Here is a 116,770-nt window from a genome sequence, read left to right as displayed (position 1 = left end):
TTTATTCCAGGACAATTGAGTAGTTTGCACTTCTTGGCTTTTATGGATAACAGGGCCATGAACATTTGTGTCTAAGTTTTTGTGTCCACATAATGGTTTTGGGTTCTAAAATCACTGCAGATGGTGATTGCTGTCATGAAATTAAAAGACAGTTACTCCTTGGAAGAAAAGCTATGACCAACCTAGACAGCATATTAAAAAGCAGAGACATTACTTTGTCAACAAAGGTCCGTCTAGTCAAAGCTATGGTTTTTCCAGTGGTCATGTATGGATGTGAGAGTTGGACTATAAAGAAAGCTGAGTGCCGAAGAATTGATGCTTGAACTGTGGTGTTGGAGAAGACTCTTGAGAGTCCCTTGGACTGCAAGGAGATCCAACCAGTCCATCCTAAAGGAGATCAGTCGTGGGTGTTCACTGGAAGGACTGATATTGAAGCTGAAACTCCAATACTTTGGCCACCTGATGCGAAGAGCTGACTCACTGGAAAAGACCCTGATGCTGGGAAAGATTGAGGGCAGGAGGAGAAGGGGATGACAGAGGATGAGATGGTTGGATGGCATCACCAACTGGATGGACATGGGTCTGAGTAAACTCTGGGAATTGGTGATGGACAGGGAGGCCTGGTGTGCTGCAGTCCATGGGGTTGCAAAGAGCATGACTGAGCGACTGAACTGAACTGAAAGTTCTCAGTTCTCTGCAGTATATACCTAGGAGAGGAACTGCTGGGTTTCAGTGCTGACTCTGGAACTATTTGAGGCTCGGCCAAACCATTTTTCCAAAGTCGCTGCACCATTTTATTTACATTCCTCATGCAAAGGTTGACCGTGACTATTTGTGGGGCTGAATAAATCATGTCTCCACTGTGAGCTGGATACTGTTACCTCCTGGAAGAGGGAGGCTCAGCCCTGCGAGTGCCTCAGGCAGACCAGCACACGTGACCGGAAGCAGGGCGGGAAGGGGCCTCCGGCTGTGACCTGGGAACGCAGTCCTGGCACCCCAGCGGGAGGCGGGCGGGCCAGCAGCTCACAGGACACGCAAGGCAACAGCCCTGTTGTCCTCCGCTCTGGGACAGAGTCTAGAGAGGGGTTACTGTCGGGGCAGGTGAATCCTGTGACTCTGATACGGGGGTGGGTCTCTGGTCTCTGAGACTTTCTCAGGGGGTCCTCGTGGTTAAGACTCCAGGCTTCCACAGCAGGGGGAGAGGGTTAATTCCTGGTCTGGGAACTAGGACCCTACATGCCATTCTCATGGGCCCCCTGCTGCTGCTGCTGCTGCTAAGTCGCTTCAGTCGTGTCCGACTCTGTGCGACCCCACAGATGGCAGCCCACCAGGCTGCCCCGTCCCTGGGATTCTCCAGGTAAGAACACTGGAGTGGATTGCCATTTCCTTCTCCAATGCATGAAAATGAAAAGTGAAAGTGAAGTCGCTCAGTCGTGCCCGACTCCTAGCGACCCCATGGACTGCAGCCCACCAGGCTCCTCTGTCCATGGGTTTTCCAGGCAAGAGTACTGGAGTGGGGTGCCATTGCCTTAAAGTCTCTCTCTTTTCAAAACGCATTTACTGATTTTTGGCTGCGCTGGGTCTCCAGTGCTGTGAGCGGGTCTTCTCGGGCTGAGGCAGCGGCTACTCCCTGATTGTGTAAGGGCTTCTCATCGCAGCGGCTCCTCTTGTCTCAGAGCAGCGGCTCTGGGCATGCGGGCTTCAGCAGCTGTGGCCCAGGGGCCTATTTCCTCCTTGGCAAGTGGGATCTTCCCAGACCAGGGATCGAACCTGTGTCTCCCATGTGCGCAGGCAGGCTCTCGACCCCTGGACGGCCAGAGAAGTCCTATTTTTTTTTATTATTATTATCTGAATCATTACACTGGCTTCTTAACTGCTCTCAAGTCCCTCTTCTTTCCATTCCTTAAACACAGAAACCCGACCATATCTATCTCCTTCCTTAAAAAACAGACAAACTAAACCAAAAGAAAACAAAATCTGGGAGGTCCAATCACCTATCTCACAGAGTAAGACTTCTCACAAGAGAAGACTCTACACATGGACATCACCAGATGGTCAACACCAAAATCAGACTGATTATATTCTTTGCAGCCAAAGATAGAGAAGCTCTATACAGTCAGGAAAAACAAGACCGGAAGCTGACTGTGGCTCAGATCATGAACTCCTTATTGCCAAATTCAGACTGAAATTGAAGAAAGTGGAGAAAACCACTAGACCATTTAGATATGACCTCAATCAAATCCCTTATGATTATACAGTGGAAGTGAGAAATAGATTCAGGGGATTAAATCTGATAGACAGAGTGCCTGAAAAACTATGGACAGAGGTTCGTGACATTGTACAGGAGACAGGGAGCAAGACCATCCCCAAGAAAAAGAAATGCAAAAAGGCAAAATGGTTGTCTGAGGAGGCCTTACAAATAGCTGTGAAAAGAACAGATGAGAAGGGCAAAGGAGAAAAAGAAAGATATACCAAATTGAATGCAGAGTTCCAAAGAATAGCAAGGAGAGATAAGAAAGCCTTCCTCAGCGATCAGTGAAAAGAAATAGAGGAAAACAATAGAATGGGAAACATCTCTTCGAAAAATTAGGGATACTAAGGGAACATTTCATGCAAAGATGAGCACAAAAAAAGGACAGAAATGGTATGAAGCAGAAGATATTAAGAAGAGGTGGCAAGAATGCACAGAAGAACTGTACAAAAAAGATCTTCATGACCCAGATAATCACGATGGTATGATCGCTCACCTAGAGCCAAACATCCTGGAATGTGAAGTCAAGTGGGCCTTAGGAAGCATCACTATGAACAAAGCTAATGGAGGTTATGGAATTCCAGTTGAGCTACTTCAAATCCTGAAAGATGATGCTGTGAAAGTGCTACACTCAATATGCCAGCAAATTTGGAAAATTCAGCAGTGGCCATAGAACTGGAAAAGGTCAGTTTTCATTCCAATCCCCAAAAAAAGCAATGCCAAAGAATGCTCAAACTACCACACAATTGAACTTATTTCACACGCTAGCAAAGTAATGCTCAAAATTCTCCAAGCCAGGCTTCAACAGTATGTGAACCATGAAATTTCAGATGTTCAAGCTGGATTTAGAAAAGGCAGAGGAACCAGAAATCAAATTGCCAACATCCACTGGATCATCAAAAAAGCAAGAGAGTTCCAGAAAAACATCTATTTCTGCTTTATTGACTATGCCAAAGCCTTTGACTGTGTGGATCACGATAAACTGTGGAAAATTCTTAAAGATATGGGAATACCAGACCACCTGACCTACCTCTTGAGAAATCTGTATGCAGGTCAAGAGGCAACAGTTAGAACTGGACATGGAACAACAGACTGGTTCCAAATAGGAAAAGGAGTTCATCAAGGCTGTATATTGTCACCCTGCTTATTTAACCTATATGCAGAGTACATCATGAGAAATGCTGGACTGGAAGAAGCACAAGCTGGAATCAAGATTTCTGGGAGAAATATCAATAACCTCAGATATGCAGATGACACCACCCTTATGGCACCCTTATGGTGAAGAAGAACTAAAGAGCCTCTTGATGAAAATGAAAGTGGAGAGTGAAAAAGTTGTCTTAAAACTCAACATTCAGAAAACGAAGATCATGGAATCCTGTCCCATCACTTCATGCAAATAGATGGGGAAACAGTGGCAGACTTTATTTTTTTGGGCATCAAAATCACTACAGATGGTGACTGCAGGCATGAAATTAAGACGCTTGCTCCTTGGAAGGAAAGTTATGACCACCTAGACAGCATATTAAAAAGCAGAGACATTACTTTACCAACAAAGGTCCATCTAGTCAAAGCTATGTTTTTTCCAGTAGTCATGTAGAGATGTGAGAGTTGGACTATAAAGAAAGCTGAGTGGCAAAGAATTGACACTTCTGAGCTGTGGTGTTGGAGAAGACTCTTGAGAGTCCCTTGGACTGCAAGGAGATCCAACCAGTCCATCCTAAAGGAAATCAGTCCTGAATATTCATTGGAAGGACTGATGCTGAAGCTGAAACTCCAATACTTTGGCCACCTGCTTCAAAGAACTGGCTCACTGGAAAAGACCCTGATGCTGGGAAAGACTGAAGGCCAGAGGAGAAGGGGACGACAGAGGATGAGATGGTTGGATGGCATCACCAACTGGATGGACATGAATTTGAGTAAACTCTGGGAGTTGGTGATGGACAGGGAGCCCTGGCATGCTGCAGTCCTTGGAGTTGCAAAGAGTCGGACATGACTGAGCGACTGAACTGAACTGAACTGACTGATTTCACAAAGTGGGAAATCCTTGGCCTGGCAGAGGTCCTTCCAAACTGACCCCAACCATCCTTTCCGGCTCCCTTTCTCACTCTGCTCTTCCCGTTATTGGATAGACATTTACCAGTGGCAGTTACAGGTCAGGTCCTGGGATAGGTTGCAGGCATAATACAAACCAGCCACAAAGTGGTTCCCATGGTGCCTGCCCTCCAGGGAGTTCTAGCTCCTGGGGAGAGAGCAGGCAAGATACTGCTGATTCTAGATCAGGGTGAGCACTTCATCTCAGGATAGAATAGCATTGAGCAGGCCGGCGGGGGCCGGGGGAGCACCTCTAACCCAGCCTAGGAGATCAGAGCTTCCTGCCAAAAGGGGAAACTGGAGGAGAGTTGCGAAGGACGAGTACATCGGAGATGAAGGAGGGAATCTGTCTTTCCCGCAAGATGCAATCGCAGATGCAAAGGGAAGGCGATGTGGAAGCAGCGGCTTCACACTTTATTCCACAGGTGCTTCTCCAGTGCTCTTAGCTGCCAGGGGCTCTTTCTGGCTCTGGAGACACCGCAGTGCACACAGCAGACCAGAGCCTTGTCCCCATGCAGCTGACAGGTCCCCAGGCGAAAAGATGCAAATGTGGGTTGGAGAGAAAGGCGAGCATTAACAGCCACAGGGGAGCCGTGGACCCCTAGAGTCTGTGGAGCCGGGTCCACAAAACCCCTGGAATTTGAATGTAGATATACATGTGTCTGCATGGTCACACGGGCCTGTTCACAGGGAGTGGTCTCAGCATTTTATTACATTCTCGAAGCGACCTGTCCATGACTGCCTTGGGTCATGGGGTCCTTATTCTAGGGCCCCTGGTGCGAAGCTAAGGAATTTGACCTTGATCTGGAAGTTCTGGGAGCCAGTCGTGAATTTTGAGAAGCGAAACCCTCAGTGCCTGACACCCACTGCACCCCTGCCACAGAGAAGTCCTCGTGCCTTTTCAGCTGCTAAGATTCTGCTTTCGCTGTTTCCTCCCGACCTGGAGGAATGGGAAGGACCACCCTTCAAAGCCAGCCAGGCTGACTTTGCATCCCCTTTAGACCTACCGTTTTCCAGCTGCTAGCCCCCAGGCCTGTCCGCCTGTGACAAGCTCCAAGGTTTAAATGAGCCTGTGATGTTTTGAGGATTTAATGATAACTTTTGCTTGGAAAAATATGGGCTTCCCTGGAGGCTCAGACAGTAAAGAGTCTTCCTGCAATGTGGTAGACCCTGGTTTGATCCCTGGGTCAGGAAGACCCCCTGGAGAAGGGAATGGATACCCACTCCAGTATCCTTGCCTGAAGAATCCCATGGACAGAGGAGCCTGGAGGTCTACAGTCAGTGGGGTCGCAAAGAGTTGGACACGACTGAGCGACCGACAAACACTTTGCCTGGAAAGTGCCCAGCATACATTAGCCACTCATCAAATGTGAGTTCCTCTCATGGTGAAGTGGCTCAGCTGTTTAGAGAGTCCCTCTTGTCTGGGGCCTGGAACATCCTGGGCAGCTGCTCACAAGCCCAAAGAGCTTTGCGAACATCATCAGCATCACTCTCCAGACCCCCCAGTAAACTCACATCTGTACTGATGGGCCCTCGCCCTCATCCCATGAGTCCACACCACAGCTCACCCTCTGTTTTACAGATGAGGACGCTGAGGCTCAGGGAGGTCCAGAGGCTGTCTGGAGGGCTCCCATGACCACATCTTCTGTAGCAATAATGGCAGTGGCAGCAGTAATAACCACAGTGAACTCTGACTATGCTTCCTTTGTGCCAAGAGCGGCCGTGAGCATTTTGCCTGTCTCAGAACGCCCAACTCCAGCCCCCAGCTCTCCAGCAGTCCTACCATAGGTACCATTGTAAGGCAGGTGCTGTTGGTACAACTTAGAGAAGGAAACCGAGGCTCAGAGAGGCCAAGCAACTCGCTCAAGGTAGCGCAGGACAGCGTTCACGTCCACTCTCAGAGCTCAATCTGACTACCTCTACAAGGAAATCCGTGTCACTCTGCCTCTCTCGGAAAACTCTGTTCCCCAGCTGCACAATTCAAAACCCCACCCGTACCCCCGCCCCCCGCCCCGCCCCCATCGGCCGCCGGCCCGGCATCGCGGTCAGCACGCTCCAGCCGAGATGTTCTTTGCTGTGGCCGAGGATACAGAGAGGGCTGCCTGGTTCTCCTTGGGGGCCGAGGCAGAGGCTAGGGGGAGGGAGATGGGTGGACATTTTAGGCGCAGGGCCGTGTGCCGGGGAGGGTGTCTGGGTATCCGGGATCGAGTCACGTGCTCGTGAAACTCGACCTAGGGGCAGGGTTTGGGGAGGGAACCCCCGCCCCCAGCTCGGGGCGCAGCCCCGGACGGGCGTCAATACAGCGGTTGGCTCGTTCCGTCGATTCACCTCGTCCTACCCTCGCCGCGCGGACGGGGGGCCGCCCGGAGGCGTCGTGTCCCCCGACCTCCTCCAATGGAACAGGGGCGGTGAGAGCCCCAGGCGGAATCTCCGAGGCCGCGAGCGCCGGGACGGTCCCGAGCTGGGCCCGCCGGACACCGGACACCGGACGCCGGACGCCGACGGGTCCGCGGCCACGCGAGGCGCGTCTGCCCGGATCAGAGGTGAGCAGCCGGCGGGGCTGGGCTGGGGGGTCCCTGAGAACCGGGGGTCCCCGGGTGGCTCCTGCCGATTCTTCCAGGCTCCCCAAGAAACCCTGTCACCTGAGCGCGCGGCTCCGGCCCCTTCGGTCTGGCCCCTCTGCCCCTCTCCGGCGGCCCTTCCTCGGCTCTGGGCCACACTCGCGTCGGAGGCCGTGCGGACCTGCGGACGCGCCCGAAGGCCCAGGCCCATTTCACAGATGGGAATACTGAGGCTCCCGGGGGCAGGCACTCGCGCCTCCCCCAGCTCTGCGGCCCGGCCCGCCCCTCTCCTCTGCGATTTCCTCGGGCTTTCCTTCCCCCTAGTCCCGGCCGCTCTCCGCCCCGGCGCCGCCCGCATGCTGTCCCCTCCCGCGGCGGCGGCCGTGCCCGAGGCTGGGGCGGGGGCAGGGCGGGGGGAGCGCGGGCGGCTTGTCTCCCTTTGGTAAACACGCCCGCTCCCCAGCCCCTCCGCCGCCCAGGCCCTTATTGAGTCAGCAGCCGCCGGACTTCCTGCGGGAACCCGAGCCCCGTCCCCGGACAGGAGAGGACGAGCGGGCGCCTCGGGTGAGAGGGGGGCGCGGGGGTCGCGCAGGGCCCGCCTGGGGCGCCTTCCACGTGGCAACTGCGGGCCGGGAGCGAGAGCCCGCGGGCGCTTGGGTCGCCCGGCGCGGGAAGGGGCAGGGCCCGCGGGAGCCCGGCCCCGGGGGAGAGGAGTGGTCTCCCCGGGGCCACGGGAAGACGGAGGGAGGCGGGGGGTGTCCTGGGGCTGCTATCGGACTTCCCCTTCCTCCTCCTGCTCTCCTCGGGGGGTCCTTCCTGGAGCTGGAGGCTGGCTGGCGGCCGGCGGCGGCTTCAGAGCGCGCCTTGCCCCTTGCTGACCTCTGGGGACTCGGGGAAGCGCGGGTTTGGACGCCGGGAGCCGGGCACCGCGTGCCTGGGCCTCGGTGGAGAAGCCTGGAGGCGCGCCAGGAGTCCGTAGCGCGCAGACAGGACCTTCCGGTCCCTAATAGTGACCCGGGGGGCATGGGCGACCCCAGCGCCTCCGGCGCTGCCCCTGCGCCCAGACCCAGCTCGGCCAGACCCGCTGGGAAGCCCAGGACGCGATGGGGGCCTCCGTGAAGGGCGTCCCCCCTTAGCGGGCGGGCTCAAGGTGGGTCTCTAGAGCCCCCACGATAAAGGATGCTTCTCGGGGTCCTCTGGGCGCTTGGCTTAGTCCTCTGTGCCCCAGCAGGCTGGCCACCGGGATGGCCCCCACGCTGGAGCAGGCGTACCGGAGACGCTGGTGGATGGCCTGCACCGCGGTGCTGGAGAACCTCTTCTTCTCCGCAGTGCTCCTGGGCTGGAGCTCCCTGCTGATCATGCTCAAGAAGGAGGGCTTCTACTCCAGCATGTGCTCAGGTACCCCAAGAAGGGACCAGCGGGGGCGGCAGACGGGGACAGGGGGCGCTGGCCGAGGCCGGAGACCCAGCACCCCGCAGGGGCTTGGACACCCCCACGTGTCCTCCAAACTTTATCTAGAGAAGAACCCACTAACCAAATTGCGTTTGCACTCAAACCCAGGCATCCTGCCGGCATCCAGGTTCCGGGTGGGAGCCTTTGGCAATCTCAGGTCTAGGGCAAGACCGCACTGCAGCTACTAGCTGAGTGAGGGTTTTCTTGCTGGGGCTATTGTCAGGCTGAAGGAGGCAAAGGAGAGTCTTCAAGCTGGATTTGACCGTCAAGGTGGTGGAGGGTGGGGGTTGGTGCGCCTCCTTTTCCAGGCTCTTGGAGGCCCTAAGTCACCTCTTATACAAAGTGAGTAGCCCATTTCCTCTAGGGCCCCAGCTCATGGGGGTCTCTGTTTCCCATTTTGGTCACCTGGGCTTTGTATGAGGGGCCCTGAAGGCTGGAGTGACAATTCTAGCAATCTTGGGGAATGCTGGCTGTCTTCAAGTGCCAGGAGACAAGGAGTTGCCCCTCCTGCTGCCTGGGAGTTGAGTTTCTCCTCCTGTCTGACATGGGGATCTTTCTTTTCTGGGAAGGAGGGTGCTGAACTGACAGGCTCAGCCCAAGGAGCTGGAGGGATGTGGAGTTTGGCCCTGGCCTGCTTATCCTCTTCCTCCAAACACCTGGCTGAGGAACTGGCTTTGGAGGAGGGCCAGCTTGGGTTAGAATCCCAGGAGCTGGCTGACACTGGCAAGGTCTCTAAAGTGCTGAGCGCTTCCTGGGTGGCACTAGTGGTAAAGAGCCCGCCTGCCAATGCAGGAGACATGAGTAAGAGGCAAGAGTTTGATACCTGGTTGGGAAGATCCCCTGGAGGAGGGCATGGCAACCCACTCCAGTATTCTTGTCTGGAGAATCCCATGGACAGAGGATCCTGGCGGGCCACAGTCCATGGGGTCGCAGAGAGTTGGGCATGACTGCAGAGAGCACGAACACAGGCTAAACCATTGAGCTTTAGACACCTGGTCTGCAAAGTGGGAAGAAAAGCAGTGTCTATGCAATGAGAGGGAACAGTACGTGATCCGTGTGAGTGTCCTTCCTGGCTTCTCGCAGCTCCTGACTTCACTCCCTGCAGCCTGCCTTGGCTGTGGGAGAAAACTGTTGCCTTTGCGGGAGTGGAGCTGGGGCGTCCTTGATTTCTGCACCCTGCCCGACTAATCCGTAAGCGGCAGGTGGGGTGCAGGATGCGTGGGCATGCACAGCCTGATGGGGGGCCCGAGGAGGTGGGGATTCAAGCTGGCAGCTGGCTAGGAAGGGCAGGCTGGGTCAGGAGGTGCTGGCTTGGGGTGGTGTGCTGGGCATCCCAGGGTGGCTGGAAGAGCCAGGCAGAGGGCCGGGGCATCCCTGTGCCAGGGGAGGCCAGGTGTCCAGGTCTGCGCTGAGCTGTTTGCCCTGGACACCGGGGAGACCTGCCCTTTGCTGCCTCCTGGTCTTGATGCCTGTCTCTGCCTGTCCAGTGGCTTCTTCCAGCCCTCTGCACCTGTTTTTTTTTTTTTTAATCAACTTTATTGAAGATTAATTTACATCACACATTCTGATGAGGTTGGACAAATTTATACACGTTAGGAACCATCACCACATTCAATATTTAGAGTATTTCCGTCACCTGCAAAACTCCTTCCCTCTTGCTGCCCATTGTCCAGCTTTTCAAAAATATGGATAGAGGTTGATTAAGATAGAAGTCTCATGGCTTACAATTCACCCATTGAAAGTACACAAGTTGGGGCTTCCTGGGTGGTCCAGTGGTTAAGAATCCGTCTGCCAACGCAGAGGACACAGGTTCCATCCTTGGTCCAGGAAGATCCCGCATACTGTGGGGCAGGTGGGCCTCGAGCCTCTAGAGCCTCTGCTCCCCAAAGAGAAGCCACTGCAGAGAGAAGCCCCGCACGGCCACTCGAGTAACCACTGTTCACCACATCCGGAGGAAGCCTGCGTGCAGCCACGAGGACCCAACATGGCCAGGAAAAAAAAAGGATACAAGTTAGTGGTTTTTAATTTATTCAGAGTTGTTCCACCATCACCACAACCACTTTTAGAACATTTTCTTTGCCCCCTAAAGTCACCCTGGATCCAACAGCAGTACCCACTCCCCACTGCCTCTTCTTTCACCCCCCCAGCACGAGGCAACCCCTCATCTACTTTCTGTTACAGATTTGCTATAACAGACACAGACTTGCTTATTCTGAATGTTTCATGTAAATTGCATCTTATAACAGGTGATCTTGTGTTAGGGTTCAGTTCAGTTCAGTTCAGTCACTCAGTCGTGTCCGATTCTTTGCGACCCCATGAATCACAGCACGCCAGGCCTCCCTGTCCATCATCAACTCCCAGAGTTCACTCAAACTCACGTCCATCGAGTCGGTGATGCCATCCAGCCATCTCATCCTCTGTTGTCCCCTTCTCCTCCTGCCCCCAATCCCTCCCAGCATCAGAGTCTTTTCCAATGAGTCAACTCTTCACATGAGGTGGCCAAAGTACTGGAGTTTCAGCTTTAGCATCATTCCTACCAATGAACACCCAGGACTGATCTCCTTTAGAATGAACTGGTTGGATCTCCTTGCAGTCCAAGGGACTCTCAAGAGTCTTCTCCAACACCACAGTTCAAAAACATCAATTCTTGGGTGTTCAGCTTTCTTTATAGTCCAACTCTCACATCCATACATGACCACTGGAAAAACCATAACCTTGACTATCAGATGGACCTTTGTTGGCAAAGTAATATCTCTGCTTTTGAATATGCTATCTAGGTTGGTCATAACTTTCCTTCCAAGGAGTAAGCGTCTTTTAATTTCATGGCTCCAGTCACCATCTGCAGTGATTTTGGAGCCCCCAAAAATAAAGTCTGACACTGTTTCCACTGTTTCCCCATCTATTTCCCATGAAGTGATGGGACCAGATGCCATGATCTTCGTTTTCTGAATGTTGAGCTTTAAGCCAACTTTTTCACTCTCCACTTTCACTTTCATCAAGAGGCTTTTTAGTTCCTGTTAGCATGATGTTTTCAAGGTTTTTTCGTGTTGGCAAAGGTATCAAGACGTGGTTCCTTTCCAAGTCCTTTGCCACCACATTTTATTTCTCCCTTCAACAGTTGCTAGACATTGGGTTGTTTCCATTTGGGGGTTATTATGGTGATGCTCCTGTGAACACTCATGCTCAAGTCCTGGGTGGACATGTGCTTTCCTTCCGTATGGAATTGCTGGGCCACAGAGTAACTCTAACATTGGGGGAACTGCCAGCTGTTTGCCATTTTCCATTCCTATCAGCAGTGCACGAGTGTTCCAACTTCTCCATATCCTAGACAATGTTTGTTATTTCTCATCTGTTTTATTGTGGACAGTGCTATCTTTCTGTGGTTTTGATTTGCATTTCCCTAGCGGCTACGGAGAAGGCAATGGCACCCCACTCCAGTACTCTTGCCTGGAAAATCCCGGGGACGAGGGAGCCTGGTGGGCTGCCGTCTATGGGATCGCACAGAGTCGGACTCGACTGAGGTGATTTAGCAGTGGCGGCGGCGGCTAATGACGGTTGAACATCTTTCTCATGTATTCTCGGCCACTAATGTATCTTTTCTTGGAGACATCTATTTAGATCCGTTCCCCATTTTTGAAGTGGGTTATATTTTATTCCTGAGTTATAAGAGTTCCTTGTATTATAGGTGCAAGTCCCTTACCAGATATAGGAGCTTCTCACTTCAGGGATGTTGCAGACCACAGGCTCTGGGATGTGTGGGCTCAGTAGTTCCAGCTCCTGGGCTTTGGAGCACAGTCTCCGTAGTCACCGCGCATACGGGCTTAGCTGCTCCTCGCAGGTGGAATCTTCCACCCCCAGGGATCAAACGCGTGTCTTCTGCACTGGCAGGCAGATTCGTTATCCCTGACTCACCAGAGAAGCCCTCTTTTCACATTCTTTATGGTGTTCTTCCGAGCACAGAGCTTTTTTTGTTTAACTGAAGTAGAGCTGATTTATAGTGTTTTGTTCCTTTCTGGTGTACAGCAAAGTGATGCAGTTTTATCTGTTAATACATACACTCATATATATGTGTAATTACTTTTCATTTTATTTTCCATGATGGTTTATTACAAGATATTCAATATATAGTTCCCTGTGCTATTCAGTAGGTCCTTGTTGTTTATCCGTTTTGTAGATAGTAGTTTGTAGCTGCTAATCCCATACTCTTAATTCATCCCTCTCCCCGCTCCCGCATTCCCCTTTGGTAACCCTAAATTTGGTCTGGAGCGTGAAAGGTTTTAATACTGGTGAAGTGCAAACTATCTTCTCTTTGGACACTTGTGCTTTGGTGTCATGTTTAAGAAACCATCGCCTCATCTAAGATCACCAAGATTCACATCTGTGTTTTCTTCTAGGAGTTTTACAGTTTTAGCTGTCACATTTAGATTTCTAATCCATCTGAACTTACTTTTTGTGGACGGTGTCAGGTAGCCATCTGGTGTTTCCGGTTGCCCGGACGTGAGTGTGTGTTGGAGGCTGGTTCCTTGGGATCACTAGTGGTGACCAGAGTGACCCCTCCTTGTTTCAGAACTTTATGAACACTCTGATAAGCGGGAACAACGGGCTCTCTTTCATTCAGAGGACTTCAGCCTCCAGACGTCTGGCTCCTGGGGGCTGCTGTACCTGCTGCTCTGCCCAGCGCACCTGCTTTCTGCCTCTTGAAGCTTCCCTCGACAGGGTCCCAAGAACACAGACTCAGGCCGGGACTCTGCGTCCCCACTGTGTGTGGGAGGAGGCAGACGGTGCGGCTTCCCGATCTGCTCTGTGCTGCTTGGCTGACTGCAGCCAGTTACTCACCCTTCTTAATATTGTTGTTGTTTTTGAATCGCTATGTCATGTCCCACTCTTTTGCGACCCTATGGACCGTAGCCCACGAGGCTCCTCTGTCCATGGGATTTCCCAGGCAAGAATCCTGGAGTGGGTTGTCCTTTCCTTCTCCAGGGGATCTTCCCAACCCAGGGATCGAATCCACATCTCCTGCCTTGGCAGGCAGATTCTTTACCCCTGAGCCGCCCGGGAAGCCCACTAATATCTCCGTTACCCTGTATATAAAGTAGGACCGACAATCCCTACCTCACGAGGCTGTTGGGAAAGTGAAATGAGAGCCAGCAAACATTTCAGACTCCAGGCGTGCATTCTTCTTTTGTTCTGTGCCCAGCTCTCCCAGCATTTGCTGTGCGACCTTAGGCGAGTTCCTTGGCCTCTCTGGATCTCTGTGTCTAAGTCTGTGCCACGGAGTGGACAGCCCTCATCCCTCTCGCTTCAGGGAAATGACATGAGGACCAACGATGCCGTTTAACAGACGTTGAGTTCGTCATCGAGGCGCTTATTAGCCTTGGCTTTGGGGCTCCCTGACCACCCCTTTCTTTCCTCTCAGCTTCGGTGGATGGCTCACCCCCCACAGGGGCACCGCAGCTAAAGCGGACTCTGTTACTCAGAAGGTGGGCAGAGGCGATTCAGTTGCCGACACACAACTGCATATGCCGCATAAATGCCACAACAGTGAAGCAGCAGCCAGCGCTCACCGAGCACTGACTGCTAGTGAGATCTTTAGAGGTCACACAATGTTGTGAGGCCCTCACAGCAGCTCTGCGTTTGTAGCAGAGCAAGCCGGAAGTTCCTTGCTGGTCCAGTGGCTAAGACTCCGTGCTTCCCGTGCAGGGAGTCTGGGTTTGAGCCCTGGTTCCCGTGCAGGGAGTCTGGGTTTGACCCCTGCTTGGGGAACTAGATCTCAAATACTTCAATTAATGCTGCCGCTAAGTATCTTTTATGCCACAGCTAAGACCTGGCACAGCCAGATAAAATGGAGCCTGGGGGGCTATATATAGTCCATGGGTCGCAAAGAATTGGACATGACTGAGCGCACAAGCACAAAATAAATATTAAAAACAAAGAGGAGAAAGCTGAAGCTCAGAGATGGTAAGTAATTTGCCCCAGGTCACACAGCGAATAAATAAGGAGCAGAGTGAGTGTTCAGCCTCAGATCGGACCCCAGAATCTTTCCCCATGGGCTTTAGCTCAAGACTCCTCCTGTGGGAGTCCTGTTACAGACAAGACGGCCAGCCAGAGCCCAGACCTGGGGGTGTTTGGGACTGTGGCTGTTAGCTGCAGGGCGGGGAATCTTGGGGCTGGGGGGAGGGGGTGATGGTGAGGAAGGGCTCACAGACCCAGGAGACAAAGACAATGGGATCTTTCTGTGAGTATTGTGTGTGCGCAGCAGTCCCTACAGCCCTCCTCTACAGTTGCAACCACTGAACCCATTTCACAGATGGGATAACAGAGCCTCAGAGGTTCGGCCGCTCAGCTAGTGGAGCCAGAAACAATCATCCCCGGTGTTTCCCAGACCTCTCATTTGCAGTTCACCTGCATGATTTTACAATTCTGTGTGCCATAGGTACTATTATTTACTTCCTATTCCCTTTTAAATCAGTCCACTTAAAAAGCCTCATGAAAACAAACAAACAAAAAAAGTTTTAAAAGCCACATTTTCTTTTCCTTTGTTAAATTATTTTTTGCTGGAGTATATATAGTTGCTTAACAAGGTTGTGTTAGTTTCCGATGTACAGCGAAGTGAATCAGCTATGTGTAATACTAAAAAGCCTCATTTTATTTATTGATTTTTGGCCACGCTGCCTGTGGGATCCTAGTTCTGCAGCCAGGGATTGAACCCACACTCCCTGCATTGGAAAAGCAGACTTGTCATCACTGCACCACCAGGGAAGCCCCCTAAAAAGCCGCAGTTTAAAGTGTGATGTTCTTGGAACCTTGGGTTTGATGTTACTCACAGATGCATGTCATACATATATATCTCTTTGCTGTTGTTCCGTTACCAAGTCGTGTCTGACTCTTTGTGGCCTGGTAGACTGCCAGGGTCCTGTGTCCTTCACTATCTCCTAGAGCTTGCTCAAACTCATGTCCATCGAGTCAGTGATGCCACCCAACCATGTCGTCCTCTGTTGCCCTCTTCTCCTCCCGCCCTCAGTCTTTCCCAGCATCAGGGTCTTTTCTGATGAGTCGACTCTTGGCATCAGGTTGCCCGTCTGTCTTGGGTGGCCCTGCATGGCATGGCGCATAGCTTCACTGAGTTACACAAGCCCCTTTCCCAGGGCGAGGCTGTGACCCATGAAGGGATGTGTATTTCCATATGTGTACGTATGTACATGTGTGTGTTTGATATACTTTCGAATAATATCTATAAAAAAAGATACACTTTCAAATAACTAACACTGTGAAACCTGTACAGTTAACCCCTGAACAGCACAGGTTTGAAGCGCTCAGGATTGTTTTCAGTAGTAAATCGTACAAGGTTGCACACTTCCTGGTGGGTTGAATCTGCAGCTGCAGAAACGCAGATACAGAGGGACCCCGAGTAGGTCAGGCTGACTCAATTACAGGCAGATTTTCTAACTCGAGGAGGACGGGTTAAGGCCCCAATCCCCTGTGGCTCAAGGGTCAACTGTACCTCTAAAGCCCACTTGAGTGTGCACACGCCATGCGTACCACACTGGGGAAACACTGTTTTCTCTGACTTCAGAGCCCAACTCGGTCATTAACTTCCTGCATACGTTCCTTTCATCACACTCATGCTTTGCTTGTCTGTAAAATGGGAGACATTAGATTTCAAAGACCTCTCCTGTTGTAACTGACACAGACAGAGGTCTAAGAGGTCTTTGCACCCTGGGCTGGCTCCCCTCTTGCTTCAGAAGTCTGGCTTAATCTAAAACAGTGGTATAAACAAACTCATTTACAAAACAGAAATAGGGTCATAGCTGTAGAAAACAAACTCGCCACTACCAGGGAGAAAGGGTTGGCAGGGGGTAAATTGGGAAATTGGAATCGATTTATACACAGTACTATATATAAAATAGATAGCTACTGTACAGCACAGGGAACTCAACTCAATACTCTGTAATGACCTATATGGGATTTAAAAATAAAGAGTGGATATATGTATAGCTGATTCACTTTGTTATACAGCAGAAACTAACTCAATTATACTGCCATAAAAAATACATTATAAAAAAAAAGGTCTGGCTTTATCCATCCAGCAACTAGCTCCTGTGAGTCAAACTCACAAGAGGCAGACCGACTGAAACCAGAGAAGTGAATGCATTAATGGACCTTCAGTTATTTGCTGTCCTCTGGGCCAGAATTCTCCGCCCATGGAAGAACGCACGTCCTTCCCAGCACTAGCGTTGGGTTCAGAAACTTACTAAGTTGCTGTGTTTGGGAGAGAGCAGCCCGGTGGAGCAACCAGGAAGTGTTGACTTTGGAGAAGGTCTTGAGCTGGAACTCGGCCTGCCTGTAAGAAGCTGTGTGACTTGCTTTGTTTCTCAGAGCTTCACCATCTGTGGGGGTCACTGCACTCACTTCTTAGGGTTATGAAGATTAAATGATATACTACGTGGAAAAGCCTGGCACAATGTTGATTAGCTGAGAGCTAGTGAGAGAAAGTATCATTCGATTGTGAAAGACTTAGGAGCAGGGCCCGTGTCTAATTCAGGGGCTGCAGACTCAGAGGCCTGGCAGTTAATAACAGTTGGGCGTTAATATCCAGCAGGCGAATACAGCTACTAATAGTACATTAACTTTGTATGGTGGCGGTTGGTAACTAGACATTGGCATGATCGTTTTGCAGTATATATAAATGTCAAATTTCTGTGTTGTACACGTGAAACTGATGTATTATGTGTCAAGTATACTTCAGTGAAAACCATAATAATAATTAGGCCAATCGGGGCAGCTACAGGATGGTGAATGGTGGGGAGCTGATAGGGAGGTGACTTAGAGAGGGCAGGCCCTGACGAAAAGGAGTGGCCGCCACTTGCCTCCAGCAGTGGCCAGATCTTCTAACGTGGTAAAGAAAAGCCAGACTTCGGGATTTTTAGATGATAGCTCCTGATTTTAAACTGGCACCCGGGGACTTCCCTAGTCGTCCAGTGGTCAAGATGCCGCCACACCTCCAGTGCAGGGGCGTCAGCTTCAGTGACTGTCAGAGAGCTCGATCCCACAGGTCGCCACTAAGATCTGGTGCAGCTAGATGAATAAATAAACGGCCCCCAGTTAAAATTTGCAAGCCAAGCAAAACACCTGCAGGGCTCCTTGCTCGTCCCCTCTTCGCAGCCTCTGGCCTAAATCATCAGTGTTACCTACTGTCAGATCAGTGTTACCTACTGTCAGGTGCTTTTGTGTAGTAGACGTCACTGAAGTGTGTGGAGGTGGAACGGACAGGTGCAGAGCAACCCAGTGGAGAAGTAAACAGTGGCAATGAAGATCACTAAATTGGGGGGCTAGCCTGAACCCCAGAGGGGCTTCCCAGCTGGTGCTAGTGGTGCAGAACCGCCTGCCAATGCAGGAGGCATAGAGAGGCGGGCTCAGCCCCGGGGCCTGGAGGATCCCCTGGGGAAGGGAATGACAACCCACTCCAGTATTCTTGCCGGGAGAAGCCCATGAACGGAGGAGCCTGGGGGGCTACAGCCTGTGGGGTCACATAGAGTCAGACACAACTGAAGCAACTTAGCACGCACAGCACCTGTTGCTCTTTACAAGAACCCCCTACATACCACCGAGTTCTGTTCTGAGAGCATGTTCTTAAGTCTATTTGTTAGTAGGTCCAAAAACTTAGCCTAGGTACCCAGCCAACACAGTCGGCTATGTAGTACTGTGTGTAATAGGTTTGTAATACTTTTCACACAAATAATACATTAAAAACAAACACAAAATAGAAAATATTTTAAACGTTTACAGTACAGGTGGCGCCAGTGGTAAAGAACCCGCCTGCCAATGCAGGAGGCATGAGAGACGTGGGTTCAATCTCTGGGTCGGGAAGATCCCCCGGAGGAGGGCATGGCAACCCACTCCAGTAGTCTTGTCTGGAAAATCCTGGCGGGCTACAGTCCATAGGGTGGCAAAGAGTTGAACACGGCTGGAAGTGACTTAGCACAGCACCGCGCTTGAAAAGTGCAGTGTACAGAACAACAGCTGGCACACGGGCTGGCATCGAGTGAACAGGCAAGAAAGCTACTCACTGGAGGAGGGAGAAAAGGTGGGAGATGGTGTAGCTGAAGGGTCGTCAGCAGTAGGAGACAGAGGGCGAGCTGCAAGGTCACTCACGCCTGACATTTACGGAACACACGTTCGCAACTTGAGGTTTGTTTGTCGGGGACTTTCTGTATGTCAGCATCCACTTGATTATTATCTAGTACAAACCCTGTGAGAGCTGAGAGCTGTCTTATTCACTGTGGGGTCTCCAGCACATGGAGGAGAGGCTCCCAGATTGTGGACCACCATTGACCCCTTCATCAGCTGTTCCGGGAGCATCTTCTTGGGGCCAGGCCGAGTACAGAGCTCTTTGCGCCCCTTCTCCAGCTGAATCTCCTAAGGAGCCTGGGTTAGCCATTCTCCGCTCCCTGTTTCAGGCAAGGGGCCTGAGCCTCAAAGAGAGGAAGTCACTTGCCCAAGGTTGCACAGCCAGTGGGGGATGGGGTGGGAATTCAGACCCTGGTCTGTCTGCCCTCCAGGAGCACCCTGACTCTGCCCTTGGCCACGATGCCTCGGTGAAAATAGGATGGAGGGGAGTCCCAGCCTCACAGTTCACTGAACCTTGAATGAAGTGAAAACCCACTCCTTCCCCCACCATCAGCCTTTCTCTCTAACCTGTCACAGCTCCCAGGTGGCATCTTACCTGGGGAATGACTTCTGGAGGAGTCCTGTAGGGCAGTGCCATGCTCCAAATTCTGTATCTTGGTTTCCTTATCTGGAGAGTGGAGATAACTTAATTAGCTAACTGCTGGGACTGTCATGAGTTAATACAGTGACTGTTGAGAATATGCCTAGAACATGGTTAAATGCTCAACAAATATTAGCTCTTGGGGGACTTCCCCAGAGGTCCAGTGGCTAAGACTCTATGCTCCTACTGCAGGGGGGCCAGGTTCAATCCGAGGTCAGGGAACCCAGCGCAGCCAAATTAATTAATCTAAAAATACGAGCTATTATTTTATCAGAATGCATTTTTGGGGAAAGGAACCTCTAAGTTTTAAGGGAATTCTTGTTATATCATTCGAATGTCACTCACTGAAGCTGTTCCAGACTCACAGGTGCTTCCTGTTGCGGATCTACCACCCCCTAACCTTGGGCACTGAGTGAATATTTCAGTGCAGTAAATACTTCGATGTGTGTTATCCTGTTCAAGCTAGTTGAGGCCTCAGGTTGGATGTGTGACCCACCCTGGGTCATATACTGCATGCATGCCTACTCAGTCGTGTCTGACTCTTTGCGACTGCATGGACTATAGCCCACCAGGCTCCTCTGTCCATTGAATTCTCCAGGCAAGAATATTGAAGCGGGTAGCCTGTCCCTACTCCAGGGGATCTTCCTGACCCAGAGATCAAACCCAGGTCTCCTTCATTGGCAGGCAGATTCTTTACCACTGAGCCACCAGGGAAGCCCAATACCTGTTGCTACCATTTATGGAGCCCCTTCCCCATCAGAGTAGGTATGATTCCAAAGTCCCCTGGTCAGCAGGCAAGCAGAGGCCCGGGCACTGGGGGGCCGGACCCCTGATCCCAGCACGTGCTCCTGGGATGGTTCCCGCGGTCACGTGCTGCCTCTCCTCCCCCCTCCTCAGCTGAGAACACCACCAACACCACCCAGGACGAGCCGCATGGGTGGCCCAGCTGCAACCAGCAGGAAGAGATGCTCAACCTGGGCTTCACCATTGGCTCCTTCATGCTCAGCGCCACCACCCTGCCGCTGGGGGTCCTCATGGACCGCTTTGGCCCCCGGCCCACGCGGCTGATGGGCAGGTAAGGCGGTTGGGCTGTGGGGGAGCTGGAAGGGGCTGCGAGGGGCTGGAGGGTGGGATGGTGCTGCAGGGGGAGGGAGGCAACCGCTCCCCTTTCCCTGCTTCTCCATAGTGCCTGCTTCGCTGCGTCCTGCTCCCTCATGGCCCTGGCTTCCTGGAACACCAAAGGTGAGATGTCTGGCATCTTGTGCCCCCACAGGAGGAAAATGGGTGGGATGAAGGGGGGCACAAGAGGAAAATGGGTGGGATGAAGGTGGACGGTGCCCCAGCTCCTGCTTTTAGCCTCCCCCAGCTCCCCAGAGGCCCTCATCTGTCTCTCTCCCCTTCCCAGTTCTGTCTCCGCTGATATTCCTGGCACTGTCCATGAATGGTTTCGGTGGCATCTGCCTAACCTTCTCTTCACTCACAGTGAGTATGACAGGCCCTGACTTGGCAGCAAGGTACCCAGGAGTGGGGTGGGCGGTAAGAGCAAGAGGGACGCAGATCAAAGACGTGTGTGTGTGTGTGTGTGTGTGTGTGTGTGTGTGTGTGTATCAGAGAAGGGTGGGTGTGAGGCTGTGTGTGTAGATGAGGCTGTCAGTGTGGATTCTGGATGTGTGTGTATGTGTGTGTGTGTTTCCCAAGCCCATACATCTGTCGAATTCCATCCTAGGCACTGGGGCCATGGCACAGACAGAATTGATAACTTCCCCTTCTGGAACTTTATGTTCAGGGGTTGGGGGAACAGACAACCCTAAAAACAAGTAAACTAATGCGGGCTGTCCTGAATGCTGGAAGGAAGTAAGAGGGGCCCACAGCTTGAGACTACGGGTGTATGTTTGCCACATGGTGTACGTACCGTGCGGTCTGTGGCAAGTTAATGTGTTTGTCGGTTTGTTAGACTGAACCATGCAAAATTGCCGACGCTTGACGGTGCTCGACTTTCAAAGAGGGCCTTTTTGCCTGGCTCGGCCTCCTACCGGGGTGCTTGGTGTGTGTCACTCTGAGTGTGTGTGTGTGTGTGTGTGTGTGTGTGTGTGTGAATGAGTGAGCAGAAGGGATGGAGGCTTATGGGTAGCCTCCGTGGTGCTGGGAGGGGCTGCAGACTGGGCTGCCCCGGGCTGTTTATCTTAGAGGAGAGCGCCTGACCACCAGACTGGGTGTTCTGGCTGAATTTCACCGCACCCAGCAGCTGCCTTTAATTCCAGCCCAGGACATTTCACAACTCCCTGAGGAAGCGGGTCCCCTCCTCCCCGCAGGACTACGCAGCCCCTCTTCCACTCCATGCAGCTTGGCTCAGGGCCCCGAAACCCTCCTCTCCCCTGCCCTTGGGGCTTGACCTCGAACCCTGCCCGGGGGCCCAGGGGACGCCACGCCCCCGTCCCGCCGTTAGTAATCTCCAGCCAATGGTAGGGCCCGACTTCGGCCCCGCCCCACCCCGCCCCGCTGTTAGTAATTTTCCAGCCAATGGCAGGGCCGGATCCGGCCACGCCCCCGTCCCGCCTTTAGTAATCTCCAGCCAATGGGAGGGCCGGGTTCCAACCCCGGCCTTGGAGCTGGCTCGCCCGCGCGGATCCCGGCCGGAAGTCCAGTGCAGCGTCGGCTTAGCTAGGCCGGCCCAGGCCGTGCTGGGCGGAGACGGCGCTCGGACTCTGGCGGGAGGCGGGTGGGAGGGCACGACAGGGGAGCGCCGCGGCGCGGGCCACTCGCCCGGCCCTGGCGCTTTCTCTAGCGTCCTTGGGAAGCGTGCCTTGCAGAGCCAGGCTGCCGGGGAAACCCCTGCCCGAGTAGGGTCATCCCGGCCCCGCCTCTGTTTCCCAGACGCGTGGAGGTTGATGGAGATTGTGGATGTCTCTGTGTTTATTCCCCTTCCTCTCCAGAGCTGTTTCAGATCCGTTCTGAGCCTCACGTTTTCCCCTCTGCGGAGAGGGTTTTAGCCCTGTGTGGCATCTAAGACTGTTCCAGCCGGGGGTTTCTGTGGACTGGCAGTGAGGAGTAGGGTTCGGGGTGGGGGTTACCCGACTCTGCTTTCCCCTCCTTCCAGGTGCTCGGACTCTGGCTCAGGCCAGTAAACAGAAAACCAGTCGTTCTCCTTTTTTTTTTTTTTTTAACTATTATTTGCATTTATTTTTTGTGGCATTTATTCCCCAGGCCATAAGCTTTTGGCCTTTTTTTTCTTCAGTTTCTCCTCAGATATTTTTTTCCTTCTGTGCAGCCTCCTCTTTCGTTTTAGGAACCATCTGTTCTTTTTCAGTAAGGATCTTCTCAGTGTGGCAAGGAGAGCTCGTGTATGGGTTGATCCGACCATGAGCTCTGTAAGTCCTTTGCTACATCCTTGGGGCTTTGTTCACCTGAATGTGCTCAGTGACCAGAAAATCTACACCTAAGCCCTGCAGTTCAGCATTACTCTCTGCATTTTTGAGCACGTGCAGTAAAAATTCAGCACTCTTGTGGGGCCACCGACCCCGAGTCCAGCCCCACCGTTTGGCCCATGGACATCTACCAACTCCACCACTGTAACGACAGAATGGCACACATTGCTTCTTTAAAGTGACATCCTTCAGATACTTGAGGGCTTTTCAGATGTGCATACCCTTAATGGCCTGGGCAGTTTCATGAGTGTTCTTAAAGTGAATTGCGGATCTGAACTTCCTGATTTGCATGATTTTGTGGGGTTTTCTGGGTCAAGAGAATAGCGCACCATTTTTAGAGGTTACCTCAGGCTGCTTACTGGAAAAAGCACGACCAGTTCTCTACCGGTGGGAATTCTGGGCTTGCTTGGTGTGTCAGAGCTTCCTCTTCTGGACACAGGCCTGGCCCTGGCCCTGGCCCTATCCCCTCCCTTACTCCCATCATCCACTCCCAAGCCCTCCTGTTACCTGTCCTGGCTCAGTTGAAACCATGGACTGTGGCCTTTGGGGTTACTGAGAAGGTTAAAAGGCACCATCCTGGTAGTCACAACCTTGGGGTCTGGGATAGAGCTTGTATGGCCAGAACTGGGGAGAAAGTCACTAATGAGCTCCGTGAACTTAAGTACATTTCTTTCCCTTTCTGAGTCCCAGTGCTCAGCTATCAAAGGAGTTGCTCTAGATTGGTATTTCTTAAATACCTAACCATGGCTTATTAAGAGGCAAGTCATGATTAAGGGACTCCATAAGTACCCAACTTAGGAAACCCTGGGGTTAAACAGAATTTCTCCTTGCAGGCACTTCCGTGTGTGTGTGTGTGTCTGTGTGTGTGTGTGTGTGTGTGTGTGTGTCTGTGTGTGTGTGTGTGTGTGTCTGTGTGTGTGTAGGGTGGCAGGGGAGGGCTTCCCAGGTGGCTCAGTGGTAAAGAACCTGCCTGCCAATGCAGGAGACACAGGCGACACGGGTTTGGTCCCTGAGTCGGGAAGATTCCCTGGAGGAGGGCATGGTAACTCGCTTCAGTATCCTTGCTTGGAGAGTCCCAAGAACAGAGGAGCCTGGTGGGCTGCAGTCCATAGGATCGCAAACAGTCAGACGCGACTGAGTGACTTAGCACACGTGCTGTGTGTGGGAGGGGGTTATAGCAGTTTCCCTCATTGATTTTGCCTTAGAACTTTTCTGTTGTGACTCGGGCACATGTTCCTGGAGCTCGCTTTGAGGACTGCTGGGATTAGAGGCTTCCAAGCTTTTCCAAGCAGGGGAAGGGGAGCCCTGGGCGGGTATCAGGGTCTCCCCAGCTCACGGGCACCCATCTCCTCTCTCAGCTGCCCAACATGTTTGGGAGCCTGCGCTCCACGTTCATGGCCCTCATGATCGGCTCCTACGCCTCTTCTGCCATCACGTACCCAGGAATCAAGGTATGAGGCTGCTCAGGGAGTGGGTGGTGGTCCGTGAGGTTGCTTGGTATTCTTTCTGCCTTGAGACAAGAACTAGGTGCTTGGTGGCTGGTATGTCTGGTGACCCATCTCCTGCCAGGCGGAGGTCCGCTCCCGCCTCCACAGGGACAAGCCCCGGGGCGTTGTAGAAAGAGCCCGGTGCTGCTGCAGACCAGCGGGTCTCTGTTATCCTTTCCTTTCCCGTCATCTGAGTCCAGGCCTTCATGCTGCCTCCCAGGCCAGTGCTTTCTCAGCCAGTCTCCCTGCCTCCAGTGTTTTCCCTCTCTGAGCGATCATCTGCATGATTTCCAGAATGATTTTAGATGGAGAACTAGCTCACCCACCTGCTCTCTCACCTGCGGAATCAAAAACAACCCCTTTACATGCCTTCCAGGCCCTGGGCTCTTGGACATCACCCCACTTTTCACGTCACATCTCCTTTCCCTGTCCTGGAGAGGCTGGGCGATTTGGGTCCTGAGGTCGCCAAGCTAGTCCAAGCGAGGCCAGCTGCAAGACAGGTCCACCTAGAGCCAAAAGGCCTGAGTTCTCACTCTGGGCAAACCTGGAGCCTCCTTCCTGCCTCTGATGTCAAATGACCTTCTCAGCTGGGCCAAAGCATGCTCTTTAGAGTCTGCTCCGGGGAGTTAATTTATTATAGTAAGTCCCCTGCAAAGGAGTGAGTTCCATTCCAAGAGCCTGTGTGTAAGTCCTATTTGTTTGCAAGGCCAAAAAAGTTAGCCTCCATACCCAACTAATACAATCGGCTGTATGTGAAATAGGACTGACACTATTTGTATATAATGTAACAGGTGTGTAATAGGTCTATGATACTTCTCACATAAATAACACATTAAAAACAAGCAAACACAAAAAAGAACGAACACCATTTTTAATCTTATAGTGGAGTAGCTGGAAAAGCACCATAGGACAGGGCAGTAGCTGGCACACAGGGACTGGCATCGCGTGAACAGGCAAGATGCCATGGTTGGATGGCATCACCGACTTGATGGACTTGAGTTTGAGTAAACTCTGGGAGTTGGTGATGGACAGGGAGGCCTGGTGTGCTGCAATCCATGGGGTCGCAAAGAGTCTGACACCACTGAGCACCTTCACTTTTTGCTCAGCCTCCGTCCCAGTGGTGGTGCAGTCCACACTGATGGGGTGGCTGACAGTTGTTCAGGCAGGACCAGGCCTGGAAGGGGGGAGGTCTCCTTTCCCTCCACTAAGGCAGAGCGATTTGAGGAGCCAGACCCTTGGGGTGTGGCCCTTTGAAGCTCTGTCCTGCTCCCGGGGAGAAAAGAGCCCTGAAGCTGGAGCCCAGGAGGAGCGTTTTTCCCTGGCAGAGCCAGAACTCAGAGCAGGGACCTGGGACCAGGGCAGACAGCGGTCCTCCTGGGCAGAGGGTGGCAGGCAGGACAGCTCCGCCTGCCCAGCTGCCTCACCCGCGGGGCTGACCCATGGACACAGAATTGGTCAGGACAGAGCCTGCTGGCCCTGAGGCTGCACAGCATCCTGCTCCCCCACCTCCTGGGTCGCCACACCTGTGAGAGCTGAGCTAAGACTTCTCCGGTGGAGGTTTTGTCTTTCCCCCAGGGAGGGCGGCAGGAAGGGGCAGGACAAACACGACTGGGAGCTTCCACTCTCCTCTCTTGTCGATGAAAATGAAACGTGTGTGAAAACGAGCACGTGTGTGGAGTCAAAGGCAACACTGGTGTATCTTCTTAAGATAAAAATTGAGATTCCAAAGACGTGTTGAGCTTGTGGCCAGCCTCTTCGGCATCTGCTGGGAACCACGTCACTCTTGGGAGGGATGGGGATGAAAAAGGGAGAGGGCAGTGGGGCTTCTAGATCTGGTCTTAGCGTCTGCCCTTGGTGTTTTCATCTGAGAATTGGGCACATGGGGTGGGCTCGAAAAGACCTTCCCGGAGGCCTCTGGGGCCCGGGTTACGGCTCTGGCTGGAGGGGGTGGGCCTGGGGCCCGGCAGCTTCTGCCACGGGCCTCCCTGCTCCCCCCACAGCTGATCTACAATGCCGGTGTGTCCTTCATGGCCATTATGTTCGCCTGGTCGGGCCTGGCCTGCCTCATCTTTCTGAACTGCGCCTTTAACTGGCCCAGGGAAGCCTTTCCCTCCCCCGAGGAAGTCAACTACAAGTGAGCAACCGTGGTGGTAGGGGGAGGGGGAGATGGGAGGGGACCCCACCTGCAGACCTGGAAGCCGGGTGTGGTGACGTGATGCTAGAAGCAGCTCGGGAGTCAGGGAAACCCAGCTCTGCGGACTACCTGAGCTTTCCGAGCTCTGCTTTCTCACCTGAACCTTGGGCCCGATCTGACCCCCCTGCAGGTGTTCTGCATGGCTGGGGCATGACGCTGGGGAGTGCTATCCTTCTGTCCAGGCTGGAGGATGGAGTCAGAGTGGCAGGGACGCTTGCCACAGTGCCACATGCCATGGGGACCCAGAAAAGGGGTCTGCAAAGGAATGATGTCCCACCCCTTGTGGGGCAACCTGAAGGTCAACTTATACACACACACACACCCCGCCCCATCTGTTCACACACACACACACACCTCGCCCTGTCAGTTCACACACACACACACCGCCCCTGTCAGTTCCCCAGGGTACTGGGGTGATGCTCCGCAACCAAGCATCTCGGGCGCCAGTCAAATAGCTGACACTGATCGAGCGCCCTCTGTGTGCCAGGCCCTGCGCCCAGTGGCCATTCTCAGACTCAGGACGTGGGTTCTGATATTAACTCCATTCCTAACAGGCGCAGGGGCACACAGTCACTTTCCTGGAGTCACACCATTCGAGCGGGGCGGGGATGGGGGCCGCACGGTGACTCTAAGGTTGGGATCAGGACTCCAGAACCTGGGACTCCCCTGGATTCCATGCCTTCATTTCCAAGGGCCTGAGTTCAATCCTTGGTCATAGAATCAAGATCCCACAAGCTGCATGGTGCAGCCAAAAGGAAGAAAGAACTTCAGAGTCTGAGTTCCTCTTTTAAAAAAATGTGTTTATTGAAGTATAGTTGGTTTACAATGGTGTGTTGGTTTCAGGTGTACAGCAGGGTAATTCAGATACACATCTACTCTTTTTCTGATTCTCTTCCCTGCTAGGTTGTTATAAAGTATTGGATCTGTTTTCCTGTACTAGGCAGTGGGTCTCTGCTGGTTCTCTGTTTTATGTTGAGGTAGAGCAGTGTGTATATGTGAATCCCAGACTCCTAATCTATCCTTCCCTCTGCCCAGTCCCTCGCCAGAATCTGGGTCCTTAGGGCGGCCTCCAAGGCAACAGCCTAAGTGGAAAGCGGCTTCATCCACCCTTCACTTAGCGGGTGCTGAGCCGCGCAGACAGAAGCCCCGCGCTGCAGAGCACGTCAGTGCTGGGTGCAGGGGACTTGGCACCCCCAGGACAGCACCCGCCAGAGGCAGGATGCGGAGGTAGGGCTCCGTGGGGCTGCTTCCCACGAGCTGCTGCCCGGCTCCCGGCAGGGAGAAGACCAAGCTCAGAGAGCTGGCCCTGGACCACAGGGTGACCGGGGACCGATTCTACTCCTACGTCAGCACGGTGGGCCAGCGGCTGAGCCAGAAGGCCCCCAGCCTGGAGGAGGGGGTCCTCTTTATCTCATCCCAGGACGTGCGCGGCGGCGCAGAGAGCTCTGCTGAGAGTGAGTCGCCGGTCCCGGGCCGGCCTCGGCGGGTGGAGAGGCCAGGGCCTCACGGGGAGTCAGCACCCTTGCCTGGGTGCTCATTTTCCCTCCTGAGTTCTCACAACACCCGTTCCCCTCCCCCCCGCGCCCCCCTCCCCGCCTCCCTCGCCGGACAGGTGGGCCCGCCTCCCGTTTCTAGAACGGGGGCAAAGTCGAAGCTCCAGGATGCTCGGGTTCATGGGTCCTCGGCCGGGCCGCTTCCGGAATGGGGCAGGTCCCTTCCAGGCCTGTGGGAGAGCGGGTTTCTTTGCGCTGGGCTCCCTGCAACCTCCAAGCCTCTTGGGTCAGACGCCCCCGGGGGAGCCAGCCACCAGGTTGGGTCCGCGCGCCCCGGTTGGTTGGCGCCCCTGCTGGCCGCGTCGGGGAGCTGCGCCTGCCTCCCGCCCGGCCGCTTGGCGGGGCGTCAGCCAGGAGGTGCGGGGAAGCCGATGGGAGTCCCGAGATGGGGATTTGAGTCCAGCTCCTCGGTTCCAGGCCACGTGACTTGGGTGGGTCGCTTAACTCCACTTCCCCCGTCCCTTAAGCTAGCACGAAGAACACCCTGATGCTGGGAATGATTGAAGGCAGGAGGAGAAGGGAACGGCAGAGCATGAGATGGTTGGATGGCATCACCGACTCAATGGACATGAGTTTGAGCAAACTACGGGAGTTGGTGATGGACAGGGAGGCCTGGCGAGCTGCAGTCCATGGGGTCGCAAAGAGTCGGACAGGACTGAGCGACTGAACTGAACTGAGAACACCCACCTCACAGGGAAGTTAGTTGGGAGGATTGAACGAAGGGAGGAACATGAGCTCTCTGTAAACTGAGGCATGCTGTGAGGTTCTGAGGTGGTCCCCACTGATGGGTCCCCCAGGCAGAGCTGTTACGGGCTTGAGCTGAGTCCGTCTGACCTGCAGCTCCCAGCCCTGGGACCTTGGGCAGGTCAATGGCTGCTCTGAGCTGCAGTTCCCCATCTGTCTGATGTGCGGCACACTGGGCTGTAGTACAGAAGCCGCCTGTAGTGCAGGAGACCTGAGTTCGATCCCTGGGTCTAGGTGATCCCCTGGAAAAGGGATAGGCTACCCACTCCAATATTCTTGGGCTTCCCTGGTGGCTCAGACAATAAAGAATCCACCTGCAATGCGGGAGACCTGGGTTCACTCCCTGGGTTGGAAAGATCCCCTGGAGGAGGGCAAGGCAACCCACTCCAGTATTCTTGCCTGGAGAATCCCACGGACAGGAGCCTGGTGGGATATAGTCTGTGGGGTTGCAAAGAGTTGGACACGACTGAGCGACTAAGCACAGCACAGTTTCATAACATGGGATGATGCATGTCAGGTGTGCAGCACACGGCAAATGCCTAGTAAATAGTAGCCAGAGTTATTACCAGGCAGAGAAGGCAATGGCACCCCACTCCAGTACTCTTGCCTGGAAAATCCCATGGATGGAGGAGCCTGGTAGGCTGTGGTCCATGCGGTCGCAAAGAGTCGGACACGACTGCGCGACTTCACTTTCACTTTTCATTTTCATGCAATGGAGAAGGAAATGGCAACCCACTCCAGTATTCTTGCCTGGATAATCCCGGGGACGGGGGAGTCTGGTGGGCTGCCATCTGTGGGGTCGCACAGAGTCAGACATGACTGAAGCAACTTAGCAGCAGCAGCAGCAAGCCTAGGATACACACCTGGAGGTCACCTGAGAATGTTCTGGTGAGGGAATTCCCTAGTGGTCCAGTGGTTAGATCTTGGGCTCGAACCCTGGTCAGAGAGCTGAGATCCCACAAGCCACGCAGCGTGGCCAGAAAAAAAAAAGTCTCCTAGTGAGATAGTTACAGAGCTGGGCGACTCGGAGGCCGGAGAGGCTGAAGCAGCCCCTCTCCGAGTTCACTGCAGCGGTGCCCACCAGAACGGCACCCCCTGGGATGCCGCACACTGGAGCCCCGGGGCTCAGGGGCGCCCCCCGCTATCCCCCCAGAGTCTGTGCCCCTGCGCAGGAGCCTCTGCTCCCCCATTTTCCTGTGGAGCCTCCTCACCATGGGCATGACCCAGCTGCGCATCATCTTCTACATGGCCGCCATGAACAAGATGCTGGAGTACGTGGTGACCGGCGGCCAGGAGCATGGTGAGGTGCTGCTGAGCCCCCGGGGGCTGGAGGTGTGGGGGGCACGCTGGCCGAGCTCCCCTCACCCTAGCTTCCGCCCCCCAACAGAGACGGATGACCTGAAGCAGAGGGCCACAGAGACAGGTAGGAGGACAAAAGCTTAGGCCTGGACCCTTACCCTCCCTGTCGTCGGGTGACCCGTCCTTGGGTCGTCCGGCCTGGCTGTGTGGGGGATCTGAGAATCTGGGGATCAGAGGGGGAGATCTTGGTGTTCCCCTGCCTCTGCTGGAGGTGGGTGACAGTACCCACTGGGCTGCCTGGCCGTGTGGGGGATCTGAGAATCTGGGGGTCAGAGGGGGAGATCTTGGCGTCTGCCCTCTGTGAGGCCGGGCTGCCGGGTCCGCCCGCCAGCCCCTGACCCCCCCCTCCCGCCCGCCCAGTGGGTCAGAGGGGGAGATCTTGGCGTCTGCCCTCTGTGAGGCCGGGCTGCCGGTCCGCCCGCCAGCCCCTGACCCCGCTCCCTCCCGCCCGCCCAGTGGAGTTCTACTCCTCTGTCTTTGGGGCCTTGCAGCTGTTGTGCCTTCTCACCTGCCCTCTCATCGGCTACGTCATGGACTGGCGGATCAAGGACTGCGTGGACACCCCCACTCCCAGGTGACCTGCCCCGGGGTGGGGACGGCTCTGTGCTTTCACACCCAGTGTCTTATTCCATTCTCCCAAGGACCTGGGAGAGGAGGGGCCCATGCATTTTACAGATGAGGAAACTGAGACCAGGAGGGGACGTGGCTGCCTTGAAAATGAGCACAGCTGGCAGTAAACGCTGCCTGTGCCCCAGGCACCTGCACTGTCCTATTTAACCTTGCGCCGGCTCCCTGAGCTAGGTACACACATTATTATGCTCGCTTCACAGGGCAGCCAAGACGCAGAAAGGTTCAGGAACTTACCCAAGATCACGCAGCTTTTAGTAGGAGGTTCCAGAGCCTTTGTCATGATGAGCACACTCTGGAGCCTTCTTAAGGTTAGGAAGAGATCGATCCGGTGTATTAGATATCTACTACTGTGTAACGAAGTACTCTCAAACTTTGCATCTTTAAACAATATTTATTATCTCATCCTTTCTGAGAGACAAGAATCTGGGAATGACTTAGCTGGGTGGTTTTGGCTCAGAGTCTTTTTGAGTCTGTTCAGACTGGTGTAACAAAATAGCAGACAAAGTAGCTTGGGGTCGGTGGAAATTTCTTTCTTATAGTTCTGCAGGCTGGAAGTGCAAGAGCGGGGTGCCAGCATGGGTGGGTGAGGGCCTTCTTCAAGGCGGCATATTTCTCAGTATCATCGCATAGAACTTGTGGCTCAGACGGTAAAGAGTCCACCTGCAAAGCCGGAGGCCTGGGTTCGATCCCTGGTGGGAAAGATCCCCTGGAGGAGGGCATGGCAGCCCACTCCAGTATTCTTGCCCGGAGAATCCCATGGGCAGAGGAGCCTGGCGGGGTACAGTCCAAGGGGTCCCAGAGAGTCAGACAGGACTGAGCACGCACGCACGCACACCAGATGGTGCTGGAGGAGCCATGCTTTGAGAAGCACATGGCTGGAAGAGAGACTTTCTTCCTTTCCTGGTGCCCTGAAATGGGAGGGCGGGCCGCTGAGGAACTTGGGGCCAGTGACGGCCTGTCCTGCGCAGGGACGGGGCGGCCACCAAGTCCGTCAGACCACCTTACCGCGAGATCCAGAAGCTCACCAACGCCATCAACGCCTTCACCCTGACCAACCTGCTGCTCGTGGGTTTCGGCATCACCTGCCTCATCAACAACCTACACCTCCAGGTACCATCTTCCATGCGCCCCGCGCTCCCTGCCTCATGGTGGTCTCCCCGGCACCAGCCTCCGGCGGCGGGGTCCCCATCCTATGGGTCTACTTGCCCTGTTCTCCAGGAGGTGTCTCCGGGAGGTCGGTGGGCGAGGAGACCGCCCCGTGGGCTCTGTCCCCTTCCCCGCCTCTCCGCACCTCCGCTCCCGCCCCCACCGCCCCTCACCTTCGCCCCCTCCCCTCTCCACACCCCCGCTCCGCCCCCTACCCTCCTTCCCTCCGCCCCTCCGCCCCCTCCACTCCTCCCCTCCGCCCCTCCACCTCCACCCCTCCCCTCTCCGCACCCCCGCTCCCGCCCCCACCGCCCCTCCCCTCTGCCCCCTCCCCCCTCCACACCCCCGCTCCGCCCCCACCACCCTTCACCTCTGCCCTCTCACCTTTCCGTTTCAGTTTATGACCTTCGTCCTGCACACCGTGGTGCGCGGCTTCTACCACTCGGCCTGTGGAGGCCTCTACGCCGCTTGGTGAGTCAGCCTGGCGGATGGCCTTCCCGAGGGCTCCCCTTGGCGCACCCCTCCCCAGCCTCCGTCCCTGGAATGCTGGCGTCTGTGGCGCTCCTTGGTAAAGACCCTGCCTGCCAGTGCTAGAGACGTCAGAGACGCGGGTTCGATCCCTGGGTGGGGAAGATCCTCCAGAGGCGGGCATGGCAACCCCCTCCAGTATTCTTGGGCTTCCCTGGTTTCTCAGTCGGTAAAGAATCCATCTACAATGCGGGAGACCTGGGTTCGATCCCTGGATGGGGAAGATCCCCTGGAGGAGGACATGGCAACCCCCTCCAGTAGTCGAGCCTGGAGAATCCCATGGACAGAGGAGCCTGGGGACTCCTGTGGTTCACAGGGTCACAAAAAGTCAGACACGACTGAGCGACTTAGCAGCAGCAGCAGCAGCAGCAGGGTAGGTGAGGATCTGGAGGTAGTCCAGCTCATTGCCCTCTCCCAGCTCCCTAGTGACGGGGAGCTCCCTGCCTCCAAGGCAGCCCTCTTGGGACGACTCCACCGTCAGAGCGTCCTCCCTTAGGGGCAGCTGACATCCTGGGTTTGGCCCTGCATCTCCCTCCATAACGCCCGCTCCCCTTCCCGCAGTGGCCCCTCTGCCCCCGTCAGCCCTGCTGGAATCTCCAGACCGCAGTCTCTTTGCCTCATAACATGCCTGCTTCATGTGGGGCGACCTCCCCTCCCCTGGCACCGCGTTCCCCTTCCTCTGTGGCTTCTGGTTTCCATGCTGAGTGTCTCTGCTGTCCGTGTGATGGGGAAAGAGGGGTGACGACACCCTAACGGCTGTGGACCGCTTACTCCACGGTGGGTGCAGGGTGAGACGCTGACCCCCTCCCTTATCCAGACCTCGGGGCAGCTGCACCTGGGCCGGAGGTCACCCTGGATTCCGCATGCTCATTGCTCACAGCCCAGGTCATGCTCCACGCTCCGCAGACGCCACGCGTGGCCCTTCTCGGCATCCCTGGCGATGGCACGCGCGTCCTGGCTCGTGGCTGCCGCCGCCTCCCAGCAGCCTCCCCCATCTGCCCTTGCCTCCCCGGTATTTCTAACGCAGGAGCTGTCCCGTTAGGACATACGTCTCTTCCCATCTCTCCACGGCTGCCTCTCGTCTCACATTGAGAAAAAGCCAAAGGCTCTGTTATGGCTCAGAACGTCCTGCCGGGGGACGTCCCTGGGCGTCCAGTGGTTAAGAATCTGCCTTGCGGTGCAGGGGATGTGCGTTCGATCCCCGGGCAGGGAACTGAGATCCCAGAAGCTGTGGAGCAGCTCAGCCCCACGTCACGACCGGAGGGTCCGTGCGCCACAGTGAAGCACGCAGCCAAGATCCCGCGAACCCGACTGAGACCCGCTGTAGCCAAATAGATAAATATATTAACATAAATGAAGAGACTCCGCAGGGTCTGGCCCCCGGGGGCCTCTCCCTTCCCTCCCCACCACGCTCACCCCGTCTCCCGCTGCAGCTGCCTCGTGCTGCAGAAACCTCGTGCGCCCCTTCCCAGCACCCCTCTTCCCGGCTGGTTCTTCCCCCAGACGTCCACCAGCCAGCTGTCGCGCCTTGCTCGGGGCTTTCCCCAGAGGCCTCTTCTGAGCCTTGCCCACCTCCCTAGAAGCACCCCCTGCTCTGCTCACCTCTGTTCCTCAGCACCACCACCTTCTGACATGCGGTGCTTTCTTGGTTTTCGGCCGCACCACGCGCGATCTTAATTCCCTGACCAGGGACGGAACCTGTGTCCCCCTGAAGTGGGAGCTGGGAACCCGAACCGCTGGACCACCAGGGAAGTCCGCACTACGTGTCTATCTCGCCTGTTGTGTGATCACTACCCAGCCACCCAGAATGCCACCTCCAGCTCTGGTTCTTTGCTCTCTCTCCACGCACCTAGAACAGTGCCTGGCGCATGGTAGGAGCTCGATAAGTAATGTGTCAGAAGAATAAAAACAGCCCAGTGAGGTTAGCACTCTCCCTGTTTTTAGGGAAGGAAATGAAGTTCAGAGAGGCTGAGTTACTTGCTGTTATCACACAGCTGGTGGTGGTGGTTTAGTCACTCAGTCGTGTCCGACTCCTGTGACCTTGTGGACTGTAGTCTGCCAGGCTCCTCTGTCCATGGGCTTTCCCAGGCAAGAATACTGGAGCGGGTTACCATTTCCTTCTCCAGGGGATCTTCCCGACCGGATCGAACCCTGGTCTCCTGCACTGTAGGCAGAGTCGTTACCAACTGAGCTTCGACGGAAGCCCATCACACAGCTAGTAGGTGTCAGAAACCGGTTCTGTAGCCTTCAAATCATAGCATATACCCTCGAGGCCAGGGCATATGCAGAGAGCCTGAGACTTTTTAAAAGTTTTTGCCGTGCCACTTGGGATGGAACCCTCGCCTCCAGCCCTGGGAGCGCGGTCTTTAGCATTGGACTGTCAGGCCCATCCTGAGCCGGAACTTTTAACCTCTGCCTTGCCTAGTGGACAGAGCGTGATGTCCAGGGCTGGAGGGCACAAGCTGGGCTGGAGAGGGGCGCGCGCCCCTCACGCGGGGCCCCCTTCTCTTCGGCAGGTACCCGTCCAAACACTTCGGGACGCTGACGGGCCTGCAGTCCCTCCTCAGTGCCGTGTTTGCCCTGCTGCAGCAGCCGCTCTTCATGGCCATGGTGGGGCCCCTGAAAGGAGAGCCCTTCTGGGTGAGTGGCAGGGGGGCGTGGGGGCCATGGGACCCCCCTGCCTGGGTGCAGCTGAGGAGCTGGGGGTGGGGGGCTCTCGCAGGTGGTGGAATCTTTCATTCTCGTCTCAGCCAGGAGGCACCGTGGAGGTCGCTCATCTGGGGGTTCCCAACTGGTGGTCGGTCAGACCTCCTTATAGACGCCCCAGCCTGGGCCCAGGACGCTGTAATAAGCTCCCAGGTGACCTGGGGATTGGCCCAGTCCTGATCCAAGGCAGGGACCTTCTCTCCTAGAAAGGGCTCCTCCAAACCCTCTGAGCTCAAACACCCCCCATGCTGGGGCACCAGCTGTTGGTCTTGTTGGAAAGGCTTTTCCTCGCTTTGAACTGATCCCACCTCCCTAAAGCTGACATCTGCCCCAGGGACCCACGCGCTCCCCTCAACCCTCCCGCCAGAGCATGACAGCCACTGTGTCCCGAGTGCTCAGCAGGCGCTTATAAGTACATCAGTGCAGTTCAGTGGCTCAGTCGTGTCTGACTCTTTGCGACCCCATGGACCGCAGCACGCCAGGCCTCCCTGTCCATCGCCAACTCCCGGAGTTTACCCATACTCATGTCCATCGAGTCAGTGGTGCCATCCAGCCATCTCATCCTCTGTCGTCCCCTTCTCCTCCTCCCCTCAGTCTTTCCCAGCATCAGGGTCTTTTCCAGCGAGTCAGTTGTTTGCATCAGGTGGCCAGAATACTGGAGCTTCAGCTTCAGCCTCAGTCCTTAGTGTATTTACACTGAACATGGCCACCATGGCCCAGAGGATGGGGGATGTAGACTCGAGGTGACTGGCCCGTGAGCCGCCCCGTGAGGAATGGGGTGGGCTGTGTGCAGGGTCTGAGCGGGGCCTCCCGGGCCTCCTGCCCCCGCTGCACAGGGCACCCACACTCACCCGCCACCACCCTGCCACGGGACCCCACTGCCCACGTCCTCAGAGGCCCAGGCTCCCAACCCACACCAGGTCATTTGGGCCCTGGTGTCAGGTGGGGTTCAGACCCGGCTCTGGAGCTTTATGGGCATCCCGTGAGATGCTAGCAGAGAGCGGCTGCCCACAGCAAGGGCTCGCTCTGTGTATCTTCCGGCCCAGAACCAGTACCCCCTAAAGGAGATCAGTCCTGAGTATTCACTGGAAGGACTGATGCTGAAGCTGAAACTCCAATACTTTGGCCACCTGATGTGAAGAGCTGACTCACTGGAAAAGACCCTGATGCTGGGAAAGACTGAGGGCAGGAGGAGAAGGGGATGACAGAGGATGAGATGGTTGGATGGCATCACCGACTCAATGGACATGAGTTTGAGTTAACTCTGGGAGTTGGTGATGGACAGGGAGGCCTGGCGTGCTGCGGTCCATGGGGTCGCAAGGAGTCGGACATGACTGAGTGACTGAACTGAACTGAACTGCACTGCACTGAAGAGGACCCGGGGTGCAGATGGCTGCCTTCTCCTCCATGAGGGAGGCTGAGTGGCCCCCGAGGGTGAGGAGGGTGGACAGATTGCCTCTTTTTTCTCTTTCTCTCTCCCGGCCCTGCAGGTGAATCTGGGCCTCCTGCTCTTCTCACTCCTGGGGTTCCTGCTACCATCCTACCTCTTCTGCTGCCGTGCCCGGCTCCAGAGGGCAGATGTCGCCTGCTGGGGGGGCCCCCTGAAGACGCACGGCGGCCCCAAGGTGGCGGCCTAGGCCCCCCGAGTCCCGGGCCTGGACCACAGGCGGCCGTCGCCTGCACAGAGGCACTGTCTCTCCCTGTGACCTCCGCACAGCGCCAGGGATCACGGATTTATAAATAACGGGAGAAGTTCTATTTTTGTGGGGACGTGTGAAAAAGAAAGAAAAAAAAAAGAAATCCCCAAAGCCATGCTCTATTGACCGAAAACGCCCCCTGTGCCAGGATCGCACCTTCTCGAGCCTGGGGTTGGAGGGCCCAGGGTGCAGCCCTGCACTTCCTCTGGGCCTCGTCTGAGGAGCCTACCTGCTGGTGCCTTCTGGGGGCCTGTGGGGTCAGCGAACAAGTGACCCCTCAGCTGTGCAGGGCCCAGGGTACATGCGATCGCGTGTGGAACTCCCTTCTCCTCCAGGGAAAGGGGCCGAGGTGTGCCGGTCATGTCCTGAGGCCTCGGCTTGGGAGCGAAGCCCCTCCTGGGGGCTGAAGGGCAGGTTCTCTCCCTGACGCTGCTGCCTGTAGATCTCAGAGGAAATAAAAAGGGAAGTGAGAAACTGGCTGCGGTGTGCCTGCCTGTGTCTGGGGTTGGGGGGGGGTGCGGTGTCTTCCCACACCTCCATCCCCCTTCCTCACCCAGGCTCAGCTGGGCATTAACTAGGACACTTAAGGTGCCAGCCCATCCACCCCCAGCTGCCTGCCTCAGCTCCTTGTTATTTGCCGTGCCCTGGAGCGGGTGGAGGTCCTGCCCTCTGCTCCCACCCGCCTCCCCACTTCTCAGGGTTTGGGGTACATCTGGCAGGGATGTTGGCCTTTCTCTCTACTGACGATCAAGGCTTTGGAAAAAATGCTAAGGCGTGCCTCTTGAACTTTCTTGTCATGCGTCTCTGGAGGTCTGTTGAAAGTAACATTTTTGGGGGGGCGGGTGTCGTGTTTTATCTTAAAACTTCATGCAAATTTCGAGCTTCATCTTGTGCTATATTTATATTTACTTTCAGGAATAAAGGGAGACTTTAAAAGTTACCTGCATCAAGGGAAGACACCGTCTTTGAGGGCAAGGGGCCTTCCAGGAAGCTATACCTCATTTATCCCACTCCTGCCTCTCTTTCTGTCCTGGGACATAAACCTGAAACTCACAGAGGGGAGGGACACGGCAGGGAGGGGCCTGTGTGTCCTTGCTCTGCCTGTCCCAGCTACACAGGCCCCTCACTGCGTCCTCACCGTAGAGGTCGGTGTCTCCGGGTCGTTTTGTAGAGAGAGAAAGACTCAGACAGGTTAAGGCACAAGACCCAAGGCACAGAGCTGGCAGGTGGTGGGGCTGGGCGTTGTGGCTGCTGAGTGCGAAGCTCAGGTCTGCCGATGCAATCAGCAGAATCCAGGAGGTTCTGAGATTTGTCAGCCCACCTCTCTGCTGCCCTCTCAGGGCAGAGAGGAACCACAAAGGCCTTATGTACCACCCTACTCCCAAAAAACCTAGGAGAACCCCGAAATAATGGCCGTGGAGGACAGTATTGCAGAGGAGGCCTCCCTTTGTCTGCAGTTCTCTTTAGAAGCGGATTCGGTAGCCTGACTCCACCATCTGACGGATGTCCAGCGGGGTCTGGAGACGCGGCTAAGCCACACGGCGCAGCCCTGGCTGCTCACAGCCCAGGCTCCTGGCTTCCCACGGTGTCCTTTACGCAAAGTAGGAAACCAGATTTGGACCGCATCCGCCAACGGGTTGGACGGGCTCCCAGCAGCCTTGCCTGGGTCTCGCTCCACTCTGTGCCCGGGGACCTTGACTTTCCGTCTGGAGAGGGGCGGGCGGAGGGAGCCGGGCTGTGCGGCCCGCACTCTGCGCTCCGCAGGCGGCGCTGCGTGGCTGCGGCTGGGACGGGGTTGAGGGAGCCAGGGGGGACCCCACACCCTCCCTCGACAGTCCCTGCCGGCTCGTCCGCCTCTCCTGGGTCGCATCTCCAGACCCCTCCCCTAAGACAGCCCCGTGCCCCCCGACCACGGCGCCACCGACCCTCGAGGCTGAAAGAGGGGGCCTCGATCGCGCCCCCGCCCCTGCCCAGAGGGCGTGGGACCGGGTGGGGGACGCAGGCAGGGATCTCGGCCTCTTGGGGTGGGGTGTCTTCTCGCCCCGCGTCCCCGGGGCGGGGGCGCTTGGGGAGGGGGCTGGCGGGGGCGGCCGTGAGCTGGAGCCTGTTTGTCGCGGCGCCGCCGAGTGGAACAGATGGCTGGGAGGGGGGGAGAGGGTACGTGGCGGGGAGGAGGAGGCTGCGGGGGCCGGGGGCTGAGGAACGCGGGATTTCGACGCCCCGAGTCTCCCGGGAGAGGCGCCCCTCCCCACCTCTTCCCAGAAAGAGGGGGCGGGCAAGCGCCTGCCCTTTCTCCACCCCCCCCAAGACCCCCCCCCCGCAGACCCCACCGTCCCCCTGGGGGCGCGCCCCTCATCCCCGGGACCCCCAGAGTGGGCGGCGTCCAGGCCGCCGGGACGCAAGGGTTAATGGGGGTCCCCACCCCCGCTCCGAGGGGCGAGGGGGCGGCGGGACGCGGGGCGAGACTTCTGGGGGGAAATGTGCCAATTGGAACGTCACGCAGATGAGCTGAGGTGGGGGCTGGGGTCGGGGCACAGGGCGGGGGTCGGTGGGCGAGGGACCCGAGGGGCGGGCTGGGGGCTCCGGCCAGGGCAGTGATGGGGACCGCCACGGAGGCCCGCGGGTCTCTGCAGAGGAGGCCGCCCCCCGACCCTGCGCCCCAGAAGAACGAGGCTCTCCTCGGGCGTGACCCTCACCGCGGCCCCGCCCCGTCTGTCTCCTGCATCCTTCTCCGCCCCTATCTGCGGCATCACCCCTGTCCACGCAAGAGTGTTGCCCGTGGCTTCCGCCAGGATCTAACTTTTCTCTCTTTGCTTTCTCCTGTCTGCCCCCCTCCCTCGGGACCACCGCACCTCCGAGGAGCTGTTTCTCCGCCTTCAGAGACCTTCCTAACCCAACCCCACGTGTTAAAATGCAGATTCCAGGGCTCAGGGAGAAACTGGCCCAGTGGGTCTGAGGGGCTTGGGAACCTGCGTCTTAGCTGTTTCCCACCCGAATCTGATAGGAAAGACCTTCACTTTCAGAAACACTGGGCAGGGACTGGGAAGCCTGGATAAGCCTCCCTCAACGGCCACTCGCAACCTCTCTCTCAGGATCCTGCCCTCCCCTCTGCTCGGTGTAGTCACCTGGGCTTCCAGGGGACAAAAAGGTGCCAGGAAGGACAGAAGGAAGCAGGGAGGGAGGAGGAAGGAGGAAGCAGCGAGTCTGTGCCTGCTGCTCCCTCTCTGAGCTGTGCCTTCCTTAGCCTTCCTCTCTCTGTGCCCGGCCCTCTGCCGCAGCGGGGAGCCGTCCTCAGTCAGGCCACCAGCCTTGCCTCACTATCTCCCTTCCCTTCCCCACCTCATCTGAAGTTTCTAGGAAGGCCAAAGGCTCCTGGGATGGGCCGTTTGGGTCTTAGGAGGGAACGGCAGAGCCCAAGTCCCCACCTCCCCAAGAAAGAGGCAAAAGCACCCCTGGGATTGAAAGAAAAACCAGAGGAGGCGGGCAGGGCTCGGAGAAAGATAACAGCAAACAGATGGGTGACCTTCAAGGGCCTTGCACTTACTCCCCACGACAACTCCCTTAGGCAGGCGCTGTCGCCCCCATGTTGTAAATGCAAAACCAAACGAGGGATGCTCAGAGAGGTTAAGTGACTTGCTCAAGGTCACACTGCAAGTGGGAAAATAACTCGGTCATTCACACTTCTACGTCTCCCAGAGCCTTTCTCAGGAGGTTGCTGGGAGGTGCCCCAGGCCTGCCCTGCCTGCCCCACCTGCCCCACCCCCGGGGGCCGTGGGGACAGGAGAGGGGACCATGCAGAGATGAAAGGGGAACATCTGATAAGTCTGGCTGGAAGCATTAAAAATTCATCTAGAAACCTGACCCCGGCTGGACCTTGGGCCTACCACCTGGACTGTCCCCACCTGGCGGCCTCTCAGAGCCTGATGGGCAAATGTCACTTCCACAGGGACCTGGGAGCCCCCTCCCACCCTCACCCCGCAAGTCTTTGCCTTTCATAGGAGAGGGGTTCTCTCATGGATTTGGGAGCTAACATCGGGAGTCAGCAGCTCAAAAAGCAGGGCTGACAACCCTCCCCCCACTCTGAGTGTAAGAACCTTAGAGGTTTAAGGGCTTACGGACCTTGTCATCTGGTGTCCTTCTCTGCCTCTCCCCACCCAGTAGGAGAGATGCTCACGCTCAGGTTAGGATTCCTGCGCCTGACTGTGATACCCACAGTGGCCGGTAAGGGGCAGCCACCTCCTGGGAGCCGGCCCTAGCCTGAGCCTCTCCCAGCAGCTTTGAAGGAGGAGAACAGAACCCCACGGCTGAGGTCAGCAAGATGGAGATTTGGCCTTGGGGAGGGGCTCTGGACTCTGTTATCTGAGGCAGGGGGCGAGGGTCCCATGTCTGGGGAAGACTGAGGAACTTTAGGAGAGGTGCAAAGTGGATTTGTGGTGTTCACATTCACGGTAATGGAGGGCCCACATGGTGCAATCTTTCCAGCTGGAGTGAAGGTGTCGGGGGGAGGGCAGGAGAGAAAAAGATAGAAAGCGAGGACCGGACGCTGCAGGGCCTCCGAGGCTTTGCTAAGACATTTTATCTTTAACTTGCAGGGGAACAGGGAGCCCGTGGTACGTGCCTGAGTAACACAATGACATAATGCGAGTTCTGGTCTGATGGATCTGGCCAACATGGGCCCGTGGAGTGGGAGGCAGGGAGAGATCGAATGCAGGAAATCGGGAGAGGAGGTTACTGCTATTTTCTTCCACATTCTAGGCATGAGGTAATGAGGAGATGCATCAGGCAGGGAGCCGGGGCTGCGGCGGGGGGAATGGGAAGGAAGGGCTGGGCGGGGGCTGCGGGGGGACCGGGTGGGTGAGCTGATGGGAGATTCAAGGAAGAAACGGAGGAGCTCACCGCCATGGGTGTCGGGCAGCCGGAGAACACAGAAAGCAGGGAACACGGGCTGGGGCTGGGCACTCGGTGTGGGGGGGGTGGTCCAGGAGGTTCCTCTCCGGGCTGGGAAGTGTTGCACAAACCCCCTCCCCTCTCTGAGTGGGCCTCCACTGCCCTCCTCGGAGCATCCCTGGGGGGTGGACCGGAGGGCCTTGCAAGGCCCTCCGGTCTCAGAGTGTGCGGCTCAGGCTTATCTGTCTGTGTTGTCTGGGGAGGCTGGGGTCTGGGCATGTGAGATCTCGGGGTGGTCTCTGTGCGAGCACTCACGGGAGTGGCTGTGCATGCCGTCAGTATTTGGGGTGCATCTGCCTGTTTGTGGGGCCCGTGGGTGTTGGCGTGCCTGCACGTGCTCTCTCTCGCTCCGCGTTGGTGCAAGTGTGTGTGAGCGAGCGTGTGAGCGTGGGTGTACACGTGATGGGCGTCCGTGGGTCTGTCTGGGCGGGTGGGGGCGGGGGTGGGGGAAAGTGGCCTTGCTGTCGGCTTTCTCCCGAGGCTCACACACCCCCCTCGCTTTCACCGTTCTGAAATAGCATCTGGACCAAAAGCCCATGAATATTTCACGACGATAATTCTGTGACCTGGACAGCCTGCTTCTGATTTACCAGCATCCTCCCCCCTCCCCCTCCCTGCCCAGGCCCCAGTGGTCTCTCCTCCTTCAGAGCTCTTGCAGGCTGGCCCCCTAAGCCCACTCATCAGCCTCCTCAAAGCCAGCATGACAGGCGCCCCCGTGAGACCCCAGATTCAGCACTCTCCACTGCACCCCAGCCTCACACCTTTATCCAAAGTCTGCCTGCTTCAGGCCTCAGATGGTAACTCCTGTTCCATCCTCCACTCTCTGCCAGCCTTCTGGGACCCCTGGCCAAGGCCACAGGCCCTCAGTATCCTTAAGCCCTGGCACCACGGTATCCTCTTTCCATCCCCAGCTTCCAAGTTACATTCTTAACCCTAAATTTAAACCATCCAAGTCTCCCCCAATTGCTTCTGGCAGACGAGACTCACCCAAGTCCTCAGCCAAGGCTCTCCCCTTTCCCTAGCCTCTCCTCCACACACCGGAAAGAAGCTTCTCATCATACCTCAAGTGAGCAAGACACCCCGACTTGGGATTCTCATCCCTCTGATCACCAAAATCCCTCGGCTTTTCCACTAACCCTCTTGGAGAACTGCCTCTCTGACCGGATTCCTCCCTGATGTCTTCTGCCTCACAGGAGCCAAGGGGAAAAGCCCATTGGCCTACAGGGTTGCTGTGTACAGCTGTGCAGGTTGCACTCTGCACAAGGGCCGAGTGTGAGCTGAACTCCAGCTTTTTGCTGTTTGCTAAAGTGTTTGCTGCAGTCTGAAGCTGTGTTGCCCTAAGGAAGAGGTGTCTTTTTCAGGTTTACCCAAAGCCATGTTTGGGCTGGCTGTGACCATCGCTGCCCATGTTATCACTCCTCCTTGCAGGGGAAAGTGAGATGCTGCTTTTTCCTTCCTGAAGGAACAGGGCCTGGGAGATAACCATTAGCCAGGCTGGAGGCCTTCCCCAGGTCTGGCTTCATCGGCACAGACAACTCAGGGTCGGCTGCAGCCGCTTCTCCTGGACAGATGAGGAGGCGAGGTGTGATCAGCACACTCCTGGCTTTCGGATTTCACCTGACCTGCCCGGGGCTCCACAGTCACCCACTTCTTCCTCTGCCTTTCAGTTTCTTTTCGTAGGGGAAACAGCAGGAAGCACTTGGATGCTGTGGAATGGCTCCTGATTGCTGTCTAACTCTCCCGGCCCCTGAAAGCGTGATGGTTCTAAGCCCTTCTCCCACTTTTGAGATCCTGAGCCAATAAACTTTACAGGAGATAAAATAATAGAATTTTTTAATAAACTTTTTTCCCCCCAAAACAATGTCTGTTGAGCTTCACCACACAGGGGCCATGGTGGAGAGGAACGTTCTCTCCAGGCACCCTCAAAAGTGTCCAGGGTAGACTTAGGAGAAAAGTATTTCTCCAGTGTCGGGAAGTTGAGGCGAGGGGCGAGGATAAGCAGAGGCCTGGGGCTGGCCTGACGTCCCCCCAAAGGGCTCCGGGGAGCGGCGCCCTTCCCGGAGCTTACGAGGGCTCTGCTGGTGGGCGCTGCTCCGCAGACAAAGCTCCTCTACCATAGGCGCTGGAGGACGGGGTCCGCGGCGGCCCGGGGTGCCCACTCAGCCTCGGGATGGGCACGGGTTGACGGCCGGAGATGGGGAGAAGACCCCGGCCATGTCTTCGGGTGGCTGGGCCACCAGATGTGCGCCTCGGGGGCTGCCATCAGCCGGCGGCCCGGGAGGCGGGGAGAGGTGGCCGGATCCCTGGGGATGCGAGGCACTGGGAGAAGGCAGGCCGCCAGCCCGAGGTGGGGACTGGAGATGGAGGATGAGGGGCGGGGGTGGGGGGCCGGGGAGACGCTGGCTGCTTCAGTCTCAGCACCGCGGTCAGAGGTGGTGGGGCGCCAGGATCAACAGGCAAAGCAGCGGGGCGGCGAGCCCGGGAGCGCGCGCAGGGGCGCGGGAGTCCGGGGGCGCCTGGCAGGCGGCGCCGGGGCACGTCTGCTCGCCCCGCCGGTCCTCGCTGCCGTAGCCGCCCCAGTAGTCTTCCTCGGTGGGCGCGTCGCCACCCGGGCTCCCCCGCGCGTCCTCGGCGGGCAGGTCGCGGTAGAGGGTGGAGGGGTCGGCCGGCGGTGCCCCGGCCTCGGCCACCCCGTACAGGTGGTTGGAGGAGCTGTTGGCGCGCGCGCGGCCCCCGGGCCGCGTGGGCGCGGCCGGCGGGCAGGCCTGGAAGTCGGCCTCGCGGAGCGCGCGCAGGTCGCGGCCCCGGCGCTCGGGTGGCGAGGCGCACGTCACGTCGGAGCTGGACACGCGCGCGCGCTGGAACCAGGCCCAAAGCGGCCGCGCGCGGCAGTCGCACGCCCAGGGGTTGGCGTTGAGCCGCAGGAACTCGAGCGACGGCAGGTCGGCCAGCGCCTCGCCGGGCAGCGAGGCCAGGCTGTTGTTGAACAGGTAGAGGATGGTGAGGCGGCCGAGGCCGCGGAAGGCCGCGCGGTGCACGCCCTGCAGCCGGTTCCCGTGCAGCAGCAGCCGGTCCAAGCTGCCCAGGCCGCGGAACACGTGCTCCGTGAGCAGCCGCAGGCGGTTCCCGTGCAGGAAGAGGTGGCTCAGGTTGGCCAGGTCCGCGAACAGGTCATCCTGGGGCGGGCACGGGGGAGAAGAAGACGGATGAGTGTGCCTGAGCCGGCCTCGGAGGGCGTTAGGGAAGGGCGGGGAGCAGCGTGGCAGACCAGGAAAGGGTCCACCTTCTAGAGTCCTGGGTTCGAATCCTGCCTCCTCTAACCTACTTGTGCGGGGAAGGCAGTGTAGTTCTTATAACTTTGGGGTGCATCAGAATCCCCTGCAGATCCCTGATCCCCGCCCCGCCCCCCAGTTCCCGATTCAGCAGGTCTGCGGTTGGGGTCGGGGCAGGAGCCCTGCGATGCTGCATGTCTTCACGAGTTCCCAGGTGACGCAGACGCTGCAGGTGGGAGGGCCTCACTTGGAGACGGGAACTTACGATTTGGTTGAGCATTTACCTTGTTTCATTTTATCTGCACATCTTACAGACTTCCTGACTCCAAATCCTGGCCCTACTATTAACTGACCCTTGAGCAAGTCACTCAGTATCCCTGTGACTCAGTCCTTCGTCTGTAAGATGTGGTTAAATGAAACAACAGGTATTGATATATGGGGTGGGCATTGCCTGAGTTAGCCATTATTGTGAACTTGGCCAGCAATATGTCTCCTCATCCATAAAATGGGAGTGAGTGTACCTCCTCCTGGGTTTGTTCTGAGCCTTAAAGAAGACAATCCACGTGCGGATGAGATGGGTGAAGTCCGGGTTTAAATGCAGCTTTGCCCTCTTTGCAGCTGCGTTACCTTCCCCAAGTTATTTAGCCTGTTTCCTCAGTGTGTATAACTCAAAAGAACAACTCTTTCAGCAGACTGAGGGGGGGGGGGGTTACATGAGATCCGGTAACCATGTGATACCCAGTCAGCACACAGACCACCATCAATAAATTATGGTTATTATGACAGTGGGGGCTTCCTGGGTAGTCAGTGATAAAGAATCCACCTGCCAACGCAGAAGACAAAGGTTCGATCCCTGGGTCAGGAAGATCCCCTGGAGAAGGAAATGGCAGCCCACTCCAGAATTCTTGCCTGGAGAATCCCAGCCTGGTGGGTTACAGTCCACAGGGTCACTTTAGCTACTAAACAAGAACAACATTATGACAACAGGGTCTTAGAATTAGGTCCCATCCCCTGTCCTTTAACAGAGGACCTTCCTGGAGCCTGAAAGTTCTGCTACTAGGCTGGGACATTAAGGGGACCATGTCAGCTCCACCCCACAGGGACAGAGGGGCTGTGCCCCCTGCCCAAGGCTGGAGAGTCTCTGAATCGGATCCTATTAGTGCTGGAAGGGCCCTGACTGTGGTTCCGGGAGGGGAAGGGTGGGGTGGGTGTGCTCCATGGAGGGGAGCTAGCAGGGGCCTGGGCTCTGTATTTTAGCCAGTTCACCAAGGTATTGGTGATGGGCAACCTGGTTAGGGAGTGACTGCTTCTGGGTGCACCAGCCCAACCTACCTTTTTTTTACAGAGAGCACTGATACCCAGACAGATGAAGGGCTCGCCAGAGAGGCGGCCAGAGCCCCAGTCCTGAGGTACCCCACCTTGTGGAAGACACCACTGTGGTCCGCAGACACAAGGGGTCTGGTTCTGGGGGACAGGAGCATCCTACACCCTCAAGCCAGCTCCCCCTGGATTCCCGGTTCCTGGCAGTGGCTTTACCACTGAGATGACCCCCCCAGCGGCCCCCCCACCCCACCGCCAGGCGCCGGGTCTCAGGCTCTCAGGCGGGGGGCGGGCGATGACTCCCAACCCACACTCCCCCCCCCCCACCCCGCCTCCACCTTCCTGTGCTCCCGCGTTGTCTCGCCCCCTCCCATCTGGCTTCCGCCCTCTCCGCTACAGGAACCGCGGCTGCCAGGAACCCTCCTCTCGGCCGCACCGAGATCCGCCCCCCTCCACCTTGAGGCTCCCTGCCGCCGCCCCGCCCCCTGCCCCGCTCAGGTCTCCCTCCAGGGGCCTCGAGCTGGTCCAGCGGGCCCTGGCGTCTTTGTCCTTCTCTTCTCGGCTCCCCCAGGGCGGGGGCTGAATGCCTTCCACTAAGGAACACCTAATGAGCATTTCTCTTTTTAATGGAGCGTCAGCAAGAGTAAGATGGACCCAGAGATGCCGGGTCCAAGGATTGATATGGGAGGGAGGGGTACAGAGGGCAGAGGTGATGGGCACTTCGGAAGCTTCCGGACGTCCGGAAGGGGCGACCCAAGTTCAGAGACCCCAGGGAACTCAAGCCCCCTTGACCCGCAGCCCGTTTTCCGCTACAGAATTCCCTGAATCCAGTCTCTTTGTCTTTCCCCCCGAAAGTCCTGCCCCTGCCCTTTCTGAAACCCAGCCTTGGGGGGTACCCGCCGCCCCCGCCCGCCCGATCCAAGCTGTTGCCAAATCCCACTGCCACTTCCTAGGCTGCAGCTCTCAGATGCAGCCCTTCCCCTCCCCGCTGTGAAAACGGTTCTCTGTGCATTAATAAGCTCTTGACTTTCACAGCCCTCGCCCTCCCCCACCACCCTCCCTCTCACCCCCTCCCTCTGGGCAGAGAGCATCTGCTAAAGTCATCCTCTTCCATTTCGGAAAAACCACATTTCTCTCGCAACCCCCCCCCCCCCCCCCCGCCCCGCCCCGGCCGGTTCACAGCTCTCTGCATCCATTTGGAATCTCAGCGCAGCGTCCCTGCCCCCTTCCCTGGTCAGCATCCTGTTCTTAACCTTGCCTCTCCCGGTCCAGCCTCCAATCAGCTGCTGGGCTGTGTGACCTTGGCAGCTGCAGGCACCTCTCTGAGCCTAAGTTTTTTGTTTTTTTTTTTAACCCCCATCGGTGAAACAAGGGACTTGAGGTCATTGATCATTAAGATCCATCCTCATCTGATATTAATGAGCAAGAGAGTCCTGGAACGTACCTCATTCATTCAACAAAGCTGGCTGAGCGTCTGCTCTGTGCCAGGCACCCCCACGGACGGCTTCACCCATCTACCCCGGGAATCATCACCATCATTTGCGTCAGCAGCTGAGTAACCGAGCGCTTACCATGTGCCAGGCTCTGTGCTACACAGATCCCATGTAGTAACCGGATCCTCAGAGCCCTGTGAGGCAGAAAATATCCTCCCCCTTTCAGAGGTTAGGGGAGGGAGGCTCGGAGAAGGCAGGTGGCTGGCCTAGTGCAATGCCCAATAGGAAGTGCCTTGCAGACGTGAACTCTGGAGCCAGGCCTCCGAACAGCTGCACTCTGGACTGAGACAGACCCGAGTGATTCTAGGCTGTGCTGCTCATGAGCTGAGCAGCCTTTGACGGGATGCCTTAACTTCTCCGAGCTTCGGTGTCCTTAGCCATTGCGTGAGAGGAACGATGCTTACTCTGGACAGGGCTTCCCTGATGGCTCAGCGAGTAAAGATTCCGCCTGCAATGCGGGAGACCCCAGTTCGATCCCTGGGTTGGGAAGACCCCCTGGAGAAGGAATAGGCTACCCACTCCAGTATTCTGGCCTGGAGAATTCCACGGACTGTATAGTCCATGGGGTCACAAAGAGTCGGACTGACTGAGCGACTTTCACTTCACTTCATTGGACTGGGCATGCGGAGCCCTTTTCAAGCAGCATCCCTTTTAATCCTCACAACAGACTCCTGGGGTTTAGGGCATTGTCCCTGTTTCACGGATGGGTCCGTTGAGGCTCAGAGCGGTTAAGTAACTTGCCCAAAGCCACAGGGCAAATGAGACCTGCCTGATGGAAAGACTGCTCTTTTGTGGCACGAAGGCTGCTCTAATGATTCAAAAAAGGGTCGGTGTGTCTATCACTCAGTCCCACTCCAGTAGGAATGGCGCTGCAGGAGAGCAGGGAGCCTGTCCTCGGTCACGTCTGAAGCCCTGGCACCCAGGACGCAGCCTGGCGTGTGCTCAGCGGTTAGCTGTGAGCAAGGTGCCTGCCACAGGCTGCCTCAGGGTGGGACATCAGGGAGAACCCTCGACCCCGTTACCAGCTCCACCACCCTCCTCCTGAGATGCTGTGGTCCTCTTCCCTCCACCAGCGCACCCCTCCTGGGTGGCCCGGCACCATTGCAGGTCATGCCTGCACCCTAGGGACCTCACCCCCGCTCGTGCGCCCCACCTGCCTGTGGCATCTCCCGGGCTAGTCTCTCCGGGCCATTCACAGGCAGAGGCTGCCTCCTTCCCATTTGTGAAGGGCCAGGTATTTCCTTCCCATGACGCCTGTGCCATTCAGGCCAGGGGCGTACAGAACCGGCACGCCCCATTTTAGAAGAGCCCAGCACTGCTGAAGGTGCCCCCTGCCCAGGTCGTTCCTGACCCCTGGCCCCAGCTGCCATTTGTGATGGCGGGTCAGGCTTTGACGACCAAACTGATTCAGCACGGGACTTTACAAATACGAGTTCATTGACTCGTTACAGCTGTTGATGGAAGGTATTCTTTTTTTTTTTTGGAAGGTATTTTTTTTACTAGTCCCATCTTAAAGTTGGGAAAACTGAGGTTCAGAGTCAGGGGCACCAACTTGCCGAAATCAAGTTGGAAAATAACAGAGCAAGGATGCAAACTCAGGTCTGCTGACCCTAGATTCCCTAACCTACTGGAGTGCAACTGGATGGTAGAGACACCCGGCTCTTTTTTAATCGTTAAAAAAGATTTAATCATTAAAAGATTTGATCATTTTAAAAGCCTGCATGGCATAACCGACATATATTGATAAGGAGGTCAGGGTCTCAGTAATAGTGGTTGTCGCACTAGTAATAATTAGCAACAATAATAATCATAGTGCCCATATATTGATGTGGCCCTGTGCTAAATTTTATTTTCTCTTATTTGGCTGCACCATGTGGCACACAGGATCTTAGTTCCCTGACCAGGGATCGAACCTGTGCACCTTGAAGGGTAGTGCTAAGTGTTAAGCACTGGACTGCCAAGGAATTCCCTACATTTTAATCCTTACAAAACTTCTTAGATCAGTATTGATATGATTAAGTAGTATCATGATTGCCAGAGAGGAAATGCACTTGGAGAAAGGTTGAGTAATTTGTCCAAAGTCACATGTGCTCCAGGATTTGAACTCTGGTCTGGCAGATTCTAAAGCGTGTGCTTTCAGAAATAAGCCCACTCTGCTGCTCTTATGAGTGCCACCGCCCCACACCTGGTCAGACCCCCATGGAGAGTTCTGAGTGATGAGAACAGCCTGAAATGTCATCAGATCACGAGGGTTCGCGCTCCTCGGGTCTTCCTGGTGGTGCAGCCTCAGAAACGTCATTCTGTGCCCCTGCTCCCCGCTTGCTGTGAGGCCTGTGAGGCTGAGATCGCGCAAGTCCCCAGGCACTGGGACAGTGTTTACGAGACTTTGGGACAAAGTCTTTGGGACCCTCGGTCTCAGCTGCCTTATCTGTAAGGAGGTGTGAACAATCCCCAAACAGGGCTGCAGAAATGAGATGAGGTGACCAAGTTAGGAAGGAAACCGTGAGGTGCCAAGTTAGGAAGGAAAAAAAAAAAAAAAGGAGTGTTCTGGCACCCACCCGTGGTCTCAGCAGAATCCTTGAAGTTGACCCATATCTTCAGGATAGGGCCCAAGATGAGCCATTTCACCGAGACCAGTATTCAATGAGGCGGGTTTCTCTTTTTAAAATAGTATCTTAACAAGCATTTATAGCATGCTTACCGTATGCCAAGCCCTATCTTAAGTGCTTTACAAATTATTCATGCGCTTAACGCTTCTGAAATCCCTAGGAGATGGATGCTATGACTACTCCAATTCTACAGATGGGAAAACTGAGGCTCAGGGAGGTTATAAACGTCACACACTTGTAAATGACGGAGTTGACACCTGTAAAGTCCTTAGCACAGCACCCGACACTTAGTGTGCCCACTAATGGCTTGTTGTTTAGTCATTAAGTCCTATCCAACTCTTTGTGACCCCATGGACTGTAGCCCGCCAGGCTCCTCTGTCCACGGGATTTCCCAGGCAAGAATACTGGAGTAGGTTGTCATTTCCTTTTCCAGTGGATCCTCCCGACCCAAGGATCGAACCCACGTCTCCTGCAATGGCAGGCGCTTTCTTTACCACTGAGCCACTAGGCTGAGGGCTGGTGGGCTGCTACTATCAGTATTTATGCAATAAATATGCTTGCAGTGCAGGAGACCTGGGTTGGGAAGATTCCCTGGAGGAGGGCATGGCAACCCACTCCAGTATTCTTGCCTGGAGACTCCCATGGACAGAGGGGTCTGGCGGGCTACAGTCCATGAGGTCACAAAGGGTCAGACACGACTGAGCAACTAAGCACAGCACACGGAGTAAGAATAAAACACAACATACTTTCCCAGCGCACGATCTATTTTACTTCCTGTCTCTCCCCGCCCCTAGACTGCTCTCCACAAAGGCAGGAGTTTCCTCTGTTAACACTGCCCTTTTTTCACCAGCAAGCACTTACTTGGTGCTCAATAAATGCTGGATTACTATTGCTATCGTTACTGTCACTATCAGCATCAGATGCGCACGGTGCTGGGCAGTCAGGCCCCAGCCCGGGGTGAGGAAGGAGAAGGGCCGTCCAGGTGGGTGTGGGGAGAGGGTCGCAGCTGGAAATCCAGAGGCCTGAAACTGAGAGGGAGGCTTTTCTCCTCGGATGGTTTGCAGGGCCTGCTATTGCTTCCTGGGGAAACAGTGGGAGGACTTGACTGTCAGACAGTCAGCATAAGAACAACAGGGAACAATAGATCAATAATAACAACAATAAATAACAATTACTGTTATTCCTTCCTTTTTCTGAGCATCCATTTCCCAGCAACCTCACAGCTCATCACCCTTTATTGTCTCCTTCTCCCATTGCGCTGAGACAGTAGGTTTGGGGGGATGGGATCCCGGAAGGGTAGGGTTTCCCCTGGTCTCGGCACCCAGTGAGCGGGAGCCTCCTGTGGGGTGCCAGCTGCAGTGGCTCTGCCCTCCGTGTCCCCCTGCCCGTGACGTGGGAGGGCGTGTGGGTGGGCGAGAAAAGCCGCCACGATGCCCCTCCGGGCTGCACTGCCGCGAAAAGGCAGAGTCCCCCGGAGGCAAGGGGGAGAGGAGAGATCACGGGAAGAGACACACACCTCCACCCAGACAGACTTGGGGGGGGTGTGTGTGGAGTGGGCGCGTGAAGGGAGACAGACAGAAGAGGCAGAGGCAGACAGACGGGGGAGGCGAGTCAGTGAGCAAGATGGAGAGGGGCTGCGAGGGAGAGACAGACAGACAGCTAGTCAGACGGGGAGTGGGGAAGCAGAGAAAGATGGAAGGGACAAAGGAAAACCCTGGACCAGGGGGAGGAGCAGAAGCCTTCAGAGGGGAGCGAGATGCTGAGAAATGGAGGGAGGGGCTTAGACACAGAAGGAGGGGCCGGGACTAGGAGGGAGGGGGCGGGACACAGAGGAAGTGGACGAGACACGGAGGGAGGGGCCGGGACACGGAGGGAGGGGCCGGGACTCGGAGGGAGGGGCCGGGGCACGGAGGGAGGGGCCGAGACACAGAAGGAGGGGCCGGGGCACGGAGGGAGGGGCCGGGACACGGAGGGAGGGGCCGAGACACAGAAGGAGGGGCCGGGGCACGGAGGGAGGGGCCGGGACACGGAGGGAGGTGGCGGGACACGGAGAGAGGGGGCGAGACACGGAGGGAGGGGGCGGGACACGGAGGGAGGGGGCGGGACACGGAGGGAGGTGGTGAGACACGGAGGGAGAGGGTGGAACACGGAGGGAGGGGGCGAGACATGGAGGGAGGGGCCGGGACACGGAGTGGGGTGGTGAGACACGGAGGGAGAGGGTGGGACACGGACGAAGGGGCCGGGACACGAGGGAGGGGGCGGGACACGGAGGGAGGGGGCGGGACACGGAGGGAGGGGCCGGGACACGGAGGCGGGTGGTGAGACACGGAGGGAGAGGGTTGGACACGGACGAAGGGGCAGGGACACCGAAGGGGGGGGGCAGGACACGGCGGGAGGGAGCGAGACACGGAGGGAGAGGGTGGGACACGGAGGGAGGGGGCGGGACACGGAGGGAGGTGGTGAGACACGGAGGGAGAGGGTGGGACACGGAGGGAGGGGGCGGGACACGGAGGGAGGTGGTGAGACACGGAGGGAGAGGGTGGGACACGGACGAAGGGGTCGGGACACGGAGGGAGGGGGCGGGACACGGCGGGAGGGGGCGAGACACGGAGGGAGGGGGCGGGACACGGAGGGAGGGGCTGGGACACGGAGGGAGGGGCCGGGACACGGAGGGAGGGGCCGGGACACGGAGGGAGGGGGTGAGACTGGGACGAGATGGTGAGACACGGAAATGCTGAGCAATGGAGGCGCTGGGCGCGAGGTAGGGAGGGTCCCGGGGGAGAGAGGCGAGCAGGAGAGGACTCCCGTGTTCGCGTCCGCGCGCGCCAGGCGCTCACCTGTAGGTGGACCAGGCTGTTCTCCTGGAGGTAGAGGTACTGCAGGCTGACCAGGCCGCGGAAGATGGTGCCGGGCAGGCTGCTGAGCTGGCAGCGGTAGAGGTGCAGCGACTGCAGCCGCTCCAGGCCCTGGAAGGTGTCGGGCTCCAGGGAGCGCAGGTGCCGGTTGTCGCCCAGGTCCAGCTCCTCGAGCGCCTGCAGGTGGCGGAAGGTGCCCGGGTAGATGGCCGAGAGGTTGTTGGAGAAGAGCCACAGGGTGAGCAGGCTGGGCCCGAAGGAGCCGGGCCGCAGCGCGCCGATCAGGTTGTTCTGCAGGAAGAGGCGCTGCGTGCCGGGCGGCAGGGCCCGCGGCACCGCGGAGAAGTTGTTGGCCTGGCAGCTCACGGTGGGCGGCGCCGGGTAGCAGGTGCAGAGCATGGGGCAGCGGGCGGCGGCGGGGGCCGCGGCCAGGAGGAGCAGCAGGACGCAGGCCGGGGGACCTGCGAGCAAATAGGCGCTAGGCGGGCTGCCCGGGGCCGGGGGGGGGGGGGGGTGTGGGGGGCGGCTAGCAGACCCCGCCCACCTACCGGAAGGGGACCTGCGGGGATGGGAGAGGGGTGGGGGCGGGCGTTGGGAAGGCTGCCAGGGGGGGTGCCAGCCACAGGCCCGCCGGCCCACCTACCCCTAAGCGGACCTGGGCCGAGAGCCTTGCCTTCCTCGGTTGGGGGAGGCTGGGATTCGGGGTGCAAGAGTTGCAGGAGGCCCTGGTCACTTCCACCGACTTCCCTGGTGGCTCAGATGGTAAAGCGTCTGTCTACAATGAGGGAGACCCGGGTTCGATCCCCTGGGTGGGGAAGATCCCCTGGAGAAGGAAATGGCAATCCACTCCAGTACTGTTGCCTGGAATATCCCATGGACAGAGCAGCCTAGTAGGCTATTGTCCATGGGGTCGCAAAGAGTCAGACACGACTGAGCAACTTCACTTTCACTTTCTGGCCACTTACACTTTTGGAGGCTCCCGGTACATTAAAATAAATGCTCAGAGGACACTCTGATTATGTTGAAAGTTGTTTGGTGAGCGGCATCTACTTTCCTTCCCGTTTTCACTGTGGTGGGTCTGGCGGTGACTCTGGTCTCGGGCCAGTCGTCAAGAGTGGCCCAAATGTCAGGTGAGGACCAGTGCTATGTGGGCCGGGGGTTGGGGGGCAGCCCTGTATGACGTTCCATACAGCAGGGGTCCCCACCCAGGACCTAAGGCCTGATGATCTGAGGTGGAGCTGATGTAACAACAGCAGAAATTAAGTGCACGACAAGCCTAACGCGCTTGCATCATCCCCAGACCACCCCCTCTCCTGGTCCGTGGAAGAACCGTCTTCCATGAAACCGTCCCTGGTGCCGAAAGGGCTGGGGACGGCGGCTACACGGGGCTTTAGCAGCAGCCCTGTCCTCTCCACATTAGATATGCAACACTCGTCCCCTCTTACGAAAACCAGAAGGTCTCCAGGCATCATCGCCAGTATCACCTGGGAAGAAAAACTGACCCCATTTGGGAACAGGTGGAGCTAAACCGAGTGAGTCTAACGACCTCTGGCCCCCTGGTGACCGCGGGCCTGCTTCCTCACCTCTCCACTCTGGTAGGGCTCTCAGGGGCCAGGGGCAGGGGGTCTCTCCCTGCGGCCAGCAGCCACCTGCAGGAGAGTGGGGGTGGGTGTCCTGGAAGAAATGCCACTTCTGGGCCCTGCCCGGGCAGAATCAGCGCCCCGAGGGCGACAGCCCAGGAACCTCACTTTACACCCCAGGCTCTTCTTCAAAGTAACTTTAAAAAAATTGTTTTTTTCAAAGTAACTCTTGAAGCTTGGCTATGATTCAGACAGAGAGGCAGGCCCAGGGACTTGGGGGCTAAAGAGTCACGTCTAGACCCCCACGCCCCTGAGCGCCAGCGGGGCGGTGGGCCCCTCGCCCATCCTGACCCTGGCCTTCTGACACTGACCCTCACTGCAGCTGAGGAAGTTCTGGAGCCACCTTGACCTCTACCCTTGATCCTGGCTTCCCGACGACTCTTGGGATTTTCTTCTGGCAGGTTTTGCAGCCCCCAAAGGCCAGATGCTTATCCTCTGGGCACACAGGGAAAGGGCACCCTCTGCTCCAGGCAGTGTGCTAGGCCTGGAACGGCCGAAGACCTGCTCCCTGGGACGCAAGGATCTGAGATCCTGGGCCCTGGGGTGGGGGGGAGAGACTGAGGGGGTCCATGCCTTCTGCTGACCCCAGGTGTCAGAGGCGTGAAGGCGTGTGTGAGCCAGGTGCTCTGTACATGTAGCACTCCTGGGCCCGGGGTGGCACACGGCGCGCACATGAGTGCACACGGCACACACACACAGGGTGGCATACGGCACACACACGGGGTGGCGCACAGCGCACACACGGAGTACACACGGTGCACACACGGAGTACACACGGTGCGCACACACAGGGTGGCACACGGCACGCACACAGAGTGCACACAGCACGCACACACGGCACACATGCGGGGTGGCATTCGGCACACACACACAGGGTGGCACACGGCGCACACACGGAGTGCACACGGCGCGCACACACGGGGTGGCATACGGCACGCACACACGGCACACATGCAGGGTGGCATTCGGCACACACACACACGGGGTGGCACACGGTGCACACACGGAGTGCACACGGTGCACACACATGGCGTGGCACACGGCACGCACGCAGGGTGGCACACGGCATGTACATGGAGTCCATACGGCACACACGAGGTGGCACACGGCACACACATGGAGTACACACGGCACACACATACACAGGATGGCACACGGCACACACATGCAGGGTGGCACTCGTCACACACGGAGTCCACATGGCACACACACACAGGATGGCACACAGCGCGCACACACACAGAGTGGCACACAGCGCACACACGGCGCACACACGACACACACACGGGGTGGTGCAGGGCGCACACACGACGCACGCCCCGGGACAGCACACAGACCACGTGCATGGCGCGGATGTCAGGAATGCTTGGTGAAGCCTCCTCCCTGGAGGATGGCAAAGGCGCGGTCGTCCCCGGCTCCCGGCCCCCCGCGAGCGTGCAGGTGTGTGCCTGCGGCCCCCCGCGTGTGTGAGTGCCGGGCCCCGTGCGTGTGTGGGCCGGGTGTGATGTAATACTCAGTGACACAGCCGCCGCTGTTCCATTCGTTCACACCACCTCCGCGCTGCTGGCCCTTCTCACCCCTCCCCCGAGCGGCGTTTCACGATCACTCTCTCCTCCCGGGGTTTCTGGGAGCCACGTGGGCTGCAGGGGTGCGTCTCTCGCCCCTCAGCCCCACCAGGCAGGGGTGGAAGCCTGGGGGGGAGGGAGTTTCACGAGGGCTGGGCTTTGGGGCCCAGGACAGCGGTGCTCAGAGCCGGGCAGCCCTCCAGGCTCATCCAGGTTCTGGTTCTGCTGACCTGCCAGCCGGGGATCCGAAAGGCCCAGTGCCTCGGCCAAGGTCACACAGCAGAGTGGGGCAAGCACTGGAGTGGAGGGGCCCCGTGGCCGGCCAGGGCCGTTCCCTTCCTGGTGGGGTCCCCCTCCGGCTCCCTTCCCCAAGGACTCGACACCAGAGAAAGCCATATCCCTCGCTGAGCCCTTAATCCTGCGGCTGATCCATCACCTCGCAGCGTGTGTGTTCAGAAAGCCGCCAGCCACCACCCCCCACCCCACCCCCTGTCCCCCCAGGATTATGGAGCTCTTTCCCCAGCCTCCTGGTCGACTGTTCCCCCAGCAAAGGCAGAGGGAACAGGAGAACCCCCAGAGAACAGGGGGACAGAGAGAGCAGAGAAGCCCCAGGAGAGATGGGCAAGTCCCCAGGGCACCAGGGTCTCCTCCAGCCTGGGGTGGGGCAGGGGGCTCAGCATGGACCCCCTCAGTCCCTCTAGCCCACACTTCCCTGCCCCGCTGCTGGCCCCCGTTGCCCCCATCATCCCGGCCCACCTCCCCATGGCCTAGTGGTGCCCCCGTGGCCTCTCTGATGGAGGGCCCTGGGCAGGGGCCCCCGTGACAGCTGCTGCCTAACGGTGACTCTGTTGCCATTTCTGGCCCTGGCTGCCGCCATGCAAGGCAGCTGAAACCCAAGGAGCCTCATCCATAATTCAGGCTGCGGCTCACACTGGAAGCCAGGCGCAGGGGAGGCTGGGGGGCTCTGGGCTTCTCTGCCCCCAGGGCCTGGTGAGCGGTGTCTTTCTCCCCCCCTCTGCCCCCCGCAGCCCGTGCTCCAGGTCTCCGGCTCACCACCCCCCTCCCTGCCCCCTGCCTCTCCCCACCAGCACTCCATCCCCCCCGCAGGCCCCGCCTTCTCCCCCAAGGACCACAGGTCCACTCCGGGCCTCATCTCGTGCATCCCTGGTGACCACTGGGGCGAGAGGCACAGAATCTCAGAGCAGGAACAGCGGACACTTCGTCAGCCATCAGGGGCTGACCCCTTATCTCAGTGGCCACGCCATCAGTGAGCAGCCCAGGCCCTCATCCGAATCTCAGTCTGCCTTCAGCCCCTTTCTCCAAGGCTCCATCTGACTCCCCACCATTATCTGGGCCAAAGAAAGCCCATTCCAACAGCTCCCCCCACCCTCTCTGCTCATGTCATCCTATCTTTTCTCTTTTTCATTTTTCACTGAAGTCAGTAGGTAGGTGATGCTCAAGTTGCAGGGGAGCATAGAGCAGTGATGGGCAGAAACCATCTGTGACTGAACACCTACTGTGTGCCAGCCACCGCATTTGGAGACGTCTTTGTGCACAGAATCAACACAGCATCACCCCCATGAGACCAAGATTCTGGCCCCCATTTGCAAGCGAGGACAGGGAGGCTCTCAAACGTGAAATGAGTTGCCTCGGGTCGTGCAGCTGGTACAAGGCAGGACCTGGATGGGACAAGTTCCTGTCTAAAGGGACTCTCTGACCTTTCTCTGGGAGACCCCACGTCAGCCACGGAAGCCACCCCTGTGTGTGAGAGTTGCTGGGCTTGGGGGAAAGCGAGGATGGAAATTGAGCCCAGGTGCACAAGGCCGGGCCAGCAGTGATGCTGGTTCTGTTTGCCTGTCCAGGGTCGAGGCGAGGGGGGAAGCCGGGCTTTCTGCAACTTTGGATCCCTGGGCTCCAGGCTCTGGTTGTTCGAGGTGACATCCCATCCGAGAGGCGGGAAGAGAGGCCCGTGTCCAGAAGATGCGGCCAGAACTGACCCGGGGAGGGAACGGAGAGAGATCGGAACATGGCACCGATCCCGGAAGGCAGAGGGGCCCAGAGCCAGAAATGATCCATTCACCGAGGGCCCATTGTCAAGGACGCCGGCGATAGCCCTGGGGCGTCAAGGCTCCCAAAGTCCTAGGCCCAGGAGTCACCCCTTGGTCCAGAGATCGATGCAAGAGAAGAAGCTGGAGGAGGAGGTGGGGAAGAGTGGCCCCAGGGAAAATGCTCCCTGGGGAGGGAGTCCAGGCCTGGGGTTCTGACACCCAAAAAGGCGGCAAAGGGCTGGGGCCTGCACGCAGATGCTGAGGAGGTAGGGGCCGAGGAGGTGGGAGGCGATGGCGTGACGCAGGGCCCGGGACGCACTGGCGCGGGTGACGGAGGTTTAGAGCCGCTGCAAACAGCTTCTCACTCTGCCAGAATGTAACACCCCGAAATAAGCAGCCACGGTGGTGGCGGAGACGGCAGGCTCCTCCTCCTCCGACGGCCGGAGGGGCCCAGAAGTATAAATGGCAGCGTGCGGTCAGCCAGGGCGCCCACCCATGGAGGCTGCCGCCCCACACAGGTGGCTCCCCCAAATCCCCCTCACAGCTGCCTTCCCACCCAGAGCCCGCAGCGCAGAGCCCGGGGCGAGGGGCTGGCCCGCCGGCCACTCCCTGCGAGGAGCGGTGTGACGGGCAGGCGCTTTGGAAATGGAGGGCTCCCCACGTGGACGTGCTCACCAGAAGTCTCTTTGTCTCTCTCTCCCCTTCCTCTGCCTCCTTCCTCTCGGCCCTTCCCAGCCCTCGGCCCTGTCCTGATCAACCCCGACCGCTCTCTCCTTTCTGGTTTCCCAAACCCAAGCCTGGAGCTCACGGTCCCCTGTCCCTGACCCCGCACCTCCGTCCACCGCCCCGTCCTCCTCTGCTCGCCGGCTGTCTGCTCACACCCCGCGCCCTCGGCATCCCTAGATCGCAGTCCTCAGCGCCTTCTCGTCCCTCCCACCCCCAGGAGCCGGGCCCTGACCCTAGTGGTCTGCCCCCCTCGCCCCTGACCCGGCCTCCCCTCTCCCCGCCCCCGCCCCTCCGTCCTCACCGGGGTCCCCCTTCCCTCCCAGCTTTCCTGTCTAACCTTTCTTCCGCCCCCTCCTTGCTGCCCTCCGCGGACCCCTCTCCATCTCTGGCTGCTCCTTGCCTGCCCCTCGCTGCCAGCCCCTTCCCAGCCCAGCCCAGCCCCCGGTCCCTGGCCCACACCCTGGTCGGTCGGCCACACCTGTCCGTGGAGCGATGCCCTTTCTAACACACACCCCCCTCCCCGCGCTGTCCTACCGGGGAGGGCCGTTGGGGTCGCCCCCGACCCTCCCAGACAGCGCCCTGCCTTCACCCCCCGTCTCCCCCCGGCGACTGGAAAGTGCTGAGGCACCGGGCGCCAGAAGTTGCTGAGTCGGCGCTGCCCGGCCGCCTGGAGCCCTCAGCATCGCCCGGAGCAGGTGGGGCCGGGACGGCGGGACCAGAGCGCCCCCCGCCCCGGCCCGGGTCCCCCCTGGCTCAGGAGCGTCCCGCCCTGCCCGGCGGGCTCCGGGGGCGGGGGCGGGGCCCGGGGCTGCGTGCTCCCCCCAACCCGCACGGCCGCCCCACCCGCGCGCCCTGGGGACCGGGGCGTCCGGCTTCCCTCCGCCCGCGTGGGTCCCTACCTGGCAGCAGGCTCCCGAGCCCGGGCAGCATCTTGTCGCGACGCTCGGGGGAGGGGGGCGGCGGGGGAAGGGCGCCTCCACGGGCTCCCCGAGCCCGCCGGACGGACGGCGGGGGACCCCGCGGGGCTCCGGGAGGGCCCCGCGCGGCGTGGCCGGGCCGCGGCGCTCTACCCCGCGCCCCCCGGGCTGCGAGCCTCGGGAGCAGCCATCGGCCCCGACGGGGCTCAGCGGGGCGCGGCCGGGCGCGGAGGGCTAGGGCTGGCCGTAGACGCCCGGGGCCCGCGCCCCTAGGAGCGCAGGCAGCGCGCGGGCCCGTCCGTCAGTCCGTCGGTCCGCGCGCCCCGGCCGCTCGCCGAGCTAGAGTGCGGACGGCGAGGCTGCTCTTCCCACCGCCTCCTCCCCGCGCTCGCTGGCTCCGCCCTCGCCTCCCGGCTCGCCTGCTTAACCCTTGCCTGGCCGCCAGGAGGCGGAGCGGCTCCCCGGCCCCAGGCAGTCCGGCCCCCTCCCTTGTCTGGGGGGCCCAGAGGGCTGTGCTCGATCGCCCCGCTGGGCTGTGTTCGATCGCCCAGCTGGTGGAGGAATCCCCGCCTGAGGGGGTGCGGTCGTGTTCGGGAACCCCGTGAACTCGCCCAGTTCCCCCCCCCGCACCCCAACTCCCCCGAAGGGCTCCTGGGTCACCTCCGCCCGCCTTGCGCAGCCCGGGGCTCCTAAGCGCAGGCCTCGGACGCTCCTCCCTCTGGGAGAACTCCGAGATTCCCGCTTGGTTTCTGTTTCCAGACCCCGAGCCCTGTGTGTAAGAACAGTGTCAGCAAGACTTTGTGGGTGCAAGCTCCGGGCCACGTGAGCGCGCGCGAGCCAGGATGCTTGTGCAGGTGTGACAGGGCTGGCACGTGATCTTTCTTACGGGCCGGGGGGTGGCCTGGGTACCTGAGTGGGCGAACCGATGAGCCGCCGGGTGTTCCCCCGCGCGCCGGTCCGCGCGAATGGGGAACCTGGGGCCGGGGGAGTTTGGGTGCAGGCGAGCTTGTGGCCGGGGTGGCCGGGGTGTGTGTGCCCTGGCGTGTGTACGCCCCTTGATGCCCTCGCAAGCGGGGGCAAGTTTGGGTGCGCGAGGCTCTCCTCCGCGAGGGCGGTGGAACCCTCGCGCGGGCTTCCTTCTCAAGAGGGGTGTATTCCAACCTCTTCTGGACCCCCTTGCGCCCCTCATGGCCTCGTTCGGGGCGATCCCTGCGGGGCCGACACCGAAGCGTCTTCTCATAAAGGCGGCGGTGGGGTTCACCCCGGCCTTCACCTGCTCCAGGGCGAAGGGCACCTGGAGCTCGGGAGCGCCCCGGCGCGGGACGGGTGGGGGGCCCTCGGGGTCGCCGTTTCGGGGCCGCAGGTCGGGCTGGGGCTGTGAGCGCGGCGCGTACCACCGAGGCGGGCGGCGCAGGACCCGCAGGCATCCCGGACGGCACCGCCCGCGAGCAAAGCGACAGATGCCCTCGGCGCTCCGCCGGGCTCCTCCTCTCCCTCCCGGGCCAGAACAACAGCTTGGCGCCTGGCATACAGTCGGCGCTTTATAAATGCTGATCTCATCTTTCCATTCACTCTCGGTCCGTCCGTAATCTCGTGCGTCCCTCGTTCCCGTCCGATTCCTCTCCTTTCTCCCCCGACTCTTACATTTCACGGTCCCGGTCCCCGTCCCCTCCCATCCTTCCCCGTCTCCTTTCTCTCTCCCTCCCCTTCCGCGTCCGCCTTTCTGTCTGTGTGTCTGTCGCTCGCCTCCGGTCCTCGTGACCCCGTCTCTCCATCTCTGGGTCTCGTGTCTCTCTGTCAGCTCCCTTTCCACCCGGTTTCAGTCGCGGGCTCCCAGCGCTCTTGCCCCTCGGCGCTCGGGCGCCCCCCAGTTGGCTCCATTGTCTGCCCTTCCCCGGCTCCCAGCACCTAAATTTCCTCTCCCCGCGACTCAGACTTCGGGTAGGGTGGGAGTGCAGAGGGACGGCCCCGGGGCCCCTGTCCACCCCCCCCCCACACACACACCCATCTCTAGAAAGCAGGGTCCCTGCGCTTCCCCGGGCCCACCCCGCGGAGCGCCCGCGCCCGGGAGGGGGGCCCGCAGAGGGAGGCGGGGAGGGAGTGTTGGGGGAAGCAGGGTGGGATTTGGCGGCCTTCCCCGGAATGAGCCGCGGCACAATCTGTCGCTGGGTTTGTTTGCCGAGCTGCCTCCGGAGCGCGGTGGGGCTGGCTCCCGGGAGCGAAATATCACACGAGGCGGAGACAGACGCAGAGGGGCGGGTGGGCGGCGGGCTGACTCAGGTGTGCGCTGTCATCGGTCCCTGGGCCGGCGCTCTTGGAGAGGGGGTGGTTGGGGGGTACCCGGGAGGACCCCCGACACTGGCGGGTCCCGGAGCTGGGAGGGGAGCTCCCATCCCAGGGTGACTTGCAGGAAAGGGGGAGCCCCTGCCAATGATCCCGGCCTGGGAGCCCCAAGAGACACCTCGAACTTGGGTGTGTCCCAGTCGGTGAACATTCCCTGTGCTCACGTACCCCACTACCCAGGCGTCGGTTGCCTATAATTATCTGCTGACTCACTACTTTCCCCTACTAAACCTCCAGCTTTTTGAGGGCAGGAAATTCGCCTCATCCATCTTTGCATCCCCAGCAGGTGCTCAATGAACAGGTCGGGTGGATGAATGGCGCGTGGGTGGGCAGTGGGGTCTCAATTTACAGGAAATACCATCTTCCCAGGAGAGCTTTCCCACCTCTTGTTCCTCCCATCCCTTAGGCCGTCCCCCCAACCCCCAGCCTCTCTTACAGACAGGCAGGAAATTGGAAACAGCTCTTCCGGAGGACCAGAGTCCTCTAGGTGACCCAAAGAGAATGCCTTCCTTCTTCTGGGGCCTCAGTTTCCTCATCTGTACGATGGGAGTATACCACTCACAGTTATGCTTCAGCTTACCAATAAGTCTCCAGCAAGTCAAGGTATGAGAAAGGGCTTAGTGAAACGAGGTTCTGCCTAGTGTTGGTGGTGGCAGCAGCTGTCGTTACTGTTTGGGTGGTGATCCTTAAGGTCTTTATCTCAGTAGAATCAGACACCCTGTGGGATCGAACTGAACTTCTGCGGTTCGAGGTTTGAGGATCTAAGGGATGGAAGCTGATGTGGGTACTCTTGCTTAGTTGCTCAGTGGTGTCTAACTCTACGACCTTTTGGATGAGTGGCCCACCAGGATCCTCTGTCCATGGGATTTTTCAGGCAAGAATACTGGAGTGCGTTGCCATTTTCCTCCTCCAGGGGGTCTTCCCCACCCTGGGATGGAACCCGGGTCTCCCTCCTTGCAGGCGGATTCTTTGCTCACTGAGCCATTGGGGAAGCCCAGGCTGATGGCCCTCGGGGCAAAGTGAAAGGGGGCATCTTATGCCGATCTGGACACCTGGCAGGGTTCTGCGGGGTGCTGTGTCCCCGGGACTTGGCACAGAGCTGGCCCGCCCTCTGGTGGCCTTAGGTGGATCTGCAGCCCCAAGGGACACCCAGGAGCTCAAGCAAATTGGCTGATGGATGGATCCCCACCCCCTCCGCCCTGCCCAAGGAAGGAGGGTTCCCTGGGTGGAGACCTAGGAGGTCACTTGGAAGAAGCAGCAGGACACGGACACAGACTAGATGGGTCTTGACTTCATCAACCAGTGCCCTCCTTTCAACATCACGCCTACTCTCAGTGTGACCCCCAGGGCCCCATCCCCCTTCTGGGCAACTCCATCTGGTGAGTTCACCAGAACCTTCCTGGTTCTTTTTCTCCACGTATTTGGCAACAAGGTGGGGTGGCTCAGTGGTCCAGAGCAGAGCTTTGCCAGGTGCTGTCCTGGCTCTGCTGCAGTCACAGCTAGATGACCTTGGGCTAGCAGTTAACATTTCCTAAGCTTCCGTTTCCTCCTCCGAAAAATGGGGGTGGAGGAGGGCAGCAAGCAATTGTAGTTCCCGGAACTTCCCTGGTGGTCCAGTGGTTAAGAATCTGCCTGCCTCACAGGTTGAATCCCTGGTCAGGAGAGATGCCACATGCCTCGTGGCAACTAAGCCTGTGAGGCCCTGCTCTGCAATAAGAGAAGCCACCACCATCAGAAGCCCGCACACTGCAGCTGGAGGGTAGACCCCTGCTCGCTGCAACTGGACAAAGCTCAGGAGCAACAGCAAATACCCAGCACGGCCAAAAATAAAAAAAAAAAAAGAAGAAGAAGAAATTAATGGGAAAAAAAAAATCAGGGAAACCTGGCGTGCTGCAATCCATGGGATCATCAAGAGTCAGACACGATTTAGCACCTGAACAAAAACAAGGAAAACAATAGCCGCTCCCAGCTCATCGGGTTGTTTAAGGATTAAATGAGACAAGGCATGAAAGAACCTAACAGAGAGCCTGATCCTATGCTCAATAAATTCTAAAAACATTCGTATTAATTTTCTTGCTTACCCTAACAACAACTGGAAGACATAGATGCTGCATTTCAGGGGCAGACAGTAAAGTTATGACCTGAAATCTCAGAGGTCCCAAGTGGCAGAGCCGGGTCTGAGAGTCAGTTCTTAGTTCGAACGTCCCACCCCACGTGTCTGACCTCCGCCTGTCCACCTGCCCCAGCCACAGACCAGGGCTGTTTGCCCGGTCTGTATTAGAAGCCTTAGGTTCTAGCTCGGACCCTGCCTCTGAATGGCTGTGTGATGTGGGACAGACCGCTATTGTCCCTGGGCTTCCAGCTCCTCCTTCTTTCAAAAGGTGCATCTTGAACTCAGAACTCTTGAAAAGTCTCGCAAAGCCATGACTGGGTGACATCCCACCATTGTGACTCTGGAATCAGAAGCTACTGAAAATGAAGCCTCTCAGCTAGATTCCGTGCTGCCCCCATCTCTCCCAGCCCTGGGGGTGTGACGGGGGCCCCAGAGGAAGATTAGAGTTTCTAGGGATCCCCACTCCCCCAGGCACTCCCACTGGCTGCCAGGCCTGCCCTGACCCTGTCGGTGATCGGTGATCGGTGATCGGCGGTTGGTGAGCGCATACTCTGGAGGGAGGGAGAAACCGCTGCCCCTGCCCTTTGCACCCAGAACCCTTGCCAATGAGTCCCGCGTCCTCCTCTGCCTGGCGTGCTGGGGACAGGGATCCTTTCTGAAACAGGAGACAAGGAGACTGCCCTGGTGGTCCGGAGGTTAAGAATCTGCCTTTCAATGCAGGGGGTGTGGGTTGCATCCCTAGTCCGGGAACCAAGATCCCCCACGTTGCTGCGCCTGTGCACGCTCGAGTCCACACACCGAAACTGGGGAAGTCCTCAGCCTCAGCGAAGACCCAGTGTCGCTAAATACACAAAACAAACACGAGAGACAACACCTAGACTAGATTGTTTAAAGGGCAAGGGTGTCAGAGTGCGCCTTCTCCCCTGCTTGGCCTCTAGGGTCTCTGTTCATCTACATCACTTGTGCTGATAACTGGCCTTTACTAACGACTTGCTTCGTGTCACGAATTTATGTGCACTGGCTCATTTAAGATTCAGAGCAGCTCAATGCACCGGGAGTCTATCGATGTCCGCTTTACACAGATGGAGATACAAACTCGGAGCGGTGCTACTACCTTAGGTCTGGGCGAGAGGGGTCTTGCCCTGGGTCTCGTGCAGTAGAGGGTTTTGCTGTGGTCCTCCTCCAGCCAGCATCCTTCCATGGGGGGAAAGTCCAGAAACTAAGCAGCTGTGTCCTCGGAGAGTCTGTGTTCCCCTTTTACTTTTTATTAGTTATTTAGCTGTGCCATGTGACTTACGGGGTCTGAGTTCACTGACCAGGGGTTGAACCCAGGCCATCACAGAGAAAGCCTGGAATCCTGACTGCGGAGCCACAAGAGAACTCCCTGGATTCCCCTTTGAAACCATGCTTTGGGTATCCAGAACCCTGGGATCTCCTGATCAAATGACCCGAGCCTACTTCCAGGACCTGTGTGGGCAGCTTCTCCATCTGCCTTTGCACCCTGTGTGTATCCCTAGATTGGCTAGGAGGCAGCTGTTTGGAGGGGCTGTGGGTGGAGCTTGGACATGTAAGAGGAATGTTAGGATACATCTGTGTGAGGCCCCTGGCTTGGGATGGAGCTGTGTTTGGGAAGAAGAGTTGGCTGTATTAATGTAGAGAGCTCTGAGAAGTCAGTCATTCTAAACTTGAACTTAGCCGTCCAATGTCAGGTTCTTTTGAAGAACATGACAGAGTGATACCAGTGTGGTAGAAGGCTGGGGGTACCTCGTGGGCAGGGGCTGCCTGGCGTGGACCCTGCCAGTCTTTGGTACCAGAGCCTCTGTTTACAAAGATGAAGGGCAGCTGGACCAAGAGGTCATGTGGCTTCATCAGAGGTGTCATGACAAAGAAGCCTGGAGCCAGGCTCTGAATCCAGGTCTGTGTGAGTCTTTCTTTCCTTCACGATGCTCCATGCCAGTCCCGAGCAACAGTCAGAGTGTTGGCTCCCTGGGGTTCTCTTGGTTAGAAACCTGGGTCCTGAGCATCCCTGCTGGCTCAGTGGTAGAGAATCCACCTGCCGAGGCAGAAGACACAGGTTTGATCCCAGGTCTGGGAAGATCCCATGGGCCTCAGAGCAGCTAAGCCCGTGCACTACAACCATTGAGCCTGTGTTCCAGAGTCCGGGACCCGTAGCTACTGAGCGCACGTGCAGAAACTACGAAGCCCACACACCCTAAAGCCCGCTCTCCACAAGAGAAGCCACCACAATGAGATGCCCCTGCCCACGGCAACGAGCGAAAAGCAACAGCACAGCACAGCACGGCCAAGAAATAAACAAAATTATTTAAAGAAAAAGCAGGTTGTCCCATCGTGTCTGCTGGAGTGCCTTTCCCGGTGAAGAGCGCCTCCCTTTCTCACGAGACTGTGAGCTCCGTGTCGTCTTTGACTTTGTCTGTTCCATGCACCTGGCACAGCTTGGCCCGGAGGAGGCCCTTGGCAAATGTGGCTGGTCTGTCGGACCATCGACTAGTGAGGTGGATGCTAGTAAACCCTCGTGGTTCACGGTGCTGCGGGGCTGATACCCAGCTGCTGCTAAGTCGCTCAGTCGTGTCCGACTCTTAGCGACCTCATGGACTGCAGCCTACCAGGCTCCTCCGTCCATGGGATTTTCCAGGCAAGAGTACTGGAGTGGGGTGCCATTGCCTTAGGTGAGAACTCGGGGTTGGAGGGTGGCTGTGGGGAAGGACTAGGAAGCCTGGCCTGGGGGGTGGCTATCGGCTGAGTTGCCTTCGACTCCATCAGCCTGGGCACCCGTGCTGTAGACAGAAGACTCCCCTGACTCCCCTTTCCTGGTTGCCCTAATTCTCCAGCTGCTCCCCCCCGGCCTTGGGGACCCCAGGTGAGGGAGGTGTTCGTGGCATCCCCTCACCATGTGTTCCCCCGCGGACCACACACTTTACTTACCTGCACAGCGAAAACAGCCCCTTTCCCCAGCCATTCTGTGGGCCAAAGCCACTGAATTTGTGAGGGAGCATGAAGGGCATTGTGGGGGACCACGCAGGGAACCATGAGCTCCAGGACAGGGCACACAGACCCTCGTGCCGTTCCCAGCCCTGTGGTGGCGTTCAGACCCCTACTCTGGGATCAAGCCCCGGCAGCCCACACGCGGACAGCTTTCTCGGTCTCCCACTTTCCTCAGCTCATCTCAGAATGAATCCTTCCCAGGGTGTTGTGTGATCACGCACCCTCCTGCTCAGAAGGCTCCAGTGGCCAAGTCTGGCTGGCAAATGATTAAATTTATCGACTCTGAAATGCTCATTCAAATGGATAAGAAAAGCCTCCAACAGATAAGCCGGTGAAGGATGTGGACCAGTACTCCACCCAAGAGGATAAGCAGAGAGTAAACAAATACTTGGAAAATAGTTCAGCTGGTTAGTGATCAAAGAGATGCAAACGAGAACAGTATGGAGATTGCATTTCATACTTATTAAATTAGCAGAATTTACAACCCCCATCCCCCGGTGCTGGCAGGGCTCGATGAAGTCTGTCTTCCTCCCTCTCTGGAAGCAGTGTGCAAAACTCTGGAAAACAATCTAGTACAATGTAACAAGAGCCTTGAAAACATTATTACCTTTTGACCCATTAATCTCACCCCTGGGAATTGATTTTAAGAGCACAATTCAACAGAAGAAAAAAGCTCCAGGCATGTCATAGGCATTATTCGCCTGTATTTCTCCAGGCAGTGAGATGGTTAAGAAAACCATGCCTAATGTAGTCAATGCAACATTCTGCTGCCACAAAAATGATAATTATAAAGAATACGCAGAAGCATGAAAACTGTTCATAACATCATGTTTGTTGAGAAAAAGCAGGATACACAATTTGCATGAACGCTGTGATTGCAACCACGAATAGTAAGTATTCATGTTGACGAAGTCTGTAGGAGAATATGCAAAATTGAAAATTATTTAAGGTTGGGGAAATGATGAGTGGTTTTCCTTTTTGTTTAAGAATCATTCTTTGTTAATGTTGTTGAAATGTTTTCACAACAGAATGAACACTATAAAAACAAAACCGTTTTTATGGCTTATAGAATAAAGCCAGAACTCTTTAGCCTTCACTCACTATAATGACTGCTTAAATATTAATAATGGATGTAAAATTTTTAATTAATAATGAAATAATTTAAAAAATAGTGATCACATTTGTTAGTTGTCTGCTACATTCCAGGCAGTGAAGTGAGTGAGTCATCCATGTGGTTTCATTGGAGCTTCATGACAACCCTGTGAATAAAAGCTAGTATTATTCTTGCTTTACAGATTAGGGACCTGAGATCCTGTGATGTTCGGCCACCTGCACCACTTTACAGCCAGGGCTCTCTGATTCCACAGCTTGCGCTCAATGCCGTTGATTGGCTTTTTGTATGTCACGTATTGAGGCACTTCAGTCACTAGTGTCCCACCATCATGATTTGGGAATAACTGTGGCTCGTACGGGCTTCCCAGGTGGCACTAGCAGTAAAGAACTGTCCTGCTTAAGAGCAGGTTCGATCCCTGGGTCGGGAAGATCCCCTGGAGGAGGGCACGGCAACCCACTCCAGTATTCTTGGCTGGAGAATCCCATGGACAGAGGAGCCTGGAGGGCTACAGCCCATGGGGTCACACAAAGTCAGACACGACTGGATTGACTTAGCACACACACATGTGGCTCATACGTCATGTACTGTGAAGTACTTAATTTTAAAATTTAGGGGACTTTCCCGGCAGTCCAGAGGTTAAGACGCCATGTTCCCAGTGCAGGGGGGTGCTGGTTCAATCCCTGGCTGAGGAGCGAAGATCCCACATGCCCTGCTGAGTGGCCAAAAAATAAAATGTAAATCAACTCAATTTTTAAACATTTGAATGCCTACTCTGGTATTTTCCTAAACAAGAATCCCCTTGGAATCATCTGTTAAATGTATTGGTTGTATTTTCCAATGTGCAATAATACAAAAAAGTGTTCATAGCATTAAAAAAAAATCACCTGAGATCATCTTGTAAACCTCTCTTGGGGGAAAAAAACATAAACTACCTTCTGCCACAGTTGGCCCCGGTCTCCCGTTCCAGTCTTACTTCCCCCACAGCTCCCGCTGTTTCCGCTACGGCCATTCCTGAGGCTGGAGCCCCTCCTAGGGCTCTGCCAAGCTCCCCAAGCTCCTCCCAGCCCTGCCCCACATCCCCTTCCTGCTCCCAGCCTCAGGGCATCCGCAGGGCATGCCTGAGCCAGTTGCACACTGAGCCATTAGTGGACAGAAAGGACACAGACCAGAAGGCTGCCCATCACAATAATTAACTCCGGTTTCAGCTTCCCTGGTGGCTCCGACCATAAAGAGTCTGCCTGCAACGCAGGAGACCGGGGTTCGACCCCTGGGTGGGGAAATCTCCTGGAGAAGGGCATGGCAACCCGCTCCAGTACTCTTGTCTCTGGAACCCCATGGACAGAGGAGCCTGGTGGGCTACAGCCCACGGGGTTGCAAAGAGTCGGACACTACTGAGCGACTAACACTTTATTAAACTCCCACTGTGTGCCAGGCATTATACTAGAAACTTTATACACGTGATCTAATCAGCTCTCTTCTTCTCCTTTGTTTTCTCCCCTTTTCTGAGTCAGAGTTCTTTTTATTGTGTTGTGTTAAGGACACTTAACATGAGATCTACCTTCTTAACAGATTTTTTAAGCGAACAATGCAAACTTATTATCCTTAGGCACGGTGTTGCACAGCATACCTCTAGAATTTACTATCTTGACTAATTGAAACTTTACTGTTGGCTCCTAATAATGACCTTATAAAATGGATATAACTTTTAATTTCTGTTTTGTTAGGAAACCGAAGCCCGTAGGGTTTAAGACGTTTGCTCAGGTCACACATTGGATGAGCAACAGCCCAGATCCGAGTCAAATACTGTTTGACCCCTACGTTCCTTTCACCGTTTGGATCCAGGGTCTTATTAGTGATGAGGGTTATACAAGAAACAGGCCAGCAGCTCTCTCCTCTCTGCCCTCCAAAGTGGGCGCATTCATTATGGATGGGGTTCCTAATGAGTACAGCCGCTTTGGAAGAGAATTTGACAACAGCTATTAAATGTAAAATGCTCATGGACTCCAAAATTCATTCAATTCAGGCTTAGGAAATCATCCTGCAGTTATTCGTGAAATGGACACGGAGCTATCTGTAGCTTAATAGTCAAAGTAGCATTGTGTGTGGTAGCGTGTGATGTAGGAAACACAACCTAAGTATCATCAATAGGGAATTGTTTACATAAATTTTAGCACATCCGTCAAAAAGAACCAACAAAGTCTGTGAGTTCTTAGGGGCTTCCTCAGCGGCTCAGTGGTAAAGAATCTCCCTGCCAAGGCAAGAGGTGAGGATTTGCTTCTTGCGTTGGGAAGAGTTCCCTAGAGAAGTTCTAGTATTCCTGCCTGGGAAATCCCACGGACAGAGGAGTCTGGCAGGCTACAGTCCGTGGGGTTGCAAAAGAGTCAGATGCTACTTAGCACAGGCCTTGGCAACTAAACAGTAACAAGTATGTTCTGGGACTTCGCTGGTGGTCCAGAGGTGAAGAACCTGCCTGTCAGTGCAGAAGACTTGGGTTCGGTTCCTGGTCCTGGAAGATCCCACTTGTCTTGGGGCAAGTCAGCCTCTGCACCACAACTATGGAGCCGGCAGGCAGCAATAAAGACCCAGCACAGTAAAAAACAAACAAAACAAAACATGTGAATATGTATGTACACACATACCCATATGTTCTCATATGGAACAATATCAAAGATACTAGCCAAGCAAAGTGCAGAACAGTATGAGAGTATGTTACCATTTGTATCAAAACCCTGTGAGATGAAATATAGAGAGTTATATACACATATACTGACACACACAGACTCCCTCCGGAAGAACGGGAACAAAACAGGTAGGGGTGGCTGCCCAGAATTGGGTCCTGGAAGGACTCTGGTTGAGCGGGAGTGAAGGGTCTGGCTGCAGGGTTTGTCTGGCCTGCAAACTGTGTGGAGTTTCAGGGTAATTTGAGGGGCTTGTGGATTAGAGTCCTAGGGACGCCCCACCTCAGCCACCTCTCAGCTCCGCCCCGGATCCCCCGGGAGACTTAGGCGTCACTGTGTAACCTTTTGCGCTGCTTCTGTTTTAAAACCCTGTGCATGTATTACCTGTTTAATAATTAAAATTTATAATTAAAAAAGGAAGAATCTCCTGCCTGAGGCAAGACCCACCTGAGCAACGGTGGCTCTCCAGGCTGCAGGACGTAGCTCTCACGGCACAGGCAGGATCGAGGCTGCAGGATGTAACTCTCACGGCACAGGCAGGACCCAGGCACCCTGTCTCTTTTTTCAGTTCACAACCTTCGCCTGTCTCTTCTCTGGCCAGCAGCTGGGAGGCTTCAGAGGTGGATTTTTGGTCAAGACACATTTCAGTGGCTCCTCTAAGTCTAAGGGCTTTATTCTAAGGCGGGGATAATGTGAAAACAGAGTCCATTAGATGGGGATCATGTATTCTTCACAGGATGGTTTGAGGGGACGGCAGCTGGTCCTGGGTGGTACCTGTCATGGTCCGGGCATGAGTTGGAAAAGGATTTCCAGACACGAGACAGAATGAGAGGGAAGTAAAGTTTATTAAAGTGGGAGACGCTATTAGAACAGCAGGCCAGCTCAAAGGAGAACTGACATTGAACAGGAGTCCTTAATCCACTTTTACACCCAGGGTACAAGGAGTGGGGTAGGGGTCTTGTGGTCATTTGCTGATTGGATGAGACACGTGTACTGGGTTGGGGAAAGCAAGGCAAATGCCTTCTTCCTACGGAGTAGGAGGGGAGACAGGTTATACTGCTCAGGAGGACCTGAAATCCACTGATAGTCACAACATGGGGAGGGAAGGACCATCAGGGTCTGGTTTTCCTTTCCTACATGCCAGGACCCTCCTTGGTTTCATCTGCTCTTTCTCCTTGGTTCACCACGGTACCCAGAGAGGGGACAGGCCCGCGGGGAGACCGCTTTATGTACAACCTTGGGGAACTGTTTATGTTGAGTTGTGAGAGGGTCAAACCAGAACACAGTGCAAATGGGAAGGATGCCCCTCATCCAACAGAGTACTTTACAGAAAACCCAACCCAAACTGGCTTATCCAGGTCTCCTTGTACTTTGGGAGGAGAAATCAGACTGTACCCCGCCACGGGATAAAAGTCTTTCCCTTTTCTCCGGGATATTTTAGGTCAAAACCCCCTCAAGACAGCTGTCACCTGAAAGGAATTATACACTGATTGACTTGGATTGGGGTTCCTGAATCAGTCCCTGGCAAGGAGGCTGATACCACTGTGATTATCTTGGACGCATCAGGACAGACTTGCAGGTGGGATCAAACCCAGAGCCGTATCATTGCTGGACAATGTGCTGTACTCTTTTCTTTTTTGCCATCAATTCCAACACGCTACATAAATTGTTTATTTACTCGGTTTATTGTTCATTGTCACCATTCCTGGAAGGTAAAAGTGTTAGTCGCTTAGTCATGTCCAGCTCTTTGCAACCTCATGGACTGTAGCATGCCAGGCTTCTCTGTCCATGGGATTCTCCAGGCAAGAGTACTGGAGTGGGTTGCCATGCCCTTCTCCAGGGGATCTGCCCAACCCGGGGATTGAACCCTGGTCTCCTGCATTTCAGGCAGATTCTTTATTGTTTGAGCTTCAGGGACGTCTAAACCTGTCCGCAAACACGCCGCTGCGTCTCTTCTCACTGGTGGGACAGATGCTTGGGAGTGGGGTGTTGGTGGGGAGGCCTCTGATGAATTGTGGAGAACTGTGCAAATCCGAGTGAGTGCTCTGTCTCCTCCCTTTCCGCCGGCGGGAAGCTCTGAAGAATGGAAACTCAGGCCCGGGGAGTGGGTACAGGGAGGACTGGACAGGGACTTGAGCGCCTATTGGAGCATCTCCACAGGAGGAGGCTCTAAATGACGGGAAGAAGGGCTGTGTTCACTTTTGAATTTTACCGTATTATTTATTATTATTTGGCCATGCCATACAGTATGTGGGATCTTAGTTCCACAGTCAGGGATCGATCCCTCGCCCCCTTCCCTTCCAGTGGAAGTGCCGAGTCTTAACCACTAGACCGCCAGCAAGTCCCAGATGATGCTCGTTTTGAACCGTGCGGATGCATCCAGGACTGAGGGTTTTCTAGAGCTTTCCCCAGGGAGGATGTCCCTCCCCTCGGGGAGTGAGACCTCCGAGGGTCCCTAAAGCATGCAGCTTCTAGAGACAAAGGCAGCCATCCTGGGTCTGTTCACCCCGGGAGAGGGCGGCTGAGTGTGGGATGTGGGCAAGTGTAATAAGCACAGAGAGGCTCTGGTTCCTAGCAGTTCCCAAAGGAAAGGTCCCTGAAAGTGGGGAACTATTAAGCTTCTTGGCATCTTAAAACCAAGCGCAATTCAACTTCAGAGATTGTTAACACACCTTCCAAGGCCGTTACTAGGAAGCTTTGTCTGATTAAGTCCCACTCTCGGGGTGTCTTTTTGAACAGAAATGTGCTTTTTTTCAGATCCCAGAGATGTAGGATCAAAATTGGATATTCTCTCTCTTTGAAGAAGTTGGGTTTAGGACGAATTCAAGGATGACTGACCCTACAGAAAGGGGAGCAGATTCAGGAAGAAATGAGGTGCAGGGCAGAGATTTCCCCAGAGTGGTCGTTAAGCTGGTCAGAAGTCTGGGGGGAGGGGGAGGGGCAAGAGTCTGCATTTCGCTTTAAATGACAGTTTATCATGCACAGGATAAAGAGCACAAATCTAAGTGTATAGCCCGGAAGCATATTACGTGTGAACAGAGCTCTGCGACACCTCTCAGGCCCAGACGCGGAGCCCTCAGGCACCTCAAGCTGCTCTCTCCCCGCTGTAAGCACCGAGCCCGTCTTCCGCTGCGGCCGAACCAACCTCCACTCTGACCTTTCTCACCATGAGTTCATTTTGACGGTTCTTGAATGTCACACAAATAGACTTATACATCATAAGCTCTTTTTTAAGCTTTTTTTTCTTTTAATATGTACCATTTTTAAAGCCTTTATTGAATTCATACTTTGCCAACAAAGGTCCATCTAGTCAAGGCTATGGTTTTTCCAGTGGTCATGTATGGATATGAGAGTTGGACTATTAAGAAAGCTGAGTGCCGAAGAATTGATGCTTTTGAACTGTGGTGTTGGAGAAGACTCTTGAGAGTCCCTTGGACCCCAAGGAGATCCAACCAGTCCATCCTAAAAGAGTCCTGGGTGTTCACTGGAGGGACTGATGCTGAAGCTGAAACTCCAATACTTTGGCCACCTGACGTGAAGAACTGACTCACTAGAAGAGACCCTGATGCTGTGAAAAATTGAGGGCAGGAGGAGAAGGGGACAACAGAAGATGAGATGGCATCACGGACTCAATGGACATGGGTTTGGGTAAACTCCGGGAGTTGGTGATGGACAGGGAGGCCTGGCGTGCTGCAGTCCTTGGGGTCACAAAAAGTCGGACATGACTGAGTGATGGAACTGAACTGAACAGCATTGCTTCTGGTCTTGAGGCAAGTGGGATCTTAGCTGCCCCCCAGGGATCAAGTCCACCCCCTGCATTCGCAGGCAAAGTCTTAGCCACGGGGCCGCCAGGGAGCCCCCATCATGCACCCTTTTGGGTCTGGTTTCTCTGCTCACGTTGTGTCTGTGAAGTGAATCTGTGTCCTGTGCACCCACGGTTTGCTCTTTGTATTGAGAAGCAGTGCTCCTCTGTATGACTATAGGACTGCTGCTAATTCATCTTCTGCCCAGGGGGCATTTGAGCTGCTTCCAGGCTATTTTGAAGAAGACTCCTAGAAGCACTCTTGCACGTGCCTTTCGTGAACATATGCACTGGCTGGGTGGCATCACTGACTCGATGGACATGTGTTTGAGTAAGACAGGGAGGCCTGGCGTGCTGCAGTCCATGGGGTCGCAAAGAATCGGACACGACTGAGTGACTGAACTGAACTGAGCTGCGCTCATTTCTGTTGGGCAGATACCTAGGGATAGACATGATGATTTTGTGACGTGAGGGCTTGGCTGAAGGCTACCTCCAGTGGGGAAGGACGTTGGCTCCTGCAAAATGCCCACAGCATGAGGGACAGAGGCAGCAAAAATAGACATGAGTTTCAGGGATTCAGTCTGTCCTTGTGTGAGTCTCTTATGAGCTCTAGCCTGTTGTGTTTTTTTTGATAATTTAATTTCTCTGTTTGGCTGTGCTGGGTCTCTTGCTGCTATGAGAGCTTTTTCTCTAGTCGAGGTGGTCAGAGGCTACTCTCTACTTGCTGCGCACGGGTTTCTCATCGAAGCAGCTTGTCTTGTTGCAGAGCACAGTCTCCAGAGCAACAGGGCTCAGAAGTTGCGGCTCCCAGGCCCCAGAGCCCAAGCTCAGCAGCTGTGGCACGCGAGCTTCGTCATCCTGCCGCATGTGAGATCTTTCGGATCAGGGATTGAACCCTTATCTCCTGCACTGGTAGGTGGATTCCTTACTCTGAGTCACCAGTGAAGCCCCAGGTCCAGCCTCTTTTGATCTCCACCACTTTATATCCACCTCCTGTAGCCAACTTTCTTACCTATGGAATTCCACTTCTGACGTGAGATGCAAAAACTACAGTCTTGCAAAACTGCTTAACCAGCTGCCACACTGGGTAAGTCGAAATCCCCGGGACAAATCCATAGACACAGGACGCCTGCTTCCCTGATGAAACCTGGCTGACGGTGTGGGTGAGGGTTTGTCTCGATTAGAAACTGCCGAACAGTTTTCAGAGTGGCTGTGTCTGTTTCCACTTGTGTAGCAGCCTCATCCTTCTGTGATCTTTTCACCCTTTCAAACTTCCCCCACCCTGGTAGGTGGGTATCTGCATTTGTAAAACAGGCTTTCCTTGGGATTCTCATGAAGGATCAAGGATAAGAAACTGGTTTGGAGGTTCAATGCAGGATACAGGAAGCTTGGGGCTGGTGCACTGGGATGACCCAGAGGGATGGTATGGGGAGGGAGGTGGGAAGGGGGTTCAGGATTGGGAACACGTGTGGATTCATGTTGATGTATGGCAAAACCAATACAATATTGTAAAGTAAATAAATAAATAAAAGAAAAAAAAAAAAAGAAACTGGTTTGGGGAAAGACTTTGGCAGCTGAAGGAAGCCAGTTAGATCTGGAATTCTGTCCTCACCACTTACTGACTGTATGAATTGGTTGACTTTTTATCTCTCTGGGTTTCAATTTTTTCATCTATTGGATTAATTATTAATCATTGCTAACAAGGATTGAGTGCTTACCAGATGCCAGACACTGTTCGAAGCACTGGATGTATATTAACTCGTTCAACTCTCTCAACAAATGATGAGGAGGGTGTTATTATTATTTCCAACCTAGAGATGGGGAAGCCGACACCAGGATCCACCCAGGCGGCCTGGCTTTGTGTTTTGTCCCTCCACCACAAGGCCACGTGGAGACGAGATGACAACAGGGAAGTGACGGTTCTGCCGAGGACGGTGGGTCTTAGCGGGGAACTGCCCTGCAGTTCTATCAGATATGCAGAATTTAATATAAACAAACAAGCGAACAAAAAAGCCAGCCATGATCATGATACATGATATAGCCATAAAGGTAGGATTTTCGTAGAAGCCAGAAAAATCCAGCACTGTCCAGAGAAAAGGACACCTCTATGGCCCCCTGCCTTGGATATTCTCGTCCCTTGGCATGTAGGAGGATCTAGAGGAGTGCGTCAGCCTTCACCTAAGTGTCAACCCATCAATTCCCTTCACTCTGACTTTGGATTGAACAAAGTATTGATTTCCTTTCCCAAAAGTCTGTCCTTCCTGAAGAGATTGTGCTGACCAGCCAACCTCAGGATTCCTGTCTCCTAGATGGTTTCATTTCTCAGTGTAAATTAGTAAATTGCATTTCAGGTTTAACACTCAGTCTCTTGTGAGTTGGTTTAGTTTAGGTCATTCCCCACTCCTTTCCCCCCCCACGCCCACCCCGACCCCACGACAACAATTAAGTTCCCAGGGAGAGGCTGGAGGGGAGACATCAACAGGGTAATATAAGAAAGATGTCCAAAGAATGGCATGAATATGTGCCCTTTGAGAGTGCAGAGGACAGAGAGGGCCTTCCGGGGGCGGGGGGAGGGCGTGAAAAGGAACTTCAAGGAAGACTTCCTAGAGGAGGAGGACATTGGCACAGGAAGAGGGATAATGCATAGAGGTTGGAACACAGGCTCTGGAGTTGGCTTGCAAGTCTGTCTCCTTCCCCATACTGGCTGTATGACTCGGTCAAGTTCCTTTATCTAGGCCTCAGGTTCTTCACCTTTAAAGTGGGCATAACAGTAGTAGCCACATTATGGGGTAGCTGTAAGGATAAAGTGACCATATATCACACGTGAATAGCTCTTAGCGCTTAGTGCCGCGCCCACAGACGGCACTCAGAATGGCTGTCGGGAGTGTTGCTTTGTTAACATCCAAAACGAGGCTTTCATTGAGGAGAATGCTACGAGAAGGCAGGTGGAGGCCTGCCGTGTCCCCAGAGGCAATTTTGTTTCAAAGGGATGAGTTGAGTCTGTGTTTCCTTTAAGACCCGGAGGCCAGAAAGCTCTTTGCCATACACAGCTCCTTCCGGGAGCGTGGTCACAGCCTGTCCTGTGGTTTCACAGAGCTGTCTGTACAATCTATAAGAACCCATCGGCCTTGAGAACTTCCGAGGTTTCTGAGTCATTGTCAGGCCGTTTCAACTTCCAAGCAGAAAGGCCGAGGGCAACTCACCCCCAAGGCCTTGTCTGGCCTCCTGCATGGGTGGGGGTGGGGGTGGGGTTCTTCCTGCTCCCCCCAACCCCCAACAGATCCCCAGCCCTTTCAGCCTCCGCACAGAATCCCAGCATCACCAGGGGTGGGGCTGAGCCAGGTTCAGCTCAGGCTGTGCTGCTCTCCCCTAGAAGATGCTCCCAGCTTGGTTCCCAGGCCTGGACCCGGCCCCCAGGCCTCCTGCTTCTCTGTCCCGTGTCCTGTGATCCTGGGGGGCTTCCCTAATCTCCCCACAAGCGTGATTCTGGTGGGGCCCAGAGGAGAGGCAGAGGAGAACAGGTTAGGGGGGCGCCAGGGTTTCCCCGTGCTCTCCTGGGCAGCAGAAACCGCCCACTCCCTGGTACTTCCTCACCTCCACCCGGTTCTGAGAGCTGACGGAGTACGATGTCCAATTAGTGATCTCTGAAGAAGAAGACTTAGCCTTGGGACCAGGGACCAGGCTGGATCACTCAAGAGCTTTGGTATAGCAGAGTTTTATCAAAGTGAATAAGGGACAGAGAGAGCTTCTGGCACAGACATCAGAAGTGGGGAGCAGACTGACCCCCTCGCTAGTCTAGGCAAGGCCTTCTATATTTTTACCAGAGCTTCTCCCCCAACGTACAGCTCAAATTAACAAGATTAGAATTTACAATAGAAAGGTCTTACCAGACCCGCTCCCACAGTACACAAGTTTTAAGATCTCGAGATTGGTCAGAAGGTTCCTGTTAAGGAGAAACATGTCCTTGAGCAAGAAACATGGTAGATACTTTGATAAAGATACACTGACTAAATTAAAGATACACTAAGACAAAGCACTGTAGAAAAAAGCCATTGTCCTGTTCTGCTTCTTGAGAACCCCAGAGCCCTATCTCCTCCCTGGGGAGACTCCTACCGGACTTGCTATCAACCTAACAACTGACTCTGCGTTTCTTCCCACTTCTGCCTTTGCACAAAACGCAAGTGTTTTCATCGGCCCCAGCTCTTCCCTGTCCTCTTTCTCCTGGCGGAGCTGGGCATCTGAAAAATCCTGCTGTTTTCATTTGGGAATCCTGTCTCTCCCCCTGGGTTCATCGCCTCTTTTCGGCAGAATCCACAATGGTGGGTGCGGGTTGCCGGGTAAGTGAGGCTGGGAGACACAGATCCCTGGGTGAATGGAGAGGCAACACTCTGCTCTCCTTTTAATCAAGGCTACCTTCCGAAGCGGGTACCCAGCCCCATCCCTATTACCAATAAGTGAAACCCACCCACCTCATTCCCGCGCATGCTCTGTCCGGCACTTGTGGGAGCCCTGTCAGAGGGGATGGGTGGGGTACAGGATGAGAAGGTCTGTCGCGCTTGGAGCAGTAGGGTGTACGATCCAGCCCTGCCACACGTACTGCGGGGTGACCCCGGGGGGCTTGCTTGGCCCCTGTGGGCCTCAGCTGGCCCAGATAATGGATGCTAGTAACACCACCGATCCCCACAGGATTGTCTGAGGTTCAGAGAGAAAAAGCTCAGAGCACTTAGGAGAATGCCTGACAGATGGTCAGCGCTCAGTGAAGAAGCCTCCTGACGCTTGTCATTCTTTCTCTCAGGGGTGGGGAGGCCTTGCTGTTGACAGCATCTCCCAGCCTGGTTCTTAGCTCTGGAGATTCAGGAGTCAACAGGGCACCCAGGGCCCTCTGTTCCAGCAGAGTCTGTGCAGGAGATCGAGTTACCAACAACCGGTGGCTTGATGAGCATCACATCACATGAGAGCTGAGTGGAGAGGGGTGGGCGGAGGTGGGGGGCTCCGGAGGCTGAGTGCGGTGGGGGCCGTGACTCCCATTTCTATCGCTGGCACTGGCTGAGCAGGTTTTAACATCTGTGGACTCCAGCCTCCACCAGAGCGCCCCCCGCCCCACGCCTCTTTGGGGGAGGGGCCCTTCCATATTCACTCGAAGATAAAGAGAAAGGTCTTCCCAGCGGGGTAGGGGGCCTCACCTTCATGCAGGGCTCTGGGGTGTCTGCCCAGCCCCTTCAGACTGCTTTGAACACACCAGGGGACCTGCTCAAGGGTCCAGCGGTGAGACTCGGCCCCTCTCCATCCTTTCAACAGACTTCCCCAACAGACTTCCTTCTGCAGCTCAGAATTCAGTCCACCCGGCCTCTGCTTTGGACCAGTCCAGTCGGTGCTGTGAAACGGTCACCGGGGGTCACAGGGCTGTGCAGCTGGGAGCAGCTAGAGCTCAGATCTCGGGGGCCGAGGTTTTGGAACAGACCTCAGCCTTTAGGCTGTTAGGAGCACTTTGCCACCCTTCTCAAATATGACTCTGTGATTTCCTCCCCGTTTTTTGGTAACTAAGTAAGTTTTCTTAACAACAACAGCTGCTATTTATTAATTAGCTAGTGTACTAATTGGACAATTTCCTTACATTTTTAATCTATACAGCAACCTGATTCCAACTTTATAGAAAAGGACACTGAAACCCAGAGGGGTCAGCAAGAGCAGTAATTGGCCCAATAACTGTGTCTTTTTTTTTCATGCCTCAAGATGGTTAGTATTTTTCTCCCCGATTGAAATGAAACAGAAAATGTGTGCATTTACATTTTGCCTTCTGAAGGAGGGCCTTCAAACCTCATTCACGACCATAGCCAGGAGAATCAGTTTGATTTGCAGCAAGCCCAGATTATGAGAAGGCAATGGCACCCCACTCCAGCACTCTTGCCTGGAAAATCCCATGGACGGAGGAGCCTGGTGGGCTGCAGTCCATGGGGTCGCTAAGAGTCAGACACGACTGAGCGACTTCACTTTCACTTTTCACTTTCATGCATTGGAGGAGGAAATGGCAACCCACTCCAGTGTTCTTGCCTGGAGAATCCCAGGGACGGGGGAGCCTGGTGGGCTGCCGTCTCTGGGGTCGCACAGAGTCGGACACGACTGAGGCGCCTTAGCAGCAGCACAGCGTGTGCACCTTAGTTCTCTGACCAGGGACTGAACCTCGCCCCCTGCACAGGGCAGGTGGAGCCTCAAACACCGGGCCCCGCGGGAAGCCCCTGCACATAAACATCTGGGAGGGAGTAAGGGGCAGGAGAGAGCATGTGGACACTGTCTCAAGGGTGCCCTTTAGGGTGGGGGTGGGGGTCGGTCCTGGACGAGAGCATTCGGAGGAGGAGAGAGCTCCGTGCAGACGTGGGGCTGCACTGGGAGCTGACGCTGCTGAGGGCCAATCACAGCTCGGGCCAGGGGATGACCTGGTGCAACTCATTCCTATGCCTTGTTTGCAAACTGTCCTTCCTTGACCTAAATAAACATACCCGCCTCCCCACCCCTTTGTCATAACATCCATTGGGTGGAGCCTGCATATCCAGACACGCTCATAATGGGAAGGAAACCTGCCCCCCAGCACCAGTACTTGGGTGGGAAGCAAGAGACCCAGTGCTTCTCCTCTGGGAGGAGTTTCAACAGGTGAAAGTGAAGTCGCTCAGTCGTGTCCGACTCTTTGTGACCCCATGGACTGCAGCCTACCGGGCTCCTCCATCCATGGGATTTTCCAGGCAAGAGTACTGGAGTGGGTTGCCATTTCCTTCTCCAGGGCTTCTTCCCAACCCAGGGATTGAACCCAGGTCTCCCACATTGTAGGCAGACGCTGTACTGTCTGAGCCACCAGGGAAGTCCTTGAACAGGTAAGCAGTGTCATCCAATGGGAACCACAACCGTGACTCTTGCAGCAGAAGGGCGACGGTTTGGAAGCAGGAAAAGTCCAGATGAGAGACAATGAGTGTCCGAAGGGGACAGTGGCCGAGGATGCAGAGGAGAGATATTAAGGGGCACAATCGATAGGGCCTGATTGATTGATGCGGGCTGGCATCCAAAGGCCGTACTTAGGCAGCCACTCCAGCCTGAAGCGTTACACCGCCTTGCTCTAGCTGGTTCCTGAGCGCTCCAGCTCTGCCCAGGCTCCATGCTGGCCTCTGCCTGCAAGACCGTCCCCTCCGTCCAGAAATCCTGGGCCCCTCTGTCCTGCTCCCCAGCTAGAGCGTGAGCTCCTGGAGGGAAGGTGGTGAGTCTCTTGTCTCTGAATTCCAGCACCGGGCACAACGTCTAGAGCGCCCCCCGGATGTTTGTGGAGTGAATCGATCCGTTAAAAAAAGAGGCAGAGTGAAGGGAAGGAAGTGAAGAGGGAAGGAAGGAAGAAAGACCTCCGGGCGCACCATCGGATCTTACTGTAAGCACCCGCTCTGTGATGTTACAGGCTGATCCTCACCGGAGTCAGGCTCGAGAGTCATCTCAGTAGCATCCGCCTCTCCTGGCTTCTGGAACTCGATCCACATAAAACGGGAATGGGTCAAAGAGTATCCTATTATCGCATCCCAACGGGGTCAGCAAGATGGACACGTGGCCAGAGGGATGCCTTCTGCAGACCGAGCTGTGGGTGTGGGGGGGCCATGAGAGCAGAGAGAGTACCGGACAAGCAGACAGAGCCCTGACGACCTGTCCGGTCCCAGCTCTGGGCCTGGATTCACAGTCTAGAATCTCTCCCTCTCTCTGATTCGACTGTGTTCCCTCCCTTGCTGCTTCCACACTTGCTGATCCCTCAGGTCCTCCGGAGACCAACACGTAAGCCAGAGCAGGAGAAAGGGCTTGAATTAATTCCAGTGTCTTTGTATCTTGCCGTCAAATGGAAAATCTTGCATCTTAGGTCCTGGTTATCCTGAGCTGCTATATTTTCTTTCTTTGTTTTCTACCCATCGATCAATTTTTTTTTTTTTAGAAAAGACTTGTTTTCTTCCATGTCCCACTGTGGTGGTGGTGTTCAGTTGCAAAGTCGTTTCTGACTCTTTGCAGCTCCCACGGACCGCAGTGCACAGGGCTTCCCTGTCCCCCACTGTCTCCGGGGCTTTGCTCAAACTCATGTCCACCAAGTCACTGAGGCAAGTGACCGACTTCCCATGTGCCAGTGTGAAGCCTGGGAATGTGAAGAGTGACCAGACGAGGCAAGTTCCTCTGAAGTCCCCTCCCAAGGCTGCTTCTGCAGGCCCTGGAGAACCCAGCACTATGGTGGACAGTCCGGCTACTGCCTGGCTGTACAGCTTCATCAACCCGTCTTCTGTTTCTTTCGTGATATGATCGGGACCTTAATTTAAGGTGCTACAGGCTCCATCTTACAGGTGGGGCCTCCTAAGGGCTGGCTTGCAGGTGTGCTAAGCTGCTTCTGTCATGTCCGACTCTTTGTGACCCCAGGGGCTGTAGCCCGTCAGGCTCCTCTGTCCGTGGGATTCTCCAGGCAAGGATACTGCAGTGGGTTGCCCTGCCCTGCTCCAGGAGGTCTTCCTGACCTAAGGACAGAGCCAGAGTCTCTTATGTCTCTTGCATTAACAGGCAGGTTTCTTATCAGCAGTGCCGCCTGCCAAAGGGCTGGCTCGGGTGCTTGGCTGGTTACACTTTATCCTTTCTGTTTTGGTAGCGACCTGAAAATAGTCCCTGGTTCTGACTTTCCACTGTCCTCCTGATCTTTTAATTTTTCCTCATTAAAAGGAAGGGTGGGCTTGGAATAGCTTGAGTCCCTGAGCCCCAGGAGGAGCCCAGGAGGCTGGGCGTGGGGGTTTGTAGAGTGCCTTGAATATGCAAGAAGCTCTCTCCTCCAATTCAGCTTTCTCCACAGGGAACAGGAAACGGTCCCTGCGGAAGCCAGCAGCTCACTTGCTCTGGGCAGGAATGGGAGCTGGGCAGCTAGGTTGGCTGGCTCTCTCCTGCTGATCACAAGCTCCGGCAGGCAATTATATACGTCTTTGATTAATAAAAAATGGAGCAGTGAATGAATACTTAATCATCAAGGTCTGGTGGGTTGACTCTTTCAGAACCTGGGCTGGGGGTGTGGCAGGAAGTAATCAAAGGGGTCCTGGGCATTGAAAACGCAGAGCACCACTCCCGGTGGTGGTCTCTGAAAAGGTGCTGTCCACTGAAAAGAAAAAAAAAAAAAACGAAAAGTGGCGAGTTATGTTTCCTTCGGGGATCTTTCTGAAGAGACGCCCTGGGACACAGCCTCTCACACAGCTCCAAGGAACTGTTCCAAAGAGCTAAGGGAGGAGCCAGGATATCTAGGAGTTTTTACTGGAGAAAAACAATAAACACACACACAAACACCCGACCCCCCCCCCAAAAAAAAAGAAAAGAAAACCCACTCCATATTGTCATACATGAAAAGATAACTGCCAATCACAAAAGCAGACAAGTAGGGGATCAGGCAAGAATCTCCGCTTCTTGAAGTTATTCCTAGATAAGATGCTAATTATCTAGGGCCAGTATCCTGTTTCTTCCGTTCTTAATCCCCTCTGAGAGCACCGTCTGGTTGCCTGCAGGTGCTGCAAGGAAATGACAACCCCCTCCAGCATTCTTGCCTGGAGCATCTACAGTCCAATAGATTGGGAAGGGGAGAGGGGTGCCTAGTGGGCTACAGTCCATAGGCTGGAAAAGAATCGGGCACGACTGAACACATTAGACAGCATATTAAAAAGCAGAGACATTACTTTGTGAACAAAAGCCTGTCTGGTCAGTCAGTTCAGCCGCTCAGTTTTGTCAGACTCTTCGTGACCTCATGGACCGCAGCACACCAAGTCTCCCTGTCCATCACCAACTCCCAGAGTTTACTCAAACTTACATCCATTGAGTCAATGATGTTGTCCAACCATCTCATCTTCTGTCGTCCTCTTCTCCTCCAGCCTTCAATCTTTCCCAGCATCAGGGTCTTTTCCAGTGAGTCGGTTTTTGAATCAGGTAGCCAAAGTATTGGAGTTTCAGCTTCAACATCAGATTTTCCAGTGAATATTTAGGACTGATTTCCTTTAAGATGGACTGGTTGGATCTCCTTGCAGTCCAAGGGACTCTCAAGAGTCTTCTCCAACACCACAGTTCACAAGCATCAATTCTTCGGCGCTCAGCTTTCTTTATAGTCCAACTTTCACATCCATACAAGACTACTGGGAAAACCATAGCCTCAACTAGACAGACCTTTGTTGGCAAAGTAATGTCTCTGTTTTTTAATATGCTGTCTAGGCTGGTCATAACTTTTCTTCCAAGGGGCAAGCATCTTTTAATTTCATGGCTGCAATCACTATCTGCAGTGATTTTGGAGCCCCCAAAAATAGTCTGTCACTGTTTCCACTGTTTCCCCATCTATTTGCCATGAAGTCATTGGACCAGATGCCATGATCTTAGTTTTCTGAATGTTGAGTCTTTTTCACTCTCTTCTTTCACTTTCATCAAGAGGCTTTTTAGTTCCTCTTCACTTTCTGCCATAAGGGTGGTGTCATCTGCATATTTGAGGTTACTGATATTTCTCCTGGCAATCTTGATTCCAGCTTGTGCTTCTTCCAGTCCAGCATTTCTCATGATGTACTCTGCATAAAAGATAAATAAGCAGGGTGACAATATACAGCCTTGACGTACTCCTTTTCCTATTTGGAACCAGTCTGTTGTTTAATGTCCAGTTCTAACTGGTGCTTCCTGACTCGCATACAGATTTTTCAAGAGGCAGGTAAGGTGGTCTGGTATTCCCATCTTTTTAAGAATTTTCCACAGTTTGCTGTGATCCACACAGTTAAGGCTTTGGCGTAGTCAATAAAGCAGAAGTAGATGTTTTTCTGGAACTCTCTTGGATTTTCGATGAATATTGGATGGATTCGATGAATATTCGATGAATAGTGGATGTTGGCAATTTGATCTCTGGCTCCTCTGCCTTTTCTAAAACCAGCTTGAACATCTGGAAGTTCACAGTTCACATACTGTTGAAGCCTGGCTTGGAGAATTTTGAGCATTACTTTGCTAGCGTGTGAAATGAGTGCAATTGTGCGGTAGTTTGAGCATTCTTTGGCATTGTCTTTCTTTGGGATTGGAATGAAAACTGACCTTTTCCAGTCCTGTGGCCACTGCTGAGTTTTCCAAATTTGCTGGCATATTGAGTGCAGCACTTTCACAGCATCATCTTTCAGGATTTGAAATAGCTCAACTGGAATTCCATCACCTCCACTAGCTTTGTTCATAGTCATGCTTTCTAAGGCCCACTTGACTTCACATTCCAGGATGTCTGGCTCTAGGTCAGTGATCACACCATCGTGATTATCTGGGTCGTGCTCAAAATTCTCCAAGCCAGGCTTCAACAATATGTGAACCGTGAACTTCCTGATGTTCAAGCTGGTTTTAGAAAAGGCAGAGGAACCAGAGATCAAATTGCCAACATCTGCTGGATCATGGAAAAAGCAAGAGGGTTCCAGAAAAACATCTATTTCTGCTTTCTTGACTATGCCAAAGCCTTTGACTGTGTGCATCATAATAAACTGTGGAAAATTCTGAAAGAGATGGGAATACCAGACCACCTAATCTGCCTCTTGAGAAACCTATATGCAGGTCAGGAAGCAACAGTTAGAACTGGACATGGAACAACAGACTGGTTCCAAACAGGAAAAGGAGTATGTCAAGGCTGTATATTGTCACCCTGTTTATTTAACTTATATGCAGAGTACATCATGAGAAACGCTGGACTAGTAGAAACACAAGCTGGAATCAAGATTGCTGGGAGAAATATCGATCACCTCAGATATGCAGATGACACCACCCTTATGGCAGAAAGTGAAGAGGAACTAAAAAGCCTCTTGATGAAGCTGAAAGTGGAGAGTGAAAAAGTTGGTTTAAAGCTCAACATTCATCATGGCATCCGGTCCCATCACTTCATGGTAAATAGATGGGGAAACAGTGGAAACAGTGTCAGACTTTATTTTTCTGGGCTCCAAAATCACTGCAGATGGTGACTGCAGCCATGAAATTAAAAGACGCTTCCTCCTTGGAAGGAAAGTTATGACCAACCTAGATAGCATATTCAAAAGCAGAGACATTACTTTGCCAACAAAGGTTCGTCTAGTCAAGGCTATGGTTTTTCCTGTGGTCATGTATGGATGTGAGAGTTGGACTGTGAAGAAGGCTGAGCGCCGAAGAATTGATGCTTTTGAAGTGTGGTGTTGGAGAAGACTCTTGAGAGTCCCTTGGACTGCAAGGAGATCCAACCAGTCCGTTCCAAAGGAGATCAGCCCTGGGATTTCTTTGGAAGGAATGATGCTAAAGCTGAAACTCCAGTACTTTGGCCACCTCATGCGAAGAGTTGACTCATTGGAAAAGACTCTGATGCTGGGAGGGATTGGGGGCAAGAGGAGAAGGGGACGACAGAGGATGAGATGGCTGGATGGCATCACTGACTCGATGGACATGAGTCTGAGTGAACTCCGGGAGATGGTGATGGACAGGGAGGCCTGGCGTGCTGCGATTCATGCGGTCGTATTGAGTCGGACACGACTGAGCGACTGATCTGATCTGATCTGCACTTTCTAGTTCTTGTTTGCGGTTCTCTGACTCCGCTGGGATTTGCTGACGGTGCGAGGAGCATGAACTCAGGAGAAAGGATCGAGCTGGTGGGCAAATGGGAAGAAATGTAACCTGTGCCCGCCAACGTGGTCCAAATGGAGCCCAAGGAAGCGGGTGTGTGTGTGTGTCTGTGTGTGTGTGTGTGTGTGTCCGTCTGTCTGTCTGCGGGTAAGCCCTCTGTGTGCTGTGAGTTTGTGATCTTTTTCCGTGGGGCGGGGTGGGGGGGGGTGCTGACCGTGTGCGCAACAGCATTAAAACTATGTCGGTCACGGCAGCTGGGAGGGAGAAAAAGGATCAGAAAGGAAAACAGACGCCGCCGGGGTCAGAAGAGGCCGGGAAGCGAAGGCCCCCGTGCGTGGTCAAAGAGGCCGCGAGATTGCTAAAGCCCAGGCAGAAGGAACTGATGGAAAGCGCGGGGCCCGCGGCATCTCCGCCCGCAACCCGCCCCCCCCCCCGCCCCGGGCTTCCGGGCGCGCGCGGAGGGCTGGAGAGGGGCGGGGAGGGGCGGAGGGAAGGGGCGGGGAGGGGCGGTGCGAATGCAAACCTGAAGGGTGCGCGGCGGCACGCCTGGGGACCTCGGCGAGCTGGCCGGCCGGTAGGGCGCGGGGCCGGTGGCCGGGGGCGCGGAGCTGGAGCCGGGGGCGCGGGGCCGGGCCGGGGGCGCGGGGCCGGTGGGGCGGCGCGCTCCGGGGCTGCGCAAACCACTGGGAACCCCTGTCCAGAGGGCGGCTGACCCTGTGCCGGGGGCCGGGGGCCGGGGGCCACGGGTCGCGGGCAGTGAGGTGGGGGCGGGGAGCGGGTCCCGGGTGCTTTTCCGGCGGATGGTGATGGGAAGAGGGGCGCAGTGGGGTGGGGTGGAGGTTTTGGGGGGTCCCAGATTTGGATCGCGGGGGATCTTGAGCGGGGTAGGGGGCTTGGGGGGATGTTTTTTCCATTGGTCCTGCCGGCGGCGTGACTCATCAGCCCACGTGACCTAGGGAAGCTGACAAGATTCCCGGAGCTTCTGTCAGTGAACTGGGAAGACCCACTTAACCAAGTTATTGGCAGGCTCAGGGAGGACTCTTGTGGGGTCCCCCAGCCTCTGTGCCTGGCCCAGAACTGCTTCTTCCTTAGCGACCGCGGCTCTGAAACTGGGGCTCAGCTCCAGCCTCCCCAGCTGTTGCCAGCTGTGGGATGAAGGTTTGTAACTGTGTCTAGCAGTTGGGCTCTGTCCCACAAAGAACCCCTGGCCTGCCCTATCTTGCCCACAGCACCCCGTGGACCGAGCAGCTTCCGCCTGACTTCACAGGATCCAGAGAAGCCCTGTGGATGACTGTTGAGCAAGCCTGAAACAGCCAGAAACCAGAGAGCCAACCAGACCCTAGGAATATCTCCAAGGGCTCGGACGCCAGGCCTGGGTAGCCCGGAGGCCAGCAGTGGGATCACGGCATCGGCTCCCCTGGCGTCATGCAGGGCCGCAGCCTGCCCTTCCGCGTGGCCACGCTGGTGACAGGGCTCCTGGAGTGCCTCGGCTTTGCGGGTGTCCTCTTTGGCTGGACATCTCTGGTGTTTGTCTTCAAAAAGCAGCATTACTTTGAGGAGCTGTGTGAACTGGATGCTGGGTCGCTGGGGAATGCCACCGGGCTGGATGGTAAGGGAGCAGGACCGTCTCTGAATCTGGTTCCCAGGTGGTGGGAAGAAGGGCTAGACAGGACTCCGGGCCCGCCCCCCCCAGCCCCCCGCCCAAAGCCAGGCTTTCTATGGTGAGAAAAAGGGGGCATCAGCCTCCCCCACCCTCAACCTGGACCTAAGAGGTGCCTGGGGAGGGAGGTGCCCGCTCCCAAGGGCTGATTAGCGGCCATCACGGCTTAGCTGTGAAAGGGGTAACTTTCCCCTCGGCAGGCTGTCCCAGATGGAGGAGGCTGCCCTGGACTGGGAACAGGCTGGGTGCCTGCCTGCCAGGAAGGCTGGGACTGGTGGGGGGTGGCCCGTCTCTCCTCCAGAGTGCAGGGCCCGCCAGGAAGGCTGGGACGGGTGGGGGGTGGCCCGTCTGCCTGGACTCCTGAGACGGGCCCGTCTCTCCTCCAGAGTGCAGGGCCCGGGACGAGCGGTTCTCACTCATCTTCACCCTGGCCTCCTTCACGATCAACTTCATGACCTTCCCCACGGGCTACATCTTCGACCGTTTCAAGACCACCGTGGCCCGCCTCATCGCCATGTAGGTCCCAGGGGCACCGGGCCAGGGCTGGGCAAGGGGACTTTGGGCAGAGGCGTTGTTTGCAGGAAGCCGCAGGCCAGGCAGCTGGGCACCTTTGCTCCAGCAGTGCTGCTAGGAACACACCTGGGTGTTGACACCCTGTCTCGGCTTTCCCTGTTCCCTTAGCCCCTTCTTCCCTTTTTTCCCCCGCTTCTCTGTTGCATGTGACACTGGGCTGTTGGTCGTGCTGAACTGGGCAGAAGGCCAGGCCTGCTTCCTGTAGGGGGTGCTGGCCTGGGGCAGGGCTTGTGAAATCAGCAAAGCCTAGAGTTGCCACTGACACCCATGAGACTGGAGCTCCCACTGCAGGGGCGCAGGTTTGATCCCTTGGCGGGGAACCGAGATCCCGAGTGGCGTGGCCACAGAGAAAAACTGAACTGTCTCTGCTTTGGTGCAGGGGACCCCATGTCTTCATCACACCCAAGTGGCTCCTCGCCACCCTCCTCCTGGCCTCCCCCCAACCCTGTCACTTCCCAGAAGTTAGGCAGGACGGTGCCCCGGGGTGTCTTTGGTGGTGGGGACTTGAGGTTCCCTCCCGTGGGGGTGCCCAGGCCAAGTAGTCGAGGAGAAGGAGGGCCACGCTGGCTCACAGGGATGCCGCTGAGCTGGCCAGCTTCTGTGATAAGCGGCGGCCTGGTGGGCGTGATTAGGACCCAGCGCGGTGTCTCCCTGGAGGTCTGGGGCGTTCAGCTGTTCGAGGGACTGGAGGGCGGCCGGGCCAGGCCGTGGCGGGACGGTGCAGCAGGTCCTCGGCTTTCTGAGCCCTTGGGTGACCGTCGCTGTCGTTCTTGGGCTCCAGTCTCCTGTCTCCTCCTCTTTCCTGTCCTGCCTTTGCCCTTTCCCTCTTCTCTGGCCTTGAGTATGTAAAGCAAAACCCAGTCTTCCCACCTGTGTTTGCTCCTCCACTTTTACACAGAACATGTCACTTCTGAGATACTTCTGGTCACCAGATGTGTCAGAAGTGAAGTGGCAAGCCATTCTCTGGCACCAGCTGGGTGTCTTAGGTGTGTGCCAAGTGCTCAGTTGTGTCCGACTCTCTGCGATGCCCGTGGACTGGAGCCCGCCAGGCTCCTCCGTCCATGGGATTTCCCAGACAAGGATACTGGAGCGGTTGCCGTGTCCTCCTCCAGGGGATCTTCCCAAGCCAGGGATCGAACCCACGTCTCTTCTGTCTCCTGCATTGCACATGGATTCTTTATCCGCTGAGCAATCTGGGAAGCCCTTGGGGGTCTTATAATTTAATTCAATCCTGACACTCTCTCTGGAGGCCCTACAGCAGACCCCACAGGTTAAGGGCTCGGTCCCACCAGACCGCGCCTGCCCCTCTAAGATGCCAATTGCAATGGTAGGTCCCCAGGTTCCCCACAACGTCTGTCTGAGTCAGCTACAACTCTTGAGATGCCCCTGACCTCCTCCTTGGATTCAGTTCTTTGCGAAAGGGCTCGCTGAACGCAGGGAGATGCATTGACCAGTTTCTGAAACGGCATGATAAAGGATACAGATAAACAGCCACTTGAAGAGACACAAGGCCAGGTGGGTGGTGGTTCCGAGCCCAAGAACTTTTGCGTCCCTGTGGGCTTGTGGTGCAGCAGCCTCCTGGTCCGTGGAGGTGTTTGCCAACCTGGGAGCTCTCCAAACTCCACACTTAGGGGATTTTATGGAGGCTTCCTCACATAGGCACAATCCATTATTGAGTCCACTTCCAGCCGTCTCCCCTCTCTGTAGAGAAGTGGACACAGGGGTGGAAATTCCAGGCATCTCATTGTGGCTTTTCCACCCCTCCACAGTTATTTCATCAGAACAGTAGAACAAAAGACGCTCGTAGTGTCTTCTCTGCAGGAACTTATACAATTATTAGAACTCCTGTGTCAAGGCCTGGGGACAAGGACCAAATATGTAGTTCTTGTCATAAATCAGAATATCACACATAAGCCCTGTTTTTATTACCCCCTGCCTTACAAGATGCCCAGACTTCTAAGAGATCTCAGTAACCTTGGGATCTTGGTCGTGAAATCATAGCATCCTAGAACTTTAAGCCTGGGGTCTGGATCAGTCCAGTCATTTCCTTTACAGAAACAAGCTTCTAAGAGAGAGTAGTACCTTGCCCGAGGTCACGCAGCAAGAGCTGTTTGAACTCAAGGTTTTGTAGACCAGGCCCAGACGTCTTTCTTTAAGGGCTTGGCCTCTTGGGACTTCTGGGTTGGAGGACCTGGCTCCACACAGCCTTGCCCCGCCACACTTCTCTCTTTTTAAAGAAACGTTTGTTTGGATGCCTTGGGCCTGAGTTGCGGTGCGTGGGGTCTCGTTCCCTGACCAGGAGTTGAACCTGGGCCCCTGCGTTGGGAGCTCCGTGTCCTGGTCACCAGGTCGCAAGGGGAGTCCCCGGGTTTCTCTCTTCGTGACGACGTTCTCCGTCTCCCCTTCTGTGTTCCAGATTTCTCTACACCAGCGCCACGCTCACCATAGCCTTCACCTCTGCAGGTGAGTGCTGTGGGGAGGGACGTGACCTCGGGCACCTGGTGCATGGGGCAGGGGCAGAAGGGTCATGGAGACACCGGCCCCACAGCTACTCAGATCCACAGACTCCGAGCTGGAAAGGGCCCTTGAGGGCGCTATTGCTGGTCTTTAAAAACAGCTTAGTGAGAAGTGTGAATAATAAGGACAGGGGAGAAATTGCTTCAGAGAGGAAGAACTGATTCAAAAGATTGCATCCTTTTGTTATGTCTTAAAATGTCCTCTCTTTTTAAAAAATGAAATAATAGGGAATTCCCTGGCAGTCCGGTGTGCACTTCTGCTTGTATTCGTGATCCTCGGTTAGAGGACTAAGATTTCACAAGCTGTGCAGCACGGCCAAAGAAAGAGGAAAGAAAGGAAACGATAATATAAACGGTAGTTGTTGAAAATATCCTGACTTAGCAGGGTGCAAACCGACAACTCTATGGTAGTCAAAAAATTTTCCTCTTCAAATTTTACTGGTCTGCGTGCTGTGATGTGCTTAGTCGCTCAGTTGTGTCCGAATCTCTGTGACCCCATGGACTGTAACCCACCAGGCTCCTCTCTCCGTGGGATTCTCCAGGCAAGAACACTGGAGTGGGTAGCCTTTCCCTTCCTCCAGGGGATCTCCCCAACACAGGGATTGAACCCAGGTCTTTCGCATTGCAGGCAGATTCTTTCCCATCTGAGCCACCATTCAATGCCCAATCTGGTTTATTCCCAGCTTTCTTCATGGGGAATAAAGTGGGGAATGTGTAGAGGAGAAAACTGAGGTCAGAAACCCCCTTGCAAAGACTTAGAAAAGGCCCCAGAGCAAGTTAGTGGGGAGTGGGGCTGGGACCCTGGCTGTGCTCTTTGCTAGCAGCTTCTCATTATAGAGGCCAGCAGATGCCTTTCGGTCTTCTCCCCGGAGTCAGGTCTTGGGGCTCAGTTTTGGGGCTTAGGAGGTAAGAGCACCTTGCTCTGCTGTGAGTGGCGGCCGCCCGACGCTGGTGGTCTGCATTGGTGTTCAGTGAACACAGGCCAACTGAGGTTTCTGTCTGAACAGACCTCAGGAGGTAGCCTGGCACCTCAGCCAGTTATTTAAAACGCACTCTGCTCATCAGCACGGCTTTGTCCCTAAAAGTCTGAACGTGACTTTCAAGTGGCTGAGTGTGGAGGTAATGGCTGGCTACGTTTTGACTCCCATCTGTGAATCACTGGAGCCACAATTTGCCCTTCCCCCAGAAAATGGGGCTTTTTGATTTTGGAAAAAGTGTTGAGACCACAGTAATGCTATTTTTGAAAGGAACCTCAGCCAACCTTCAGGGTGTTTGGGGAGGCACCTTTTCCAGAGACAGAAATTGAATGGTAAGGAGTGTGAATGCTCTAAAATGAGCAAGTTCACCGTGTGTCTCCAGGTAGGGAACAGTAGTTACTAGAATAATAGTTACTTTGGAGAATATTATTGGGAAGCACACATATGCTATGTTAAGGTTGAATCACTTGGTGGAAATGTTACGCTGTTTTTATTTCTCATTCAGGCCTCTGATTTCACTCAGGAAATCACATAGGGCTGGGGTAATTTTAAGACTGGCAAGAGCAGGAATCAGGCCTTGAACATTCTAAGTGCAACTGCATTCAGTTACAATTTATTAACACTGCTTCATTGTACTTATTTTTATAGTTAGGGCTTCCCTAGTAGCTCAGACTGTAAAGCATATGCCAGCAATGCAGGAGACCTGGGTTCGATCCCTGGGTTGGGAAGATCCCCTGGAGAAGGAATGGCAACCCACTCCAGTACTCTAGCCTGGAGAATCCCATGGATAGAAGAGCCTGGCGGGCTACAGTCCATAGGGTCGCGAAGAGTTGGACACAACTGAGTGACCAACACACACGTGTTCACAACAAGCAACGCCAGTTAGTTTTCACTGACACTCGTAATGTAAAGATTCCCTGTTTTTTGGCCCCCTCGCTATTTCACTGTGGGATCTCAGTCCCCTACCCGGGGATCGAACCCTGGCCATGGCAATGAAAGTTGGCATCCTAACCACAAGGCCACCAGGCAACTCCACGTATAAAGTTTCCTTCAAAAATAATAGATTCCTTTTGGATAGTGAGTCACATTAAAAAATTTTTTTTTTTTAGCAAATAAGAGAGGCACGGCCTATGGCCCAGATCATGAAGGTGGACAGAAGGCAGTGACCTGAAACGGCACTGGCAGTGCAGGAGACATGGGTTCGATCCCTGAGTCAGGAAGATGCCCTGGAGGAGGAAGGGGCAGCCCGCTGCAGGGTGCTTGCCTGGGAAAGCCCATGGGCAGAGGAGCCTGGCGGGGCGCAGTCTGTGGGGCTGCACAGCGTCGGACGCGACTGAGCGGCTGCACCAGCCCCAGCCTCTGGTGCTGTTCTTCCTCAGCCCTGCTCTTCTTGCCCAACAGCTGCCAGAGCCACTGGAGTGATTTTTTTTTTTGCATGTCAGTCTTCTCAAGGGCAAGAAATTCTTTTTATTCATCCTACATTTCTAACGCCAGGCAAACACCCACCACAGAAGAAATGCTCAAAGTCTAATGAACAGAGGAAATGCAGTTTCCGGGCATTTTCTCTCTCAGATCCCACAGCGCCTTAGGAAGGCAGAAGAGCAGGGACTGTTCCCATCTATCAGATGAGATGACTGAGTCACACTTCAGAGTCCAGCTCAGTGCACTGAGTTAGAGGCTGGGTGTGTGGGCTCAGTCCAGGCTCCTCTCCCCTGCAGTGTCAAGATGAAAAGGATCGCGTGCGATTTAGTGAAGGAAGTGGGCAGTGGGTCGAGTCCTGCCTCTCTTGGTAGACATTCAGCCTGCCGACGACCAAGGGTCATCTTTGACGGGGAGGAGGGTCCCTTTGCAGGAGCATGTGAGGGAGCCTTGACAGTCCCCTGAGACACTTGGAGGGTGCTGGAAGGGCTGCCCAGAATCGGGGCCCTGAGCGCAGGCTTGTAGGGAGCAGAGGGGAGCCCCAGAGTGCGGGGCTCTGTGTTTGGGTTGCTGGGTGGCATCACCCCGCCTCTGTCTCGGATGCTTGCAGACTCAGCTGTGCTGCTCTTCCTGGCCATGCCCATGCTCGCCGTGGGGGGCATCCTGTTCCTGATCACCAACCTGCAGGTGTGAGCCCGCCCTGGCCGAGGGCACCTGGCAGGACCTTGGGGTGGGCGGGGGAGGCGCAAGCCCTGCTGCTTTGGTGGCCTCTGATGGCGTGGGCCCCAGCCGGAGTGGCAGCTCCTGGGGTGGAGGGGGGTCTGTGTATGAGGGCCTGACGCTTGCTGGGTGCATGGGAAGTGTTTCACGGGCGAGTGAATGACTCGGGCTGGTCCTGTGTTCTCCAGATCGGGAACCTGTTTGGCAAACACCGCTCGACCATCATCACCATGTACAACGGAGCATTTGACTCCTCCTCGGCAGTCTTTCTCATCATCAAGGTAGAGGGTGGCAATCGCCTGTGTCCCCTGCCGCTGGTTGGGCCTTGGGGTGGGCCCCAGACATCCATAATCAGCTTCTAGCGTAGAAGGCAAGAGCCTGGACCAAGACGTATTCTTAGAAGTAAGTTTCGCCCCGGATTCTTACCTGGACTGTTTGTACAATGCAGTTTATGACAAGATAAACCTTGGCACCTCCACCGTGTTTAAGTGTGAGTTCAGTAGCATTGAGTTCATTCACGCTGTTGTACGACCATCACCAGCACCCATCTCTGGGACGCTTCTCAACCCCGTGAAGCTGAAACTGTCCATCAAGCAATAACTCCCCACGTCCCATCCACCTCCCGCTGGACCCTGACCACCACTGTTACAATTTCTCTTTCTGTGATTTTGGCTACTGCAGGTACCTCTGAAGTAGAATCACATCCTATTTTTTTTCTTTCTGTGACTGTATTATTTCATGTAGCATCATGTCCTCAAAGTTCACAGTTTGTTTTAGCAGGTGTCAGAGTTCCCTTCCTGTTAAGATTGACGCCTGTTCCGTCGCGCGTGCCACAGTTGTTATCTGTTCATCCTTGAAGGGACGTTGGTTTGCATCCACCTTTCAGGTGTCGTGAGTAATGCTGGTGTGAACGTGACTGTCACGCTGACCTTTCCCCTCTTGTTTCTGCAGCTCCTTTATGAACAGGGCGTCACCATCAAGGCCTCCTTCCTTTTCATCTCTGTCTGCAGTGCCTGGCATGTCGGGCGCACTCTCCTCCTGATGCCCCGGGGGCACATCCCCTACCCGCTGCCCGCCAACTACCGCTACGGGTAAGGACTGTGAGCTGGGGACGGTGTGGCCAGAGTCCCTCCTCTGACCTGGAGTGGGAAGAGGGTTTGGGACGGATGTGGTTACAGTAGGGCAGAGGAAACCTGTCTCTGGAGAGGAGGACTAGACCAAGGACTAGACCAAGTAGCAGTCAGCTACTGCTGCGTAATGAACGATCCCAAAACTTAAGGGCTTAAAACCTTAGGCATTTATTATCTTCCTAAGTCTAGTGGTAGCTGGCTAGTTCTACTGATCAGGGGGGGCTACTTAGATGCTCTTGACAGACTTCTCATGCCTGCGATCGTCTGGAGGGCTAGCCGGGGGCCGGCTGGCCTAATGGCCTTACTCACAGGGGATTTGTCTGCTTGTCTGGGGTGGCGAGGATATCTGGGTCACGTGGCTTGCATTCTCCAGCAGGCTGGCTGGCGCTTCTTCACTTCTTGGTTTCAGGGTTCCAAGAGCATGCAGCAACACGCAAGTTTTCTTCAGGTTTAAGGCTGGATTGGCACACCACTTATTTATTTTTAATAAATTTATGTATTATTGTTTGTTTTTGGCCGTGCTGGGTCTTTGTTGCTGCATGGGCTCTTCTCTGGTCGTGGAGAGCGGGCTTCTTACTGCTGTGGCTTCTGTTGTTGCGGGGCACAAAGTCTCGGGCACACAGGCTTCAGAAACTGCCGCCCGAGGGCTCAGAGCTGTGGCTCCCGGGCTCCATAGTCGTGGCACACGGGCTTAGTTGCTCCATGGCACATGGATCCTCCTGGATCAGGGGTTGAACCCGTGGCTCCTGCACCGTCAGGTGGATTCTCCACCGCTGAGCCCCCAGGGAGGCCCGGTGCGTCACTTTTGATGGGTCGTCCTGGTTGAAGCCGCTCACGAGGCCAGCCCAGATTCAGGGTTTGGGGAAACAGAGCTGCCAAGTTCCTTTGCAAAGCGTAGAGAAGAAAGCAGATGAAGAAACGGGACCATCTCTGCATCTGCTCAGTACGAGCAGTGGCGCCAGGGGCATTTGCTGGCGGGTCACTTACTCTCTGGCAGCCTGGCATGTGCTCTGGTTTCATTTCATGGTAGTACTCGGCTGCGTATCTGTATCTCCATCTTCCAGATCAGAACAGTGAGGCTCGGAAGAGTTAGGTCTGAGCCACGTTGCCACAGCCAGGAAGAGGCAGGACTGGGATTGGAACCCACGTCTGTTCTACGCTTCCCATCCTTCTGTTGCTCCCGTATGTGGCTGCAGATTAGAATTGCTGGGATTAACTGGAGATGTTTCTGAAAAAGATAACGGGAGCCTACCTTCCATGCCCAGACCTTCTGACTCCGCTGGTCTGGGCCTGGATGCCAGCGCTGGGGCTGTGAAAAGGTGATCCCAGTGTGCAGTGCCAGGGGCCATTTCCTTTCCCTGCATCCCGCAGGCGTGTCAGGCTCAGCTCCCAGTCCTTGGCTTGGGCTGATAGAGCTTCTGTTTCCACAGTCTCTGCTCCAGGGACAGCCCCCCAGAGGAAGACAAGAAGGAAGCTGGGTCCGAAAAGCTGGAGCTGCAGTCAAAGGAGTTCCCTTCCCCGAAGAAAGGTGAAGCCTGCTGGTTAACTCATTTCCCCCCAAAGAACCTGGCCTTCCCCTGCGGCCAGCGTGGTTTGTCACCTCCAGAGCTTTGCCAGGGACTCAGGGCCAGAGAAGGTCAGGTGGCGAAGAGACCTGTAGGATCTTTCCAACTCCCTCAGCCTACCGAGCGTCCAAGAGGGCAACCGGTTTCACTTCATCTCTCCTTTCCGTCCCCAGCACGCCGTGGCCCTGCTCCCCAGAGCTCAGGCTCCACCCTTCGCCTTCCCTTGCCCGCCCGCTCCTAAGCGTGCCTTATCTGTCCAGTACTGCAGGTTCCGTGGGTCAGCCCTCTCTCACTGCCCCGTCTCCATCTTGCCTCGCCTTTCTGTCTGTTTTGGGTCCTGGGTTACAAACGTCCCAGAGCTCTGTCGGCTGAGGTAGAAACAAGAATAAGACCCTGGGAAGTTCACCGAATGAAGGGAGGAGTGCGCTTGCCAGGCCGCATCCAGGAGGAGCCGAAGCAGGATACCCCTGGGGACCCCAGGGTCAAATCCTCACCACTCTGCCCCTCGAGAAGAACGGGCCCATTGGGCAGCCTGGGGTGAGGCGCAGAGCACTCAGTCCACGGGCTCACCCGGACCGTGAAGATCAGGGCGGGGAAGGTTTCCGTGGGAGACTTGGAGGCTGGTGCTGAAAGAGGAGGAGGGGTTGTGGAGCCGCTGAAATCCTCGCTGTCCCCGCCATCCCGCACATCGCCTCTGACTTGCTCCTCTCCTTGCCTGTCTTTTCCTCATCCTGCCTGAGAACGACTGGGAAGGTTGGTAGTGCGAGAAGCATCCCAGTGTGAAGGGTCAGATAGTGGACAGCAGAGCATGGGAGAGCTGTGCCCCCACGGTGGTGGGGCTGGGATGTTGCGTGGAGGCGGGGGTGTTGCCCTCGGAGAGTCCGGGGGGGGAAGAACGGGTGAGCTCAGAGCTCGGGCTCTCCCGGTAAGACCTGTGCACCCATTCCCCCCCCCCAATTCAATAGTAGCTCTTACCCGAATTTTCTTCCCGCTCATCAGAGACCCCGGGACAGCAGCAGGCACCCGGCTCCTTCTGGAGCCACACCTTCTCTCCGCGCTTTGCCTGGCACGTGGTGTGGCTGTCCGTGATACAGCTGTGGCATTACCTCTTCATCGGCACCCTCAACTCCCTGCTCAACAACTTGGCCAGCAGCGACAGTGCGATAGGTAGGTGGGGGGTCGGGAGGCAGCCCCTCTGTGCATCGCCTCTGGGGACTTGGCACCTCACGTGGTGGGGCGCTGAGCTCAGCAGGGCTCTGTGCTCCGAGGGAGGTCTGAGCCCGGGGTGTGGGCTGGAGGGTCAGGCCAGGCAGGGGTGGGTGGGTGGCCTCCTCGGGAAGGCAGTCCTAAAGAGCTCTTGCTGCCCACCCCTCTCTGCCCTCTGCAGTCAGCACCTACACAAACGCCTTTGCCGTGACTCAGTTCTTCGGAGTGCTGTGTGCGCCCTGGAACGGCCTGCTCATGGACCGGCTCAAACACAAGTACCAGGAGGAAGCGAAGAGGACAGGTGAGCCCTGCGCTCCAGAGGGTGAGGGAGCCAGCGTGCGGGAGGCTTTTGTTTACATCCACGCCCATCGTCTTTTTCTTAAATCCTTTTCTACTTGAATCTGTTCACTCATCCTTCCATGACTCATTCACCCATCCATCATTCATCTATACATCATCCATCATCTGTCCTTTTATCCACCCATCACCCGTCCATCCATCACCCATCCATCCATCACTCATTCACCCATCCATCATTCATCTATACATCATCCATCATCTGTCCTTTTATCCATCCATTACCCATCCATCCATCACTCATTCATCCATCCATCATTCATCTATACATCATCCATCATCTGTCCTTTTATCCACCCATCACCCATTCATCCATCACTCATTCATCCATCCATCATTCTCCCATCACCCATCATCTCTCCTTTTATCCACTTATCACTCATTAGTCCATCACTCATGCATCCTTTACTCATCCATCCATCACCCATCCATCCTTCCATCATCCATCCATCCAAACATCATCTGTCCTTTTATCCACTTATCACCCATCCATCACCCATCCATGCATCACTCATCCATCCATCACCCATCCATCCTTCCATCATTCACCCATCATCCATAATCTGTCCTTTTATCCACTTATCACTCATCCATCCATTGCTCATCTATCCTTTACTCACCCATCCATCCATCACCCATCCATCCATCACTCATCCATGCATCACTCATTCATCCATCACTCATCCATCCATCCATCATTCTCCCATCATCCATCATCTGTCCTTTTATCCACTTATCACTCATTAGTCCATCACTCATGCATCCTTTACTCATCCATCCATCACTCATCCATCCTTCCATCATTCACCCATCATCCATTATCTGTCCTTTTATCCACTTATCACTCATCCATCCATTGCTCATCCATCCTTTACTCACCCATCCATCCAAACATCATCTGTCCTTTTATCCACTCGTCACTCATCCACCCATCATTTATCCATCCTTCACTCATTCATCCTTCCATCATCCATCCATCATCCATCATCTGTCCTTTTATCCACTCATCACTCATCCACCCATCATTCATCCATCCTTCACTCATTCATCCTTCCATCATCCATCCTTCCATGCATCATCTGTCCTTTTGTCCATTCATCATGCATCCATCCATCCATCCATCCATCGACCATCCATCCATCATCCGTCTCTCCATACACCCAGTAGTCACTGAGTGCCAGTTACGTGCCAACCATAGTTCCAGATTTCGGTAACAGACCTGACAGTTACGTCCTTGTTCTCACGCTGTTCTAGTCTAGAGAGTAGAGAAATGCAAGTAGTCAAGCTTTGTGGCCCCTGAAATAAACCTGCAGGGAGCTGTGGCCACACAAAGCAGGGCACCTACGCTGTGTCTTCCTGGAGGAAGCGGCCTCTGAGCTCCTAAAGGGAGAGTAAGAAGTGGCAAGATGAAGGCGAGGGCCTGGGATGTGGCCCAGGGGTGCAGCGGGGTCATTGTTCATGGTGGTGAAAGAATGAAACCTTGAGGAAGCTGAGGAGCCCCAGCAGGTGGTTCAGGCACAGGGCGTGTTGGGGCGGGGGCTGGGGAGAGGAGAGAAAGGGCAGGCGGCGTCCTGCCAGGGAGCTGGGGCCTGATCCTGGGACGAGAACAGATGGACAGGGTGGCCTGCTCGTTTTGTTGTTTCAGCCTCAAGCCGCACGGCCTGTGGGATCTGGGTTCCCCAACCAGGGGGTTGGACCCTGGCCACGGCAGTGAGCGCACTGAGTCCTAACCGCTGGACCCCAGGGACTGCCGGTACCCCTGGAGTTTCATCTCCCCCGCCCCGCTTCTCTGAGCCACTTCTAAAGCAAACCTCAGACGTCAGATCATTTTATTTGTAAACACTTCAGTATGTAGTGCCAACAAGTAAGGCCTCTTCTGTTTAAGTGAAGCATCACCGGGAGGAATATCATTATGACGCCTGAGACAGCCTCCGATGATTTCTCAGTGTCATGTGTTCACTCACGTGGTCCAGTTCGGATTTCGCTAACGGTCTCATCTGAGTCTTTCTGTCAGCGGTTTGTTTGTTCAAATTCGGATCCATACAGGGCCACAGTGTAGTAAGTCTCTATCCCCCGCCCCCTTTTTCCGCTTCGTTCACTTACTGACGGGACTGGGTTACTTGTCCGGTCAGGTTTCCCACATTTTGCATTTGGCATCCTTTTCGTGTCATTTTTAAACGTTCTTTTGACTGGGCTCTGTCTGTAAACAGGCAGATCGGAGACTCAGTTTGGTATCTTTTGGCAAGAATAACTTGAGAGGTGGAGCCGTGGGCTTCCTCCGAGGTCTCATCTGCAGACCCTGGGTACCCGTTGCCTTGTTCTTATGATGTTAGGATTGATCCGTGCACTCAGACATTGTCAGTCTGATCCACCCGTTGTGAAAGGTTCTCATCAGCTGCAGGCCTTGCCGCTACTGATGCTTGATGCCTAGACCCGTTATTTTATTAGGGTTGCAAAACAGAGAATTTCTATGACTATCTTTTCCTTCTGCTTTTCATAGCTAAAACTTTCCCTGGAACGACAAACTTTATTAACTGTTTTGTTTACCCGGAAATAAATGCGTATTTTTTCCTCTGTTTGAGCCTGTCTGGTGGCTCACATGGTGAAGAATCTGCCTGCGGTGTTGGAGACCCAGATTCGATCCCTGGGTTGGGAAGATCCCCTGGAGAAAGGGCAGGGCAGCCCACTCCAGCATTCTTGCCTGGAGAATCTCATGGACAGAGGAGCCTGGCGGGCTAGTCCACCGGGTCGCCAAAGAGTCAGATACGAATGTGCAGTGGACACTTTTTCCTCCTCTTTACTAGTTTCAGAAAAGTGAGTTGGTATCCAAGCAACTTCCCGGGGTAACCGCTCACGGTTTCTCTTTTGAAATCTTATTTTCAGTATATCTGACGTGTTTCAGTCCGTCTCTGTGATGATCCTTCTTGAGGTTCAGACTCCCTCACCCTTGACCCCTGGGAGCGTGACCAGTCAAGCATCTGTGTCCTTTACAGAAAGTTACTTTTGGAGAGTGCTCGGGTCCCTTTCACTGGGTATGTTTCCTGGCCCAGACCCGAAACCACCCATGCCTTCAAATAGTCCTGGGTCCCTTTGAATGAGAAGTGGTGTTTAACGATGGCAGTCTGGATGCTGGGGTTTCTAATTCTCCTGGGCTCTCATGGCTTTTAGTCCTCAGAGGTAAAATATAGATAATTTTTTGGATGAAAAGAAAATAAATCATGAATATCTAATACTGATGTTTTAGTTCAAATTTTACTTGATTTTTGCATTTGTGTCTCTTTTCTTCTGAAAATCATGGTTCCTAAAATACTATACATTATACTATATATACATATACTGTGTACTGTATATATACACACACACACATATATATTCTATATATAGTTTTTTAAAAATATATTTTACGCATGACTGCTGGTTTAGCAAGGTCAGTACTGTTACTAATAACAGTGCCGGTGCCGACTGTTGGTGCGCCTTCCTTTCCCTCATTCTCATTCTGAAGGTACGTCCCCTAGGATCTGTCCGTCAAAATTATGGTATTTTAAGAGTCAGCAACTGGATACAAAAAGTTGCATTCGTTGGTTTCATCTCGTTGGATTTCTTTTTTTTTCTTTTTGGGGGGGAATGGCCTTGCTTGTTTTCTTCCTATTACTCTGATTTAATTTTTAAGGACATTTTTGTATCAAACGTTGACATTATTCCGAAGCCACAACTAGGAAATGGGAACCAGCCCACCGCATTTGTTTCCTCCTCGGTCCCCTGGCCTCCCTTCCTGCCCTTGTTTGGTAATTGCTTTTTTTTCCCCCTTAAAGACAGACTCGTTTGCATAAACAGCTTCCCTTTCTTAGGTAAAAGGCGGCAGCCAGGACCGCCCCTCGGCAGGACTCCATCCTTCCGTGACTGTTGTTTAGTCGCTCAGTCGTATCCGGTTCTTTGTGACCCCATGGACTGCAGCCCGCCAGGCTCTGTCCATGGGGTTTCCCAGGCAAGAGCACTAGAGTGTGTTGCCATTTCCTTCTCCAGGGGATCTTCCCGACCCAGGAATCGAACCTGCGTCTCTTGCGTTGGCAGGCAGCTTCTTTCCCCCTGAGCCCCCAGGCAGCCCTCTGCCTTCGTCTGCTGCCTCGTTCTGTTACCGTCTGCCACAGTCACTCGCCTCCTGCTGCTGGTTTGGACACCTCCGGTCTTTCGCGGGAACCCATGGTCCTGCCCGGAGTATCTGGCTGTAGGCTGTGATCATCTACGAGTGGCTGACGCTGGCCTGTGATTAAGATGAGTCGCTGGAGATGGAGGCATGGGTACATGTTTGAATGGTGTTTTGGTTTAGTTTAGTTCAGTGGCTCAGTCGTGTCCAACTCTTTGTGACCCCATGAATCGCAGCACGCCAGGCCTCCCTGTCCATCACCAACTCCCGGAGTCTACCCAAACTCATGTCCACTGAGTCACTGATGCCATCCAACCATCTCATCCTCTGTCGTCCCCTTCTCCTGCCTTCAATCTTTCCCAGCATCAGGGTCTTTTCCAGTGAGTCAGTTCTTCTCATCAGGTGGCCAAAGTATTGGAGTTCCAGCTTCAGCATCAGTCCTTCCAATGAATAGTCAGGACTGATTTCCTTTAGGATGGACTGGTTGGATCTCTTTGCAGTTTAAGGGACTCTCAAGAGTCTTCTCCAAATGTTTAGGAAGTGAGTTATCCGCATGTACTGATGAATTGGAGATGGGGTGTATGGAGAGAAGGGGTCAGCGTGGCCCCCCGCCCCCTGGGCGTCCCTTCAGCCTCCTGTCTCCCTTTCGGTACAGGGGCCGTGGCCAAGGCCGCTGCCCTGCGCTCGGTGGTGCCTTCGCTGACCCTGACGTCCCTGCTGAGCCTGGGCTTTGCCGTCTGCGCCTCCATACCGGTGCTGCCCCTGCAATACGCCACCTTCATCCTGCAAGTGGTCAGCCGCTCCTTCCTGTACGGGTGCAACGCGGCCTTCCTCACGCTCGCGTACGTGGGCTTGATGTGCGCTCCCTGATGGGGGATTCCCCGGGACTGAGTGGGGTGTGCTGGGGGCAGAGAAGTCTGGGGAGGAGACCCAGATGCCAGGGGAGGCACGCTGGAGGCTGTGGGAGGGGCAGGGCCTTCACATCCATGTCCTGGGGGCGGAGAAGTCCGGGGAGGAGACCCAGGTGCCGGGGGAGGCGCCCTGGAGGCTGTGGGAGGGGCAGGGCCTTCACATCCATGTGCTGGGGGCGGAGAAGTCCGGGGAGGAGACCCAGATGCCGGGGAGGCGCGCTGGAGGCTGTGGGAGAGGCAGAGCCTTCACACCCACCAACGCCCTCCATGTCTGCTCCCCGCTGCCTCTGTGATCTGCCTGGCGAGCTCCTGTTCGCCCTGCAACGCCCACTTCTGCTGTAGCCCTCCCAAGGAAGAGCAGAAAGAAAGCCTTTTCCTTCCTTGTGGCACTCTGCTTCTTTCTTCTTTTTTTTGGGTGAGGGGGATATTTTCTTGGCCCTGCCGCACTGCTTGTGAGATCTTAGTTCCCTGACCAGGGATCAAACCCACACCCCTTCCATGGGAAGTGCAGTGTCTTAACCCAGTAGACCAGCAGGGAAGTCATTATTCTTGCTGCTTCTGCTGGGGCATGCATCATTTAGTATATGGTGGATGTATCTGTGTCTTTTTCCTGAGACCTCCTGGGGCCCAGCCTGCGTCTGGGGCCCTGCTGTTTTCCCCGGGTCGAGCGCGGGGCCATCTCTGTGCTCCAGCAGAGGTGAAGGGGGGGCCCTGTGGGTGTGAGTAAGTGCTGGCTGGCTTAGACTAGGGGAATGGGAGCAGGGGGCTGACCAAGACCCACCAGAGCCAGGCCCTTCCGTGGAGCGAGGGTCCCCAGAGCCGCTGGAACCTCCTTTGCCCGCCCCCGTGCAGGTTCCCCTCGGAGCACTTCGGGAAGCTGTTTGGACTCGTGATGGCCCTGTCGGCCGTCGTGTCTTTGCTGCAGTTTCCCCTCTTCACCCTCATCAAAGGCCCCCTCCAGAATGACCCGTTATACGTGAGTACTGGGGGGCGGGGACCCTGGCCTTAGACTCAGATCGGGGCGACTTTGTCAGTCTCCAAGCCTGGCCGGGGTGGCCTGGGTGTGGTTCCCACGGGAACGTTTCTGCACATGGCTACGTCCTGGGTCTTGCTTTTCCAACGGGAGTCCGTGGGAGAACCTATCGTGTGCCGGGGATCCCCGAAGCCAAAGGGTTAACGTGGATGGCCTCCCAGGTCATCGGGGACTCTGCAGACCTCAGTTTCTCCACCTGTGGAATGGGCACAGCTTTCCTCCTTGCCCTGCCCTTAGGCGGGTGGAACGAAAAGTCACCCGGAATCCATCCCATAGGGCACCGTCAGGTCTGAGTGGGATGCAGAGGAGAAACCCGGCGGGATTCTGGTCCCTGCATGATGGTGGACTTGGCCTCACTGCCCCCTCACCCTGCAGGCGGGATTCTGGTCCCTGCATGGTGGTGGACTTGGCCTCACTGCCCCTCACCCTCCAGGTGAACTTAATGCTGGTGCTACTGACTCTCCTGACATTCATCCACCCCTTCCTGGTGAACCGGGAGTGCCAGCGGAAGGAAAGCCCCCGTGAGGTCGCCTAGATCAGAAGCCCCCTCTTTGCTGCCCCGAGGATGTGTCATCTTCCTCCCCCTCGGAGAACCCCACATCCAGGAAGACTTGGCCACCCAGGCTGCTTATATTAAGTAACCATTTTTCTTTCCGTAAGACAAAAAGCCGTTTTCACCTGCCTGCCAAGACTGCTTATCTGCAAAATGGGAGCAAAGGCACAGAAAGGCTTTCAGTGTCAGAGGCAGGAACAGCTGGCCCTGGCGAATGCTTGGCCCGAGGCGGGTGATGGGATGGTGAACTGTGTCTCCTGCTTCTCCGGGTCTCTGTCCCTGAAGCCTGAGCCCGCCTGGACGCTGTGCACCATATACACTTCCCCGTGAAGGCTGAGGCTGTCCCGCTACTCAGCGTTCAGCAGTGGCACCCAGCTTGCCCCCAGCGGCCCAGAGGATGAGCCCGGGGGGAAAGAGAGGCAGGTGGGTTGGGGTGGGGGTCTCAGGTCTGCTGTTGATGCCAAGTGGCCTTGAGCAGACCCTTCTCCCCTCGGAGCGCCGGTTTCCCATTTGTGAAAGGAGAGGGGGTTTGGAGTCGGCCTTCCCTCCAGCATTCGTGTTCCACTGGATTGGCCCAAAAGTTCATTTGAGTTTTTTGTAAGATGTTATGGGGGGCGGGAGGAGGGGGCAGAGATAACCCGAACAAAGTTTTGGGCCAGTAGAAGTTTTTCAGAACAGTGTCAGCCTGCCCACCCTCAGAGCCATGAGAACCACCTGGCTTGCTGGACCCAGGGGTCCCTGATGAAGCCTTTCAGGGAGGTTTTCTTCAAGAAGGGAGATGATTGGTTTTTATAACATTGAGTTATGTCCTAAATCATTTCATTAGAAGAAATAAAGCTTTTCTGTCTAAGACAACTGCTGCTCCCAGGCTTTGGGGCCGTGGTGGTGTGTGTGCATGCCTGTGTGTTCCAGCCCAGACCTGGCCCGGGGGCGTGGACGTGGGCAGTGTGGAGGTGGCTGGCCACAGCCCCAGGCATGGCAGCTGGACCCAGGGTGGGGCAGGAGCCTCAGACTGGGGTCCGGCCACCTGGTCCCAAGGCCTGGGCTGGGGGGCCCCCAGGAATGCCCTGCCTCGCCCGCTCTTGCTGTCCACCCTGCCCCCACCCTGCTGTAACATGCGCCTGCCCCCACCCCCCAGCTGGACTCAGAAGGTCTGACCCTTGCAGCAGCTGGGCAGGCCCCTGAGGTCCTTAACTGCTGGCTGCGGTGAGTCCTTTCCACCCCGGAGGTGCCTGCGAGAACTGAAGGTGGTCTCCACTGTCTGGTGTGTGCTGGGCACCCTGGAGCATTCGTTGGTGAGGGGCGGGCTGGGCGAGATGGGAGAAAGTCTGCAACAGGCCGGGGTTTGACTCCTCTTCTCCAGGAGAGGACTGAGGACTGACTCCTGCCTTCAGTCAGATTACTGAGCTGCTGTGGGGTCTGTTCTAGGCACTGGGGCATCGAGAGAGGTGCCCGAGAGTCTGAAGTCAGCTCTTCTCTGAGCTGCCGAGGGCTAATTTTCCGGGGCCGGGCCTGGGTGTGCAGATGACATGATTGCTGATAGATGCTTTCATCCGGTAGTCTTGCTCAGAAGCTTTCGGTGGCTCTCTGTGGCCCATGGGGTGGAGCCTAGATGCCAGCCTGGCAGTGCGGATGGCCGGTCAGCAACGTGATTTCAGTTCCCCCTCCGATCCTCACCTCCTGGGGCCCAGCTCATCCCCGTGGGCCCAGGTGTGCGCTCTAACATCTGCGAGAACTGCCCGTTCCTCCCTCCCAGCCCGTCTCTGCCAGGGAACTCTGCTGGGTCCACAGGGGTCCGGCTCGAAACGCCATCTCCTCTGAAAGCCTTTCTGTGGCTTCCAGCAGCCCTGAGTTCCCGGGCCTTGGTCACACCCTTCTTGGAGACGGGCCCCCGCCTCCTCTCTTGGCCCCTTTTCCCATTTGGACACAAAGGCCCGGGAGGCAGCCTCTGGGTCTCACCCCTGGCTCAGGGAATAGCGGCTGCTTGCCAGGTGCGCGGTGCCAGTTACTGCCTGTTGGAAGACTGATCACTGAATGAGTGGAGTCTTGTTCTGGCTTCAGCTTTAACAAGGGACAGAGCAGGGCACACAGGGTGTGGTGGGGAGGGCAACAATCGACTAGGAGCCAAGGCAACCCTCTTGGCATCCCGGCTCGGTCACCAGTGTGACCTTGGAGGGACCGCTTCTCCACCTCTCGGTTATTTATCAGTGTGATTGGGGAAATAGACCTGCTTCTCTGGACTGGATTAGAAGTTAGGTCAGGTGCCTAGACACGGGGGGTACGTAACGGATCAAAGCTATCATTACAGTTAATGTCTTAAATTTTGAAAGGATTGCCTCGTGTCCACCAACTGGTGGACGAATTAATAAAATGGTATGACCATACAGTGGACTCCTGCTTGGTGATACAAAGGAATGAGATATTGATACATGCGATCACACGCATGAACCTTGAAAACATGCAGAGTGAGAGAAGACAGGGACCATGAGGGTAGTATGATTTTCATTCAGATACCAAACATCCAGAACAGAAAAATCCATAGAGGCCTTCCCTGGTGGCTCAGCTGGTAAAGAATCCGCCTGCAATGCAGGAGACCTGGGTTTGATCCTGGGTTGGGAAGATCCCCTGGAGAAGGGAATGGCTAGCCCCTTCAGTATTCTGGGCTGGAGAATTCCATGAACTGTGTAGTCACAAAAAGCCGGACACGACTGACTTTCACAGAAGGGAAATGAGAACTCTTAGGGCTGGGCACGTGAGCTGCTTCTCACTGACTCATCTTCCCCAGAAATCACCCCTGACTCTGGATAGAGGTGTTCTCTGCACTTCCTGAAGGATCCAGGCACTTGCATTTTTTTAGTAACAGCTTTATGGGGATAGAACGTGTATACCATACGATCCACCCATGTAACGTGCACAGCGCATTGGGTTTTAGTGCCCTGAGTTGTACCACCGTCTCCATCGTCAAGTTCAGAGCGTTTTTATCATCCTAGAAACCCTTCTGTGAGTTCCTCCTCAGATGCGATCAACCGCTCTTTGCAACAGGGAAGTGAGCTCGCTGGGGGATTCACGAGGGTAGGTTCCACTCAGCAGCAGGTGGGCAGTGCCACCCTGCTCTCTGCTGCCAGCCTCAGCAGACAGGGACCGCTGCAGGCGGTGCCAGGCGGGGTCCTCTGGGGCAGGGGACAGTCCACCCAAAGGGAGAGGAGGGCGCCTGCTGCCCCCAGGACAGGGACAGTGTGAGTCAGCGGCTGCGTGTGGCCATCTGCTTTCACCACCAACTTGCGGAAGAGGACAGCGAGGCTGTGACGGCAAGCTTCACCAGGACCATCCAGCTAGTGCCTCGTGGAGCTGCTGCCTTAGCCCACGTCCGGGGACTCCCTGGGTGCTCCAGTGGCAGAGCCTGTGCTCCCAGTGCAGGGGGCTGGGGTCCAACCCCTGACCAGGGAACGGGGGTCCTACGTGCTGCAACGAAGACGCTGCATGCTGCCACTGAGGCCTGGTGTGCCAAGTAAATAAATCAAACAGATTAAAAAAACCCTGTATCTGTCTGACTCCTAAGGTCACGTTCCTTTTAGGTGTGACCTTTTCTTTACGTTCTTATTTTTATGCCGTAAGGTTATTTACAAACCTGTCTAGGATGAGTTTGATCCTTTTTTCAGAGGTTACATCTCTTCATGTCTGTCTCGTGGATTATTTGTTAAGCAGTTGGTGTCTTGATGTCAAGGAGGGCTGCGCCTCCACACCCAAAGAACACAGTCATCACAGCTCGTCACCTCCCACTGAACACGGCGTATTCTTCCCCAGACTCCTCACGGTGGCTCCTGTGGACACACAGATTGAGATCCTCCGGCTGCCCTGTGCCCACCCAGCGCTGTCAGAAGCTCTGCAAAAGATGCAGAGACCAAAGGTGGAGGGCAAGGCGGCTCATGCCACCTGAGCCTCTGCCTTTCCTTCACACTCTTGGCGTTCGTTCTTATGTCAGAAAGAGACAGCTGTTGTAAAGCAGGTCAGAGAATAAAGAGCCACATGATAGAGGGTTATCACCGTTCATTTCAGTACCCAGAAATGTCTGCGTTAGCACGGGGCCCTGTGTGCCCCCCGAGGTGCCACTGTGTGTGTAATGACGGAAACCACCTCCCAAGCCCTTCTTTACAGCATCACGCCGCTGTCACAGCTGTGGCTTTAAATGGCCACTCACACCCGCGTCTGATGGCCATGGCACAGTGACCTCCCGGCTCCCCCTGGGTCGTGGACGATGTGCCTCTGTCTCTTCTGTCCCCCCAGGGCTGCCCGGGCGGGGGTCCCAGATGGCAGAGACTCGGGAGAGGGGTGGAGGGCTGCAGGTCGGGGCTGTGAACAATAACAGCCAGAGAAGCCCCTTAGGAGTTTCTGGGGGAACCCCATCACGGTGCTTAATCCTCTTCCCTTGGGCTTCCCTGGTGGCTCGGCTGGTCAAGAATCCGCCTGCAATGCGGGAGACCTGGGTTCAATCCCTGGGTTTGGTAGATCCCCTGGAGAAGGGAAAGGCTCCCCACTGCAGAATTCTGGCCTGGAGAATCCCATGGACTGGATAGTCCATGGGTCGCAAAGAGTCAGACACGACTGAGCGCCTTTCATTGGTCTAGGGCTGACTGTTCTCCAGTCTGAAGGCGCTGGCTGCCTGCTTCACAGGGCGGTTTGTCCTCTGCTGATTCGAAACCCGGGGTCCCTGCAGGGATGGCCTGGAGCTCCTTTCCCTGCCTGCCTCTCCGGGCCTAGATGATCCCCGAATGCATCAAGTGTGGCTTGGGCACAGCCCCAAGTCCCTCCTTGAATGTTCTGCGGGAAGAATGCTTGCTTTCCAGCACCAAGTCCAGACTCCGGTCCTCTGTTGGTGATGAGGAGTCCCAGATGGGCCGCGTCTGACCACTCCTGGCCCGTTGCTGCCCACAGTGGGGCCGACTCGCCGGGACTGTGCTCAGGGCCCTCGCATTCCCTTTCCTGCGTCCAGGGTCACCTCCCAAGCCTGACGGTGGACTCAAGCTGTAGGTGCAGGGAAAGGCTCAGGGCGTCCCAGACACGGCCCAGCGTGACCTCAAGGCACCCCTTCATCCCCAGAGCCTCAGTTTCCTCACCTGCGATGGAGACGATAGACAGCACAGGGCTGGCTGGAGAGACTAGAGAGGACTCGGGGAGTAAAACCTGGAGGCAGCTGGAGTCTCCACGACCAGCTTCCGGCTCTCTCCCCCCAGAGCTCGGGACTTGGTTCAGGTGCCTCTGTTTCTTCATCTGTAAACTGAGAATAACAATAGAATTGGATCTTGGGGTTGGGAAGATGAAGTGAAGTCGTGACTTCAAAGCACTTGGAACACGACATAAACTGCCTTGCTTCTGGCAGGCAAGCTCCCGCATGTTATCGACAGCACCTGTGATTCCCGGGGGGCAGACGGAGCGAGAACTCCAGGCCTGGGGGAGCCTGGAACGTCACTGCCTTGGTTCAGGGCAGAAACCAGCTCGCAAGCATTTGTCGGAACTCGTTTCTGTCTGACAAAGCAGGGCAGATCCTCTTAAATTGTGTAGAATGGGAAAGCTTCAAGACAAAAAAACCACAAAACTTTCTAACTATCCCAAATCTTAAGCCAGTGAAAAATATCAACCTTCATATTAATTTCTTGCCCTACTCTTTGCTTCTGCAGTAGTCAGCACAGGAAATCTGTGGGCACAGAGGGATTGGGTTGTGGATTCCTTCCGGGGCCAGGGGTCAGGGATGGCTGGGGTCCAGGTGGGAGTGCAGACAGCCAGCCCTGCACTCTGTTCTGTCCTCAAGCTGTGTGTTCTTGAATGGGTCACAGCCTCTCCCTGCTGCTGAGGATGAAGAGGCTTCACGTGAAAAGCACTTGGCCCTGGCTCATAGCAGGTCCCGGAGTAACTTTTATTGTTAATATACGCACAATATCACCTTAAAGGTCAAATGCACGTTTTTGTTTGTTTGTTTTTCTCTCTTAATATATATTTTATTGAAGTACAGTTGACTTACAATGTTTCAGATGCATAGCAAGGTGATTCAGTGATACTTACACACATATATTATTTTTGAAATTATTTTCCATTAATGTGTATGCTTTAGAAGTGAAAGGATTTTACTCTCCTTGCTTGGAAGTATCGCACCCAACCCATGGTTAACTCCTGCAGTTAACTCCTTTCAGTTCCTACCTCCCTTCTTTCCTTTCCAGCCTGTTACCCTGTACGGATTTTCATTGTACCAGGCACTTGTCTAGCACAGAGCTTGTTACAGTTGCAGTTTAATGTACAGATTAAAAAATAATAATAATGCAGGACTTCCATCAGTCTTGGAATTCCAGGTAGGCAGTAATTGTATCTTTTTTTTCCTAATGATAGAGTTATCTTTTTAAAGTAATTTTTAAGAAATGTATTTGTTTTTGGCTGTGCTGGGTCTTCCTTACTGTGCTCCTGCAGTTGAGGTGTGTGGGCTCCGTGGTTGCAGCTCGTGGGCTCTAGAGCTCGGGCTCAGGAGTGATGGCCCACGGGCTTGGTCGCTCTGTATCTTGTGGGTCTTCCCGGACCAGGGACCACAGCTGTGTCCCCTGCGTTGGCAGCAGATGCTTAACCACCGAGCCACCAGGGAGGCCCAGTGTCTTTTATTACCCCTTGTATCCTCAGGGCTTTGCCCCCTCCCTACCTGGCACAGAGGACTTCCCTTCTGGTTCAGCCGGTAAAGAATCTGCCTGCAATGCAGGAGGCCTGAGTTTGATCCCTGGGTAGGGAAGATCCCCTGAAGAAGGGAAAGGCTACCTACTCCAGTATTCTGGCCTGGAGAATCCCATGGACTGTACAGTCCATGGTGTTGCAAAGAGACAGACACGACTGAGTGAATTTCACTACCTGGCTCAGAATTGTCGTTCAATCGTTCAGTCGTGTCTGACTCTTTGCGACCCCATGGACTACAGCACGCCAGGCTTCTCTGTCCTTCACCATCTCCTGGAGCTTGCTCAGACTCATGTCCATCAAGTCGGTGATGCTCTCCAGCCAGCTCATCCTCTGTCATCCCCTTCTCCTCCCGCCCTCAATCTTTCCCAGCATCAGGGTCTTTTCAAATGAGTTGGCACTTTGTATCAGATGGTCAAAGTTTGGAACTTCAGCATCAGTCCTTCCAATGAATATTCAGGGCTGATTTCCTCTAGGATGGACTGGTTGGATCTCCTTGCAGTCCAGGGGATTCTCAAGAGTCTTCTCCAGAACTACGTAAGTTTGAAGGCATCAGTTCTTCTGCGCTCAGCCTTCGTTATGGTTCAACTCTCACATCCATACATGACCACTGGAAAAATATAGCTTTGACTAGATGGACCTTTGCTGGCAAAATAATGTCTCTGCTTTTCAATACTCTGTCTAGGTTTGTTATAGCTTTTCTTCCAAGGAGGTACACAATAGAGGTTCAAGAAATACTGGATATAAGAGACACAGGAAGAGAGAGAGAGAGATGAAGGAAGGAAGAAAGGGAGGGGAAGGAAAGAAGGAGGGAAGGAAATGAATGACTGAGGCAGGGGCACCTCTTTCGCCTCCACCGCCCTGAGATCTCCATTTGCCATTGGCAGGGACTTGCTTGAGGAAAATGCAGGATGACTTGAACTAGGAGGCTTTGGAGAAGGTTGAAGGTGTCATGTTGGGGAAGTGGATGGAATCACTGTATGTTTTATGACAAGACAACAAAGACTGAAGCATAAAAACCAGAAAACTTTTCTCCTTGGTTTGGCCTCCCCGCTCTGGGAGTGAAGATGTGTGTTGTGTGTAGGCATTAATCAGACTGCCTGAGGAGACAACATTCCTTCTTAATCTCACAAAGGGTCGCAACTCCTTAGGCGATAACCTTCCTTCTTAAACTTGGAAGAGGTCCCAGGGACCTCTATATAAGTAGATATGCTCACTATATGTGTAGATCTGGATTGTGCAAGCTGTCACTGAAAGTGAAAGTGTTCATCACTCAGTCGTGTCCGACTCTCTGTGACCCCACAGACTGTAGCCCACCAGGCTGCTTTGTCCATGGAATTCTCCAGGCAAGAATACTGGAGTGGGTTGCCATTCCCTTCTCCAGGGATCTTCTGAACCCAGGAAAATCCCACATGTTGTGTTAATTTCTTCTGTACAGCAAAGTGCATCAAGGAAAGGGCACTCTAGACAGTTGAAATGGTGTCTGAGAGCTCATAGTATATTTGGGAAATAGCAGGGTGCTCAGTATGATGGGAGCAGTGTGTGTGTGTGTGTGTGTGTGCGCGCGCACGCATGCCTGTGTATGTGTTTGGGGAGATGAGGTTGTAGGGCAGTGACTCAAGTAGCAGGTGGTTCTGCCCCTCAGGGGGACATTTGGCAATATCTGGAGGCATCTTTGATTGTCCCAACTTGGGGGGAAGGTACAACTGGCATCTAGAGGGTGAGGGCATTGCTGCTAAACCCCAACCCGGCACAGGATAACACCTCACAACAAAGAAGAATCCGGTCCCCAGTGTCAAAAATGCTCAGGTTGAGGTCAGGAGGGGCCAGATCAGAAAGACAGTATTTGTTAGAAGTACTTGACAAGTGTTTGTGTGATGAGCTCCAGGTTTTAGGAGCTCATTTTAACAGCATCCAGACAATGTATCAGAGATGGGGGTAGGTTATAGGAAGAGGAGGAAGGGAAAGTGATTTGAGAGCCATTGAAGTGGTCCAGGTGACAAATGGCCAGCGGATGGCTAGAAGATAGATGGGGAGGTGGTCCAGGTGACAGATGGACCGTGGCTGGTTAGAAGATGAGATTGGAGGTGGTCCAGGTGAAGGATGGCCAGCAGCTGATTAAAAGAGGGGCGGAGGAGGTGGGACTGGGTAGGGAGACAAGATGGTTAAGGTGCTGAGACTGGATGTACGGGTGATGGAGAGGGTGGGTGGAGGACGGCCCCGGGGTCTTGGCTTGGGGGTATGAGTGCAAGGTGATGACTTCTCCAGAGGAAGGGACCACACGAGGAGGAGCAGGTGTGTGTGTGTGTGTGTGTGTGTGAGACGAGTCAATCGGACACGTGTTGAATTCATAACACACGTGGGACACCCGAGTTGGAAAGCTTATCGGGTGACTGGATATGTGAGTCTGTAGCTGTGGACCACACCTGGTGGATGGCAGGTCTGGGGCTGGAGATGAAGATTTCGGAGTGATGAGAGTATATATATTGCAGCCTGAGACACAGGGGTGGATGGGCTAACCCACAGAGCAGGTATGGGGTTAGGAAAGAAGGGCACCAAGAAGCCAGTGGATGGCCAATATTTAACTTTCTGGAAGAGGAAGAGGAGCCCCTCAACAGAAGCTGGGAAGGAGTGGCTAGAAAGGTTGTTAAGAAAAGACGCTGTTTTTAAGAAGGAGGAAGTAAAGAGATACCAGGCGCCACAGAGGTCAGGCAGGACACGAACTGAAGTGTCTGTTGGGTTTGGCAATCAGGCAGCCAGTGGGGGCCTTGGCAAGAGTAGCTTCTGTGGAGCATCGCACGGTGGGCAGAAACCAGAGTAGTCTGGTAATATAGTGTAAGGAGTCGGGGCGGTTGAGTTGCTGGCCAGTTAACTCTATGCTATGGCCTTCCCTGATAACTCAGTTGGTAAAGAATCCACCTGCAATGCAGGAGAAACTAGTTCTATCCCTGGGTCGGGAAGATCCACTGGAGAAGGGATAGGCTACCCACTCCAGTATTCTTGGGCTTCCCTTGTGGCTCAGCTGGCAAAGAATCCACCTGCAATGCAAGAGACCTGGGTTTAATCCCTGGGTTGGGAAGATCCGCTGGAGAAGGGAAAGGCTACCCACTCCAGTATTCTGGCCTGGAGAATTCCATGGACTGTACAGTCCGTGGGGTCACAGAGTCGGACACGACTGAGCGACTTTCACTAAGTCTACACAGCTCATTGGAGGAGCTCGGTTTTGGTGCAAAGAGAATTCGCATTGTTCTTTGACTTAACCTCCAGGAAGCACCAAATCAGCCACATGCTGGCTCAAATTCCAGCAGTGCTGTGGTTTGTTTCCTAGAAGGGCTTCTCTTCTGCCTCTCCTATCCCGTCTGTCAATCTTTCAGAGCCAAGTCCAAGGAACGCCTTTTCAAAGAAGCCCTCTCTGCCTGCCCTTGCCCTCAATGCAGCTCTGATAGCGTTGCTGGAAGCGGGCTCTGGCTGCTCACCGCTCAAACGCCAATAAACAGGCCAGCTTGGTGGGAAGGAAAGATGCCGGCAACTAGAGGCATAGGGCAGACATCAGTCCAGAGGCTGACGCCTCTGCCCCTCAACACTCAGGGGGGCAAGAGGTTTTATAGGCACAGTGAGGGGCTACATGCAGAAACAGCACAGCCAGCCC

The 116,770-nt window shown here is 55.3% G+C and overlaps 3 protein-coding genes and 1 long non-coding RNA gene across 14 annotated transcripts; 3 read left to right on the top strand and 1 right to left on the bottom strand.

Annotated features, from left to right (window-relative positions):
- Nucleotides 1-6,638: 6,638 nt before the first annotated feature.
- Nucleotides 6,639-37,069, top strand: SLC43A1 (solute carrier family 43 member 1). Of its 10 annotated transcripts, none has more exons than XR_009490586.1 (16): nt 6,639-6,885; nt 7,367-7,467; nt 8,135-8,301; nt 20,021-20,198; nt 20,310-20,365; nt 20,529-20,605; nt 23,907-23,999; nt 26,036-26,169; nt 27,508-27,683; nt 29,680-29,826; nt 29,914-29,949; nt 30,377-30,459; nt 31,484-31,625; nt 32,059-32,132; nt 32,356-34,060; nt 34,316-34,390. XR_009490586.1 is itself a non-coding variant. In XM_024975523.2 (16 exons), the coding sequence occupies exons 3-16, from the start codon at nt 8,148-8,150 to the stop codon at nt 36,637-36,639; spliced, it is 1,728 nt and encodes a 575-aa protein (XP_024831291.1). In that variant the 5' UTR covers nt 6,639-6,885; nt 7,367-7,467; nt 8,135-8,147; the 3' UTR covers nt 36,640-37,069.
- Nucleotides 37,070-40,581: 3,512 nt separating this feature from the next.
- On the top strand, nt 40,582-43,304 carry LOC101903906 (uncharacterized). Of its 2 annotated transcripts, none has more exons than XR_811724.4 (3): nt 40,582-40,901; nt 41,185-41,354; nt 43,207-43,293. It is a non-coding gene; the product is annotated as an uncharacterized lncRNA (long non-coding RNA). The 2 variants fall into 2 exon arrangements; XR_237626.5 differs by having other exon boundaries at nt 40,587-40,901; nt 43,220-43,304.
- A 51-nt stretch (nt 43,305-43,355) lies between these two features.
- Nucleotides 43,356-60,324, bottom strand: RTN4RL2 (reticulon 4 receptor like 2). The gene is made up of 3 exons (XM_002693714.5): nt 59,967-60,324; nt 53,071-53,549; nt 43,356-44,715 (listed from the first exon to the last, which is right to left on the bottom strand). Exons 1-3 carry the CDS (start codon nt 59,995-59,997, stop codon nt 43,966-43,968), a joined length of 1,260 nt encoding a protein of 419 aa, XP_002693760.2. The 5' UTR covers nt 59,998-60,324; the 3' UTR covers nt 43,356-43,965.
- A 27,876-nt stretch (nt 60,325-88,200) lies between these two features.
- SLC43A3 (solute carrier family 43 member 3) lies at nt 88,201-107,271 on the top strand. The gene is made up of 13 exons (NM_001038126.2): nt 88,201-88,226; nt 88,882-89,261; nt 89,699-89,828; nt 92,302-92,348; nt 95,408-95,484; nt 95,706-95,798; nt 96,469-96,608; nt 98,078-98,175; nt 99,212-99,379; nt 99,600-99,719; nt 104,575-104,761; nt 105,683-105,806; nt 106,297-107,271. Exons 2-13 carry the CDS (start codon nt 89,078-89,080, stop codon nt 106,396-106,398), a joined length of 1,470 nt encoding a protein of 489 aa, NP_001033215.1. The 5' UTR covers nt 88,201-88,226; nt 88,882-89,077; the 3' UTR covers nt 106,399-107,271.
- Nucleotides 107,272-116,770: the final 9,499 nt, after the last annotated feature.

This window comes from Bos taurus, chromosome 15 (assembly GCF_002263795.3).
Source record: "Bos taurus isolate L1 Dominette 01449 registration number 42190680 breed Hereford chromosome 15, ARS-UCD2.0, whole genome shotgun sequence".
Lineage (NCBI taxonomy): Eukaryota > Metazoa > Chordata > Mammalia > Artiodactyla > Bovidae > Bos > Bos taurus.
This window is presented reverse-complemented; position numbering and strand designations above follow the sequence as displayed.

Bases quoted from the DNA above. Each gene is read 5' to 3' on its own strand.
- SLC43A1 (XM_024975524.2), top strand. From the start codon at position 8,148: ATGGCCCCCACGCTGGAGCAGGCGTACCGGAGACGCTGGTGGATGGCC. The intron at 27,684-29,679 runs GTGAGTCGCCGG...CTATCCCCCCAG, and splicing joins CGCAGAGAGCTCTGCTGAGA to AGTCTGTGCCCCTGCGCAGG. The intron at 32,133-34,705 runs GTGAGTCAGCCT...TCTCTTCGGCAG, and splicing joins GGAGGCCTCTACGCCGCTTG to GTACCCGTCCAAACACTTCG.
- RTN4RL2 (XM_002693714.5), bottom strand. From the start codon at position 59,997: ATGCTGCCCGGGCTCGGGAGCCTGCTGCCAG. The intron at 53,550-59,966 runs GTAGGGACCCAC...ATTTGCTCGCAG, and splicing joins GCTCGGGAGCCTGCTGCCAG to GTCCCCCGGCCTGCGTCCTG. The intron at 44,716-53,070 runs GTGAGCGCCTGG...TGCCCGCCCCAG, and splicing joins ACAGCCTGGTCCACCTACAG to GATGACCTGTTCGCGGACCT.
- SLC43A3 (NM_001038126.2), top strand. From the start codon at position 89,078: ATGCAGGGCCGCAGCCTGCCCTTCCGCGTGGCCACGCTGGTGACAGGG. The intron at 95,485-95,705 runs GTGTGAGCCCGC...TGTGTTCTCCAG, and splicing joins TCCTGATCACCAACCTGCAG to ATCGGGAACCTGTTTGGCAA. The intron at 105,807-106,296 runs GTGAGTACTGGG...CTCACCCTCCAG, and splicing joins TCCAGAATGACCCGTTATAC to GTGAACTTAATGCTGGTGCT.